Here is a 142,788-nt window from a genome sequence, read left to right as displayed (position 1 = left end):
TTCCATGGCAATAGAGGGCACTGAAGGAATTTGCAACTGCCTCCTTCCCTGCATGCCTTTGGACCATGCGATGAAATCCTCACAAACATTTACATTTATTCACTTAGCAAACACTTTTGTCCAAAGCAACTTACAGTGGATACTATGTAGTGTTACTAGCCCATACACCTTATTCACCAAGTTGACTACACTGCTAGATACACTACTTACAAGGGGTTACTCATCCATGCATCAGTGAAACACACTTACTCCATGACACTCACATACTATGGGGGAACCTGAACAGCATGTCTTTGGAGTGTGGGAGGAAACCAGAGCACCCAGAGTAAACCCACACAGACACAGGGAGAACATGCAAACTCCACACAGACTGAACCCATGTTTTCTCATACCACCAAAGCACTGTGAGACAGCAGCACTACTCACTGTGCCACTATGCCACCCAAACGAAGGGAGAACATGTAAACTGCATGTAGGCTGAGCTGGATTCAACCCCATGTGCTACTGTGCTGCATATATTACAGATCACCAGACTAAAGAGTAAGTCCACCTGGGCAGGGATGACCTGGACAGGAGGGTGAAAGCAAAGCAAGTTTCCTATATCTGTGGGACCTGGTGCCTCATTTCTTCATAAAACCAAATGCCTTATGGGAACAACTGGTTTCCATCAGGTGGACTCACACTTTTGACTGCTAGCGTAGATACAGTGCTACTTGAAGGTGTGTGAACCCTGTAGGGATGGTCACTGTTCTTGTATAAAATTTTAAAATAAACGTGTAAAAACAATAAATGACTATGACTCACACACCTGATTCTACTTACTGACTTGGTTTAACCAAGGCAAATTGGGGTTCAGTTATTTTTGCACCTACAATACTTGCGTGTTTCTACTACACACATGATTTCCTCTAAAGCAACACATGGAATTGGTCATTAAACTCCTATTGTGTCATACAACAAAGACTGCTTCTCATTTAAATAACCATTTTGTAGTAAAACTAAAGGACACAAGGGGTTACCATACTTTTAAGCAGCACTATATAAACAGGTAAGACTGTGAGTCACTCTCGGGAGGGAAACTGTCAGTAAACCAATAAAGTACATAATGGCACAGCATACAAGAAGGCTCTATGACTGTCACTTATCTGCAGGATCTCTCCTATAAGGTCAAGTGCCACATTTTCAGGGCTTTTGTTGAATAAGCGCAGCCGTGACTCACTGGAAGGAAACCCGAAAGCAGAAGTATGTCACTGCACAGAACTGCAACGATATCTGTCCTAAACAGACACGTCGAAAAGGGCCCGGGAGCCTGGCGGAGATGTCCCGACCACGAGAAAACATCACTGCGGATGAAACCATTCCCAACTGCGAAGAAGCAGTCGAGGCCCCTTTAAGAGCTACGATCACGTTCGTGCCCTTTTTCCCTGAAGAACGGCTCCCAAGATGAAGACGATGACAGGTGATAAAATGTGCCCTTTAATGGTGACTGTCGGCCTGAAACACCCAGCGCGATGAAGGATCTTGACTGAATGCGAGATGCCGCTGTCTGCAACGCGACACCACAAAGGCCCGCCCAAATTAAAAGAGGCGGCTGGGCTATTGAAAATGACCGAGTCCCCTTGTCTGAAGCCATCCTACTATTCGTTACTCCTCTCCTCTGTCTGGTGGCTGCAGTGTTTTCTTTAAAAAAAAGGAGGAGAGGACGAACACCTGGATTTTGAAGCACAACTGAAACGAGCAAATAGAGCTCCACACCAGCCCTGACGCCGCTTCTTCCTTGGCTCGGTATTCGGTCCCCTCGTCTCCTGCAGTTTGCCGTGCCCTGCTTTCCCTTCTCTCATCTCCTGCTGATTACTCCCTCTCCCTCCTTTCACTTAACCCCTGGGCTGCGTTCAATACGGCTTTCTATTTTTGCTGTCCCCGTCCAAAATTGGGTGGCCCATTATAATAGTTTACAAAGCGATTAGAGTGCTGCTTGAAAGTATGTGAACCCTATAGGGATGGTCAATATTCTTGTATTCTTGACTATGATTTACACACCTGATTCTTCTTACCAACTTGGTTTAACCAATTCAACTTGAGGTTCACTTTTTTTTTTTTTACACCTGCACTACTTGCGTGTTTTTATTACACACGATTTCCTCTAAAGCAACATATGGAATCGGTCATTACACACCTGTTACGTCACATGAGAAACACTGATTCTCATTCAATAACCATTCTGTGGTAAGACTAAGGGACACAAAGGGTTCTCATACTTTTGAGCTACCGTGTGAAACGGATGAACTCCTAACGTTAAACATCTTTTAACTCATTTCTACACTTCGTTGAGGAATGTATGGTCTGCAGATCTCATTAACCCGAGATGATACCACTGCGTGGGTGTGGGTGTTTGTGTGTAACCTCCCGAATCTGGCGTTTCATACCCTCTGCTCTTCGCTAGGGGGTGCGGTGGCGCAGTGGGTTGGACCACAGTCCTGCTCTCCGGTGGGTCTGGGGTTCGAGTCCCGCTTGGGGTGCCTTGTGATGGACTGGCGTCCCGTCCTGGGTGTGTCCCCTCCCCCTCCGGCCTTACGCCCTGTGTTACCGGGTTGGCTCCGTGACCCCGTATGGGACGAGCGGTTCTGAAAATGTGTGTGTGTGTGTGCTCTTCGCTATAATCTCACCCCCCCATTGTCAAGCAGATCTGACTGCACACACCACGGACGTAAACAACATGAGTAAACCGTGTAGAATCAAATAAAACCGGTTATCGTTAATTTTACGTGCTCACACGCAGAGCGTGGAGGATGTTATGAAGCCTTACGGCAATCAGATGAAAGAAACCATATTTATGTTAGATAAAAGAAGCAAATGGGTCAAAGCTGACCAGAACACAACCGGAGGGTTGAGCGCTCCAACATCCTTCCTTCCTTCTCACACCTTCTCTTCCTCTATGTGCTACTTCCCCACTCTGCTGTCCCCTTTGACTGCAGCCCCCCAGGTGCACATACACACACTGACTCCCTACACAGCTCGTACCCTTCACTGCTCCCCTCCCTCTCATCTCGCATGACTCTCCACTGTAATGGATTCTCCAGCAGCCGGCACAGGTTGTGGAGGGGCTGCACGAACCCGCATTTTTATCTGGCACTCTGAGAGGGGGGGCCACCACGTTTTCTCATCGCCGTAATCCCCGAAGGACTATTACAGATGCTCAAAAGGTGGAGCGCACTGCTAAACAGCTTTCCTCATAATGGCTGGTGAAAGAGCCGGCATTAAGCATCACACAGTGACGCAACGGCAGCGGAGTCGGCAGAATCGACGGTTTGGGGCAACGCTGGACTGTCTTTCAGACCTACCGCCGGCTGCTGCGGGACCCAACAGGTTAAAGGCGAGCAATCAAAACGTGCGAATCAATACAAACACACCACCCTCTGCCTTTATGACCCTATTAGCGCTGTGAAAATAAGCAGTCCTTCCACTCAATAGTGGATTTTCAACACATCATTATCATCTCTGGCTTCCTTTCCACTCATCGAGCTCCGTTTCCGACCGGCCCTCCGATACTCCCCCCCCCGTCGAATGTCATTTGAGGGAAGTATTTACGAGACCATTAGACGGAACGTGCGGCATGGAGGGTAATTTCATTTCTCTTTTGGCTGTGGTTTATTCAGATTAGTCATGGTGAGGTGTTCTGGAGAAGGGCACAGTAAAGCTGTGTTGCATTTCGGCTGGTGAAGCCACTGACAACGGCGTTTAGACCCGAGCTGTACTTGCATCGGGCTCCACTGGATCACCTGCTAAAAGTTCCCTAAACGCATCTTTTCTCTCTCAATACATTTCCGGGGGTATTTTTGCCGTCTTGTGATCACATAGTGGTGTTATCCGATATGATTTTTCCTCCTTTTGTGATTCAGAAATTATTATTTCTGAAGATCATTAATTCATTGCTGCTCTCCCAAAAGGGCTTGAGGCCCTCAGCAGTTCGTTTTTTTTTTTTTTTTATTATTGGCTTGCAGCTTCCATAAAAGCAACTGAGTCAGAACAAAATCCTCAGAATTTTCAGCTGTAGGAATCTCAATGAAACTACAAAGATCTGCACGGAATAAAACCGGAACTGTCACAACCCCCCAAGGGCAAGACTTGGTGAACTTTAAATAAAAATAATTTTTAAAAAATGCTTTCATTTTCAAATAGTATTGTTTCATTGTGCACTACCTGGCATTTTCAGCAACTGGCTCTTTCATCTACTAGCTATAAATATTCCAGTTTGCAAAACTCAGCAGGAAACGGAATATATTTCACATTTTCATCTTCAGTTTTCAGTTGGCACACTGAAAACTGATTATAATGACCCATGTGAAGTTTCTGGATTGATTTTCAACATCAAACTGACCTATAAACGATTTAATCAAAATTACTGTACCACAATGAGGGCTTAAGTTGCGAACATTGCTGAGACATTTTTTCAAACTGCACCATCTCATACTTGGGGAAAATTTTGTCTCATTTTCATAACTCAACAAACCCTTTGAATTTCATATGGCTACTTTGTAAGTGATAGACATCAAATGCTTGAGCGTAAAGCATCTTTATATTATTAAACTTTTGTTCAAGGTATATAGTGACCTACTTATGTTTATTCACCCATTTGTACAGCATGGTAAATTTTACTGTATCAGTTCAGGGCAGGGGGGTGTGGCGGCGCAGTGGTGCAGTGGGTTGGACCGGGTCCTGCTCTCCGGTGGGTCTGGGGTTCGAGTCCTGCTTGGGGTGCCTTGCGATGGCCTGGCGTCCCGTCCTGGGTGTGTCTCCTCCCCCTCCGGCCTTACGCCCTGTGTTGCTGGGTTAGGCTCCGGCTCCCTGCGACCCCATATGGGACAAGCGGTTCAGAAAGTGCGTGTGCGTGTGTGTGTGTGTGTGCAGTTCGGGGTAAGTACAGCATCAAGGGTAGTATAGTCCAAGCTGTGTAAGGAGAATGGAGAAGATGAAAGAATTGTTCCACTGAAGATATAATGATGATGAGCACTGATTTAAATTTGAATCCTTTGATTGCAAAGGTAATGTCTCTAACCGCTACGCCATCTGCTGCTTTGATTTCTATTTTTAGTTTTTATCTATATATGGAGCATAAAACCTTTTAAACGCTAGTAGTACCTCCTTTTTTTGTTCTCCTTTAGCCATTGGTTTATTCCTATTGCTCAAGACACCCCTGTTGTTCCAGTCGTATTAGGAGTATTAAAAGTTGGTATTACCTGGCAATGAGCTCTGCAAGACATTCCAGCAGAGACACAGGACGTCGGTTAACTTAATGAGTGTGTGTGTAATATGTCACATGCTTCAAGGTGGAGCGAATTCATTCAAGCCTATGTCTTAGGCCTGTGTGCTACGCAGTGCTCGGTGTCTTCTGTGTCGTCCCTAATAAATCAATACTGTGTTTTTTCCTAAATGTTGCCCCCTCCCAGTCTTTCTCATTTCAGTTTAATGGGCACTGAAGGGCTCTGACACAAAGGCTCCCTCTCACCTGACCGCAGATATGAACCCCCCCTCCAGGTGAACGCTCAACTTTTATTTTCCCCCTGAAAGCAGAGCAAGAGCAAATATCGACGGGCTTTTATCAGAGACTCTCTTTTTCATTTCCAACCACTGCAATCGCACAGGAGCCGCATCAATATCACCATCCTCTTTTATTTCATTTTTTTCTCACCCTTCCTTTTATCAGGAATGATTTCATTAGACTCTGGTTTGACAAGTCTCGTCTCGCCAGAGTGATTTCGAAACGCGTGTCCCTTGTAATGTTTCCATGAGCAAAAAAAAAACAAAAAAAAAAAACAGTTTTTATGGCTGAAATAAGTCGTTTGTAGTGCAAAAAAGCAGAGATCCTAAACTTGACAGACACATTACAGGTATGGCATCAATGGGTCCAGCGCTGTCTAAAAAGCCATCTTTCTGACACTCAGCCCTATCTCATCCATTAGCCATACATAATAACTCACACATAATAACTGTAATAGCTAATACCTTGTTTCTGTCACAAAAATCTGAACAGGAAGTCCCAAATCTTTGTCGCTCCGCTATCATATTTAATTATTCATTTGCCTAGCAGTTTATGCAGCTGACATTATCAGACACCTAACAATGATATCAAGCAGCAATAGCCCTCGCTTTATCACACACATTTTTGCTTATGATTATTATTAGAAAATAAGGAGTTATTATGTATAAGGGCAACAATAGGAGTTATTAAAAAGAGCAGGATTTGTGTTGTAGGTTTTTCAATGTTTTTTCTTTGAAAATTTGTGTAGGGGCACAACTTAAGCGAAAACGTGAGATGGGCTCAAAAAGTCATCTAGAACTACATGTGGAGTGCATGTAATTCCTTACTATTACACTGTAACCTTTAGAAAAGTCTATGTTTTCCCAGAATATTTAATATATATCACAAGTGCTGGGCAGCACGATGGCACAGCGGGTAGCACTGGTGCCTCATAGTTCCTGGGCTGTGTACCATCACAACCCCACATTAGAGAAGAGGTCTTTGTTTACATATAAACAGCCTTTTTCATTCTTATTACCCCATTTTAGGGGATATACAAGATATGAAAAGAGGGTAAAAAGTATTAAAGGAACTGTAGTCCCTTCACAGTTACACGGATAAAGATGTCAATACCCTCAAATTAAAGATGCCAGTCTGCACCCCATAGTCACTGCTTAATTTCAAATCCAATGTGTTTGAGTACAGAGCAAACAACAAAAACTGTATTATTTTCCAAATATTGACTGCACTGGTATATACAGTATACTGTACATACTGTACACAGAGAGCAAGCACAGGCCAAACCCACTGCACTACCGCACCCCCTCTGTCTGCCAAATAAATAAATGTAAATAAAACTTCATCCACACAGGATTGCAGTAAAATACCCAGGAGGGGTTGTAGCAACTGGGTGCCCCTGGGGTTTATTTTTCTTCACTTCTTCCCAGCTATGTGTCTTTTGTTTTCCTCCCCACTGTTGCCGGCTACCTTATCCTAATAGTTATCTATGCCTGTCGCCTTAGAAAATAAAAAATGGATATCTGTATTGTACCAGTCTCTACCCTTTGAATCTTTGCTCAGCACTTTGTGTCACCCTGGTGAGAAGAGTGCTCTGTAAAAATAAAGTGAACCGAATATACAGTGTACACAGCATCATTATAAAGCCAACCAAAAGTCTTCCAAGCCTGTAACTCTATACAGCACAAAATATTGATTCAATATCATATAGAGCCCTTTGAATTAGGGATCCCAAGAGTCGCTCTCATGAAGAACGGTGCAAAAATTACTTAGTGTGAAGTGTTCATTGATTTCTCACTTTATTGATGAATAGAAAAAGATGATAAAGTGGTGTCGATGCACAGGTGCTGCGTGGCAGTGTCCCTGGACAGCTGCAGCTCTGCAGCTTCTCCAGGCCTCTCTAAGAGCTGCTGTCTTAAGAGGAAGAAGGGGAGTGTTTGTTTGATCTCCCCACCATGTTTACACCAGTCAGCTTCTTTGTCGTCTTTATGAACTTTTTCCCCACTTTCGTAAAAATGCGAGCAATGAGTCTTCCAAAAATGTGTTTATATAAGGCGACTCTGTTTAAGTGTCTGAAAAACAAACCCTTGAAAGACTGTTTAATTTGAACAATATCACACACACACACACACACACACACACACACACACATTTTCAGAACCGCTTGTCCCATACAGGGTCGCGGGGAACCGGAGCCTACCCGGTAACACAGGGCGGAAGGGACACACCCAGGATGGGACACCAGTCCGTCCCAAGGCACCCCAAGCGGGACTCAAACCCCAGACCCAACAGAGAGCAGGACTGTGGTCCAACCCACTGCGCCACTGCACCCCCTTGAACAATATTACATTATCTTAAAATAATTCCAGTGGAAGAAAAGCAAGCCACCAAAGCAATTAACCACATTCCACGGAGTTTAACTAATTTCGTATCACATATGTATTCAATCAATAATTAACCAGAGGGAAAAGAAACCGAAGCAGGAAAGACGGAGAGAAACACATCGTACTTGGGTTCATACTGCTGTAAGAGGCTGATCTGTTTACTGTCAATGCGGGCCACAGGTCAAACAGAGTCGATAGCAGGCAGTTCCCGGTGCCAAGAGAGGAATGCTTCAGAGAGCGTACGAAGTTCAACTTATTGCCAAAATAATTCCTAAATCCATCTGCGTTATTCCTTTGATGATGAAAAATCGATGTCTTTCCTCACATACCCCTCAGCTGTACACGGTGGAGTTTAAAAACCCGTCACTGCTAACTTCCGGTGCCGAATTAATTTGTTATTTTCGTACATAACAAATGAGGAACCTAAACCGATGACACTGCCTAATGATTCCTGATCTTGATTTATTAACCTTGCTAGATCCAGCAAAGCAAAAACATCCGAAATAAACAGAAGTGCGAGTCACTGTTGAATTAAATACACCCAGGACTGCGACCTCATTGGAGGTTTCTGTCAGCAGACCAACATCCACAATAAATCCTGCAGGCATTCATAGTGCTACCTCTGTGTGAGGTATGTGAACCCTACAGGGATGGTCAATTATTTTCATATAAAATATTAAAATATATATATATAAAATGAATAAACGATTATGATTTAGACCCCGAAGGGGGCACGGTGGTGCAGTGGGTTGGACCGGGTCCTGCTCTCCAGTGGGTCTGGGGTTCGAGTCCTGCTTGGGGTGCCCTGCGACAGACTGGCGTCCTGTCCTGGGTGTGTCCCCCCCCCTCCTCCAGCCTTACGCCCTGTGCTGCCGGGTAGGCTCCAGCTCCCCGCGACCCTGCATGGGATAAGCGGTTTCAGATGGTGTGTGTGTGTGTGTGTGTGTGTGTGTGTGATTTACACCCCTGACTCTACTTACCAAGGTGGTTTAACCAGTTCAACTTGGGATTTACTTATTTCTACACCTGCACTACTGGTGTTTTTCTACTACACACACGATTTCCTCTGAAGTAACATATGGAATTGGTCATTACGCACTTATTATGTCACATGAGTAACACTGATTCTCATTAAATACCCATTTCATGGTAAAACTAAGGGACACAAGGGACTCGCATGCTTTCAAGCAGCAGCGTATTTCTACATGCGTCTCTATGCATATGTGTAAATGTGCGTGTATACACAAACTTTACATATAAATAAACACACATGCAGTTGTTGTTTCCGCTTCTCATGCACTGCGGCAGTGCTGCTGCGAAGAAAGCGTGTCAAGAGAGCTGACACGCACGCGCCGAAACGCTCGAAGCCACAGCAAAGGGCTGAAATGCAGCCGTGCGCTCAGAAAAACATGCAGTGCAGAGAGCAAACGGGAGAGAGGGAGAGAGACTGAGGCTGAGAGTGAATAAGCGAGTAGCCCCGAGGCCTGTCTGGAGCTGTCTGACCGTACGCCTGTTCCAGCTGGTACTCTCCAGCCATGGAGCATAAGCCTTAACCCCTGGGCTGTGTTCAAAATGGATTTCTATTTTCGGTGTTCCTGTCCAAAATCAGGTAAACTGCTGCAACTGTCTAAAAAGCTATTATAAAACATAGACTATCACCTAATGTTGTGTTACACCTTTTAACCGTCTTCATTCCCAGTCATTAATATAACTTCTACACTTCATTTTGGAAATTATGGTCTATAGACCTCATTTATCTGAGATGTTATCACTATCTGTGCATGTATCAGAATCTGGCATTTGATACCCGTCGCTCTTCATTATAGTCTCACCCATCCACTCACGGTGTCCAGATCTGACTACGCACACCTCGGATATATCCAACCAACCAGCGTTTACAATCGCTAATCCTGAGCGGAGTCGCAGTGAGCTGGAGCCCACTTGGCAACACAGGGTGCAAGGCCAAGGGGGGAGGGGATACACCCTGGACAGGACGCCAGTCCGCCACAAGACACCCCAAGCAGGGCTCAAACCCCAGACCCGCCACACAGCAGGCACTGGCCAAACCTGCTGCGCCAGTGCGCCCCCCACGGACATTCAAAATATAAATAAAACAGGTAAAACTGAACGAAACCGGTGAACACTAATTTTATGAGTTCAGCAATCTAGTGTGAAGGATGTCAGTCATGAAGCTTTATGTGAGTCAGATAATAGAAACTATATTCATGATAGTTTTAACGGTTCTGATTTGACCAAAGAATACACCCTCCCCCGGTGGTGACCCCTGTTGTCTGTGTTAAATTGCCTCCGCTTTCCAAGGAAACGGTCAGTGGTTGGCTCCATCGGATTCTGCTCGCCGCACCTGAATTTGCTAACAGTCATACTTATTACAGCATCTTTCGGGTTGAAGAAATCTATCAGGACTTAATAGGATATCCACTATTGCAGATCAATATCTCCCGTAAAGTCCAATAATAGCAATCATGCAGATTCCGCCTCCCAGAGACCTAAATCAGAGACCTAAGGCTCATCTCTGTGCCCCAACGTTATGTCATCAGTCAAAAGGAAAATCGATCAGTATCGTCTCTGGCCAGAATCAAAAAACTTCTCATAATGTCACTGCAAGCCGGCCGTCGGACACTATTTTTGTCAAGGGAGCGTGTAAAAGATGCCCCTTTGAAACGTCTCGTATGACTCAGCTGTAGTCAAAACCAGAGGCCGCTACCATTATTGCAGAAAATCTACTACGGCAATGGGACCTGTTCTCATAAATAAAGCTCTCCATCAAAAACTGCCTACAAAATATTATTGATATAATTCCATGTCCCTTAATAGTGTGGGTAAATCAGATGTGAACAGTCTGGCCTGCATGACCTTGGTGTCAAATTCAATGGTGCAGACCTGGAGGCACTAATGCAAATACTCTCTCTCTCTCATACACACACACACACACACACACAGAGTGTGCATGTGTCACCAGTCTCATGCACCTTTGTGTCTGATGCACATGTCCCAGGTGGTCGCTGCTTCTCATGCTGATGCGTCTCTCTTCTTATTTCAAGAGGCCGCAGGATCCCCACACACCGCTCGGACGGTTACTGTACACGACCCAGTCGGGAGGACCTTTCACTCACAGCCTCGGGGCACTTCTCCCAGTTTCACTCTTCAACTCGTGCCAAGCTGTGACAGAAATTACTCTTTATTACGTTAAGAGACATAAAACTATCCTACAGGTTAGCGTAGCTGAAATTTTGTTTTAGACATATACATGCCAGGCAAAGTAACACGGTGTTTATGGCACAAATTATAATTATTGTTCTCCGAGGGGAATTACAATGTGAGGTTTTTAAACTAAGCTACTTACAGTGATTTAGCTATTCATACAAGAAGGTAACTTTTAACACATCAATTCAGGGTAAGTGCATTGATCAAGAACAGAACAATGGCAGCAGGAGATTCAAACCCCAGTCCTTTCCAAAGTACCAGCTCTAACCGCTATGCCACCTGCTGCCAAGTAACAGAAGTGACGTTCCTCAGCAGCAGTTCAACACGTGTGCTTATACTTCACACAGCCGTTACCGGTACGATGGACTCAGAAGGTGTGAAAGAAAGGAAACAGGAGATGAAAGGATTGCTTCAGTGGAGATATTATGATGATTTATGAATGTTCTTATCACTCTATATGTGTTGTGCATTACAGGTAGATGTTTAGACGTTCTCAGCGCACCACGAGAGACAGACAGGTTTACGGAGCACCGGGAACGAGACACGTTCAAGCAACCGGGCTGCGCCGAGCTCCTTTCTGCTCACGCGTGTGTGTGTGTGTGTGTGTGTGCGTGTGTGCGTGTGTGTGCGTCGAGTGAATGTGTAGGTGTGCTCATGCGGAAGGCCAGCAGGAGGATGTACGTGCAATGTAATTCACGCCCACGTAATACACTCACATACACACGCGCGTGCGCGCGCGCGCACACACACACTGCTCTCTGGTGGTGAAAAATGGGTTTTGTGTCCACTGCTCTCGCCGAGCGGTCAGTGCTGTGACCAACAACCACGTCCAGAGCAGCGTTCTGAGGATCCATGGTGTAGCAATTCTCCGCACAATAAATCCACATAAGTACTCTCGAATCGTCTGGTGTGTCTTTCGTGGGAAATAATTTATTTTTTCTGAGCAGGTGAATATTTCTTTTGGAGAAAAACGCCCTGTGTGCCCAAGCTGGGATAATTAAAATGGTCCTGCCTTTGTGGGTTCCTTCCAGTTCCAGGAAACATCTGACGGTGACATGCGGACGGAAAACTCCTTCATAAATCCCCCTCGGTCTCCGCCACCCACCTCCGACAGGTATAGATCCTCATGATTCAGTGCTGACTCAATGCAAATTGTGGGGATTAATCTTCCAGAATGTGTCTGATATGAGGGGGAGAGTAAAAAACAGGGAGCCTGGGAGGGAGCGCGGCAAACACGTTTCTCGGTGCATCGCGCTGTCAGGCGCACGTGGAACCCGTGGCGCGGTAAGCAGCTCCTTTATCGCCTTCGCATCAGTCTCGCTGGGGTTCATGCAAGAGCCTTGCAGGGCCTTTCGACGCGCTACATATTGACGCAGCGCAGCTACAAAGTTGAGATAAAGCCTCGGGCTCAGCAGCTGCCTGATTCAGGACCGTAGCGCAGCAACAGACGCAGGAACAGCCGACTTCATACTGCCTGGGCATGTTGGGGGAAAACAGCCCTGCCAAATATTAAAAAGCCCCGAGAGCGAGGAGCTCGAGAGCACGCCTCTTAATCAATGGATTTCCAAATCAAAGTCGCATTTGTTGTTTGCGGGTTCCAAGGGTGCCTAGGAGTGATTTTAGGGTTAACTTTTTTTTTTTTGATGGCAAATTCCGGCTGCGCTCTGCAATGCCAGCAACGCGCAGAACGAAACGAGAATTTCACAGATACCGGAATTGGCAAGGTAAAACGAGGTAACACGACGCTCCTCCAGAAATGAGATGGCGCGTTTCAGAGCAGAAGGGACTTTTTTCAGTCCCGCCGCTATGCCAGGCAAAGAAGACAAAGGATTAAACTAGATAACACAACATCTCCCCTCAACTCCAGCCCCCCAGCAAAAAAAAAATATGAGCAGAAAACGACGGTTTATATCACTGGCACATTATAACTGTGCAAACAGAGGAAGACTAATGATGAATTTTTAAAGGAGAAAGCACACCTACAGACCAAGCATCTTTCCTTCGGCCCGCTAGCTGCAGAGCCACGACAGACGATAAAGAGTCATCATCCGCAGGAATACCGAGGGGTGTTCGATCTAAATCGCGGCGTAGATTTAATGGCTGCAAAAGATGCACTTCCAAGCATGTAAAACCTGTGTTTGTAGCGTCTTCCAGGACAACACTTCTCTGTTCACACCTCTATACTCGAAAATGCAGCACAAGCCCCAGGGAAGAGAGCTGAGCTGAGCTGAGCTTTTCTCTCTGCTCCCCCATCTCAAATTCCAGATCCTCATTGGCCTTTCCACACCTCATAGGAAGCAGGTGTAATATATCTGTAATTTTTTTGCTTTCTTAGCTTGAAATGTTTCATTCCCTTTCACATTCATTCTCATTCCCAGGACACCATCTGACACAGTGACGGCCGAATGAGCGTAAATTAAGATTAATCGGCAAAGGTGGGACCAGGAAACCCATTCTACTGTGTCAAACCCAGCATGCCATACAGGAGGCGGAGCTTAAATGAACCAGGACCGTAACCATTCAGTGCAGGGCATTAGAGCAAACCTGACAATCAGCACCCTGAACCACCGGACTGTGTCTCCTCCCCCAACAGGACTCCGGAACAGAGTCAAGCTTCCCTTTCCGAAAGCCATCCTTTCCCTGGAGGGCTCATAAATACTGCAAGAGAGCTCCAATGTAACCCCAAGTGTGATTATTTTGTCGCATGGAGGTACAGTTCTGACATACTAATGTGGATGCTGAATCGGGCCAGGGGAAGGCTAGCGGAGTACTCCAGCTCCCGGGACGGCCACTCTATATATGCAGCATGCCCTCACGTTGCACCCCAGCGGGACCCATTGGAGAACATTTGGAACGAGGTGAAAAAAGCTCACATTTCATGTACAGCCTGAAAGGACTCGAGAACATGAAGAGAAACACGGCTGCAAAGAAAATTACGTCTCAGGACAGTCGTCGTTTTCAAGACAGCGAGCAGCCAACCCCCCCCCCCCCCAAGACTTTGTCGGCAGCCACGGGCGCAGCTTTCGATTTCGAAGTCTGGCCGCATTCGGTTTCTTCACACAAAAGGGACTCTGCACTCCATTAGCACCAGGTGGCTAGAAGATTTAATCTGTTTGAGGGCTGCTCTGTAGAGCCACTAAAACCCTTATCCTTAAAAATAAAAGCTAACCCTACATACCTGTACACGCGTTGCCATGTGTCGTGTAATACAATTCACGCTCAATGGGAATGGAGAGCATAAACCACCCTCCACCCCCCCCAACTGGATTATGAAACTGTAAATCTGTCTGGTGCATGCAGACCTACTGGGGAAAAACAACCTCAGGGAATCCTTACTTGGTATGCAGGGGGGCAAGGCGGACCACCTTCCCATTTGTGGGGTAGTGCACTGACGGTGGGCTGCGATTAACATCTGGCCTGTCGGCGGCTGCCTTTGCAATATTCCACTCATCCTCAGGCTTTCTGGGACACGTTCCAACGGCGGGGGGCAGGACAGAAGCAATGGCCTGTTGACGACCAACCAGCCTCCATCTCAGGAGTGAACCAGCTCTACCTTGACCGAGGTGGCTGTTAATAATCGCGTCTCCAGCCAACCGAGGGGACCAGATGGCGACAGATGGCGTTCGGAATCAATCAAGGTGTAATTCATGCAGTGGGAAACAGTTTTGTAGAAGCCCAGATTACATTAAGCCTGGTTATAATGATACTTGTCACGTGTGGAAAAGAGTCCGGGTTGTTAACATGTTCAATACCATGTTTTAATACGATAACGATGTTGTACAGCCTTTGCCTCACCTGGCAAGTGCAAAAAACACGCTCGATTTGGGAAGGATGTTTTTGAAGCAATGTTTTCCTTCTGTAGCAGGGAAGACGTGTGCTGTGCAGGCGGAGTACAATGGGGAGGAAGTAAGAAGGAGAAGGTATCCTCTTGACACACAGAAACAAAGGACGCTTCTCTCCTCCCCAGTCAGGAGAGTAAGAGAGAAGCGGTGAGCCTCATCGGAGTGAGACCAGAGCAGGCTGCAGATGAGCTCAGCGGGCGGCCTTTGACCTCTGCTATAGACGCTCAGCTCAGAGCTGAATACGGAGATGCCTCCGAGGGGATACAAATGCCTTTCAGGCATTCCTGTCTCAGTGGTTGCTGCTGGGGAAGTAAATCGCTCCTGACACAGTACTGAAGGTCACCTGTACACAGAAAGACACGAAAATTCTTCCCTGTTCAGCTGCGACAACTAAACGTGTTTATCCATGACTTGAGAAATCTTACAGGGTTAAAGTTTCACATTTTGAACATTCACCTCTCCCATGAAATCGCCATTTAAACAGCTGAAAAAAGATTTTAAAAATGGTGTCGTTTCATTTTATTTGTACCTAAAATTAATGACTTGAATAAGGAACAAAATGCATCACATAAGCAAAAAATACCTTTAAATGTTGCCATCCAAAAAGCAAAAACTAAAAAATAATTTCAGCATTGATCATAAGCTGATCTTACTAAAAATATGTCAAAGTTTATCCTGAAGTACCAGCCACAAACTGTTTCTGACTAATGACTGAATCATGAGAGTAACTCAGAGGGAAAATTTTTTTAGTGCTCTTGTTTGCCAGTCACTGGCATAGTGAAGCTCAGTGGGGGCAGTGTGTTTGCAGGCCTGCCGGTCAATGAGCTCCTCTAGCTCAAGAGCCATCACTTAAAAAAATAGGGTTTAATATAAAGAAACACATGAGAATTTAAGTTTTACACCTGTCTTCCTTGTTCTCTTAAGAGCACATAGGACGAACATCACCAGGAAAGCTTTTTGCAACATTTTAGAAATAAAATCAATGATTATTGACTGAGCAAGAGCTCGACCGAAAGGTTTATTCAGGTATCACTCAACTGTCAGTTTTTTAATATCTTGTGACTTACAACAGTGCATGACATTAAGCTATGCGGACGACAACTGTCCAATACACAGCATCTCTGGTACAGAATAAAAACAGAGCTCATTGACAGCAGCTTTGAGAAATTAATTGGTTCTTTGATGACTTAATCCTGCAAAGCGCAAGTAGGCAGTATCTAAAGATCACATACACTTCTGCTCAAGTGTGTAAAAGAGAAGCTTTCCCTTGCTGACACTAGAAAAGACTAAACTGTTGGCTGATCAATAAGGCGCCGAAGAACGACGGTGATCTACTGACAGCAAAGCTGGGCTTTTCGTATGTTATATGGCCAAAGGGAAAGACAAAGACTGCAAATAAACAAAAATATATAGAGTGAAATACCAGCAAGTGATTTCTTCCCTCAATTTTTGCAATAATAAATGCATACTGGCCAGAGGAAAGAGCATCCCATTTGTACTAGTACTGAAGGGCGCCATGGTGGCACTTGTATCTGGACGATGAGATCATTAAACACTCAACGTAATCATTCATTTCCCTGAATTACTCATTGACTGACAGTGTGGAGTTTGGCTTTTTAGAGTTGGACTACGATATTTTAGAAAGTGAAAATGCAGCTATTAAAATACACAATATATTATAATGAATACGGCACAATTTTTTTTGAGATCAACAAAGTTTTTAACTGTCTGTAAAATTCTAATCCATCTATCCAGACCCCACAGACTCCACTCCACTGAAGTACAACTGTACCACAGAATCCTTTACAGACTCAGCTTAAATCACCTGAAACTTAAAACCAGTGTCTTTAGAATGTGGAAGGAAACCTGAGCTGCACAGTAAATACAAAACGTACAATTATTGGAGAACCTTGCAATATTTATCAAGGAGACTGAAGCCAGCTGGAAGTGACTGCTCAAGATGTGGTACACGGTTGTGTTATGGAGTTTTTAGTAACAACAAAAAACAACAATGGGCAAAAAACACATTGAACTAATACACCACAGAGTATATTTCTCCAAAGGCCAATGAACAATAAATACGAAACTTAAAATACCTGGGGATCCTTGCAAAATTTAAGACAAAGATGATCATCAGGTGGACAATACTTTTTAGAAAGTACAAAAAACTTACCTGTTTGGTTGCTGTACTCAGGTGCCTATGTCTGTGTTTGTCTTTGGAAATGTCTTTGAGGATCCATTCACCTCCAACTGACACCAAAGTCATGGCAACCATGTCCTCAAACAAGGCGTAGGTGAGGCCCTCGAAGGCAAGAAATCACAGCCAATCAATTTTACAGCTTCGCCTCTGTGCCTCGCTGACAGCCTTGCTTGTTCTTGGTTTCATCAAAGAGCCAAGACTTGAGCTTAATCCCCAGTTGTCTTTAGTCGCTTTGATGGTCATGTTATCTAATCTGGAACACTTTTAACAGAGAGTGACAAATAATAATTAAGAAGTATATAAACCTTGGTGTTTCCTATGATACCACTGAGAATATTAATTACGCAACTGGTTTTTTGCTTCTTGTCATGAATGAAAAGCAAATGACTACCGACAAACCATTTTTTGAAAGTAGTTCACTGGTACATCTTATTCCAGGAATCATCCAACTCCATTCCTGACTCTCCGTATGTCGGCAGGTTTCCATCCGACCCCTTTGGCTGACGTAGCTTTGTAAATTAACATGTACTGTAGTGTTCATCACTTCTTCGTCCACAGTTTAATCACTCATTATGATATGCCTTGAAATCAAGGTGAAATTGCTCCTATCTACAAATGTACCATAATTACGTGAATCCAAGCTGCACTTTTGTTCTACATTTATTGTTTCTCTGACATGTTAGAAAAAGGTGCCGCGCAGAGATGTCTACATGGCTGAGCTGTCCTCTCTCAAGCCTATGAGCCTCCAGCGGCTGGATCGGGCATTACATCGCTGAGGTACCCTTCAGCGAGCTATGATGGCAGTCTTTGAACTCGGCACAGCGGTGTAGATTATCTGTTATGCCATTTGGCCAGGAGGTTGAATTTAGATGGAAACCTGCCGCTATATCCTCAGGCAAGATGCAAGGCACTTAGCATAAACTGCTCCAGTAAGTGGGTAATGTGCTGGAACTTTAAAGCCATGTCTTGTAGCCCAGGTTAGGAGCATCTGCTGTGTAAATACACACCAATACATAGCTTAAAACTAGTTGCTGAAGGTAGGCTACGAACCTTTACTGCCTGTTTAACGCCTATTTCAGATGCTGACCTGAACTCCATCTGTCATGAATTTTTCTGATGTGTTTTCGCAATATGTTTTCCCACTCTCGTAAGCTCACCAACATGTCTTCAGGCTCCAGGGTATGTGGGCTGACACAGACTTTTTGGCTCCTTTTGAAGACCTGGGGGCCTGCGGAAGGCAGGTATCCGCAGTGGGGTAAGGCCCAACCTCCCTCGCTGGAACTCGGACTGAAAACTGTCCCCCCAGGTGCACTTCCTGGATGACAGCAGAGGGGCTGTCTATTCCCACTCCTGGATGGGAAAAGGCAAAATGCTCATTGCACAGAAGTCAAACTGTGAGAATGGGAGCGTATTAATATTAATGTAACTGCACCTATTTTTAACGTTGTTTTCTTCACTGCTTTTAGGTCTTGTGCTTTTTCCCTTTACAAGATACCCACAGAATTATGTCTTTTCTACTATATTACCCATAAAAATGCAGCTTTTTCATCCTTATAGACTCACTGACACAAATCCTGCCCAGTGGCAACAAAACCAGTGCTTTAGATGCAATTCAACATTACTGGAAATAAAAGTGTCAAAAATAGCATTATGGTGTTTATTAACACAGCAGACACCCTTATCTAAGTGTGAATTACTATTTCAGACATTTATACAGCTGGGTGTTTACTGGAGCCATTCAGTTTAAGTACAGCAGCTACCTTGCTGAAGGGCAGATGCCATCCTGACATTTGAACAAGTAACCTAATAGTTTTAAGGCCCAAACCTCAAATCATGTGCTGTTTTTCACTATTTATATTAATACCATGTCATATGTGGCTCTGCAGTAGCTACAGCATTCTAAAACTGAAAAATTCAAAGGAAGAAACAGTAAGTACTGTTTTCCTGGATGTGATATACACTATTACAGAGCTATAAAGCCATTTTTCAAAAGCTTTCAGTCCTGTCATCACTAAAGCAATGACTGCATGTAATATCATTACTATGAGTTCTCCGCTCAGTAATTTTGCAACAATAACTGTCAATTTGGACTCCAGTAAGCCTATTAAAGTATATAAAACATATATGTTTTTTAAATAAGAGTATGGGACTGATCAGCTCTTGGTACCACTGCCCAGCTTATGTTACACCCAGCACCAAGTCGCTTGGACTTCAAATCATCTGAAGGTACAACATGAAAATGTGTTAAATAACACCTTTCCACATATACACATAAATAAAACAATTTACACTACTGTGTCAAAATACGTGTTGCGCTAAATAACTGCTACTAAGGCTTTTACCATGACGACTTTAAAGCAAGTTTTTTACTTTATTTAGTTTTACTTCTTGTGAGGGCTGTTTTAAAAATGCTGAAGTGTAGCTCTCAGGAAATACTACAAAAACACTTTAACAGCATGATTGAGGAGAACAAATACAATTTCTAAAAGATTTTATGAAATAAATAGGCGTTTATCTCAAATCACACCCTCATCTGAAAGGTCCCTGTTTTCCCCAGTATTAAGCACAGCAGTGAACAAAAGCCTCATTTTCATTATCCGAAAGAAAATGATACAGGAAATGGCTTTTTGGTGAACGTAATTATTTCTCACCTTGAAGTCAGTCTGATTGCTAATAGTAGCATGAATTACTTTTGTTTTCTCAAATTGCTAAGTGGATTTGCCATGCGACATGATAACAAAATGTAAATGAACGGCTCCTGCCATTATGAAGATACTCCAAAGCTGAATAATTAATAATGCGAATGACTTATAAATCATAAATAGACGACACAAACAAACGCTGCCGGGCAGACTGGGTTTATCTGTCCCTTTTTAACAGTTCGGAGACAGAACGGCAGCTCTGGCAGGAGTGAATCAGCATTCAAGAGTCAGAGCCGTGGCAGTGCAGCGCAGCACGGAGGGACAGGGCCTTGTCAATGGGAGTTTCTTAAGCACTCACACGCCGCCCTGGAAAGGAGAACGAGTGAATTAGAAAGATAAAAACAGCTGCTGACACATATCCGAAATGGTCTGTCTGAACTGCTTGTCTCATACGGGGTCGCAGGGAGCCAGAGCCTAACCCGGCAACACAGGGCGTAAGGCTGGAGGGGGAGGGGAAACACCCACTATGGAATGCCAGTCCGTTGCAAGGCACCCCAAGCAGGATTCGAACCACAGACCCACCAGAGAGCAGGACCCAGTCCAACCCACTGCACCACCATGCCCCGCTCTACCCAAAACGGTCCCTTGTGCCAATTTCAGATGCACTTACCTCTTTGACGATGACAGCTGTAGGACAGTTGGGTGTCTTCCGATACAACAGTGTTTCTGCTGAAAGCACAAAACCAGCACATTGCATTCAGCTGATCCAAATGCCCACTGGACTCGCCAATTTAAAGAAATTCAAGCCTAAGGAGGGGCGGCTGGTAGTGTAGTGGTTAGAGCTGCTGCCTTTAAACCCAAAGGTGGCAGGCTTCAATCCCAAGCCCTCTACATCTGTAGTACCATTGATCAAGTACTCACAAGCAACTCACTTTCAATTCCTCCACTAAAAATTATCCAGTTGTATAAATGGGTAAATAACTGTAAGTAATGTAACATTATAAGTCAATTTGGAGAAATGCATCAACTAAATGAGTAAATTTAATTCAAAATGAATACATTTCCGTGCGAAAAATAATTTTGAGAGAAAATCCCAAAAAAAAGTTTAAAAATAAAACCTGCGCTAACCAGTTTTACACAATATATTAGCAAAGTTTAAATAGAAGACACAAGATCCCCTAAATGCAAGATATCCAGAACGCGGTATGTAGGCTTTGCCCAAGAGTTCTGGGAAAATTAAAAGCAAACGAGAGGCTGTTTCCCTTTTTAGAAAAAACTATGCATACCCAGCATGACTCCATACTCCATAAACAGCCTTCAGTTTACAGCCTTTTTTTGTCCTGTGTATTTATTGTCCTGTACTGCTGTTCTGTGTTGCACCATGATCTCCAGTGAAACAACATTTTGTTCCACTGTGTACAAGCTATATAGAGGAATGACAATAAAGACAACTTGAACTTGATTAGTGCAATCTTCTGTTACACAAGGACTTGACGGCAGGTGTAAACCACATTTACCAGTAGAACATATGAAGACGCACTTCAGCATCTTTTATAGGACACTTCTCTAAGGATGAGCCAAACAAAAAGCAGAAATTTGGGAAATACAGGGCCACTGCTGCCTCCACACCCAAAAATTTGTTTTTTAATTCCTTCAGAACATTACAGTGACTTTGTCAGTTAGCAGCTGACAGGCAGCCCATGTGGCATTCAACACATTTACTCCTCATTGACTGGGTTTGGCTCTGACTCTTCCACTTGACTTACAAACACATGCAATTTTGAAATTCTGAAAACACAGCTGGTGCAGTTATCATGAAACAGCACTGCATGCATGCATGAAAACCCCTAAATCTCAAATGGATCCATGACAAAACAGCCATTATCCGAATTCGTTATCTGACTTAGTGTCTTCAATTTAATTTCCGTTTCATTAAGCCTTGATGGGGAAACTGACCTATTTTCACCAGTTTCCTTATTTGTTAATTATATAGAAGCCTTATGAATTGACAAATGTTCAGAATACATTATCATAACAGTTTATTTATGTTAACCCTAAGAAAATGTAGACCTGTACATAGACACCACTTTTTAACTATGAATTATGCAGTTCAGTGACTGCTAAAAGATGTTTTATTCCACCTCGGTGACTGTTACAATCATGAACAGCACGCACGTATCTACATTTCTTTATTTGATATATTTCTCCAAAGCAGCTTACAACAATTTGCCCATTTATACAGGTGGGTAATTTTCACTGGAGCAAATCAAAAGTACTACAGCCAGAGGACGGATTCAAACCTGGGCCCTTTGAGTGCAAGGTGGCAGCCCAAAGCAATGCACTACCTACTGCCTCTAAATAAAGCTATTAATCTTTAAAAAGTGGAATTCCACAATACAATCAAGCAAATCTGTGTGAAGCCTATTGAATTTTTCAGTTAATAAGGAAAGCAGGTACCTGGTGTGAGACAACCAGCAAGAAGACTGGGCTTTGACAGACCAAGGTGGCGTTTTGTTTGACACCACTTAAAATGGCTACCTTCTGTGATATTAAAATTAAATCTTGTTTTTAAACACAGGAGGTGTAATTAATGAATGTTTCATGAAAGAGAAGCCGTTGTTTTCCTGGATGTTGTATTAAAAAGCCCTCTGTTACACTTGCCCTCTACAAGTGACATTTTCAACCTCTTCCAGTTTTTCACAACTGGAATCTGTCTGATACTGATGGACTGAAAGCTAATACAACAGCTTCGGGCGCTCCTGAGGAACGCATCGGTTTCCTCACAGTCTTCAATTGTCTGCTTGACCACAAACATTTTTGTAAAAGTAGTGCCTGAAACCAAGAGGATCAGGCAGAAGTTCTGATGGATACCACCGACAGACTATGACTTGTCCTGGTCTTAAACTATTCGGTGTGATGCTGCACTCAAGGTTCTTCAACCCTCTAAGGGCCTGACCTACTCAATGCCTTCGGAAACATGATCAAGGAAAAACTAAAGCAGATTTCCAATATGCTAAATTTAATAAAAGCTAATTCTGTTCTATGCTTATAAATTAAGCCTATAGGTCCATTTAATTTCAGAAAAAAAAAAATAATAATTTTCAGTCAGGAAAACAAGAAATCTTGATTAAAATTGCAATCTGCAACAACCTGCAATGTGATTAAAAATGTGTTTGTGGTCTTTCCTGTAAACACAGAGTGCCTTAATTCTCCCCTAATGCCTTTCCCATTCCCCTGTATCCTCCATATAAGCCAGAGGCAATCGATTGAGGCCTTAGCAATGGAGGTCGCGTCTTATCCTATTAACGCTGCACATTAACGCAAACTGGGTCTGCTGCTTTTGTTTCCATCACCAGCCCACCCAGGTAGGCTTCTCATGCATCTCCACTACTCTTCAGTGGTATCTACAGTATCCTGTAATACCAGAGCCACCTAGCAGTGGGAGGACTGTTCAACCTGAGTTGGCCCACCTCCAGCTTTAGTACCCTTGATCAAGATACTTACCCTGAGTTGCTCCAGTAAAATTACCAAACTGCACAAATGGGTTGAAAACTATAGGTAGCTCAACATTGTAGGTGTCTTTGGAGAAAACTGTCAGCTAAATTAATAAATTGCATAAATGCTGGGGTTTTCATTCTATTATGAAATTCTCGAAAGCACATTTCACTACCAGTTTTATTTCATTAAGCATTCGCCCTGGTTGTTTTGCTTTGCTGCTTATCTTCCTCTATAACTAAGAGAACAGGGTCACACATGGAAATACAACTTCATTCGAATTTAACCAAACAGTAATCTCCACCATTGCTTATTTCCTCCATGTACATTCCTATTCTCCTAAAACAAAATTAAACAGTCAAACGTACCCAAAGTAGGGTAGGCAGTTTAAAGGGAACACAAGGGTGACAAATAATTTATATCACCTTATCCCAACCACAGTAAAAACAATGGGTTTTCCAAAATAAGAGATTTGCAACTTTAATTTAGTAGTGTGCATAAACTATGTACAGTAATTTACAGACGCTAAAGAGCAACTGTTTCATTGACTTGAAGATGCAACAGAGCGGAGGAAGGGGCCTTGGCAGGATGGCGCTCTGTCGCCCCCTACCTCCTCGTTGGATTTAAACCAGAAGACATCAAAAAGAAGAAACTCTTGTATTCAGCTACCACGGTACTGGAAACCTGCTCAGCAAAAGAGCTCTCCTTTGCAAGGGATGCATAATCTGTTATTAAAAAATAATTTTAATACACCTATGCAATCATACATGTTATGATCACACCACAAACATATAAAACCATTACACAAAATGTCAGCGAACATAACAATGCATCCTACTCAAACAAGATTAAATCTAATATAGGCTGTCCGTTCCATACTTAAAGAACTATTCTTTTCAGATGAAATTAGCCTTTGCTTTAATCAGCTGATCAAGCAGCTTGCTTTATTTATTACAAATTACACACAACAAGGTGAGAGTTAAAACTGTGTTTGAGACATACATTTTGTTTATTAAAAAAATAGGATGCCAGTGTCTCATTATTTGGTTACTCAGGCATAGAACAATTCCTTTCAATTAGAGCGAATGCGATACCATTGAATGGAGGACTGTCCTCTTTTAATCTTTATTCTGTCCTTTCTGAAATCCCTTGGTAATTAAAATGGAAAACTATGCTCCTGTCGTGTCATCAAGCCTCATAAAAGGAAATTAGGCTCTATAACGAAGCGCTTTGTCAGACTGAAGAAGTACTGAATGGGTCTCCTGCCAAGCCAGGAACACACTGTCATCCAGACACACAGGTGCCGCGGTGCTTAATAAAGTGTGGCACACCGCAACAGCTTTACCTCCAATTATCTACTGAATAATGAACCTTTCATTGTAAACCTCCATCTGGGCAAAGAAAAACGGTAATGTCATAAACCCTATGAAGTTTTGAGGAAAAAAAAAAAAAAAACAAACACTGGACCAGTTGCATCCCGATTTCCCTCATTGTTAAGAATCCGCTGCAAACCACCTGGGACAATAATTAAATTCAAGGTCTGGGCCAAGCAAACTAGTCTTGGTGCAGCACAATTTGTTAGAAAAATATGAGAGGCTTGTCAAGCAGAATATAACTCTTTTCGGAAAGAAAAGCGAATACAAAACTTTTTAAAAGAGCTGTCAAAATAACACATGCAAAATGAATTAATTTGCCCACATTATGTTTTACATGTAGAGCTTACCCATCATTTCATGTAACGGTGCTATTAACAGATGTTCAGTAATTCATTTGCCTTTAATCCAACCTGATGTCAAAACAATAAAAACACATGTATGGGAAAAATCTAAATAAGAAATGTATATTTTGTTTCCCTATTCCCTACAGTGGTAGGACAATGAAAATGAGGGGGGCTGGAAGATGAGAAAACGGCTGCCGAGGCTTCGGACATGAAAGGAGTCTTTGCCGAAGTCAAAAGAAAAGCTTTAAATCCCTGGCTGGCGAAATCTTTTCAACACGATCATGGCACTCTCGCAGGATGATGGGCAACACTGTGTATCTGAATTCCAACATGTGCTTTGAATAGGTGGCCCAGCCGCACAGCCGCCACCGGCTACTCAGAAGCCACATGCATAATACACAAGAGAAGAAAGGTATCTGGATCATGAGGAATTATGGAACAGAAGGAGAGCAGTAAAGGAAATGAAGGAAGTTCTGAACCATGATGCAGCACATGATTATGGAGCCAAGTTCAGGGAGGTTCGCTGCCACTGAGATGTGTACAGATGCAGTGGAGAAACAGGACCCCTTATGGAATGTTGCCTTTAGATGATGAAGCACTGTGGGGGGAAATTTAGGCCTGCGATTAATGCCATCCCACCCTGGTTCAATCTGCCAGGCCCCTGTCTGATAAATCAACAGTGTTGTGAGGTGCGGTGAGTCGGCCAGTGCTGCCAAAAAAAACACAGGGCCATGCCACTGAAGCGCAACTTGGTTAATCAGCAAAATTCCCAACAAAAGAGAGGGTCGGCAGACATGGACAGGAGAGCGCTTTCTCATATCGTCTGTTCACAGACTGCAGGCCCATCTTTACTTTGTGGGCTGTGCACCAGAATGGGCACCGCAATGGGCAGCTGTAGATGGACTGTTTTGAGTTGAACACAAATACTGAGAATCATCTGAACAAACAGCATGTGTGGCCAAGCGTTTCCAGAAATTCCAAATTATTTGTTAAGATAAGAGATAATAAACAGCATGAATAGTGTGATTATCCTGAACCACAGAGTAATATTTGTTGCCATGCAAAGTGAGTGTACTCAGTTGTTCTCTGTCACTGGTAAGAATGACAGCTGATGTTACTATAACGTTTGCCAGTGAACTGACGACCACTTCATGGAATGCTTTGTAATGAAAGTACTTGCACTGACAATGATATGAAGAGTGAGTGGATGTTTATGTTGGTGTCAGGGAGACAGGAAAAAATTAGGATAGATGTATGTTGGGGGAATAACACTTGCCTGTACATTTTGTTCAGGTTGCAAACAAACTGTGCTCCAGACCCCAACCCTCCAAAGTCTCGACAGCACTGTAAAGAAAAGAAAAACATCCAAATCTAAACAGCATAGTTCATTTTCCAATAGATTTGGTCAATCCATAACCATGAGGTGAAGTAATATTTCTTCTTCTCCGATTGCACATATCTGGAATGAGGAAGTGATCTGTGTTGCTGTATCAAACCCATGCCAGTATAATGTCCAAAAACAGTCTTGTCCAGCAGCATCCCCCAACAACTTTTAAACATCCCTCAAAATGTATGAAAAAATAATTCTGCTCAAGTGCAACAAATTTTAAGATGGTCATTTTAGGGAAAACTAAAAGTTTTTGGAAATGGAAGCAATAACTTACATTTACATTTATCCATTTGGTAGACACTTTATCCAAAGCAATGGACAGCTCAAGTAAACAGAAGTGCATCCCACAACCGACAGATGGCTTAGATACCTGCAGTGGATTTATGGATTTTCAGCTTGTTTGTTCAATACCGCTGCTGTCATAGCGCACATGTTCCAACAGCTACCTCCTGAAGTGACATATGAATAGGAAAATACCAAGATAAAAAGTAGCAGTTTGCATAGGACTAATTCACAAAGGTTTCAGGAGGCCAGGAGGGAAGTGGGTCAAAAACAGACAAGTTTTGGGACTGTTCTTGACTTCTGAAAAGGAGGTTTGTATAATCAATATATACATTCAATACAAAGAGACAGTTCTGAGGTTTGTAATGATTTTCAATATTACGCCATGCATACAGAATGGCAACAAGCACTATGTTACGTCTGGAAAGGAGCCTCTGTTGAGCAGTAGCTAGGAAACACAGCACGCTGGCATACAAGACTGAATCATACAGGTAGCAAGTCAGGCCATGGGTCAAGCAAGCCAGGATACCTTGTGTTTTATATTTAGAGGAGCACCTGATATTTGTGCTCTCAGCCCTTTATTTGTTTAGCCTTTCCAGAGCGTAGGCATTTATGGACACTATAAGATTAATTAACCATCAGGGAAACAAATAGATTCTCATTAATGGTTTGGGCTCCTACACTGCTGCCCTGTGGGTTCCACTGTGTCATACATACATAAAGATAAGCTGCTTTCAAATTAATGCTTTATGCTTTCATTGGCCAAGAGACTGAGTTAATCCAGGAATTTTTTTGTTAATTGTAAATATGTGCTTGCCATTCCTCGGTAATTACTTTCTCTAAGCGGCTAAGTGTGAAGCACTGGAAAATATTCGCAATAAAAAAAAGCACTTTTTTTCCGAATGGCAAAGAAATGGAAGAGCAGCATTTCAAAGCAAAAGAATTCAGCCTTGTCAACAGAGCAGCTTGAAAAATCAGATCGCACTCCAGAGAGTGACTGGTCGCCATATCTCAGCTTGTCATTGTCACCATTTCCATTCGGGTTTTTGGTCTGTGTGCACACTCCTGGTTTATCAAGCAAACGCAGGAGGGGCCTGCATTCGTTCTAGCTGCAGGATTAGGCCCCGCACGGCTTTGAAGGCTGCACAAGCTCGGCAGACAGGCAACAGCATCAGCCAACTGTCTCATTGCAGGACGTCTGTCTTCTTCTTTCTGCTCACTTTAAAAGGATGGGCCACAGGAGGTCGAACAGTTGAGGAAACTGGCCTTGAGTACAAAACAGTGTCAGTTCAAATCTTAGAAATGGAGCTGCTGCTGTATTTTTGGGCCAGGCAGTTAACTCAACATTTCTTCAGTCAACTATCCAGGCAGTGAAGTCAGTTACACAAATTCATAAGAATAAAACTAGAAAGCATTGTAAAACGGGAAGTTTTTCTGTAAATCAGTTTTACAAATGCGTTCTTATACTACAGCAATTTAGTGCTATCCAATGCAGGGTTTACTCTATTTCATGCCCTTTCCTCCTGGGATAGACTCCGGAGCATCACAAACCAGACACGTGTTTACTGACAACTGATTTATGAACGGATTTTCTTATGACCGTTTGTTTTAGAGATCTCAGATGCAAATTATCTTTAATTAAAGCACTGCTTATAGTTCTACTTAAATGATGCCAACAAGCTGTTACCAGAGAAGGTAACTTCCAGTGAGGGTCAAGTTCATGAAAATTACATTTCAATTCAACTGTGATGATGTGTTTAATATTTCATTACACAGTGTTGAATCAAATATGCTTATCTCTGTATGTGCTAGTTCTGTTTTGATCTCTTTCACTTGCAGTAATTTTCTTTTTAACCATGCTGAATTAAGTGCAGGTAATTAAGTGGTTGATGCTAATAGTCAAGACATGAACAAACACAACCTGCCATGATCCATCACCCATCATTTTAATCCTTAATCATCCACACAGGGACTGTCGCTGTAAATTGTGTGGTACATTGTGTAATAAGTTTGGAAAGGTTATATTGTTGTGGTGACAGATTTGGTCTAGCTGGCCCCGAATATCTTGGCCGTAGTGGACGCGTTTTCAGATACTTTCATTTTCTGCTGTCATGTTCAATCAGTGCCCAGCGTCCCTGAGCTCTGAGTGACTAAGAGCTTGGCTGACTCCACCTCATGAAGAAGAAAACACGAAAAGGTCTAAGACCAAAAAGATATCTACTGGGTTTTGCTCAGGCGTTGCTCTTAATAATTGCTGCTGAAGTAGTTAACCGGGAAATGGGTCACCTCACCTGGTATTTCACTGTCAACCTGGCACTCATTAAAACACATTCTCCAAAACCTGCAGGGCTTTATTCTCGAAGGAAACACACTCTACATCCTTGATCTAGTATGTGTGACAAAATTAGTAGGTAAAACACATTAAAACGTATCAATAATTTGTGGCAAAAGCGTGACAGGTCTGAATAAAATTATCTTGCTTCCTGTGCCTATGTGAAGTGTTATTTCAATGTGTGGCACATATTTTATATACTCATACTGCTATGCATATAAAATACTATGCATTTCCTCCATGAGTCTTGTACGTCGTCAATTTCACCTGAACGACAAACATGAGGCATAACCGAAATAGCGCTTAAATAATTAAGCCTCAATTTAATTGCACGTGACGCATTGACAAAAGGCATTTCATGAACGTTTTTTTAACGGAATATACTCATCGTCTCTATTTAACTTATTTCCGTCTTTCTCTCGGTTACGTCGTGTCTCCTGTTTTCCCGCCTCAATTTTTCGCGGGCTTTCCGACTCGTCTCGTGGCGTGACACGCCCTCAGTCTCGCTCAGGAGAGGTGACGACCTTCCTGCGGTGCGCGCCAAAACCCAAAACGGTGGGAATCGAATGCAGCTGCGGAAAAACATTACAAATAATTCACTCGAAGCTGTTAATTGCGACAAACGTAATATGTTTGTTTTGTCTTTTCACTATAATTACATTTTATGGTTCTCTTTCTTGGGTCATTTACTTTGTCTACTGCGTTGGCGTCTAGAAACAGACCATTGCCGATTGCATTTTTCAGGCATAGAATGCAATCAGTGGAGGTGATCGACACCAAATGACTGTCTATAAAATCTTTGTGCGATGTTTTAGCAGAAATGTATATTTTTTAGAAAACGATCGCTGTAGTTATAACAACAAAACATTTTTCGTAATAAAGCCCAGCTTCCATGGCATGTATCGTACCTACGAGGCTAAAACTTTTTGCTAATTCAATTTTGGAACCTTCCAATGCGCTCCGCCTAGAGCTCTCATTATTACCCAATTGCAGTGACGCTTCGAATCACGTGGTTTTGTCTGCGCGCGCTACAAGCCCGCGCTGTTGTTTCCGTTGCTGTTTGTGTGTGTGTGTGTGAGAGATTCTGTTACATGTTCTGGTGTTTTAGCTACAATACTGTGGTAATTAGTATTTGTGAACCTATGAATAACGTTAAAATAGTAATACTGTTGATGTAGTTCTTAAATGTTTTTACTTTGAATTCTATTGTTTTCTTATCAAATTTTCACTTTAACCAAACTATGTAAATGTAAATACATTAGGCTGTAGGTGTATGATATTGTAATTTAAAGGTGTAATTTTAATTTTGCTAGTTTATATCACTACTATTGCTGTTACATTCAGTGATATATGGAATTATGATTTACAAGTAACATCAGCACAAAAGACATTACTAAGGATTCTGTATGGTATGGTATGGGAGGAGGTCCATAAGGCAGGGGGGTGACACCATGAGTCACCGCACTGGGTGACACCAACCCTAATGACGCAGCTGACCCATCACTTGATTGATGTATCTCCCAGTGTGTTCATACCTTCATGCTTTCATCGGCAGTCACTTCCAGTGAGACACTGGGCTGCGACCACTACAATACTGCACTCGCCATCTGTCTTTCAGTAATTTATTTATCTCAGCCTGCTGCGCATCGCTGATAAATGACAAAATCCGACAGCTGCCATGTGTTTTAGCATTGGCTACAGTGAGCTCCGTATGATGGTTAACAAATTAATTTCAGAAATATTGAGTGTAGGCCTTAAAAGCTTAATCAAGAAGTTGTTTGAATTTTTTTTTTTTTTTTTGTTCATCCCTTTTATCAGCAGCCAAACACACCAAGCTATGATAATAGGACTGCTACCTTATGTGTCTTAATAACCCAGATTTGTTTTGATCTTCATTTTGCCCAACAAATTCTGTCCTATAAATACAATACTTGTAATTACTGTGTTTTTTTTTTTCCCTGAATACTGCGATTGATAGACTTGAACCAGATGTAATCTAAATTTACATTCATTTTTACCGGGCTACTTGAAGTAATCATCTATGGTTGCTTTTTGCTCTTTCTCATCGATCACCAACATGTTATTCAGGCCATACATGTTATAAAAACTCCTCTAATTATCAGAAGAGTATATTTCAGAGATTGGCTTGGAGTCATTATTCATTATTAATATCTTGCCCAACAACCCATATTAACAATTTATAAGGATGCTGCCAATTAATCTTAAATATTTAATTATTCTGTGTATATCCTCCATACTTTAGTGTCAAATCTGCCCATAATTACACCAGAGAAATACACAGCTGAAAAATTAATTTATAGCAGGGACACCAATTGCTGTTGTACACTGTCAGTGTGAATTAAGTGTTCTATTTAATACACTCAATCAAGGGACAAGTTTCATTCTTTCATTCATTGATTCATTCATTGAATATGGATAACTGTCCTAATGTAGAGTCATAGCTGATGTGTCATTTGACTTGAGTACTAAAAATGAGACAAATTAGTTTTTAAGTAAGCAGAGTGACATCGTATGTATGAGAATCAGTGTGATGTTCCGTACAAGTGGACACGCCAAAATTTCCAGTCCATCTCGAAAGTTTTGTAGGCCAAAAGTTTAAATAAGGTCTTCTTATCCAATATCCCAGGGTTTTTCTGGTAATAACATCCCACCAGCTCCCTGTCTCCACCTCTCTTCAGATCATGATGTCCAAAGGCAAGGATCCGGCAGATGCCAGGCCAGAGATGAAGGCCTACGCAGGAGGTATCAGCAGCTCCCCACAGCTGAACCACCATGTCTAAAATTCATTCCCACTGAAAATCTGTTTCAACTGCATTCCTAAGGATGCGAGATGAATGAAACATGGCCAGTTTTTCAGCAGATTTTCATTTTCACAAATCTGTCCAGATTTACAATTTAATTCTTTAATAATCTCTTACAGGAAACGTTTCAGGGGAAAAGGGAATCATAGGGTGGACGCACAGGGTAAATTTGCCACCACTTGTCTTTTACTCACTGTCATGAATACTTCTAGTGGAATAGTACATTTCACATGGTCCTCCTCATCTAAATACACACACACACACACACATTTTCAGAACCGCTTGTCCCTCACGGGGTCACGGGAAACCGGAGCCTACCCGGCAACACAGGGCGTAAGGCCGGAGGGGGAAGGGGACACACCCAGGACGGGACGCCAGTCCATCGCAAGGCACCCCAAGCGGGACTCGAACCCCAGACCCACTGGACAGCAGGACTGCGGTCCAACCCACTGCGCCACCGCATCCCCCTCATCTAAATATTATATAACAATTTTGTTATTGTTATGGCAGCAAAACGTTCTCACTAAACAGAGTAAAAAATACACTAATGTATGTCACAGTGCTTCCGAAATAAAAAAAGAATTTTCTGCCCCATCGCAACTCTGATTTTGTTGGTCTTTGTTCGTGGTCCTTGCTTATGCTAGATTGATCAAATGGCTGTAGTCGTGCATTTATACCAAAGGCATCATAAATCAGGAAAAACTGGAAGTGGTTCACATTCTAAGGTAGGAAAACAGCACATTCATGTATTCTTTGTCAAGCAGATTATGACAAATAAAATGAACTACTGGAATTTGGGGAAAAAAGATTCATGCAATTAACACGCAGGAATCTCTTTTCAACGGTGCAAAACATGCCAGGCCTACATATAGAAATTTATTGAATACCATGTTTTTAAAATAAATTTCAAGATAGATGAAATCATAAAAAATAATTTATATTTTAATAAAAGAAATTAACGGAAAAGGTAGAATTTAATCAGAAATGTACTGGAGCAAACATTAATGCCAGCTGCAGAATTAAACTGAAAACACCCATATATTAATTTTTTTAATTTTAGAAGTCATAAAACAACATATTTACAATGGACATCAATGGCAACAATCTAAAACCTAGTGGTAAAAAATAATCATTTGACATTCTAATACACCTCCCCTTGATTATCTTTAAATTCTAAAGAATGTGCACGTTTGAAGACCTTAACTGAAAGCTGCAACTGAATAATCATTTTGATCTTCAAATGTCACCTGGTTTCCACAGGTCCAAAAAGTGGTTCCTATCATAAAATGAAAGAATATTTTGGAAATATTAAAAATGCACAATGCTGTCATTCACAGTATACGTGTTTCCTCTGCCACGTGACTGAGTGTAGAGAGCATTGATGTTGGATGACAAGTCAGCCTGAGTTGTTTTCTTATCTATCGTGGAAAAATGTAGCAGTGGATAGACATCAGTTGCATGAATGAAAAGATCACATTTTTTCTGTGTTTCCATTCTTGCTCATAACAGATTCATCGGTAACACAACAAAAAGCTTTACTTTTTCCATGAATCATACACATTACACCATAGTTTACCAAACTCTGACCACAACCTCAGGATGTAGTGAGGTTCTGCGTGACTGTGCATGTTTGCTCATTCATTCATTTATTCATTCATTCATTTTGATTCACTGCAATATCTCTAGCCATCACTCATCTTTGGAACATGACCACCTCTCCTGAAGGACTCCAGGTCCTCAAGCCACAACATGTCACTGTACTGTCCAGGGGTAGCGAACACCAGCTCCAACTACCCTCAGCTGTGGCTCAAGTCACTGGATTCAGTCTAACCAGTGACTGAAGCCCACATGAAAACAAAGCATGCTCTCCAACATAACTGTAAAGAGAAAATTCTATGAAGAACCAGTGTCTTTGCCTTTCAGGGCATAAAGAATCATGAGAATCCAGAGTTTTGCTCTCAAAATGGACCCATTTTCCTTCAACACCACCCTGGAACATCTGACTGAGCCAAATCCACACAACAAAGTCATCCAGTTGTGGTGTGTAAGTCAAGGCACGTTCCTCAGGCTGCTCATGGCAGGCCCGTTGGGGAAGGAGTTCCGGCGGACTCTGGGGACCTCGTACCGTGGACTTCCGAGTGCACTTTTCCTCTGCCGCTCAAGGTGCATCCTGATTTCCAGCATCTTTGAGCGGTTCATGGTCGTTTTATTGGACATGAGCTGTTTCTGGGAAGCATCCAACTTGGCAGAAAGCTCAGGGAACTGCTTGGTGTAGAGGGCTGCCGTATACTGCAGCTCGGGTGTTATCAACTCTTGGCACATCTTTCTGGTGGCCCCCTTCAACCCCGGGTTGAGATTGTAGCCCTGAATGACAGCAGAGCCATACTGGAAGGGTTTAAAGCCTTTATCCTTCACCTTTGAGGGGTCCACAGCTCCACCGTCCATCAGACAGGTCTTCATCAGTTCCGCCCTCCTTTCTCGCAGCCGGGCAACCTCAACCTTCATGGCCTCCCGGCCTATAGTCACGTCTATCTTCCTCCAGAAGGTTGCGTTGAAATGGAGATAGAGCTTCCAGTCCCTCGAGTTCCACACCTTAATCCTCTCCATGGTCTGCGGGGACAGTTTCTGCTTGGTCTTGTCACTCCTGCTGTTCAGCTTGAACGAGACCACATCGTCAAGAGACCAGCAAAGGGCGTTCTTCAGCAGAATCATGGACTCATCAAAGTACTCAGATATAAGAATGAGGTCAAAGAATTTCTCAGTCAGAGATATAATGAAGTTGGAATGTGTCTCCTCATTATATTCACTGTTCACGTTGCTGAAGCCAAAGTCAAAACTGAGGATGTTCTTGGCATAATGGTTGCCGTCGGTCGAGAAGCTGTAGTTCCTCCACGTGTTGTTGAGGAAGTCGTCCAGGCTTGTAGCTTTAGCAAAGGCTGGTATGCCTTTATAATAGGCAAAAATTGATTCCATCATTGATACCGGGTTCCGCAAAATGGAGAAATAAAATGTATCTGCTGGCATTACTTTTTTAACCTATCGAGACAGAGAAGAGGATAGATGAAAAGATTAGTAATATGGGGAAAAATCTGGTCATTATTTTTTCTTTACAGATACATGAATAAGCATAATAGTATTGACAGTAAGAGCATTGGTGCCAGCTGATCGCATAGTTGTTAGAGCTGTTGCCTTTTGACCCAAAAGGTCGTACATTCGAATCCCACCTCCAGCTGTAGTACCCTTGAGCAAGGTACTTACCGTAAATGGCTCCAGTAAAATGACCCAGCTGTACAAATTGCCCATACTGCAATTAACTACAAATAGCTTAACACTGTAAGGCGCTTCGGAGAAAAGCATCAGCTAAATGACACAATAGCAAATCTGCAATTTCGGTGGTGATATTAGATTTACCTTAAAAGATGGCTGTGAGTCGTGAGACTGATCATGTGACAGGATGTGTAAGATTTTGACATAAGCCATTGTACAAAATAAAATGGACATTATGAAAGTAAAGTGACTGATGGAATGTTCAGTCTGTAACGAGCACGGAAGAATAAGGCCGTCGCATGGAGAAAAGGGACGTATTTTCATAAACTTACATGCAAATACCATGTATAGTTACAACAGGAGAATGTGCAGATAACTTGAATGAGGTACGATGAAAGCAGAAAAGCAAACCCACCTCTCTGGGTACAAATCTCATGTGGTTGCACATGATGTCGTACTCCCTGACGGTCTTCGACTGGAAGCCCTCGACGAAGTGGGCCGCGAACATAACCGGGTAGAACAGCTGGCTGTGTCGGTTCACCGGCAGTGCAAACGTCAGGTTCCGGCTGTCGCCGTAGCGGTACAGGATGTTGAGTATGGTGCTGCTGGCTGTCTTGTGTGTTTTCAGGAACATGATGTGGTTCTTTGGCTTGCAGGAGGGCACCTCCCGGTTTGCCGGCCTCAAGGGGGTAGGCTTGTTCAGGCTGGAACCCGGGTTCAGTCTCTGGAGCGGGTGTTCAGTTGGCCTTTTCAGTGTCACTGCGTGCTCAGACTCGGGTTCCGACCACGCAACCATCCTCTGCTGGCTGCGCCCAGTTCTCCAAGGGTCCCGCAGCAGGGAGGAGGTGCTGCTCTGGTGGCCCCTCCCTGTGACCACAGGGGTCTCCACAGGTTTCTCAGCTCTGCTGAATGCTGACATGGGCCTGGTCAGAGCCCGAGCCGGACGGGTGGTTCCTGCCCCCACGGTGGATTGGGGTGAACTCCGTCTTTTCACCTCCTCTGCGAATTTATTCTCCGGAACCGGACCCCCCTGGGAGGTCGTGGGCTGCGCTGTTGACGGTGAACCCCCCTTCGGACCCCTGAAGTTCCACAGGCTGCTTTCCCCCCTGAAAAGTCTTGTGTTTCCAAGTCTTCGAGCCACAGGCAGATCAGGTCTGTGGTTTTCCGTGGTGCTCTCCTGACGCCAGGCCTGCAGGTACTGGCTGGGGTTCAACCCCTCCTGCTGGGGGGTGAACATCTTATGGAATTCAATGGTGAACCGCATGTTGAAGAAGTTCTCCCTGGCGGAGTGTCTCAGAAGAATGCTACTCCTGAACACAAAACAAAACGTGCATATCGGTTTGTACGGGCCTTTAAAACGACACAACACTGAAGAACTCAGGGTCAAAACCCTTCCTGCTGTAGCGTTCTTGATCGCGGTACTTACTCTGAATTAACACTGTAAAAATTACCCAGCTCTATAAACTGTGAAACCAGTGTAAGTATCTCATTGCAGAAGTCTGCACTCCATCACAGGGCAATCGCACACACTCATTCACTCGCACTAAGGACAATTTAGAGTCACCAATGCACCTGAAACATATATCTTGGGACTGTGGGAAGAAACCAGAGCACTCGGAGGAAACCCGCAGGGACGTGGGGAGAACATGCAAGTTCCGCACAGAGCGAGCCGGATCCGAACCTACTTCCGAATGCTCGGCAGGGGAGCTGCGAGGCACCGGCACTACCCGCTGTGCCACCATGCTGCCGTAATAATCACAAAACAAATGAGATACACACACACAAGAAACGACACCATGTTATACTGAAACAAACTCTAGAAATATGTTATAATTTGTTCCAAGATACTTGCAAACGGCTTTTCCTCACTTTCTTTATATGTTGAGGACACGCAGCACACAGCTGTCTTAGTAAGGGGCGTGCACCTATTACACGTCTGTTGCTTTAAGACATTTGGACGTGGTGTGTAGCAGGACAGGAGTGTGTGTGTGTGTGTGTGATACTGGCTCAAAGCTCACCGGCAGAGTCGCGACACCCACCTGGACTGCCTGACCACGCCCAGGATCTGAATGGCCACGCAGAGGACCGTGAGGGCCATGAGCGCCACCCAGACCAAGCGCAGGCGGCTCCAGAGCCTCCCCTTGAGCCTCCTGCAGGGGGCACACATGAGACAACAAGTCAGTGCCCTTTCCCCACCTCATTTACATATGCAATACTATATGCAAATTTTACATACAAACATAACAAAACACAAGATACATACAACATACAGATGAGTCCAAAATTTCATATTTGGTGCCATCAATACATAGGCTCTCACACCTCCAAAGTGGTTCGAGTAAACTGGTGACTATAAACTGCTCTTAGTGTGTGTGTGTGTGTGTGTGAGTGTGTGTGTGTGTGTGTGTGAGTGAGTGAGTGCCCAGCGATGGACCGGGGTCCTGTCCTGGGGACACCCCACACTGGGTACAGCTACTGCCTTTTGACCCAAAGGCTGCAGATTTGAATCTTACCTCTAGCTCCAGCAAAGTACCCTAAAATGTTCCAGTAAAATTACGCAGCTGTAAAAACTGTCCAATAATTGTAAATAACATTTTAAGTTGCTTTGGAGAAAAGCGTCAGGCATATGAACGTATGAGTAAGTGTATATGAATAAATGACTACTTATTAATATAGCTGACTTAATGAATGAGTATTGAATAAATGCAAATGTTTGTAACTGAATACATATAAATGCAGAGTGATACATATAAAAATAAGTATTGAATAAATGTAAATTCACAGTAACATGTCTGTCGACTGGCTCCAGATCGCTGCGGTCCACTCAGGGTAAGCAGGGTGTGAAAGTGAATGATATTTATCCTGCTTATTTTCCAGATCAATGTCACTCTCTGTGTGTGTGTGTGTGTGTGTGTGTGCGTGTGTGTGTGTGGTGTCACTAGACACACTCCCTGCAATGTTACGTCTTGTTTTTATACCCACTGACCACTAGGTGGCAGTACAGCTACACTCATAAGCAGAGAGCACATGTCTAAAAGAAAAAAGGTTGTTTGACTGTTAAAGAAACATTTAAGGCATGTTAGAGATCAAGCAGTGATCATGCCCAGATTTATACACGTAGGGGCATTTTTGCCCCAAGTACACAACAGCGCCCCCAACTGGGAGGATAATGACACGTATCATCAACAATACACTGAGTGCAACCGCTGGCGCAGGTCACCGAGGCCAACAATCCGCAGTCGAAATGAAAATAACTGTTTACATTCCATCCACGATGACTTTGTGTGTGTGAGTGTGCGTGTGCGCGCTCTCGAAACGAACCTCCTAAACAAGCCTTGACCACCCCTTTCCATTCTTGAGCTTTCTCGGTTAATTAAGGCACTTGGCCGCCCCACTCGGTCCCGTCCGGCATTCACATCCCGCCCATTCCTCTCCCACCCTAGCTAACACTGCGGAATGTTCCAGAACGGTCGTCGCTCAGGAAGTGGGCAAAACGGGGAGAAAGACACCGGAGCGCGGCGCCACGTGTCCACAAGTGCAACGTGTGTATAATTTCGCCGCTTTCGTCCGTGTCCCACAACTTCCACTCTGTCCAGTGTAATCAGGTGGCTGCGGGGCAGGAAGTGGTTGCACCTGGTTCTCATCTTCTCCTGGAGGCTCTGGGATCCAGACCCAAGGTCACATGTGGGTCTTGGTTCTCTTCAAGGGGGGTGAGAAGAAAATGGCTAAAGTATTGAGTGTATAGAATTACAATACAGTGCTCAGTTGCTTACTGTGTGCGTGTGTGTGTGTGTGTGTGTGTGTGTGTGTGTGTGCGCGTGCAACATGTCAAACAGACAGACATGCTGAGTCAGAAAGCAGACGTCACCATGGAGTTGGTCCCCCCAGCCAGGCCACTTTGTCTTTCCTCGCTGACCCCGCATGACCCCGTCACTGACACACACCCATCTGAGAGCTGTGCTGTGGATTCCGGGAGTTTCAGCAGACACCGCCAAACATTCGCACCCGCCGCCGGACGGATGGAAAAGGCACGCTGAACAAACATCACGTGAATCGTGAAATGCGGCGCAGCGCAGCATTTGTGCTCAGACCACGTCCCACGTCAACATGCTCCTTTTTTTTAATCCCTCTGGTTGTGTTCCGGTCCAATATGTCCCATTTCCTACTTTTATCTGTCACATGTACACTATATTTCCCTTCATCTGATTTCCATAAGGCTTCATAAGATCCTCCACGGTCAACAGACAAACACATAAAATTAATGATCACCAGTTAATGCACAGCTCTGGTGTGTGCGGTCAGACCTGGTTGACCATAGGGGACGAATGGGTGATACTATAGTAAAGAGAAAACAGTACTGAACGCCAGGTTTAAGGAGTTAAAGAAACACACACACACACACACACACACACACACACACACACAGATAGATGAAGTCAACAGACCATAAATTCCACAAAGTTAATGACCGGGAATAAAGATGGTTAAAAGGTGGAACACAACATTAGGTGATCATCTATGTTTCATAATTTAATAAAACTTTACAGTTGCTTTGTACATGATGATAACAAGCTGCCCAGTTTCGGATAGAAACACTAAACATGCAACAGTCAAACACATCCCACATTATTCAGTTTTAACAGATTACATATAAGATATGAAACACATACAGTAACACATAGAACCAGAATTAGTAAGTATTCGTGGACAGCAGGTGGCGTAGCGGTTAGAGCTGGTGAATTATATTTGAAGCCCGTTTGGTTCGAATCACTGCTGAGCAAGGTGCTTACCCTGGACTGACAGAGTAAAAATTACCATGCTGTATTAATTATATAATGAGAAACTCCATATGTTGCTTTAGAGGAAATCATGTGTGTAGTAGAAACATGGTAGTAATGTAGGTGTAAAATAAGTGAAGCCCAAGCTGAACTGGTTAAACCAAGTAGGTAAGTAGAATCAGGTGTGTAAACCATAATTATTTAATAAATTCGTAGGTTTATTTTCATTATTTTATCCAAGAATAATGACCCTCCCTACAGGGGCCACATACTTTCAGGCAGCTCTGTACCTGTGAGTGTGAGTGTTGAAGCTGTAAGACAACACCTGTCATTCGGTGTGTGAAGGCTCCTCGAGGTTCGTTCACCTTTTCGTCCTCCGAAGACCTTCCCGCACACTCGATACACCCGTCTGCGCTCCAAACACTTTTCAAAGACATGCAGCTGCAAAATTTTTGACACCGTTTTCAAGGCCATCGCTTTTTCACCTCTTCATCGGTAAATGTTTCATCCCCCGCAATTTTTATGTCTCTGTTTCATTCGCTGGATCCAACACGACGTTTCTTGAACGCTTTCCCAAAGTTTTACACAAAATATGATCGCACATCTTTGCCACACAGTCCAGGAAACGTCACTCGCCGCCGCCGTCTATGGGTTGGACTGCTGGGTGTGAAACTGAGGTACCAAAGAGAAAAGGGTCCTACTAGCGGTGGCCTTGACCATGACTGCTCCATGACCGCTGGGTGAAGTGGAGTCAGTCTTATAGCTTTTCAATTAACCCTTATAGTACCTTAACAGTGTAAGCTGCTGTGGAGAAAACCATCAGCAAAATGAATAAATGATAATATCCAAAAGGGTTAGGGGTTAGAGTTAGGGTTATGGTTAAGGATAGGGTTACTGTTAGGGTTAGGGTTAGGTTTAGGGTAATGATTAGGGTTAGGATTAGAGTGAGGGTTAGAGTTAAGGTTAGGGGTAAGGGTAGGATTAGGGGTAGGGTTGTGGTTAGAGTGAGGGTTAGAGTTAAGGTTAGGGGTAAGGGTAGGATTAGGGGTAGGGTTAGGGTTAGAGTGAGGGTTAGAGTTAAGGTTAGGGGTAAGGGTAGGATTAGGGGTAGGGTTGTGGTTAAGGTTATGATTAGGGTTAAAGTGAGGGTTAGAGTTAGGGTTAGGATAAGGGGTAGGGTTATGGTTAAGGTTATGATTAGGGTTAGGGTTAAGGTGAGGGCTAAGGTTAAAGTTAAGGTTAGGGTTATAGTTAGGATTAGAGTCAGGGTTAGGGATAGGGTTAGAGTTAAGGTTAGGGTTAGGGTTAGGGTTAGGGGTAGGGTTATGGTTAAGGTTATGATTAGGGTTAGGGTTAAAGTTAAAGTTAGGGTTAGGGTTAGGCAGTAACAGGCCTGTGAAGGGCACCACACTCGAGGTAGAACATCCTGCCCAGTGGTATAAATGCAGTATCCTGTCTGCACTTCCAGCCCCCCAGGTTCATACCTATCTTGGGCAAATAAAAGTGAATTTAAACCAAGCGGTTAATTCAACAATAGAAATGATTTATGAACCACGGCAAACATGGTCTATGTGAGAGCTCCGTTGCATCTTCACAGGGCGGGAGAGACCCAGAGTTTGTCCACGGAAAAGGGAAACACAACCGCAATCGTACCGCTGGCCAAAGAGCAACCCCCACGCACAGGCACGCTCGTGCTGAAATGTTAGGATGTGGGATCGCTGGTCATGAATAATGCGGAAATGTGCATTTTTAATGCTGTATAAATAAAGCAGTGAGAAAAGAGTGAGTGAAAGGGACCAAAGGACATTCACAGGAGTGCGGACTGTCCACTAGAGCCTGAGATACTGGACAGCGTCGTTCCGAGAGGGTCGAGCCTCGATCGCTTCCGTGAACCTGTGTCTCGTAGGAAGAACAACAAAGAATAAGAACAACACGAGTGACGGATGAGCTTCAAGAGTTATTATGAGTTATGTACTAATGACTTAGCCTGCTCAGTCTCATAATAGTGTGCGGCTCATTTATCACTCATGTTGTTCTCATCCTCTGCAGGCTTATGAAATAATAAAAAATGAACAGTAAAAAATAAAACGGCCATTTATCCTTCAGGTGCACACAAATGACTGTCTCGCCAGTTTACATTTGCATATTTATAGCTGTACGTCATTTATATACAATATAAATTCTAAGGGTCCCAATATAGAGCCTTGCGGCATCCCTAATGCACTTATACAGCTGAGACACTGAACCATTTATAGAGGCAAATGTTTATTGACACAGACTGGTTTAAATGTCTTAAAATAGACGTCATGGTTACCCACCACGAGTCTAGTTACTTTACCACGCTCACCCTGTGCCAGATGTTGCATCTACCTCTGTGTGGGCTGCCGCTGCCAACACTGAGCTAAACAAATGTTGACATTTGTATTTTGGACAGGACTTTTTTTGTTTGGACTTCCATTTCAAATATTTTGGACGATATTTTGGACATAATTGTAAAATAAAACAAGTACAAGTCAAAAAGTATCTGCAGTAGCGTGTTTTTTTTTACACTGCAGCTGCTTTTTTGACTAAAGATGTTATTGAGGCATGACAATACATTTAGTTAGACACACACACTTGAACGCAAACTGCACCAGAATAAAAGAAAACAGAATGAATAATTTTTTTTTTTAATTGATTATTTATATATATATTTTTTTTTTTATGGGGGGTGCAGTGGCGCAGTGGGTTGGACCACAGTCCTGCTCTCTGGTGGGTCTGGGGTTCGAGTTCTGCTTGGGGTGCCTTGTGATGGACTGGCGTCCCGTCCTGGGTGTGTCCCCTCCCCCTCCAGCCTTCCGCCCTGTGTTACCGGGTTGGCTCCGGTTCCCCGCGACCCCGTATGGGACAAGTGGTTCTGAAAATGTGTGTGTGTGTGTGTGTATTTATTTTTTAAATTTTTATGAAATTAAAAAAAATTTTTTCCACCTAGATGTCTGAGGCTCAATATGTCACTTACTATGATTTTGACACTCGTCACCCCCCCCCAAAAGATCATCTCACAGTACGGATTGTGGCCTCGGCCAAAGCGGGTTGGAGACCCAGGTTCTACAAACTCCATCACACCCACAAGTGTACAGCAGCTGTGTAATTTCTGGACTGTAAATATGGTAAATATCTTCAGTCCATACTTTCTTAAGTGTTTTCACATTTTTCCTCCAGGATTCACGGTGATCAGCTGCATTTTCTATAAATAAGGTGAAGCGGTACTGCTGACAAAGTTCTAGAAGGAATCTCGGGTTTTCCTTCACCCCCCGCCATCCCCCGTCTCATTCCCCGCTGCTTGGTTACCCATCACATACTGTGGCTCTGAACTCATTCGTCTGGTGAGCGACTCTGACACCGATTCCACCAGCTTGCGCTCTGCCAGAAGCTGGAGGAGAGCGAAGGTACGAGCCAACGCCACAGAATCCTGGAATGACCTTGGCGTGCTGTGGTTTCGGCGCTCAACCATCCCAGGTCGGAGGAACACGCGGCGCTCCGGCGCTGGATTAACCACCGTTCTGCTCTTTCCCTTTTTAAACATGACTAACACGCTGCTACGCAAAACACATCCACGGTACTTCATTTGTGCCGTTTGTCACTTTTTCCCAGCCCAAGGTTCAAGATGCACTGCACTGTCATTCCACACTTCTAGAAACATAGGAGAGAGGATGTAATGGAGCTCCAGCACAGCCAAGGTGCAACATCACACTTGACAGGCAGCACAGCGTTACAAGACACCACGCAACTATGTGGGGGGGCGACAGGGTGAACGTAAGCCCGAGGTACGTACATTTACACCGACTCACTCGGCTGATGCTTTTTTCCAAAGCAACTTACACTGTTAGTCTGCTTAGAATTAGGTACCCATTTCTACAGCTGGGTCAAGGGCTCAAGGGCTCAAGGGTACTACAGCTGGAGGTGGGACTCAAACCTGTGATGCGTAGGTGCAAGGGCAGCACCTCTAACCACCGCACTGCAGGCTTGACCCGGAACACTTGAGGTCTCTACGCAACATTCTACTTGCCCCCATAGATATTTCAAGGAATTAATACTTTTCATAAATTGTCACCGGCAAAATCTTGTAACAAACAGTAAGCTAAATACAACACAAATAAATAAATAATTTAATGAATGACCGCAGCATGAACAACAATCTGAAAATAAATAACCGTAACAAAAATACTTTGAACTTCTTAATAAATACAATATTTTCAACTTTTGAGTAGTAAAACTCATAGAGACTTTCGCCTGAATCGTTTTTGTGAAAAGGCAGTAACAGAAGTTATTGGTCGGAAAAAAACTGCTTATGCAGCTTATAGTAAGTAACAGCTCTGGGAACATAAATACAGTAGAACGTCGATCATCCAAACTAATTGGAACCAAGGTCGGTTCGGTTAATCAAATAGTTTGGATACATACAAATGTTTATAGAAAAACCAAGTTTAATTAGGCCTGCAATTAAATTATTGTACATAACGTTATTACTACTGTATTCTGAATATGAAGTATTAGAAAAATTAGTGATTCAGGAAATGGTTTGTGAATCATAACCAAAGTATTTTGAAGAAATAGCATACATTATATTCATTTTGAACTTACCCAATTATTTTACATGATTTCAGCTGTAAATTAGCCTTTTTACATAAAGAGAAACAAACAAAGTAATTGCACACAAATAAGAGAAAATTACTGTTATTCTTTGGGGGTGCGGCGGTTCGGATAATTGACGGTTCGGATGATTGACGCTGGGATAATTGATGTTCTGCTGTACACAGGTATATAACAATAAGCATATAAATAAGCTCAAGGAAATAAGTGGATAATAAATACATATATAGGTAAATCATTATGAAAACACAGACCCTGGGGGGGGGTAGACAAGCGCAGCACAGTTTAGGACAGAGACACAGCGCAAACATTGCAAGGGCAGTGTGACGGTGGTGGTAATACAGTGGTAAGAGCGCGGTACTTCATAACAGGAATATGGGTGCTTCTGACCCCATCGTCCATGTGCTTCCATGTCTCCCTTTCCCCTGTTTCACCCCCTATGGCCTTTATAACCTTTTACACCGTTCTGCCACTGCTCTTATGGTCCTTGCGGCTTCTTCTGCGCACCTGGAACACGGTGCAGAGGTGTGCTGGGAAACACCTGGAAAAGCACCCAAAGCTCCACACGGGGTGGACGCTTCGCTCAAAAGGCGAGGAGGCAGCTGCGGAGATTTCGGCTGCTTTCGGTCCACGTTGGGCGCTGAGCTCAACTAGTGGGGCCCCCCGGGCGCTCGCCGATTCTCGCAAACAAAGCATTTTCGAAATGCCAGCCGCGCTGGTGACGGCTATGCAAATCGAGCCTCCCGCCGTAATGTCTTCCACAAGGACGCGGGATGGCGCGCGTTGATTTTATCAAGGAGACATGGGCGGCGGAGACAGAAAATGTGTGCGCCGAGACTCCGAGCCGGAGTCCCGCTCACCGATTTCCCACGTTTCCTTTCTTCACCGAACTGGGGGCTAAACATTAACCCAGGTGCTCCAATAAGCACTCCGTAGCGTCACAACTGTAACACTGCAATATTGACTCTGACTAAATAGACAGCAGCACAAGGGCAACTTGAAGGACGCCACAGTGTTTATGTATGTATATGTGTATGTGTATATAGGTATATATAATATACATTTTTTATGGAATTGACAGCAACACTGGGTCACAGGAACATAGCAACAAAAGCACCAACACAGAGAAATAGTGAGAAAATCCACAAATATCGAAGAAGGATGACAAATTGCAGTATTTCTCCGAAGTCACAAAGAACCGCGGTCCAAGTCCAAAAGGTATGTGGGTGTGTGATTTTTATTCCCCCTACCCCCAACGAAGCGATGTCTCGGCGCATGTTATTGTTCCCAGCGAAGTGGAGTTTCTGAAAAGATATCCTTACTGATGATGCCAAAAAATCATTAACAGTGCATTTAATGGTTGCTCTGTTAAGAACTGGCATCCTGACATTTATTTATTTAACAGACCCTTTTCTCCAAAGTGACACCCAATAAATTCTATGTAGTGTTATCAGCCCACACACCTTATTCACCGCAGTGACTTACACTGTTAGATACACTACTTACACTGGGTCACTCATCCGTACATCAGTGGAACACACACACACACACTCTCTGTCACTCACACACTATGGGTGAACCTGAACAGTATGTCTTTGGAGGGTGGGAGGAAACCAGAGCACCCAGAGGAAACCCACAGAGCCACAGGGAGAACATGCAAACTCCACACATACTGAGCGGGGATTGAACTCACGTCCTCTCGCACAACGCAAGTGACGCGGGACAAAACTGCGACTCCCTGCAGCACCATGCCACCCAACCATCCTAACACCACCCCCTGCGCTTCTAGGATAGGCTCTGGATCACCGCGACCCTGCACCGCACAAGCAGCTGTTGACAATGATTCAATGGCTGGATATTTCACGGTCAATAGGACCACCACCCCAAAAGGGCGGATGCAACAGCAGCGGTTCAGTTCAGGCCCATAAGGACACCGTGCTGCTGAAGGAAGAACGCAACCCCAAGAGTGTCGGTAAAAAAAGAGCCGCGTGCAAGCAGAGAGCAAATATAAATAATTCACAGATATTTCAAAGCCATTTACGTTGCTTTGACCAAAGACGTCTGAGCAAATGAATCATACAAACGCGGCCTGCGCTCGGAAACTGGCGCGCACCGCTGGGATTCAAATTAAGACACAAATATGCCTAAATGCATTAGATGGTGATGTTTATCGGCCGAGAAAAACGAGAATGTTGGAACAAAGGGTAAATTAACTTCATATAAACTTCCAAAGTTTAATCAGGCCAGCAAATTGACCTTCAGGATCCCTGTAAACTGGGAAAGAGGGGTAAACCAGAGGGAATGAATAATTCAATATACTTTGAGATGGATGTAATATTTGATAAATATAGGAAAAAATTATGAATACAGTGCGAATATACAGAAGTTAGTCTACAGACATAAAGAGGAGATGGAAAAGAATATGACAACCTTGATGAAAACTGACACATCTTTTCATATTATATGTCTCTTTGTGATATAATGTGTCTGGGGCAGTTGGTAGCGTGCAAAGGTCACAGGTTCGAATCTCACTGCCAGCTGCAATACCCTTGAGCAAGGTACTTACCCCAAAATTGCTCCAGTAAAAATGACCCAGCTATATAAACTAGTAATAAATAATTATATGTAGCATAACGCTAAGTCATTTTCGAGAAAAGCATCAGCTAAATGAGTAAATTTCTATGTAATACCTGTGTGGCTCATGTTCTGCACACCGGGGGTCGACTTCCCTCCTTTATTATCAATATTTTGCCTGTAGAGGAAAACAACCTGTTCCAAAAATACCGGCAAACCTTTGCATCCTGGGACAAATGAGTTTCTAACGTTTCACACAGACTGGCTTTTTTCCACCATGCAAATTTGTCAATTAATTTTCGCATTTCAAAATCTGCGCGACGGGGGAAATGTGGCAAGGATGCTGCACGTCGACGGCGGAGCCTGGAGATTCTTTTGGAAAATTGTAGACAACTATGAATTTGCCAAATCCATCACACAAAATTACACGCTCCAGTTCTTAGAAACTAAAACCAAAGACCAAGATTTATTTCATCCCTTTTTTTTCTGGGAATCCATCATTTTATTTGCAGGTTAATCAATTATGAATTTATTTTAAGTCATATTTAACATTACTAATACAGGTCACATCCACAGAAACCAGTATGATGGGGTTAGAGAAAAACATACTACAAACAGGTGCTGTAGTGGTTAAAGCTGCTACCTCGGGATTCTAAGGTCACAGGTTCGAACTCCTCCTTACGCTTTAGTACCGTTACTATATTTAGGGTATTTACCCTAAATTTCTCCAGTTGAAAACATATGCACCTATATAAATGGGTGAGTAGCTGTCAATAGTTTAATATTGTAAGTTGTTATGGAGAAAAGCATCAGATAAATGAATGAATATAAAATGAGCGACAAAACCACACTGAATAATAATAGTAATAATAATGAAGCATAACTTATAGTGCTTTCAGTTCTGCATTACACTTTAGAGCAGGACTGGCACCTCCCAGAATGCTTTGCAACCCGCATGCCCAGGCACGGCTACAGGCTATGGAGGAAGTAGTGAAGAGCAGCTGTTGAGGACACTTCACACCCCCCCCCCTTGGAGCATCAGCAGATCCTGCCGTCATGCCATCGTCCCCCCAGGAGGTCAGGAGGACTGCTGGCTCCTCCTCGGCTGAGCATCTCCTGCTTCTGCCTCCAGCTCGGAGTCAAGGGATGATGACAGCGCCGGTGACCCGTATTCCTGCACTGTGCCAGCGAGGTCGAGACCTCCTCGAGGTCTCTGGGGGACAAGCATAAAGTGACCTCAACCCTAGCATTGGTTAGGGACCCTTAGATGTTGGGGTCAGACCTTTGTGCCACTACTGGGAGGTGAGACATACTGGCTAGGCAGAGGAGGTGCCTATGGACACATCAGCGACCGGTCAGCGGGACAGGATTAATTAAGGGGCTCGTGACTTGGACCCGACATGCAGCGCTGGCTGGGGGAGCAGACACCCCCCCACTGCTGCCTTTCCGCCATCGCTAGTTAAAATCACTGTCATTGGCATGGGAGACTCGGGTTCCATTCTCACCATCTGTCTGTCTGTGTTCATACATCCATTATCAATGACCACTTCTCCAGTCAGGGTCGCAGTGGTCCAGAGTTTATCCTGGAATTAGAGGGCGTGAGGCAGGGTGTGCCAGCCCACCGGGGGGATCACACACACTCATTCGCTTACACGCACATACTCGAGGCAGTTCAGAGTCACCAATCCACCTGAAACAACCGTTGGATTGTGGGAGGAAACCAGAGTACCTGGAGGAAACCCACAAGAAGAAACGCAAACCGCACACAGACCGAGTCGGATTCAAACCCATGTCCAAACACCAGTGCTACCTGCTGTGCCACCCCATTATAAAAGGCGTGAAATATAAGAAAACGCACAACGGAGAGATCAAGGTGCCTGCTGCTATATTTGTTGTGGCTGAATTACATCATTTATCTTCACAGATGTCACCGGATCAGGATGCCGGGAATTCGAACAAGAAGAAATGCCAAGCAATAGAGCATCAAATCTCCCAAATTGTGAGACCAAATGTCTCACAGTTACTGGTGAGAACACAAACTGCTTACATCTGCATTTGTTTACTTAGCAGACGATTTTCTCCAAAGTGACTTCCAACAAACTCTACGTAGTGTTATTAGCCCACACACCTTATTCACCGCAGTTACTTGCACTGCTAGATGCAGCACTTACACTGGGTCACTCCTCTATACATCAGTGGAACACACACTCTCTCTCTCTCTGTCACTCACACACTATGTTGGAACCTGAACAGCATGTCTTTGAACTGTGGGAGGAAACCAGAGCACCCGGAGGAAACCCATGCAGATACGGGGAGAACATGCAAACTCCACACAGACTGAGCAGGGATCGAACCCACGTCCTCTCACACCACCAGGTGCTGCAAGACAGCAGAGAGCGTTTGTTACCCTCCGGCTGTACTTATACCAATGTATAGTTTCCCCGTGGCTGCGACATGTGCCAGTGTCTCTTTGTGCTCCCGCTGTACCCCTTTCGAGCGAAACGGCACACCAGCGTCTTACTAGTCTCCCTTCCAAAGAATCTCCACCGAGAAATTAATATTTTCTATGACATGTTAAGAACCAACCAGATGTTGCGTATGTTAGCCATGCAGATGCAGGCAAAGAGACAGGCATTAAAAATAGAAATAACCGAAGATACCGAGTGTATTTATACCTGTGACATTTTCCCCTCGGGCTTTTTTTGCTGTTTTTCCAGCCGCTCTTAAGACACACATTTTACCTTAACTATGTCCTCCACTCTCGAACCATTTCACCTTCCACGATTAGATAGCCTGGGTTATCACTGCTAAGGGGAAGGGATTTGCGGAGCCTCGGCCGCCCTCTCTCCCACAGGGCGTGAGAGGTGTTTGGCGGCCAGCGTGCGGCGCATAAACAGCTGATAAGGTCCATAAAGTGCTGAAAATCTCATCACCTAAAAAAGGAGCTCCACCCCGGGTGACCACGTGCAAATAAGGAGAATGAAAGGGAAACACAGAGTAAACAGGAGCGAGAACCATTTGCAGTCCACTTCACACTCCTCAAGTGTTCCTTCAAGAGTGAGACGTCCTCCTTAGTTTATAACTGAAAAGAAGCGCTCTTTAGAAGAGCCCTTTGTAATTTATACGCCTTAATTCTGCAAACAGTCAACTCCCTTTTTATTGGCCAATGCAGAATCCTAGGTGGCATTTGAAAACTTTATTTTTTTAAAGTGGGCTTAGAAAAGTTTACTTCTGGTTTTAAGTAAATAATACCTCCAGATATTTTTAATGGATGTGGCATTTAAAAATTCTGTTAAACAATTCAGTCTTATGGAATAATTTTGACATTTGTGAGTTTCCAGACCAGGGCCCGAAGGCAAATAGAAAGGGCAATAAATTAAAGGTGAATTCAGCCCTAGAATAGAAAACAGCTGCTAGAGACGGGCCTTCCGAACAAAGACGCGGTAAAATTGCAGTAAATGCAGTTCTCCGTGAGCCTCGGTGGCTTTGAAAACTCATCGTCTCATGCGTTTTATAAACTAGTTACTACTTTTCACTATAAACCTAGTAACTGTCTGATACTTAAAAGTTCACTGTGGAGTCACCACATCCATCATGTGGCTTCTGTTTCATTTTTGCAGTTTTTTTTCCTACTTTTATTCATATGCAAGTGCCAAGTTGTATTACATTATATTTATTATTTTATATAATATATTATTATTATTATTATTATTATTATTATATTGTGTAGTTTTATTTTAAACCATTACTGAAAATTTGTATTTCTATTAAACTTCATCTGCTACTAACGCGAGGGCCGTCTCGATATAATAATAATAATAAGAAGAAGAAGAAGAAGAAGAAGAAGAGCATTTTTTACTTAAATAAAAGCACAAATTATCCAGCAGACACTTACTCACTGGACACACAGTGAAATTGATCACAAAATATTTTCAAAGGCTTCATTAAGCCCGGCGTCTTTTCATTTTTTATTCATTAAATCAAGTGAATATTTTAATATCTGCCTCCACACTTGAGCCTGGCTGGAAAAGTGTGATCATTTATTGAAGTGAAATGTTCATTAATGAAGCGAAGAGCCGCAGTTTCAACGATTCCAGCGCGACTTCGGCCCCTTCGACGACGCCGCTTTGATCGATCGCTAAATATGAATCGATCGGCTGCAAAAAATATCACTCGGGTAAACAGCCATACGGCGCAAACACTGATCCGCTCCGCTGAGCGCCGACTTGTGTGTAAAAAGTTGCGCGCGCGGGCACACGCGCGACTCCCACTTACGCGGTCCGCGGCGAGCTCGAGCAGCAGGGAGACGCCGCGCTCTCCCGCGCGCCCTTCTTCTGCGCGGACGGCATCGCGCGTGTTCCAGTCGCGAGGAGAGGTGTGGGGGGAACAAGTGGAAGGCGCGCGCTGGGCGGGTGAGCGATCCACACGCGCTCCGAACGCCCGATCCGAGCGTCCCGTTCCGTTCGCGCGCGCTCCTTTGTCCCGAGCGTTGCAGTCCGCGCGCTTCGCGGCACTGCTGGTAGCATCGGCGCTCGGAACTGCAGACCGATTGGCTCGAAGGGCGGAGACGCTCGCGCGCACACACGCTGACACACCGAGACACACACAAGCTACCCCCCCAACGCGCGCGCGCACACACACACACACACACACACAGACGACTCCAAGACAGTTAAAGAGATGGAAAACAACGGCAGCGGTGCTTCGTCTCGCGCGTGCCGTGTGAGTGTGTGTGAGAGAGATTCCATGCCACCGCGCACGGACTGTACATCACACACACTCCAACGCGTGAAGTGAGATTCGAAAGCGTGTGCGCGCCCGCGTGCACATGTCTCGTTTGACACTTCCCTACCTACGCGACCTGCACCGCGTCGGCTCTGATGTGTGTGATGTGTGTGATGTGTGTGTGTTCTGTGTCGTAGGGAACTGCAGAAAGAAAGCCAGAGAACAATGGAGTTACCCAAAGAACGGTTGCATGTATTCATTTATGCATTTATTAACACATTAATAACACACGTCGCCCTCCATGACTTGGTGGTGCTGTAATAATCTTCAGCGAGACACACACATCACCTTTATTATAACAGATGTTTATCATGGATCAGAAATATCAGACATACTATAATAATAAGAGGAGAAAATGGCTGGGGTTTCATCCTGTTTATATTTTCATAAAGTTTGAACCAAAATAATATGAATCACGCGCTTGGGCTCCTAGTTAGTAAAAGAAGCAAAAGTACCGTGATTCTGTCCGTTGTTTCTGGACACACATGAGTATGAGGAGTGTTCTCTGCAAACACTGAGTCATGGGCTCTTCAGAGGAGATGTGAATGTTCCGCGCAGTTTTTTTTTTTATGATTGTTCTACAGCTTCTGAAACTGGTCATTTAGCGAAAAAGGAGGTCTGCTCACACTCCGCAGGTTTAATCCACCATCTGTGTCGCTTTTGTGTGCATGAAAATGGGTCTCCGTGGGGCCGCCTGCGTTCCTGGCCCACAAAGGTGCTCCTTGTCTCCTGAAAGAAGGGGGTAAAATGAGAGGCTCCGATCCCATGGGGGTCGAGCCTGGAATTACCGTGGTGGAAAAGAAAAAAAAACACAGCGGCCTGGAGGAATGTGCGAGCTCGACGTGTGTGTGGGAACGCGGCGGTCGGAAAGGTCGCTCCGACACGATGAATAGTTTTTTTTAATCTATCTCTCCACCCTGCATAGGACACCAGTCCATTGCAGTGCCATCACACACACTTTAGAGTCACCAGTCCACATCACTGTGGGAGGAAACCAGAGCATCTGAAGGAAATCCACATTTATTCATTTAGCTGATGTTTTTCTCTAAAGTGACATACAATGTTAATCTACTTAGAATTATTCAGACAAGTAGATAATTTTACTGGAACAATTGTAGGGTAAAAATCTTACTCACGAGTACTACAGCTGGAGGTGAGGATTGAACCTACAACCTCGAGCCTAAGGCAGCAGCTCTAAATGCAAGGAGGTCTGAATTTGAGCACATTGACCTGTGAGGCACCAGTGTTACCTGCTGTGCCGCCGTGCTGCAGAGAGCGACTCCTGCCAAAGATACTGTACATTTTCGATATTCTCGGAAACTGTCTGTTGCCGCTTCCAGTCTCCATCTGCTCATGTCGAGTCTTTGGGGATTCAGAACCCTTCCTCTATATTTAATGTGGTTTTTTTTAGTGACAGAAAACACCCCCTTTGAATGTGCATCACCTCCCTCGTTTGCCGAAAATTAAAGGACGGGTAAGGATGCGGCGGACGCGTCACTGGAGGGCCGCAATTGGCCATATGGCTCTGATGGCAAGGCGCTGTTGCTGGGCGGTGCAGTTTTTGTGGCGAGGGGGCAAGCGGGGGTGGGGGGCTTCCAGTACGGACCGTGGACTCCCAGCGGAGTTCTGCGGCGATTTCGGAAACGTCTCCTTCATCAACTCTGATGGACGTCCGCCACTAAGAGCGTCGAGGTGCGGAAAGTGAGCTGTGGTCAAAAGGCCTCTGAGGGCCCAGAAGGACAAGGTGGTGCTGCAGAGAAATCCACCCTTATGCGTGCAGTGAACAGAGATGGTCCCCAAATAGCCGCATGGGACCTCTGAAGACCCTGAGTGCCGGTCCAATATGGAAATGCACATGGCACATATTTCATTTTCACATCATACAGACACCATTGTACCCTTAAAAAAATTATATCCATTCATCAGTTATCAATAACTGCACGTGCAAGGGTCGTGGTGGTCTGGATCCTATCCCGAAAGCATAAGGGGTCGATGCGGGGGTTCTAAGATGGGACGCCGGTCCATCACAGAGCAACAAAAATGATTTTTTAACCATTCTCTTTTATTATCGATTCTATGATTATTAGAGCGGAACAACCGAACACTGTGGCCACGCCCACATCCCGGACTGTTGGCCGCACCTGGTGAAAGAGATGAGAATCAGGTGCGGCCACAGCATCACGGTGGCAAGAGAGAGCACAGGAGTTGGTTGCGCTGCCGAGCTGGACCTGGAACGAGTGTGTGATGCAGCTGCCGCCAAAAAGCTCCCTGCTCACCTTTGAGTGTGTTTTACACCGCGCTTTGTTTTATGTTCTTAATAAAACTCTGCCAGCCCACCCTGTACCGCCTCGCGCCTCGTCACTCCTCGAACCCGGCCCGCCCAGCAAGCCGCACTTTCTCAACAATTGCTGTGGGGGGCAGTTCCCCAGACCCACCCCCATCCCCCATGTTCCATTTGATCCTATTAATTATTCATTGGAGGGACTGGAAATCAATGTGACAGCAAATCATACGGCAGATGCGTGCAGATTCCCACCCACACACACACACATACACACACACACACACACACGTACGCATGCAAGTGCACCCACGCCCACACAAAGCACGACACATAGTGGCATTACGTCAGATGAAACATTTATCTCCAGGTGGACCCCTCGCACCTGGCGCCTTGACAGTTTTCAGGCTAGTGAAAAACTAAATGCGGTGTGACACTGTGTGGGCGGAGCTCCCGCACGTGGCCCCCCTCGCGGTTCCCGGCATTGTTTGAGCTCGCTGTCCTGGAGCGACATTTTTGTTTGGTAGCTTCAGCTCATTAATCTATTTATTGATCATTTAACCATTTCAACTAGTCATGCGGGATGCCCCGTTCTGCAATATTGGTGCCATTAACCCACTTCTGTGCGGCGTATTGGAGGATTACACTGATGTATTGCCCTGTCAGTCTCTCCGTCTCTTCCCCCCCACCCCGTGAGCTCATCACACACACACACACACGCATTTTCTGAACCCGCTCATCCCAAGCGGGGTCACGGGGAACTGGAGCCTAACCCGGCAAAACAGCACAAGGTCAGAGGAGGATGGGACACACCCAGGACGGTATGCCAGTCCGTCTCAAGGCACCCAAAGCAGGACTCGAACCCCAGACCCACCAGAGAGCAGGCCCTGAGCTCATCACCTTTTGCGGAAATCATCGACATGTCACATCTGCAGATGGACACTTCAGTCAATGACCCTGCGATCTCATCTTTCACACGGTCTGACAAGACCGTCCAGGTTCGGCTTCCTCTCCCAAGAATTGTGGGTAATTAGAATAAACTCGTCAACCGTCATCTGACAGCCCGTTGGTGTGCAGCCGGCGCAACGCGGCCTTAATTAACGTCCCTGACCTGATAAAATACAGTAACGCAATTGAAAGTACGCCACCATCCCCGCGGCTTCGAAGGCAAAATCAAAAGAATCTTCCGGAAACGACCCTCCTGCTTTTCTCAGACTCTCTGGGGAACTTCAAGGCTGCAATCCCATGCTCTTCACATTTTAAGGGAGTCAGGCATTCGGCTGTGAAAAGGTCAAATTCTACACTTTGCCTAAGAGCCTAATTTGATTTCCAGACTCATTCATATCCATATATATATATTTATATATATATTCATAACAGTGTGCCACTTACACTGTGGTTTTGGAGCACGACACATTCTGGCAAGTTTCCCCCCTTATTAACATGTCTCGCCGGAGAAGGAATAACCTGATATGTGCTGGAAATATTTTGAGGCCAAATGAGTTGCGAGGCGTTGTTTTTGTTCCAGCGAACTCCACGGGGGCGAATCAATCACCCCAAATTACCACGGCGCGTGCTGCACTTGCGGAGAATAATGCACGCAACGTAATTAAAGACTTGGCGTCACAGGAAAGGGAGCGATGGTCAATTGTAATTTTAGCACGGAGAGATGCCTTGGGGATGTGCGCGTCCTTTAGAGAGCGGGCGCTGGTATTTTTCCAAACATCCACGCAGATGACAGCGGCTCGCAGACCAGCTCACTCTGGCCTGCAGTCGACTGAGTCCACCCCCTGCACCCCCCACCAACTCGTCTCCTGCCACACGGACCCCCATTGCAGGCGCTGCGGTGACGGGCTTGACCCCCGACCCCCTCTAGTGACAATTCTTCCGGCCGTGGCATGTGGACCAGAGTTGCGTTTTACAGGGCGTTCCCACAATCTCTTGCTCCTCTGATGTGACCGTGATGTACCGGGTTCCACCCTAGCCTCCGATGCTGTTCCAGCACTTTCCATCTTCCTCATTCTAGATATCAGTGATGAAAACATTTTCATTTCCAGGTTCGCTCCTCTGTTTTCCCTGTCCCTGCTCTTCCTCGTACTGTAATATTAATAGCAATAACTAATCTCCAGCAGAGTCGTCTGCATATTTCCAGTGGCGGATTCAAGACTGGAAATTCCTCTATTTCCTCTCTTATATACAGCTGTTCTTAAGATTTTCAGTCATCAGAAAACCCAACTGAAATACATCCATTGAGTCCGTGCAGTTACTGCATAACAGATTCCAGTGCTATATTATACAGTATATTATTCTATATTACTATATGATACTATAGATTACTATGTTTTGGCAAAGGAGCAGTCCTGTCTCCTGAATTATGCCAGTATCCGAATTTATGTCTGTCCTGGGAAACATTTTCCAAGAAAGCGAGGGAAAAGAATAGGTCTCATTGTTGTAAAATGCACAAAAATGTGATTCGTTTTCTATCGGGGGGAACAAAATGCACCAGAAGACAAACGCTGGTTTAGCAGGAAAACAAAGGCAAAATTTTGCATGTGATCCTCAATTATTAGTGTCTGTGAGATTTATTTCTCCATTATATTGTGCGTGAGGCCCAGGAGCTGGGGCAGGGGGCGGGGGGAGAATTACTTTAATGTGTTCCATATATGCAAAGTCTACCAATATTTTGCAGTAATCATTTGTTCCGTGGAGAAGACTTGGAGTTGGTTGTGGAAGCTGGCCGAGGCTCCGCTTATGGACACTCCTCTGCGTTTGTCTGCAACTGTTTGTGTTCATCTGCGTTTTTCTGCGTTCGTCTGCATTAGTCTGCCCTCTTTCGCACTTGTTTGCATTCATCTGCATTCGTCTTCATTCGTCTGCAGCCATTTGCATTTGTCTGCACTTGCTTGCATTCATCTGCGTTTGTCTGCATTCATCTGCATTCGTCTGCATTCATTTGAACTCATCTGAGTTTGTCTGCATTCATCTGCATTCGTCTGCATTCGTTTGAACTCATCTGAGTTTGTCTGCATTCATCTGCATTCGTCTGCATTCGTTTGAACTCATCTGAGTTTGTCTGCATTCATCTGTGTTTATCTACATTCGTCTGCATTCATTTGCATTTGTCTGCACTCATCTGCACTCATCTGCATTTGTCTGTATTCGTCTGCGTTCATCTGCACTCTCCCGCAGTGACGTTGTAAATTCATGCAACCTCCGTGTTTCAGCCTCAGCCGCTGACTACATAACTCAAGATTAGGAGTGAGACACGGAATATTAGAGTATATTTTCAATAGGCACAAATGAGACACGTGAAGCTGTGGCATCATACGTGAAATAGACGTGGAGCACCTTCACCGCTGAGCCTCTTCTGTCCGTGTTCACACACATCGCTACTTGCACACTTCCTGCACACACAGCCACTTGGGGCCCGTAAGATAGAACCAGTCAAAGACGAGGAATTAGGCGGTATTTCCTAGATATTGAACTCACGGCTCTTCTTTGAATTTCTGTCCGTTCCTTCAGAGCAAAGATGGGCTTTTATCAGCCAGATGCCTGAAGCTACTTTTATTGACTTACCAGGGTATCTCTGCGGGTCCAGCAACATGACCTGACGCAAGATGTAATTAGGGCCTCTGCGAAATGGACTTCTGGGATTAGAACCAATTTTTCACCTCGCTGTTTGGCATCATGTAGCTTTGATATCCCCCCCCCCCCCCCCCCCCGCAGCAGTGATAACCCCAAAGCTTCCTTTATATATATACATTGATTTGTGCAGTCCTCAATCTTTTGTTGACCTTCAGACATAATCTTGGCACCAAGCATGTATTTCTCACGCTGCAATAAAATGTGACATATAGCTCATGGAACGAGCGTTACGGATTATAAGCAAAACCTCTCACGGCGCAGGAAAGATGGAAATGGAAAAACAGGTAAACCCGAAAACAAACCCGCCGGGGCGACGGAGAACTTGAGGAGGTTAGTCGTCCCTTAAAGCCGCTGCTAATCGCAGCTCGTCCATGTTTTCTTGGGAGGGAATATTAATTATTGTTTGTTATTCAGATCTATTGCTGGATAGGCACAAAGTTGTTACGGATTGGTCACAGATGCGGAGATCTGCATTTAATTTCGCCAGGTTCCCCCCCACCCCCACCCCACCCCATTTCATTTGCCTCATATACACTCTCATTACAGGCAGAAAGGCATGCGCTTTCACAATCCCAGAGCATCCCTGCATCACCAGGCACATTACAGCTCTCCTGCGTGTGTTTTCCCCTTTCTGTCTAGGGAACCTCTGCGGACTGATGAGTTGTATCGCACAGCCGCAGGGTATGTGAATTAAGCATTCCGGTGAAATAAAACAATTCGGCGTTAAAAGCTGCAGAAAAACCCTGCTTATGGAATTTTAAGCTGTAAATTATTGAGAACCACCAGCTGCTTTGAACATATATTCTTACATTAAAATCTCTCATTGTTGTCCTTTGGAAGCATGATGCACCTTGCGCAACAGCACCCATACAGAGTGCATAGACTAGAAACATGTTTCCATTGGTACACATTACATTTACATAGCAGACACTTTTCTTCAAAGTGACTCACAATGAACTCTCTGTAGTGTTATCAGCCCACACACCTTATTCACCACAGTGACTTACACTGCTAGATACACTACTTACACTGGGTCACTCATCCATACATCAGTGGAACACACACACTCTCTCTTTCACTCACACACTACAGTGAACCTGAACAGCATGTCTTTGGACTGTGGGAGGAAACCAGAGCACCCCAAGGAAACCCAGGCAGACATGGGGAGAAGATGCAAACTCCACACATACTGAGTGGGGATTGAACCTATGTCCTCTAACAGCACCTATGCACTGTGAGACAGCAACACTATTCATTCTGCCATCATGCTGCCCACTTGACATGTAACACAACCCTGATCTGCTATATACATGGAAAATGTGTATTTTATGCTCTACGTAAGTAGCTCCCCCACCTTAGTAACCGTCAATGTGTTACAGCAGCACTCCAACTAACAAGTACAAAAAAGCAGGATGGGGGTTAGTAGCACATATGAACAAGGAAGAATGGGCATCACTAACAACCCCAAACTCGCTTTATTGTTCGGCTCCTTCCGTCTAATAACCAAAGCTTATGATGATGTCCAAGAGCCTGGTAGAGACAATTGTCAGAAGAGCTGTGATCCACACAAGCAAAACAGACAAACCCCAAATTCATGGAACAAAACAACAATGGATTGGATTTAAACAATTTTATCCTGTAATGCTGGAGCAGGAAAACAGCAAGAGGTCAGAATTTAGAATTACCGCATGAACTATTATACACAATTATGCAAGAGCTCACTATAGAGTTTGCATTATATACACTATTCATTGCGAGATGAAATATTTATTAACAGTCTTACTTCAAATATGTGGTACCGCGACCTGAATTGCAGTGTCTTTACAACTCTGAGCAGTGTATATTTTGATGTAGACTGATTTTTAATGAGAGCTGAGCCGCAGTCATGGCTGCTGCATTGTAAATTCATATGAAGTCTTTTACTTATTTCTTCATTCCTTTGTTTTTGTGATGGAGTTGGGATTTGCTGTGTTAAGCCCCGAATAATTTGCAATTTGGGTGCTCCTCGCAGAGTCTAAAATTCCCTCATACTAGTGTAATGTGTCTTATGAGCTGAGACTTCATAGCTGGTTCAGCGGTTGCTGCTTCGTAAAAATCCACTTTGTTACTGCACTGAAATATCATTTAATGTTTTAAACAGCAATTAGTATTGGTGGCTTCCACATTTAGAACTGGAGCTTTGCACGCCTGGGCTGCGGAACCGGACGTGGGTTCGAATCCATCTCAGTCATTGTGGAGTTTGCATTTTCTCAACACGTTTCCTCCAAGCGCTCTGGTTTCCTCCCCCAGTCTAAAGACAAGTGTTTCATGTGGATTGGTGATTCTAAATTGCCTGTAGAGTGTGAATGTGGTAGAGTGGTAACCTGTCTAGAGCGTACGCTGCCTCTCCTCCTGTGTTTCCGGAGAAGGTTCTGGACCACCGCAGAACCCTGCACTGGACAAGTGGATTTTAATAATGGGTGGATGGAGGGGTTTCTGATGCTAAATGACCTGTTATGATTTTTGCATTTATTTTATTTTATTTGTTTGCACAGAAGAAGAACACGCAGGAGTACAATTACAAGTCCAAATTTAAGGGAGGTCAAAAACCAGCAGGCTTGACTGCAGGACTTGCGTAGGACAATTGGTACAGTAGTGGTTAGAGCTGCTACCTTTGGACTTAAAGAATTCATAGACTTGAATCTCACCACCAGCTGTAGCACCCATGAGAAAGGTACACACACACACACACACACACTTTCTGAACCGCTTGTCCCATATGGGGTCGCGGGGAACCGGAGCCTAACCCAGCAACACAGGGAGTAAGGCCGGAGGAGGAGGGGACACACCCAGGACGGGACGCCAGTCCGTCACAAGGCACCCCAAACAGAACTCGAACCCCAGACCCACCGGAGAGCAGGACCCGGTCCAACCCGCTGCGCCACCACACCCCCTATGAGCAAGGTACTTACCCTAAATTACTCCAGTAAAATTACCCAGCTGTACAAATGATCAGGGGAAGTTGTAGGTAACTTTGCAATTGTAAGTCCCTTTGGAGCTGAATGAATTAATGCAATAATCTATGAATGAACAGATACCAGTTCGCTGAATAGGCAATAGCAGCTGTAAAGACATTATCTACTTTTTTGTTATTCAAAGATATTTTTAAGTATATATATACATATATTCAGAACCGCTTGTCCCTTACGGGGTCACGGGGAACCGGAGCCTACCCGGCAACACAGGGCGTAAGGCCAGAGGGGGAAGGGGACACACCCAGGACGGGACGCCAGTCCACCGCAAGGCACCCCAAGTGGGACTCGAACCCCAGACCCACCAGACAGCAGGACTGTGGTCCAACCCACTGCGCCACCGCACCCCCTATTTTTAAGTAATTTCATGGAAAATATAACGGATATAACTTGATTTCAAATAGCTCCCGACGATCGCTCCGTTTATGGGGACCTTGAAACTGTAATGAAAGTTGACCTTGTGTGGTTGTAAAGGAGGGAATGTGAAGGTAAGATGAGGTTCAGGTGGAAAACATATGAATATATTTGTTGGCACCAAACCAGTTGTTGAAACATTAAAGAGACTCGTCCATTAAGTTGCTCGTTTGCGTAAATAAACATGACCATTAAGAGAAATTTCTCTGGTGCGTGAGGAATAATGAGGCTGCTGTTCATTAAAAATCCCGTTGAGATAAGACTTAGCACCAGCTAATCGGGCTGTTAAGATGTAGGAGGTCTGGAACGTGAAACCACTCCTTGGGCTGCAGATAAGCTGTAGATATTTTGCCCCCAATCAGCAGAAACCTGTTTGGTTTGAATGGGCTCGATAAAGTAAGTTCTCAAGTTGTGAGTGAAAGTCCCTTCAACTTCACATTGTTTGTGTCCACATGATTTAAAATGACCTTCAGCAAACGTAGACCACTGCTGTGGCCTTTCCTCTGCTCCACTGATTGAACGGCAGTTATCTTTTAGCCCTAAATGCATGGTGCTTCACCAAATGTTAGTCATCTGGAGGAGAGCGTTCCATGTCGATAATGAATTTAAAGCACTTTTCGCATCGGTCTCTCACTCTGTCTCTCCAGCGATGTAACAAACAACGTAAGAAGAACCACTTTTTCAGATGTCGCTGCGGAACAAGTTCGCTTCCTGACCTTCGGCAGAATGTCCATCAAGTGGTAGGTAATGCTGAACTGGGCTTTCTTGGCTCTTGATTTGAAGTTCTGATTCAAAGTGTGGGACTTCTTAAGGTTTAGCATGCAGATGTGGCTGAGATTTATATAGCACTTGGCTTTAATGTCTAGTCTTGGTGTTTCATGGGCTCTCTGACTGGTCTGCGGCTCTGCAGCTTCATACACAGCAAGCTGTGATGCACTAGGTGTCCTGACACTTTTCCATCATGGGCAGCATTATGGTTTTCAGCAACTTGTGCTACAGTAGCTCTTCTGTGGGATCAGACCAGACGGTTTAGCCTTCGCTCCCCACACGCATCAACGATCCTTGGTCATCCATGACCCTGTCGTCGGTTCACCGGTTGTCCTTCCTTGGATCACTTCTGGTAGGTACTAGCCACTGCATACCAGGAACACCCAACAAGACCTGTCGTTTTGGAGATGCTCTGACCCAGTCATCTAGCCACCACAATTTGGTCCTTGTCAAAGTCGCTCAGATCCTTGCACTTACCCATTTTTCCTATCTTCAACACATCAGATTCAAGAACTGACTGTTCACTTGCTGCCTAATATATCCCAGCCCTTGACGGGTGCCATTGTAACGACATAATCAATGTTATTCACTTCACCTCTCAGTGGTTTTAATGTTGTGGCTGATCAGTGTATTAGCATCACAGCCTTTTAAGTTCTTTTAGAGAAAAGCATCAGCTAAGGAATAAAAATTAGATTTGCATCCCCTTCTTTTCATTAATATCGATAGATGGTAATGAAAGAGTTATCATAATCATAAAAGGCATCTTTGGCACAATTTATCTTTCTAAATGTAGGGTGGTTATTTTTTCTAAGGTGTTAATCACTGTATTTGTATGAAGATTATGTTCCAGATTAGAAAAGGGTTCATGCTGCACCATAGAAGCACCTGGAACTACAAACTGTCATTGCTTTACCAGCATTCAATACACTATTGGTGTTTTGTTCAAAGTCGCATCATTTCTTATGATACATTACTACATGTGCTCTGTAAGCAGTTAACTGGAGAAAACATAACCCAAAGGGTCTGCTGTCGGGACAACTGATGAATCACATTGGAAATTAATGGTTTTCTTAACCTCTGGTTGCCGCTCATCAGTGCGAAAGCCCAGCTGGTCACAAAGCGACTCAGGGGCCTGAGCGAGACGAGGGGTATCGTGCCAAACTCGTACGTCACGCGGCATCAGCAGAACTCCGAGGGAACCGCTGTCAGAGCGACTTCTCATAAAACGGCACAAGCGGAGGCGAGGACTCGCTCCGTGGGGGGCCGCAAGTTCTCAGCGGCAATCTGAAGATCGGAGCCATCCTTGATGCTGCATGAGATGCTACGAAAACGCCTGTAAACAGCATCTTGTCCTACTTTGTTACACAGAAGGCGCTTTGTCCGGGCAAGCCAAGCCGCGTTTATCTCTCAGTACCCTCAAGCCAGAGTGGTTTTAAAAACACCACTAAACACTTCATTTGTGCTCTGTGGTGGAATTAAATGGCATATATATCAGGGAAAGCTGAAGCAAAAGTGCTTACAGCATGAATTTCTCAGTAAATAAACTCCCCACATTAGGATTTTTTTTTTTTTTCTTTTGCATAGTCAGAAGAATAGACAGTCATTAAATTGTGCATATTCTACTCACTGGTTTTCTGAAGAGGTCTGTGGAGAATTATGCTAATGCAACATTTTCTCCCTTTTTTTATTTACTCAGCTGGAGAGAATCTTAACGTTATTTTCCTAGCGTTCACCAATCGGACTAGACTCCTTGCAGCACAAATGTAAATGTCTTTATGATACAAGACTAAAACCCTTTTGTTTAAATAAGGAAAAATCTTCGTGATTATTCATTCTCAAGGACAGGTTGTCCAGTGCAGAGTGTGGGTGGTTCAGCGCCTATCCCGGAAGCACAGGGTATGAGGCTGGTACACCCTTGATGGAATGCCAGTCCATCACAGGACACACACACACATACACACTTAGTCTGAGGGCACAGTGGCACAGTGAGTAGCGCTGCTGTCTCCCAGCGCCTGCGTGGTGCAAGAGAATGTGGGTTTGATTCCCACTCAGTCTGTGTGGAGTTTCCATGTTCCTCCTGTGTTTGCATGGGTTTCTTCCAGGTGCTCTGGTTTCCTCCCACAGTCCAAAAACATGCTGTTTGGGTTCACCCATAGTGTGTGACTGACAGAGACAGTGTGTTCCACTGATGTATGGATTAGTGACCCAGTGTAAGTAGTGTATCTAGCAGTGTAAGTCACCACAGTGAATAAGGTGTGTGGGCTGATAACACTACATAGAGTTCATTGGAAGTTGCTTTGGACAAAAGCATCAGCTTCATAATTATAATTTACAGTGTACACCTAATCTTAAACATGTCTTTGTACTTTGTGAGGAAATAGTAACATATGCAAACTCCACTTGGACTGAATGAGTTCAATGTCAGTAGCATGACCACATTAGTAAAGAGCCTCGATGGAAACAGAAATTCTGCCACTGTCTATAACATAAGAGAGGTTTCCAGCCTCCACCACGGCGTATGACAAAGGCATATATTGTTATGCACATATGCTTTGCCATGTATTTTTCTACCCACAGATGACCACTAAAGCGATGAGGAGATGCGAAGCACTTCTGTGGGCCCCCAGGTGCAACCCTGCAGAGCTCTTTCTTCCACTAAGAACAGGGACACAGTATCCAGCTGGGAAATGAAAAGTTGTAGGGAATCAAAGAGAAGAGGGGCACCTTCCTCTGCCGGCTGAGGCTCCGACTACAACAGAAAGACCACCTGTTTTCTCCTGCAGGAGCCCGGGAGGCACCTACGGTCACAAAAAAAAGCATTATCAGAACGTTGCCACTCCTAGAGGCAGGAGTCTTCCAAAACTGGAAGTAAGGCAAGGTACATTTCTGAAACAACAGACGCCCTCAGCCCGAAGAGCCAAATTTATTACCGGAGAACATTTTTGTTCAACAAGCTCCTTGCTGTCATATACTTACCATTTGTACGGCAGGGTATTCTTACTGTCTAAGTACCTCAAGCCACAGTATTACTGCAGGAGTGAGGTTTCAAGCTGTTCCCTCAGGTTGCAAGGCAACAACCCTAAATATTATGGCCTGTTTCACCTTTAAATGCGGATACACTGCATTAATTTGTTTACGGTGTGGCTTTCTTTTTTTTTTTTTTTTAAGAAGGGCTCTTAAGTTACGAGATCCATTAGAACAGAGCAGAGAACCAGATGCAGGCAGGCAAAGGAGGCACAGCAGACCAAACAATACCGTGAAGGGTATATATCTCCCCGGAATGTGGATTCCGGCTCATTAGCATGCCAGCAGCTAGAGAACATCTGGCGGTCGGCTTGCTGCAGCTCTGGGTGGTGAGGATTGCCGGGCCGCTTCCTTCCTTTCCTCCTCGTTCACATGTGTGGTGGTTCTGCTTTTACCAGCACGAGCCCGGAAACGATGGAGCTCGAGAGCCGAACGCTCAAAACTTACAATATGAACGATACCCTGAAACTACATGGCATCGCTGGTGGATTTTCCCAGTGTGGCAGTTCTGCTGGTTTCAAGGCTACTGCCAGATTTCTCATATCTACCGGTGACACCTTAGGAGCATGTGCGGAAGCACAGAGTGACAAAGGAGATGTTTATGAGAGTTCCACCCACTCCTCTGGCTGCTATCCCATAGTGCTCTGTTGGCATTACTCTAACATATCCGTTGCTGATGCTCCTTGTGGCCTCCTGGTAGGGTGGGAATGACAGGTGGGGCTCCATGGCCTCCTGTAGGGTTTCAACAGAAAATGTCCCGTAGCTCAAAAAATTCAAAACTCAAAATAAGCCATGATACTCATGCATTAAGAGATAGAGCTAATTTCTGACCCTGCAATGACATGAGCCACAGACATGTACGATGGTACCGATGGCCAGGAGAGACATTTTTAAACTTATAACATAAATTTTCAGTGCAGGTTTCTGCTGGGCATCAATATATATACCAGTGTATTTCCCGAGTGGATCCGTCATCATGGATTAATCTGGTATGGTAGGCATAAATATGCTCTGGAGACATTTTTTCATGAGTTACAGCCTTGCTAGGACCCAGAGGGCTACACCGGGTGTTCTTGTCTTCAAAAAATTATGCATATTTAATAGCCTTGAGCAAATATGTTCAGGACTCATTAGTTAGTTCGGCTGACTTTCAGGTCATCCACCCACATTATGAAAAGTGTTTCCAAATATATCATCTTGCACTATTTTTGCTTTGCTGCAGAACTAATATGGGAATACCAAATAAAAGTAAGTGGAAAGTTGCTGAACTTTTAGGAAAATGATGTGTCTTGGTGGTGGGGAGACTCTGCTGAGTCAACACAAGGAGGTATTTGGATTGGGAGCCCAGATGCCCAGGTGATCCCACGTGCTCGGGAGCATGTAATTCAAAGAGACAGTTCAGAAGTTGGTCGTGTTTGAACGTGCCTGGTCCAGAATCTTCAGGAAACATAGCAGTTGATAACAAACATGTTCTACGCCTCCTAGAGCTGGTTCTGCTCCTTTAAAGCAGACTGGGGCCCAGATTGTTCTCTAATGCTGAATTTGTACCTCGCAGAAAAATACCTGTTGAGGTTAAAGTAAAGGGAAACTAAGGTTTTGTTAAGGATCAATATTGTGATAAGGCAGCCCATGGAGTGTTGATTCATGCTGTTTTATTACATGCTCCAACAGATCTAGAAGCTCTAACCACCTTCATGGCAAACCTCATCTACAAAAACAGCTCAATAAACATCAGTAAAAGCAACAACAAAAATGTTCTCCTGTTAGGCGTGTATTATACCCTCTTTCCGCAACAGACCCAAACCTGAAAAACAAATCAGAAAAGTCAAAATACATGCATTGACTAACATTAATAGAGTCAGTAATCACCCCTTTAACACATCATAAAGATTTACATTGGTTAATTTATCTGACACTCTTCTCCAAAGCAACAGTATTACACTACCTATTGTCACTCACACACTACGAGTGAACCTCAACAGCATGTCTTTGGACTGTGGGAGGAAACCAGAGCACCCGGAGGAAACCCACGTAGACACAGGGAGAACATGCAAAGTCCACACAGACTGAGCGGCGATCGAACCCATATCCTCTTGCACCACCCAGACACTGTGAGACAGCAGCACTACCTGCTGTGCAAAATTCACGCAGTACTGTAATTTTTACTGGTGGGCAAATACCTTGATCACAAATACTACAGCAAGACATGGGATTCAAACCTGAAACCTGTGAGGTAAAAAAGTAGCAGCTCTGAACACTATGGCTCCTGCTGCTCTGAATATTACACGTAATACTTTCTGCTGTCACTACAAATACAAATAAAGGAAAAGCACATTCCAAACAAACAAAACAAAGCCATGACAAGAACATCTCAGTCACACACACATATTGTCCCATACGGGGTCGCGGGGAGCCGGAGCCCAACCCAGCAGCACAGGGCGCAAGGCTGGAGAGGGAGAGGACACACCCAGAACTGGACGCCAATCCATCGCAAGGCACTCCAAGCGGGACTCAAACCCCAGACCCACCAGAGAGAAGGACCTGGTCCAACCCACTGCACTGCACTGCACTGCACTGCACTGCACCACACCCACACACACACTCTTTCTGAAACGCTTGTCCCATATGGGGTTGCGGGGAGCCGGAGCCTACCCGGCAGCACGGGCGTGGGGGGGGGACACACCCAGGACGGGACGCCAGTCCGTCGCAAGGCACCCCAAGCAGGACTCAAACCCCAGACCCACTGGAGAGCAGGACCCGGTCCAACCCACTGCGCCACCGCACCCCCCTACATCTCATTCATTAACATTAAAATCACAAAATGTAAAAATAGTAGATGGTTCATCTAAGTTATTTATTTTCTTCTGCTGGAAAAAATGAACATGTGCTCATTTTGAATGAATCACGAGCTCTGGATTCATTTTTGGACAGTGGACTTTGGACTTTTTGTGCAATGATACTTGATCAAACTTTTGAAATATCAGAATTTTCTGTCTTTGCTTTAAATATGTTGATTTATTAATAATCTCTGTATTAATGTTTCTGTTTCTATATTGCTGTGACCAGGTGTTGCTGTTGTTGCTAATCAATAAAAATGAATAAAAAACATTCAATAATGCCATAATCATCATAAATCACTGATTTCCGTAAATACGAAATATAATAACAAGTCCAGTCTGTTAATAATTTTCATCTGGCCCTTTCGCTGACTTTGAACATTAAAATTAAAAATTAAAATACCTTTATTACTGTGGAAAATTCTTGCCGGCTAAAAACGCACCCAGTCCAAACACCTCAGATAGGAGGCAACTTTTCCTTTTTGTTGCCGGATTTTGCTTGGATGCTTCCGACTTCTGCAATTTGAGGCAAGACAAAATCAGGATTTTGTACTATTCCACCCTTTGGCAGTTTGTAAATTTATCCAAAAACAGTGAAAAATGTTTCTGAAGCTGATAGCTAAAATAGAGAACAGGTTTCATGAGTGGACTTAGAAATATCTTTCTGTAAATGTTGAAACACAACTCTTCTAATCATGTTTCCCACAACACGTGTGTAAGCCACAGTTCTCGCTTATGAACGCAATTAACTCAAACACTTGTTCCCCCTCTGTCACCAGTGTGTGCAGGTAGATCTTACTTCATATGAACCCAGCTTTTCACTTATTGCTAAGTCAAGTGCTGTTTCAGCTATTAGAAGAGAAATAGAAGACATCTAACACTCGTTGGATGTGTACGTTACCTAAAGAAGGTAAATCGGAAGCAAAGAAAAAGAGACTGAAGATCAGCCGACACAGGGTTATAATCTATGTCCCGGGTATGTTCTGTTCTCTTAAAATGAAAAGTGATTACATAAGTGCCTTCCCACTCACCTATCGTAACTATAGAGTGCGTAAATTTTGTAATACTCTGCCAGTTATTGTCAGGAGTGCTCTGTCTGTCTCAACCTTTAAATCCAGGTTTCAGACTTATCTGTTCACTCAGGCATATCAATGCGATTCCATCTTGCTGTGCTGTTTTTTCAGAACAGAACTCTGTCATCTCAGTTTCATCAGTTAATAACCCTTTCTTTTTTTCTGAGCGTTGTTCCCCATAACAAGACCTGAGGAGGATGGGCAGGATACCAGCACTCCATGTTGACAGCAGCTGATGATTCCATGCCATGGTGGTGAAGACTTCCGAACCAGGACATCAGCTTATTAGCATCTAGCGACAGTGTTATAAATAGCTGTTTAAGTTTCTTAAAAGTCTTTTTTTTATCTAGAATGCCCAGGAGGGGTGGACAGCCACCGGCACTTGAATCTCCAGAGATTTTTCCCTCTTGCCTTTCAGTTTGGAATTTTTTTTTGTTTTGTTCATTTCCTCCGTGACTAATTGGCTTATTTGCAGCTTTAATAATTATATAGTCACTGTATTAATTTAATGTATAGCCAAAGTTTAATTTGTTTTATATCTCTGATGCTTTGTTCAGTGCTCTGTGCCAGTGTGTGAAAAGATCGCTATCTAAAAGTGAACTGAACTGAATTGTATTGAACAATATGTGTTATTTGCATGTAAAGGTTATCAACCCAGAAAGAGTTACATTTTCTCTGGAAGGTCTTTGAATATCTTTGTGAAGGTCAAGCCACTTCAATATGGAAACGAAGATATGAAACACATTATATTCCACAGAGGGCTCTAATGAAAAACATCGACATGTGTATTGACTGATTGATAACATCTTTATATAAAGCTCAGCACCAGGCACTTATCAATCAATCAATATGCTTTTGCTTGCCAGCTTGAGGATGGGTGGCTGGGTGGAGGGGGGGTTGATGGGTGCTGTCGTGGCAACAGTTTGACAAACGACAGGCATCTATTTTCAGCTCCAAGCTCTCAGAAGTGCTTTTACATTCTCATTTCCCATATTTGTGCACACAGGCACCAAAGAGCAAAATGCATATCAGAAATCACTTAAGGGGAGGGAGAATAAAAAGGGAGAAGAGGCTTTTATTCAGGGCTGGGATGCGCCGCTTTTTAGGTGCTGAGGTTGCGCTTCACCTCTGACGAGGGTGTCTGCTCATTATAAACACGAAAATACATTGGAGACAAGTCCATGAATAATTCTGCCACCCTTAACAGTTGGGTTGCCAAGGTCGCAGGGTGACTTTCCCCTCTCCATACGCTGTAATCTGCATTTTGACTCGTATTGCGTGCTGAATTTTTCGTGCAGTTTTGCTCAGACGTTCCTTGCGAGCTGCTGTTAATGGCACTATTAGAATAACAGCTCCGGCCTTGTGATTGGTGGATGGCCATCTGCGCGGTTGTTGCGGTCGCATTCATGTGTCGCCTGCTGCCAGAGGTCAATCCCCCTTCCCAGTGACACTGTGTCAAACATGATGCTTTTTATCAAATGTGCCTCTTCCAAGGCGCTTCTGTCCTCGGCATACTTCATCTGACCCACCCTGGGAGCAGGAGCATGAAACATGGGGATGTGAAGAAGCAGCATCCTGTCTGTAATGGCATCCACCTTGGAGGGACAGGACAATGCAAGCCTGTTTGTTCCGAGAGGAAGAGGAATTCATCGCAGGTGAGCAGCATCTTTCCATTTCAGTGGCTTCACATATTTCCAATTCACATAAGTCTAATAAGTCTACCTGCTTCTTGCAGTAACTATGAAACTTTGAACAGGCTTTCAGCACAGCACTACAGATAAACAAAGTGCCTATGTTCAAAAAGAAAATTAAATTTTTAAATCCCTTTAGGCAGAATGTGTTACATACACTCAGTTGCCACTTTATTAGGAGCAAGTACCTGAACAGTGTGAATTGCACAGCATGGTGCTGAACTCACGCCACACGATTCTTGGTCAGTGCTGGCTGTGAAGGGACCTGGAAGGGATGCACCCGGTTGGCAACAATGTTTAGGTGCTTTGTGGAATTTGAATGATGCTCTGTTGGTCCTAAACATGTCCGCCAAGAAAACATTCCCCACAGCATTACACCCCCACCACCAGTCTGTACCAGCCGAGTATACCTAATAAAGTGGCCAGTGAGTGTATATGGCAACTGTGCATCTGCAAATCAAGCTTGACATGGCAACTGGGTTGCTGGGGTAGGACTGATATTCCCACTCTGAATACCTGACAAGGAAAACATCCTTCTTTTTAGACTTTATCTATTTATTGCATTTTATTCCATGAGTTGCGGCATGATAGAGCAGCAGAAAGTACTGGTACCTCATATCTCTTGGGTTGTAGAGTTTGGATGAGGGTTTGAATGTGACTTAGTCTGTGTGGAGTCTGAAACCGGAGCTGCATTTTCTTGTCAATTTGGTTAATAAAATAATTAAGAAAAAAAAAGATTTTATTTTGTTCTACACGCATTATGAGGATGTGTGTGGAAAATCAGGGTGTGTGGAGTCTGCAGAACATCAATGGATCCCATCAGAGCGCTCTGTTTTCCGTCTTCAGCTGCAGAGATGAGAGCTCAGAGCAAATGATGAGGTTCCATCATCAGCCATCTGGACCAGTGAGCCCATCCATCCTCTGAAAAACAAAATAAATAAAATCAGGGAAAGAGCATCTTGCTCTGCTCACACATTAGAACAAAGGGGATCTGTGGTATCTGTGAACGATGCTTCTGCGTCAACCGCTTTCTGAATGTGCGTCTGAGCAGTCACCAACCTCCCGTTTTTGCCTTCTCGAATCGGCCAGCGACCGGAAAAAAAAAACCAAACAAAATCTGCTTCGGCATCATTTGCGTGGGCTTGACACCAATTTGAGATAGCATCAAAGTGGGGCACCCACGTTTGTGGAATTCATTTCTCCAGGGCTGTCACCACGGTCTCTGCGTTGAAACGGCCTTGCCGTGACCCGGCGTTCAGCTTACGGTCACCTGATCTTCTGAACCGGATCCAGGTAGCTCCGCTTCCGTGGGGCGGCCGCTAATGAGAAACAGGAACTGCGAGAGACATGTGAGACGGCATCTGTTTCCGATTCACTGTGCTTCTCATTGTCCAAATGGGCTTCTTTTCAGAGAATTTGCATTTTAAAAAGTATGCCTTTGTAGTCAGTTCAGACTGTTTCAAATATGAATGTGACATCAAATATATACAACATTGCATGTGCGGAAAATGAAGAGCTCTGGAAAAGAACGGTGTCAGAACGTTGCATGTAACTCCTCAGCCTTTGAATGTTGCCTTGTAAATTTTTTAACTTCTCCGGTGACCTTCCCGTGACCGAAACACACCAGGACAGGGGTAAAAAGTACCTGGAAATAATTAATAATAAATAAAAACAGAACTAACCCTCCATAATGCACATTACATGTTTCTCAGTGAGTCACAGGGTCCCCACTGTGAAGAGTTACATGTACTTGTATTGGGATTTAATCCAGCGTCAGTGGAAAAAAAAATCACTGAAAATTTTACAAATCCATGGAGTCGTCATGAAAATTCCCCTTTTCGGTGTAAGATCACATTGGAATCTTTGCATCATAAATCAACCCCATCATAAACTGCACTCGAAAATTTCCACAGAAACCGGAACTGCATTTTCTCGTCAATTTGGTTAATAAAATAATTAAGAAAAAAAAATGTTATTTTGTTCTACACGCGTTATGAGGATGTGTGTGGAAAATCGGGGTTCTCTTGGATGCGGGAATTCTGCAGGCACTCTGTTTGTTCGGAGTCCCAACATTTGGTCCCAGACGCGGCGCCGCAGCCCTCAGGGAGACCCACAAAGCCTCAACCCAACCTCCTGCTGGACCCTCGCTTGGAATGGCACAGCGCTGTGAGTTTTCACACCCGCTGGTGGGGCGGACGAGCCAGGAGTATCTCTCTGTAGAGACGGACACAGAAGCTCCATCATCGCTTTCTTCCGTCACCCGCAGCATCACTCCTCTTTTTTCTGATCATTTACAATGCAATAGTTCTTTTTAAAAATAGTAATTTTCTTTCTTCTATTTAATTCTGTATACTATAAAGCAGTGATTCCATTTTAATTTTGCCTGTAAATCTGTGATGAATATGTTCAAGGCAATTTACAGTATCTGGGATGCCAATTTACGCTCATTTACCTGTTCTTAGTGTTGCTATGGCAGCAGGTGGTGTAGTGGTTACTGCAGTTTCCTTCTGCTCAGAGGACCCAATTTTGAATCCCACCTCCTGCTGTAGTACCCTTGAGCAAGGTACTTACCCTTACCTTACCAGAGTAAGCAGATTTACTCATTTAGTTGACACTTTTCTCCAAAATGACTTACAGTGTTAAGCTACTTATAACTATTTACTCTTATAGCTGAGTAATTTAACTGGAGCAAGTAAGGGTAAGTACACTACACCATCTGCTGCCATAGCAACGGTAGGAAGAAGATTCTAACCAACACTTTTCAGTTTACGAGTCAGGAGAGGGATCCGAACTCGCAACCTTCAGCTGTCTGCAACATGCTCCCTTGATTCCATTCCTTTCCTCGGTTTATTCTTTTTATGTCTTCCCTCTCTAATTTCTCACTTATTTATTGCTCTGGTTACTTCCCATTTGGTCCAGGCCGTGGTGATTTGTCACCTCGAATACTGCAGAAACCTTCTGTCTGGTTTCCGGCCTCTGTCAACAAGCCTCTCCTGTTGACCCAGAATACTGTGGTATAACTTATGTTTGACCTGCTAAATCATTCCCATGTCCCCCCCCCCCCCCCCCCCCTCCTATTTCTCCCTTGGCTTCCTGTAGCTGTTCATATCATGTTCCACACTCTGGTTATAGCCCACAAGATTGTCAAAGGATCTGTACCCCAATACCTCCAGAACCTGATTACTACCTAAACCCCATCAAGAGTGCTATGCTCCTCCTCCTCTGCCACTTTGTGATCCTGAGAAGGGGTTAAAAATTGAAAATTTTGGCTCCATTGTGATGGAATGAGCTCCATCAGTCCCTCAGAGCTGCTGAATCCTTTTCAACATTCAAGAAGGGTCTCAAACCCAGCTGTTTCGGATCTATTTCTCTCCCGATTTCCTAAGAGCTATACAAATTTGCATAAAATTGCCACACACCAACTCTCACAATCTTCTTTCTTTTTTCTAGCTCGATTGTACAGGCAGCAACTTTTATAATATCCATCTGCAAAAAATGATGGTGTCAGACAAACTATGCCTCAACCATCATGTGTCTGCACGTAACGCTCTTTGCTCTGAAATGCACTTTTGTTTACTCCAAGGCGTGCGCCACTTTGGAGAAAAGCATCTGCTAAATAAATAAATGGAAACGCAGGACTACGCCCTAAGGTTCCCCACAGGTATTTGTTGCTCGCGATCAAATGCAAAAGGCATGCAAATGTACTGACTTTCTACTACTGGTTTCATCTAACTGTCAGTATTAAAGATGCACAAATCAGCAGCTACGTGTTATTTTAACAGTGTAAAGCAAATATTCACAGTGAAATTCAATATTACATTGAAATGTATTCATTTACCAGACGCTTTTCTCCGAAGCAACGTACATCTCATAGAAAATAGGTGTGCATTATATTAGAAGAAAGAGACATAGTTGCAGATGTGTGATTCTTAAGTAAAGTCAGTTTCTTTCTTTCCACAATGTGAACCAGTGTACATCACACAAGCAGCTGCATAAAACTTTATCAGACTGATGATTCCTGATCACCTTCCTAGTAATTTTTTTAAAAAATACACATAAACATCTTTGTTTAGCAGGTGTTTTCTCCAAAGCAACTTCTAATGAACTCTCTGTAGTGTTACCAGCCCATACACCTTATTCACCCTGGTGACTTACACTGACTCACCCATCAGTGGAACCTAACCAGCATGTCTTTGGGAGGAAACCCACAGAGACTCTCCATAGACTGAACAGGGATTGAACCCATGTCCTCCTGCAGCATAGAGATGCTGTAAGACAGCAGCCCATTTTGCTGTGCAACTTTGCCACCCAACATGCAAGAGCTAGTTTAAAGAGAGCATATAAGTTTGATTATTAGGTCACTACATGCACCCTAACTGGGTGGGTCATTTCCCAGCTATGCAAGAAGATAGTTTTTACCGCCCTGAAGGAGAAGTATGCCCCCTGGGTGAAAGTCAATGATTTAACCGCCGAAATAATAACAGCACTGCGGTGTTTGCAGAATGAGTTTTGCCACGGAAGCAGGTTGCGCGGCTGTCTTATTTGCTGCACCCCGTGCAAACGACGCCGTGAAACAAAGACTGCAAAACGGGATGTTAATTGAGTTCGTCCGCAGTTTCCGAAGACGTCACGTTAATGTCGACAAAAACAAAATTCACGCAACTCGCCGAACGTTAGTGCTGCCGAGCGTAAAATTTCCCAGACAGGGAATCCGTATTTATGACTTGGGCGGGAGCAGATCTTATTTTAGGCCGGTAATTTGTCGAGCATCTTCGCTCAAAGTGTGTGAGTTCGGTGGCTCTCAGGTGCTGCTAGAGGTTTGACGGCATCGTGGGCTTTTTGGGACGTTCGACATTTGAGATGTGAATTGAGGGCTTTGCTAAAGCTGGTGGCAGCAGAGTGGTTAGCGCTGTTGCCTTTAGACCCAAAAGGTCATAGGTTTAATCCCCAGCTGCAGATTAAACCTATGACCTTCTGGGTCCAAAGGCAGTAGCCCTAACCACTCTGCTACCCCAACAGGGAAATAGTTCTAAGCTTGTGACTAATTGTAAGTCACTTCAGAGAAAAGCATCAGCTAAATGAATAAATGTAGGATGCCCTGAGTTGGAAATCAGGTACTTTCATTGTTGATATTCAGATAAAGTTTCAAGCAGCTACTTGTGTGATGAACATTGGTTTATATGGTGGAAAGAAATTAACTGCACTTAAGAATCACGCATCTGAATCTAAGTGTCTCTTCCTGCTAATGTAATGAACACATTGTATTTTCTATGAGATGTATGTCGCTTTGGAGAAAAGCGTTACTAAATGAATAAAAGTAAATGTAAATGTACTGGCGGGGGCACAACATTTAACGGCTCCCGTCCTGGCTTTTCGCACAGCTGGAGGATCTCGAGCCAAAGAGTAGCGAGCGACTGCGAGGAGGGATTAAGAGGAGGCGCTCGGGTGTAACACACCGGTGTATTTGTAGAGCGAGGCCTGCGGAGAATTAGCTCCACGGAGCAGTTCATTTGTTACGTATCTAAATGTTTAAAATAACACCAGATGAGAAGTAAATAATGCAGCTCCGCCATGAAAGTTTCATACGGGTTGTGCGACGAAGGGAGAACCGTCTCGCTCAATGAAATCGGACGCAGAGAAGGGCATCTCTTCGTCAAGAGCCTTGCAAACAAAAAAAGGGACTCATCACAGTTAAGGAAACGATGAGAAGGAAAAGCGTGTTCGCTCCAGGCTGAGCGCGTCGCCTCCTTGGCGATCACCTGCCAAGGTGTTTCCGGCGTCCCGGCGACGGATCGTTCCTCACGTCTGGAGAAGGGAGACCGGCGTCTCGGCCAAGGGGAGACTTGCTATTTGCCGAGCAGGTTTCCCAAAACAACACGGGCTTCCCGTCTTGGCTCATCCCGGCCTCCCCGACCGGCTTTCCACTCGGCCCTCATTAGCGAGATCAGAAACAGATGGCGCGTTCGTTTCCCGGGGAAGGTCTCTTCTCCAAGTCCAAACGGAGCGAGATGCAGCGCTTGAGGTTGTTTCCCTCTGTCTGACAGTTCCCCCAACGCCGCGCCTGCTCCAGCCGTGTGTCACGGAAAGTATTTGTCACGCTGTTGTTTCCCTGGCCCCGCGTAAACAGCTCGACTGACGCTACGAGTCTCGTGCGCAACAAAACGCGTTGAGGCCGCGACGTGTATCGCGGGCTGAGCTGCGGGAGCACACCCGGGCTCCGACTGGGGGGACCGCGAAGCGAGAGGGCAGAAAAAAGGAAAAAGTCAAAAAATCGTGATCGTCTTACAAATTAAACTCATTTGTCGCTTTTGCAGTTTCCTTCGCGACCCCCCCCAGTGCAGTCAGTTCACTTAACACCAGATACACGCATCACTTCAGGGTGTTATTTTAAAAACTCTCGGAGTGGGAACGAGTTCTTCGTGAACCGGCGGGGCTTTCTGACTTTCTGTGTTGAAGGATGTGTTTTGCTGAGGCCCCCGGGGTAAAAAAAAAAAAAATACAACTATTCCAAGGGACAGAAACACCCTGTCCCAGACTCGACCCCCGAGGGCATTCCCACCCCCATTATGGCCATTAGAAAGGTTGTGTTCCAACCAGACATCAGACAATCAGAATGGAAGGCAGGCAGGCAGACTGTCTCTCTGGGAAGGTGCTGGAATGTCCCTCAAGAGACCCCCCGTCAGGCACTGGTTCTCCTTATCTCTGGGCTTTTGGCGCTAGGCTCCTGATGTGAGTCAGGTTCGATAAGATGCCCCCAATACCGCTACCACACTTAACTTCCCGCTCGGCGGGAGAGAAGCGAGGACCACGATACAATAACACACTGCCATCAAGGTACCCAAACTGCAATGAAAACGCCTTGAGGGCCACCTGACTCAGCAAACATATGTTTGGAATTTCAGCTCTTTTTGCACTCTATACCAACATACCAAGATCACGCAGCACGTCCAGGAATAGCTGCTGTTTGCATTTATATGTCGACCACGTGTACGGAAAACACGGTAAAAAGGAGGAGCTCCCAGGCTTTATGAGGCTGCCGCTCTGCAGAATGACACGGTCCAGGCATCGGTCGATTAAAGTCATTTACTCGCAACGATTCTGTTCGTTGCAAGGCACAATGGAGCACCCAAGGTGACAAAAACAGCCGCGGTTATGCGGAAGGTGATTCTCTGCATCTGGCGTCTTCGGGCCATTCACTCCATTCTCCATTTGGGTTTTTAAATGTTCAACACACTGAGTGGTCACCCGTTCCCTTTAAATAGGCGTCGATACCATGATGTTCTCTTTAGTTGTTTTTGGTCCTTCTGTCCTCTTCTAATTGGAGTCTCTGAGGACAAAGGAAGCTTGGATATAAATGGAAGAGTCATCATCAGACCTCCTGCACCTCAACGAGCCAGTGTGCGGAAAGCACACCGATCAACCAAAACATTGAAACCACCTGCCTAATGTTGCATAAGTCCTCCTCGTGCTGCCAAAACAGCTCTGACCCGTCGAGGCATGAACTCCACAAGACATCTGAAGGTGTCCTGTGGTATCTGGCACCAAGATGTTAGCAGCAGATCCTTTAAGTCCTGTAAGTTGCGAGGTGGGGCCTCCATGGATCGGATTTGTTTTTCCAGCACGTCCTGTAGATGCTCGATCGAATTCAGACCTGGGCAATTTGGAGGCCAAATCAACACCTTGAACTTTTTAACAATTTTTGCAGTGTGGCGTGGCGCATTATCCTGCTCAAAGAGGCCACTGCCATCAGGGAATACTGTTGCCATGAAGGGGTGTACGTGGTCAGTCTTTAGGTAGGTGGTTCGTGTGAAAATAACATCCACATGAATGCCAGGACCCACGGTTTCCCAGCATAACATTCGCCAGGGCATCACACTGCCTCCGCCGGCTTACCTTCTTTCCATAGTGCATCCTGCTGCCATTCCCAGGTAAATTAACACACACACACCCGGCCGTCCATATGATCTAAAAGAAAACGTGATTCATCAGACCAGGCCACCTTCTTCCATTGTTCCATGGTCCAGGTCTCACCCTCATGCGTCCATTGTAGGCGCTTTCGGCGGTGGACAGGGGTCAGCATGGACATTATGATCGGTCTGTGGCTACGCAGCCCCAAACACAGCAAGCAGCGATGCACTATGTGTCCTGACACTTTTCCATCATGGCCAGCATTAAAGGTTTCAGCAATTTGTGCTACAGTAGCTCTTCTGTGGGATCAGACCAGACGGTTTAGCCTTCGCTCCTCACACGCATCAACGATCCTTGGGCGTCCATGACCCTGTCGCCAGTTTACCGGTTGTCCTTCCTTGGACCACTTTTGGTAGGTACTAACCACTGCATACTGGGAACACCCCACAAGACCTGTTGTTTTGGAGAAGCTCCGACCCAGTCGTCCAGCCATCACAATTTGGTCCTTGTCAAAGTCGCTCAGATCCTTGCACTTACCCATTTTTCCTATTTTCAACACACCAAATTCAAGAACTGACTGTTTACTTGCTGCCTAATATATCCCAGCCCTTGACGGGTGCCATTGTAATCACATAATCAAGGTTATTCACTTCACCTCTCAGTGGTTTTAATGTTGTGGCTGATCGGTGTATAATGATGTGCAAAGATATACATGTTTTTCAGAGTGGATGCCTTTTTGCTCATAAATTACAATTAAGGTCTTATTAGCAACCACCAATTATCATTTTAGCACCTAGGTGGACAGTTGTGATGTTGGACAGAATAAAGTGAATTTATTTACAAATAACAGTTCAAACTTCTCCCAGACACCTGCTCACAAGGAGCCTTTCTCTCTCAAGAACAATGGATCATTCTGGAACAGAGGAATTAATTCATGTAATGAATAATGAATAAAGCTTTTCCGACATTAATCAGATAAAGGGTGATGGACGCTTTTACAGTAAGTCAATTTTATAGTACTTACGAGAATGAATAACGTAGCATATGCATATCTCTTGTACCGACTTGTACATATCAGTGTGTGTGTGTGTGTGTGTGTGTGTGTGTGTACTTGTGCATCTTTTAGACTGACACTGAAAGCATGAGCAGAATCCAGATATATTAGGTTCACTGTATGCACTGTATTCTCCAGCCATAAAAGCTGGATTTTTATTTTAAAAAAAAAAAGGTGCTAATGTAAATAAATTCAGAGCCAGTTCAAAGGACCTCTTAGCAAGTGTGTGTATGTGTGTGTGTTGCAGTTGTCTATTCAAAGCTCCTAAAAGCGTAGCGTGTGAGGGAGAAAGTGAAGGAAACGGTTCATGGGCGTCTCGCAAGGGCTTCCGCCGAGCAGGAGATGAGAACAGGCTGTGCGAGATCTTCTGCAGGTCACAGGTTGGCGTCTAAGGGACACAAGTACCATGTTTTATGGATCACACTTTATTCTATACGAGCTCATTTTCCATGAAATAAATTTTAAAAAAGAGAAAGCCAACCTGCCGATAGAAAATGCTGCTGCTCGTTTCCTCCTGAGACATCATGGACCCCGAGCAGCATCTCCTGGGTTCGGCTCCCGCAGGTGGCGACGTTCCCGAAGCAGCCGTGTGTGAATGCATTTCACTGTCCTTACGTGCAACGTCAGGAAAGAAATTGAGTTTTGTCGTCCGTGAGCACATTCTGAGAAGTCGCTGCAAAGAGCTGCGCGATCACCTGCATCTGCTGAGGTAACAGCTCTAGCAACACAGCGCTATAGTTTTCTACCTGTTTCCACAATAATGTCCATCAGTGCTTGTACTCAAGGCACCGGCCTTGTGTTCAGTACATCGGTCTCCATGAATCTCTACCAAACCCTCCAGTCGTTTCCAAACTCAGCTTTCCTTAAAACCCATCAACTGTGCCCCCCAAGGTCCAGCCGTTCCGTTTTGTCCACTGTAGGACACACATTTTTACATTTACAGCCAGTCCCCGTGTTACGAACACCCGACTTAAGTACAACCTGTAGTTATGAACCACCCCCCTGTAAATGCTATTGTATTAAAAATTCGAGTTACATACAATGATTTGTAATAAGAAACGGCGCTACTTTGCAACGCACATCAGAACGTTGCGCGTCTACAGCGGTTCGTCGGCTCGTGAGCCCGAGGTAGAACTAAGACTTCCTTCTTTTTAGTCGGACCGACCGCGTTGCTGTTAAGTGTCTCGTGTGTTACTGTATTGGGCTTTCATTTTTTCGTTTTTACCCTCCTAACCATGGCACCAAAGTGTAAATGTGATGCAAGTGATGGTGATGCATCAAAGAAAAGGAAAACAATCACGAGTGAAACTGAAGTGGAAATAATGAAGCAAAAGGTGAAACGCCAACGAACACTGGAAGAGCGAACACTAAAGTTTCTCTAATATTTTTTATACTTACACACACACACACATACACTCTCGCTCCTCCTCCTCTCTCTTTATTATTAATACTGTAGTAACAGTTATCTCTCTCTATGTCTCCATTATAAATACTGCACGTAGTTACATTTATTATTGTTATTATTATTGTTATCATTATTTTCATTACATCATCACATTGTATTATTACTATTATTACCGTATCGTTATATTAAAAATGTTTTAGTTTATCCGGAAGTGTTTCTTTAATGTTTTTTATGCATACAAAGGTACACAATATACTATATACTAAGACAAACATTTGACTAACTGACGTTAGATACGAACTGTACTGAGCTGCTCGGACTTACGTACAAATCTGACTTAAAGACAGATTTAGGAACGAAACTCGGTCTTAACCCGGAGACTGCCTGTATCTCGGAAACTGCATTATGTATTCGCTTCTTTATTGAGCAGATGCTTTTCTCCTGCATTACAGCAGTAGATGGAGAGATACAGATGCGATTCTCGAAGTACAGTCAGTCAGACCAAAACCACCGTTTCTCCAGCACATCTTACACATGTAGCCGCATGAAGAACTGATAGTGAGTCCTCAGAAAATGTGCTGAAAGTTTACAGCCAGCAGAAGAGTGGGAAAGAAATGGGTCCAAAAAGAGATATGTTTTAATTTAAGAATCTTCTTCAATGTTGAGAGGGACTCAGCAGCTCTGAGTGGGAGAGGGACATGCTGTTTTCCGCAAATGCTAGAAAGCAGGTCCCAGTACCCTGTAGGGGGCAATTTTCCACAGCGGAACTTTACAGGTTTCCATCTTTCCCGTGCAGTTTATGGCTCGTCATTATTTGTGGTTTTCTACAGCCTTTGCAGATGTGTGATTCTTAAGTTAAGTGTAGTTAATTTGTTGTTTTCCACCATATGAACCACTGTTCATCACACAAGCATCTGCTTAAAACTTTAGCAATATCAACGATTGCTGATCACCTTCCTAGTAAATATTTTTTTGATATTTGAAAAAAAATGTCATGCCATAAATATTATTTAATATTAATATGCGAGGAATAAGTACTATATAGTAGTTTTACTTACATACTCTGTGTCAGTTTAATAATTATTTTATTACCGCGCCGGTGCTCTTCTCCAGCTCGACATACAAGATGACACTATATTAACCAACTTGGAATGATTTACCCATTTAATAGCTGGGTAATTTCTATTTTTATATAGGGCAATGAACTTTAACCCCGAATGGGTCGCGTGTTCTGCGACACGTCACACGTGTAATGTATTTTGTTAGAATACGTAAAATACGTAAGTGACGTAAGATTACGTAAGTACGAGGTAGGCGTTATTTGTTGGTGGCCATTCAAAATGGCGTAATAAAAGAAGCTAAGTTCCCTTTACCCTTGTGTCGTGTGGCTCAATAATACACAAATATTACAAAACGTGTCCCGCCACTGCGATACGCTGTACATTACATTACGTACAGTTCTTAGCTATGTCCATTTCTGCTTTTATTGTGCTTAGTTAAAGTTGACTGGTAACAAAGTACTAGTTCATCTTTCTTTGTCAGTTAAGTTTTACCCTCACTGCAGAATCGTGCTTTTTATTTACTGCTACTATTTTAATGAAATTTTTTCAAGAATTTACGACAATTTTTGCTCTCACATATAAGGAGCACTATACTGAGAGATTTTAAATGCCATTTATTTACAAAATTACATAGATACGCTGCATGTGTCAGAACATTCTATAACATTCTAGAAAAGCGCTGGAACGTAGCAGCAGTTGGAATATTCTAGGAAGCACCAGAACATTCTAGAAAGCATCAGATCTTAAAATGTACTGGAATATTTGGTGCTTGGAACTCGGTGCCAAAATTTGGAAGAATTTGCTGTTTTCAAATGTGGAATGTTTCTGTGACGCAAACTGACACATAGTACGAAGTAATGCCGAAAGATTGCTGAATCTAAAAAAACTGAATGGAAAATGCAAAAAAAGAAAAAGAAAAAAACAGAAAATTTCTGTTCTATTGTTTTACATATGGAGCGCGGTACTGTGCCAGAGAGTAATTACGAACGGGGTAAACTCCCAGAGTGAGGAGTCACCGTACGAAAGACTGCCGCTCGTCCATAAGGAGGCCAAAGAAAAGCAAAAAAAGAAAGTGGCCCTATTTTTAGGCCTGCTGGGACGCGGCCCCCGGATCCTGCGGCTTTTTCAGACACCCGATATGCCCAGACGTTTGGACGTGGCTCCGGCGCGAATGTTTTCTCACAGGAATGAGCCCAAATTGAGTCTGCAGCCTCATTAGCTCATCAGACATGAGCCCAGGGAGGGTGACGGGGCAGAAGGGCCCCCGAGGGCGTCTCCGAGGAGCCCCCCGTCACGCTTCCGCAATTACGGCCTCCCTTTGAAACACAGCACCGACCCAATAAAGGCAACTGCAGCATAAAAACGGCACTAACGGCAGGGTAGTTTCTCTCTCTCTGGCAACAATGAAGGTGTCACAGGAACATTTTAATGTCTTCGTTTGTTTTTTTGCTTCATCGAGGACCACGCCATTCTATCCTTTCACCGATCAGTTATCGATGTGCAGCACAGGTCACCGTGGTCCAGAGTCTATCCCGGAAGCATAGGCCATGAGGTAGAGTGTACCCTGGATGGGAGGCTTTCTCACACTATTTACTCACTCATACACACATTTCAATGAACAAATGAACAAACGGATGGATGGAAACTTTATTAATCCCAGGCAGAAATTCCACTTGGGTGCAGCAACATACCATGCAGCATATGATATACAATATATACGTACATATATAATGATGAAACATATAAATAAGTGGATAAATAATAAGTAAATAAACAAGCAACATTTACATATATTCACTTAGAAGAGGCTTTTCTCCAAAACAACTTAAAAAGGTAAGATATTTACAATTATTTGTCCATTTACATAGCAGGGTGGTTTTTACTACATCAGTTCAGGGTAAGTATCTTGATCCAGGGTGGTGCAGCAGGATGTGGGATTCAACCCTGGGTCCTTTGAGTCTAAAGCCAGCTGCAATGAACCGCCTACCATCCCAGTTAAGGTGATTAAGAGTTACCGATGCACCTGAAACATGTCTGTAGACTGTGGGAGGAAACCAGAGCACTCAGTGGAACCCACACAAACATGAGAACTGAGCCGGATTCCAATCCACATCCAAAACCCAAAGCTCAGGAGTCCAGTGCTACCCACTGTGCCGCCATGTCGCCCAACATGCCAGTCCTTGATTGCAGCAAGATCGCAGCGAGATTGGCTGTGCGAGACCGCCGGCCAACGCAGCAACGGGCAGCCGGCCCGGCCGACGCGGTGGGATCATGTTTGTTTTGTGTTCATTATCGCTGCACAAGTGATACGTACATACGTAAGAACGTGCAAACATGGCCTCGAAGACAGCGGTGCGATGGATGGCGGTTAAATGGCCTGCGGACGCACAGTCGGTCGCCCCCCTCTAACCAAGCCCCTAACAAAGAAGCGCAGGCTCGCAGGCTGGAGCTGTGTTTGCAGTGCAGCACACCTGTCATGCACACTGAATCGGGACGGCACAGCAAGTAGCGCTGCTGTCTCACAGCGTCTGGGTGGTGCAAGTGAATGTGGGTTCGATCTCTACTCAGTCTGTGTGGAGTCTGCATATTCTCCCCGTGTCTCTGTGGGTTTCCTCCGGGTGCTCTGGTTTCCTCCCACAGTCTAAAGACATGCTGTTGAGGTTCACCCACAGTGTGTGAGTGACAGAGAGAGTTTGTGTGTTCCACTGATGTATGGATGAGTGACCCAATGTAAGTAGTGTATCTAGTAGTGTAAGTTACCATGGTGAATAAGGTGTGTGGGCTCATAACGCTACATAGAGTTCATTAGAAATCACTTTGGAGCAAAGTGTCTGCTAAATAAATAAATGTAATGAATTACCGTTTGGGTGTCCCTCCCCGGGCATTGCTTTGAGCTCAATCAAATCCCGAGCCGGGCGATCGCTCCCTGCTGTGATGGAAGGCCTTTTGATGTCCCGGGACAAAGGCCTTGTGTGTTGTGTCACTTTTTAAAAATCAGTATTGCAGATTAAGAACCGTTGCGAGCGGAGCCTGTCCAATAGGAACATTTCTCAAAAATCAGAGGTGGCTCCACCCTCATGTGGCACAGGACGGGACAGCTGGCAGTACAAGGTGCCGCGCAGGGTTCCGCATGGTATCCCGTGTAGATCACATTGCAGATGCGTCGCGTGAACACGGCTGTGTTTTATTCACATTCCATGCTTTACAACCCTGGCTCGGGACAGCCGGTAGTATAGTAGTTAGAGCTACTGCCTTTAGATCCAAAGGTCCCAGATTTGATCCCCACCTCTGGCTGTAGTGCCCTTGAGCAAGGTACTTACCCTAAATTCCTCCAGTAAAATTACCCAGCTGTGTAAATGGGTAAATAATTGTAACCTTAACACTATACGTTGTTTCGGAGAAAAGTGTCCGCTAAATGCAGAAAAAGGAAAGGGTCACCGAGGGATATAGGTGTGTCAGACACTGCACTAAAGTTCACCAATGTTCATCACACAAGTAGGTGCATAAAACTTCTGAGAGGGGGAGGTCGTTCCACCACAACGGAGCCAGAACCAAGAACCTCCGTGCTTTACCTTTCGTGTGCGGAACCACCAAGCGGACAGATATGGAAGAGCGTAGCGATTGATCAAGTCCTGTAGATATCCGGGAACAGTTCTATTGATGCATTTCTAGGCCATAACCAGGGTCAATGAACCCAAATACCGCAGTCTGACCAGACGAACCTAAATACAGGGATCTCATCCAGCAAATCCAAACACGGAGACCTGATCAAACGAACCCAAACACAGAGATATAACCAAACAAACTCAAGCACAGAAATATAACCAGGCAAAACCAGGCAGAGATCCTATTTACCTGAAAAACATATGTCTGAACTGGGGGAGGAAACCAGAGCACCTGGAGCAAACACACGGAGAACATGCAAACCCCACACTGGCCAAGTGGGAATCAAACCCATGCCTGATCACTCTACCTTGTGAAGAAAGTGGGTTCTGTGATGGCTTACACCCTCTCCATGAAGGGATTGCCAGGAGCTCCTTTAGTCGCCTGATTGTTCCAGGGGTGTGAGAGTCTCGGGAGCAGGTGATGGCTTATCCTTCTTGCATTAACATAATAACCATAAAGAAACCCGTGATAATTTATATCCTCCTTCCAATATAAAGACTCGACCAAAAAGTTACCGTAAATGTCACACATTCAGCTGCTGTGTGTCACTTTCCATGCAGAGATTAATAAAAGACCATCCTGTCCTACCTGCTGCACCACCATGCTGCCCACCTTGACCCAACTCCAAACTCATCCTGAGATTACAACTGCTGCAGTGCGCTCAAAGGACTCAGGTTCGAATCCCAGATCCTGCTATCGAACCCCTGATCAAAGTACTTAGCCTAAATTAATGGAGTAAAAACTGCCTTTCTGTGTACATGGGTAAATCGGTGTAAGTAGCTTAATGTAGAAACCCAACATTGTACGTTGCTTTACAGGAATGCATCAACTTAATAAACATTAACAATAATAATGTGTAGTGGGAGAGGGGAGTGAATGGAACAACAGGCAGAGCCCCCCCCCACCCTCCCCCGATGTCACCCCGGCTAAGAGTGTGTCGGTACACGGAGCACATAAACGCAAAGCGACACCATGAGCAGGAGGAGAGCCTGCAGCCGGATGTGCGCAGAGGAAGTGGACGTCACCTGCAGTCCAGAGGGGTCTCGTCTGTCCCCACTGCTTAGAAGGGGAAGAGTGGCATTGTGGGTGGCAGGGAGCCTGGCCAGCGCTGCCCCCCAGGGGCGCAGATGAAGCTTGGCCTGGACTGGACTTCCCCCGAGTTTCCGTGGTTGTCCCGGGAGATTAGGCTGAGCGGCGGCCTTGTGGCTCGAACCCGTCCACCATGACTGCTGACTGCCTGTCTTCGTCCATGAGGATCCACGAGTCACTGTGTTTGGGCCGACATCACCGTCACACACGGTACAGCCAGGTACCTGAACTTCCAGGGCAGAGAGGGCAGGTGCAAGATACGTAGATGTTTGCTCCAGACCTGCAACCATTATTATTATTATTATTATTATTATTATTATTATAATTATTGTTGTTGTTTTCAGCAATAAATAAAATAAATACAATGGCCATCCATCATTATCAATAACTGTTCTTCAAGGTCACAGTTTTCCAGAGTCTATCCTGGAAGAGTAGGGTGCGAGGCAGGGTACATTCTGGAAGGGACCTCAGTCCATCACTGGTTAATCACACACACACACAAAGGGCAATTTTGACTAACGTAAAACCAGTCTCTATCAACTGTGGGAGGAAACCAGAGCACCAAGAGAAGACCCAACACACTGAGAATGTGCGTTATTCCACACAGACTGAGTGGGACTCGAACCCAGAGCTGAGAACCTGTAAGCTGAGCGGGCCATGCTAAAATCAATTAGGGATCAAGTAAAACAAGGTAATATGGGGGTGCGGTGGCGCAGTGGGTTGGACCGCAGTCCTGCTCTTCGGTGGGTCTGGGGTTCGAGTCCCGCTTGGGGTGCCTTGCGGCGGACTGGCGTCCCGTCCTGGGTGTGTCCCCTTCCCCCTCCGGCCTTACGCCCTGTGTTGCCGGGTAGGCTCCGGTTCCCCGTGACCCCGTAAGGGACAAGCGGTTCTGAAAATGTGTGTGTGTGTGTGTGTGTGTGTGTAAAACAAGGTATTCGTAGTGGCTGCAAGAAAGTAAGGTAACCGTAACTGAGTTCAGGTCCATCAAATGTTTATTTCACTTAAATGGAAGATGTTTATTAAATGTGTGAATACAAAATAAATATCCATAAACACAAACAACAATCTGAAAGGGTTTGTTTTGAATATATCCATGCGTCTTGAGAGCATGTGTATCGCGGTATTTCCCTGACAGCGGCCACACAAACAGTAGCAAATGACTCTTTAAAGAAGGTTGCAGGTTCAATCCCGTCTTCCGCTGCATTCCCCTCAATCGGAGTACTTACCCTGAATTGATACGGTAAAAACAACCCAGCAGTGTAAATCAGTGTAAGTAGCTTAACCCTGTGAGTCGCTCTGGAGGAATGTGTGAGATAAAGGAATAACTGTAATAACAGTAGATGTGGTAAATGTACAGTATGCATCCAAAAAAAAACCACACAGACTCTTTGCCACCTTCTCATCTCTTCCGTGTCCCCCCAACCTCCTCCTCCCTCTTCTCTCACTGCTGAAGACTTTGCTTTGTTTTTCAGAGACAAAGTCAAAGCGATCACTGATAAATTCTCACCGTCAACCTGCCCGGTTCGCGCTGGACCTCCCTGCGAAGCTATCCTCTCCAACTTCAAGCCGTTCTCCGGATCTGAAGTCGCTGACCTCCTGATATTGCGCAGAGCCACCACCTGCTCGCTTGATCCGATCCCATCATCACTCCTTCAGAACATTTTCCTGCAACTCTCCTCCTTCATCTCTATGATCATCAACTCCTCACTCTCCTCTGGCTCTTTCCCAGCTGCCTTCAAAACCACTCTAATTTCACCTCTGTTAAAAAAATCCTCCCTGGACCCCAATCTTGTTGAAAATTACAAACCAGTCTCTCTCCTCTCCTTCCTCTCCAAAACCCTTGAGAGGGCAGCCTGTGATCAACTGTCTGATTTCCTCACCCTGAACCATCTCCTTAATGGTTATCAGTCTGGTTTCAAAGTTGGTCACTCCACTGAGACTGCCCTTCTGGCAGTATCTGATGCTCTCCAAGCTGCTAGAGCTGCATCCCTCTCCTCGGGCCTCATCCTCCTCGATCTGTCTGCAGCGTTCGACAGTGTCAATCACCGGATTCTACTCTCCTCTCTTAACCAGCTTGGGATCAAAGGTGCAGCACTAAGATGGTTTGAGTCCTACCTCTCTGACAGATCCTATCAAGTGGTCTGGCGGAACTTTCGTTCTTCTCCTCTGCCTCTCTCAACCGGTGTTCCTCAGGGCTCGGTATTGAGTCCTCTTCTTTTCTCCATCTACACCACCTCCCATCGATTCAAATATCACTTCTATGCTGATGATACTCAGCTCTTCCTCTCGTTTCCACCTGGTGCGTCAGACACCTCCACACGCATTGCTGCCTGCCTGTCGGATATCTCTTCATGGATCTATGATCACCACCTCCAGCTCAACCTCTTTACCTCCCAGCTGGCCTATCCTCCTGTCACAACCTCTCAATCAAACTGGACAACTCACTCATTTCGCCTAGCTCCTTCGCTAAGAGTCTGGGAGTAACGATTGATGTGAGTCTGTCATTCTCTCAACATATCGAAGCCACAACCCGGTCCTGCATAATATTCGTAGGATCTGTCCCTACCTCACTACTGACTCCGCCCAACTACTTGTCCAGGCCATGGTGACTTCCCATCTGGACTACTACAACTCTCTCCTGTATGGCCTTCCTGCTAATGCCATCAAACCTCTGTAGCTTCTGCAGAATGCTACTGCACTAGTTGTGTTTGATTTGCCAAAGCGTTCCCACGTATCTCCTCTTCTCCTTTCTCTGCACTGGCTTCCTATAGCTGCCTGAATCAAATTCAAAACCATGGTTACTGTGTACAAATGCATCAATAGAACTGCTCCCAGCTATTTACAGGACTTAATCAACCGCTACACCCCAGCCAGGCCCCTTCGCTCGTCTACTTCTGCTCGCTTGGTGGTCTCGCGCACGAAAGGCAAAGCTCGGAGGTTCTCGGTTCTGGGTCCGTTGTGGTGGAACGACCTTCCCCTCTCACTCAGAACTGCGGAAACTCTGTCTACTTTCAAGAAGGGTCTGAAAACTCACCTTTCCCAGATCCACTTCGCCCAAGATCATAATTCGATAAGCAACCCAAAGACACAACCTTTATTCAGCCACTACTCTGGTATTGTACTTGCTTATTTGTGTATGTTATGATATTGAAAAAAAATAAAAAATTACTGGGAGGGTATTGGGGTTTGTCTATCCTGTGTCTTATGCACGTACTCGAACGATGAACCTCGGTGCAGCAAGTGGTAGGTAACGAACTAGGTTTGCTTGAGACTTTCATGTCTGCAGCTATGTCTCCTTCGCTCAATGTAATGCATAAATTGTACTTTTGCTGAGACGTACGTCGCTTTGAACAAAAGCGTCTGCTAAATGAATAAATGTAAACGTAAATGTAAATGACACCGATGTGGCACATCCTGCCCTGCCGAGGCCTTCACAGTCACTGTGAGTTCCCCCACACAGCGGGCCGCCGCAACGCTCCCTCTGCCCGTTCACTGGAATGTTACTCCCCCTTGTGATTCAAACCTCGAAATACATGTAACCTCAGCTTCTCTCCCTTATGTTGCCAACCACGGTAAATATTTACACCGGTCTGGGAAGGTCCGGAGGAACCGCTCTCATAACTGTGCTCTGCGCTCATTGGGGCAAAGTGGGTCGGGACCAAATCCGTGCGTTCCGCTTGGGTTTCTGGGTGCGGTTCCTCCGCTGGGACACGAAGCTCCTCATTTGGCCTCAACCGCTTTTGTTCGAAGGAGCCAGGGGTGGAAACATGTTTATTACTGTTACCGCGCTGCTCAGCACACACTCGAATGCAAAGAAATCCACTGAGCGCCTTCAAACTGCCCATCTTTCGAGAAGTGAGGATAGTCTTGCTGTTCTTTATTCACCTTTGAACAGTGTTATTTAATCAGTTTTACAGTGATTTACCCCTTTGGACAGCTGGGTCATTTTTACTGTATCAATTCAAAGTGAGTTCCGGGTGAAAGGGTACAGCTGGAGGTGGGATCTGAGCCCAGGCCCTTCTTCTCATTATAAGATGACAGACTCTAACCACTACGCCACCTGCTGCCCCCAGTTGTCGCTCTAATTAGTCAATTGCAGGGTCCTAAACAATATTCTACCCCTGTATCGATGATACAATTGTGTCTATTTCTTCAAAACCCTTGGGCAGCAAGGGGTTCGAATCCCACCTCTGCTCTACTACCCCTGATGAGCACACTTATCCTGAAGTGACACAGTAAAAATTACCCACCTTTATGAATGGATGAATCAGTGCAAGTGACTTAACATTGTAAGTCCTATTGGAGAAAAGCATTAGAGAAATAATTGTTCTTATTATTATTGTTGTTGTTGTTGTTAATAATAATAATAATAATAATAATAATAGTACATTTACATTTATTTAGTAGAATAATAAAACTATAACATATTAATTCTAATAATATTATAATTATTGTTAACAACAACAACAACAACAACAATAATAATAATAATAATAATAATAATAATAATAATAAAGCATATTGGCAGTGTAACAGTGGTAAGAGAAAAGCTTTAGTGTCAAAATAATGGCTTATTTTTAGAGGAATGAACACCCATGGATGAGTCAGCAGCCTTGTATAAAGTTACGTTCTTGACTTGGGATTTACCAGGTTTACCACGCTGTGCCACTCCAGCTGGGCCCCATATTTGCAGTGTGTGGTCTACAAGTGGTCCGGAAGGCGGAGGTGAACATTAAAAAAGCAATAGTGGTCGTCTTTTTGGAGTGATCTCTAAAAAGTGTGCAGGTTTCTTCTCCGTTTTTCAGCTGGGGGGTCGCTGGTCATGTGCCCCCCCCCCTCCCCCCAGGAGCCTCCTATTTTAGTGTGTGTTTAAAATAGGCTGTGGTTTATTGCGCCGCGGAGCCGCCGCCACCGGGTCCAAGGGCCCTCGCCGGACCTCCAGGGCGATTCTTCGGGAACGAGTCCCATAGAAATGGCATCAGGTGGAACGTCGCCGAAGGGCCTCTCCGCGGCGCTGAACAGGTGAAGCCGGGACTCGGGACGGAGCACCTGCGTGTCTCCAGGTGGAGAACATAACCCCCCCCCCGGAGAAAGGAGTTTGACCATAACATGTGACCACATGACTAATAGATGTACAGTGCAGCTTGAAAAGTGTGTGAACCCTATAGGGACAGTTGTTATTCTTGCATGATATATTAAAATAAACTGAGGGTCTGAATAATTTACTATGATTTACACTCTTGATTATATTTATCTACTTGGTTTAACCGGTTAAATTTGGGCTTCACTTATTTTAACACTTACTTGTGTGTTTCTACTACACACACGATTTCCTCTAAAGTAACATGGAATTGATCATTACACACCTATTATGGCTCATGAGAAACACTGATCCCTTAAATACCCATTTCGTGGCAAAAGTGAGGGACATAATGGGTTCCCATACTTTCAAGCAGCACTGTACTAAACAGACTTATACAACTGTAAAATATGAGTATTTCCTGGGACATGGTTAATGAGCTCAGATGGGAATTAGGAGTATGGAAGTGAATCATCACAAACGGTGATGTGAGTTGCTGCAGGTCGTCTGGTTCTACATCTCGCTGCACCGCGGTAAAGGTCTTGATTGATCATAATTTTTGTTTGAAATCTCAGCATTAAGAAATTAGTATCTTCTCACGCGTGGCATTTTTTGGGACGTCCAGTGTGTTTAGTGTCCATCTCCACGTACTCCAATCAGTATGATTTAAACTTCCGACACCATCTCTTCTCTTCTTCCACTGTCCTCCAGACTGGAGGGAAAGTTTGAGTCAATAAGTTCTCAGATTGAGCAGCTGGATGAAGGAGCGCAGAAGCTGAGCCAGCGGCTGGAGCGGCACAGGCAGACTCTGGAGCATCAGGCCCGCCTGGACCAGGTGTGGATGTGTCTCATGGAGGACAGGTAGGTATGTTCACCACATGTTTACCTGGTCATGTGTGTCACCGAATGGCTGCTTCTCACATGGGATAAAAAGTGTGGGTCACACTGAATTGACTTTGGATGTAAAGGCACGAGGGATGAATAATGGAGTGCAAGTTCATGGGACAAATCAGAGATCAGGATTAATGTGGGTCTGAAAGACTTGGGTTTGAGAGCCTTGTTAAATGTTGACAGGGATTCAGCAGTTCTGAGGGACAGAGGGAGCTCATTCCACCACATCAGAACCAAAACTTGACCATTCCCAGATCAAACGTGTCCACCAAATACCTCGTGGAGAACTTCACAGCGAACTCACACTTTACACTGGTCCGACAGGGAAGCAACCCCGTGAGAGCGTTTAAACAAGAACCTACAACCACAGAGAAATCGACCGCACACTAAGAAGCACATCAGCTTAAACAAGCCGGTGCGTCAGCCTTGTGCTTCTTCTCCACGGTGGTAGGCTCACTGCGGTGGAGAAGAACCTCCTCTTCACCTACACCATCGACACCCTGCGGCGATGCCACTCCCTCACGTTGGAGAAGCTTCCGGACTTGGCCCACGCTCTGCCCACGGTCGCCTCCGTGCTGCGCGCGACATCCAAGAACCGCCGCATCCGCGCTGCGTGGGAGTCCGTCCTCGGGGACCTGGGGTTGGACGCTTGGGACATCGACGTCCTGTGCGTCTTCTCCGTGACGCAGGGCTACCGGGCCGAGTACTACGCGCCCAGCGAGCGGCAGAGGCACGCGGGGGTGGAGGCGCTCCTCCGGAAGGCGGTGGACAGCGACGTCCTCAGGGAGAGTCTCCTGAGGGCCGTGCGGGCGGCCGAGAAAGAAAAGGCCAGAAACTTCGCCTCCGACAAACCGGCGCTTTCCGTAAGAGAGCAGCTCGGGAACAAGATCCCGAAGAAGTGATGTACAAACATACAAAGTGTACAGACATAATTCGCTTATAAAATCACACACATATTTACAGAAACTGATACATTTATTTTTGAAACCACAGATACTCTTCGGTCCTTAATTAAACAATGTCTCTTTATTGTGTCACATGGTACGAATATATAATTATTTTTAAAAATGCAGCAAACTGACTGAAAACCACAGCGAAAATTGTCATTTTTAATAAAAACAATCACTTCTAATAAATAATGAAAATGTGTTTAAAAAAAAAGAGGGGCCCCTGCAAGTGATGTTCTAGAACTTACTGTACATTTAGCACTTTTCTCTAAAGGGAGGTACAACTGAGAATAAACAACAGTTCATCAGCTCTTTAGACACGAACACTGTATTGTGTGTGTGCCACCACCATGTTGTTGGTTCACATCCCTGCTCTAGCTCCTATAGAAATGACATTCAAATACATAATCAGTGGAGAGGGCGTTGAACTCATTTACTTACGATCTGCTGTGGCAGATCGGGAGAGAAGGGACTCTCAAAGGGATGGGTTCGAGACCCCTCTGGAATTCTGTAAAGGATTCAGCATCTCTGAGGAACAGAGGGAGGTCAATTCCAGCTCATGGGAGTCATAAAACCAGAATCGAAGAACTTGCCAGTTGTCTGTACGCCTTGAGTGCGACGAGCACGTGGGCGGAGATAGACTCATAGAGGCCCAATTTCACCCCAAACCCACCCCCTCCCACGTAATATTCTAAAGCGAATAGGCGATCCCAGAATGACGGCTTGATTTCATGCAATTTACCCCCGATTCAAGTATCTCGAGGAACTTGGTCGCTTCCCCAAGTAGTTCCCGCGCTTGTTTGTAAAATGACGTCACGGTGAAAGAAGCAAATTCTGATATTTACATGTGCACGGTTGACACGTGAGTTTCATGCCTATCTTTTTATGTACCGCTTGCGAAAGTGATGTGACGTGGCCGGTTAGCTCAGTTGGTTAGAGCGTGGTGCTAATAACGCCAAGGTCGCGGGTTCGATCCCCGTACGGGCCAGAAATCTCTTTTCTGGAAGAAAATTAAATGCTAAAAATCGTTCCGAAAAAGTGAGTTACTAACAGAAAAAGTCCGTTACTCGAAAGCTCATAAGTAGGAGACTTCCTACTAAGTGACCACTGAGTCTGACGCGGACGCCCGAGGATTCGAGTCAGTGCGGAGCTTTTGATCTGCCTCGAAAAAAACGTGATGTGTGTAATTCGAGTTAATTATTTGTCATTTTAATTAGTGCAACATCTTGTCATATGAAAAATAAAAAAAATCTGCTCACTTGCCACACTGAAAAATATGGGCTCGTCCGGGATTTGAACCCGGGACCTCTCGCACCCAAAGCGAGAATCATACCCCTAGACCAACGAGCCGTTTTGATGATATGTTATTCTGGTGTTTAAATCTTAAATATGGGACTGTCAGTGCTTCTCTGTTTATAAATCGATTTTGTAACTTTGCTGTTTCGCTACAATAACTTCAAAAGTGCCTGTGTTCACCGTCCATTATGGAAATTTACAAATATGTGGATCGTTTCTAAATGCTTTTCAACGCACGAACTTCATATTGAGATGTTCTATTGTGACATAGAGGTAAATAAAAGTGTGTAATAACCACAAGTGCAAGACCTCGTGGCGCAACGGTAGCGCGTCTGACTCCAGATCAGAAGGTTGCGTGTTCAAATCACGTCGGGGTCATAATTTGTTTTCACCTCCTCAAGAAAGGCACGCAAACTCAGCGATGGTGTTATGCGATATGAATATGCCTGTAAATTAATGACATCCAACCGTCTTCTCCTTGGGCTCCGTCCCGCCCACACTCGGGAGCTGCTTTGACAGCAGTACAAGGAGAAGCCCATTAATAAGAGGAATATTTCAGTTTTTTCATTAATTTACGCACACGTACTGCATGGTATGTATTCATTAAACTAAGGGGTCACAAGAAAAATCTAGACGTGCAGTATAGATATTTGTACATGTTTTCGTTGCCGTTCGATATTTTCTATAACGGCCACGAGGTGGCGCGTCTCCATCGCTGAAATTGCTGTTTCTCTTTTTGTGACCAGCTCTTCGAGGTCGGACTCAGCATTTCAAGGGAAACTCGCTTGGTCATTTTCTTAATAAAAAAGCATCTATTCTTAGATGATGTTACAATTTTGGGGAAAGAAAAAAAAGATATTCTTTAGGTTAAATGAAAATATGGGGCTCGTCCGGGATTTGAACCCGGGACCTCTCGCACCCTAAGCGAGAATCATACCCCTAGACCAACGAGCCGACGTACACGATGTTTAACAATGGAAGTATAAATACCATGTCAGTTATAATATATATGAAATATATATTTAATATTTCTATGATATGAATGTATTCTTATTTGTTACTCACAACGTTACATTATGTTTCTAAGCGTTGAGACGCGATACTTCTAGAACTACGCATGATTATTGAATCAAGTTTTATTCATATAAAGAAAAGCTTCGAATGTAAAATAATAAAAGAACTCTCATTTCATCAGGAAATATGATGAAGAAATATAGAAGAGCAGAAGAGAGCGATAGCATTATATTTCATCATATTAATAGGCTGTAAAGAAGAACGTTCTATATGAAGCGTTGGTGGTATAGTGGTTAGCATAGCTGCCTTCCAAGCAGTTGACCCGGGTTCGATTCCCGGCCAACGCACAAATCGTTTTTGAACTACCTTGTAACTCTTACTACTTTATCACAATATTTAAATTTATGTTTATTACCATTTCCCTGCATACGAGTGTACAACAAAAACGAAAAATGCTTCTCGCTGGTTCAGGAATATCAAAAAATGGCCCAGTCCAGCATACAGACATTCTGATAATTCAAATGCACGTGTGATAAGAAAAAAATTATGAATATGAAAATAACAAACTGAAACTGGCCCTCCGAATAAGTTTCATATAGAATTTATCCGTTTTTTCGCTTTGATAAGAACAAATAATATGCCACCACGAGAGGTGCTGGAGGAAACGGGGTCCTCGGACCGAGAGCATTATTTCCCTCTGCATCCTTCTTCGCCCCATCCAAACCCACGGTGCTGAGCGCCACAGTATTTTGGGCATGGGTAATGTAGCCACGATTTCTCCTTCGTCCCATATGTCTCCCAGTCCACTGAGCAGCATCTTTTCCCAGCGCAGCGTTTGGAATCCAAGAGGACCTTCACTGGTTGGTTCTGGGTCCTGCTTGGAGAGACCTCAAACAACCTGGAAAGGGCATCAGCTTTGGTCTTCTTCATCCTGGGCGAGTGCCTTGCGACGGGACTGGCGTCCCGTCCTGGGTGTGTCCCCTCCCCCTCCGGCCTTACGCCCTGTGTTGCCGGGTAGGCTCCGGTTCCCCGTGACCCCGTATGGGACAAGCGGTTCATCCTGGGTGATACACGACCCTGAATAAGTGGCACCCTAAGACCAATGCCTTCACTTTTCTAAGGTTAATTTAATAGCCAGCAACACTATTTCTGCATCAGAACAGCTCAGCAGCAGAATACTTTGGAGGTATAGCATTGGTAGGTCATCCTGCTTTGGAGATGGTACTGCACCCTACTTCAGTGTGTGAGGGGACAGGATGTTTCAAAGTAGCAATTGCTGTGAAATTCTTCTGCAGGTCCTCAAAGACTCAGGGGGCTTCAGGGATTGTACCATGGCCCCCAGGTACAATCCTAATATGAATTCCCGAAAGAAGTTTAGAAAACCTAGAAGCCTCTGCGTCCCCTCAAAGAAGCAAGTTGGCATCAGGACACGACTGCTGTTATTTTCTTTGGTTACAGTCCTACCACCTGGGGTCGAATCACAAAACCTACAAACTCTTACCATTTCCTAGTGAAACTGACATTCCTCCCCCCTTGATGTAAAGTTTGTTTCCCTAGAGCCGCTATATGGTCAATATGTTCTGCATAGGAACGAGAAAAAATCGAAGAGTGTCTAAATATGCTGGCATGAACCAATTAATCACATCTGAGTACTTAATTAATGAAGGCCTGGAACACTGAGGGTGCATTATCCAAACCAAATGGCATAACTTAATATTCATAATGCCCTAGGGCTGCACTAAATGCCATCTTCTACTCATCCGGCTCCTGGAAGTTGCCTGTTCCAGCTAGTCTGAGCAATGTCAATGAAAGACCGAGGGCAACAGCAATATGCAGAGAATATTAAGCAAGTTCGGAAGTAGGTAATGGTAAACCACTTCCGTACCCTCCATTGCTGTGAAAACCACACGGATGGCTGCTATGAGTCACATCCAGTATATGTTTACTTATTTACATTTATTTATTTAGCAGACGCTTTTCTCCAAAGCGACTTCCAGTAAACTCTATGTAGTGTTATCAGCCCACACACCTTATTCACCGCGGTGACTTACACTGCTAGATACATGACTTACACTGGGTCACTCATCTATACATCAGTGGAACACACACACTCTCTCTGTCACTCACACAGTTTAACAGCAGTTACCCTTAAAGTCCAGTGCTCCATTTAGTCATTTACATGACACTTTTTTAGGGGTGTGAATGGTCTTGCATGATGTTCTGAGCCCTTCCTTCACACCATCTACTGTACATTTTCTTGATGGGGAAGATGAGCACAGCTATTGGTTTGCGCTGTCCTGGCAACCCACTGCAAGGCCCTTTACTATGAATCAGAATTCCATATTCACAAATTATAGCACATAATTTTCTGCCAGAAATGCAGCAAGCATTTAGTATGTCCACCGACATTCATTACCAGTTTAAGTAAAAAAAACAAACATTTATAATACACACACACATTTTCAGAACCGCTTATCCCATACGGGGTCGCAGGGAACCGGAGCCTACCCAGTAACAGAGGGCGTAAGGCCAGAGGGGGAGGGGACACACCCAGGACGGGACGCCAGCCCGTCACAAGGCACCCCAAGCGGGACTCGAACCCCGGACCCCCCGGAGAGCAGGACTATGGTCCAACCCACTGCGCCACCGCACCCCCTCACATTTATAATATTATAACATAATAATATTTATAACAGGAAGCACATTGAGTAGCAGTGCTGTCTCACAGTGCCTGCGTGGTGCGAGAGGACGTGGGCTCGATCCCCACTGAGTCTGTGTGGACTTTGCATGTTCTCCCTGTGTCTGCGTGGGTTTCCTCCGGGTGCTCTGGTTTCCTCCCACAGTCCAAAGACACGCTGTTCAGGTTCACCCGTAGTGTGTGAGTGACAAAGAGTGCATGTATGGATTAGTGACCCAGTGTAAGTCACCATGGTGAATAAGGTGCGTGGGGGCTGATAACACTACATAGAGTTCATTGGAAGTCACTTTGGAGAAAAAGTGTCTAATGTAAACATTACTATTATTCACCTAATAATAATAATAAGAAGAAGAGTATTTACATCTAGCTCATCATTTTTCTGTCTGAGAATCCCTAGTTTGCGTTGTATTTTCTTTTTTTTTCTTTTGCTTGTGTGATCCTGCGTGTTTGTTTGTTTGTTCTTCGTGTCCTCCTCCTGCTCTCATTAGCAGAGGGCGTGTCCGCTCGGGATGCTGCGGATGCTGCGCTAGGCCCCGCCCCCTCATGCCCCGCCCCCTCCACGCTCCACGCTGCCCTGGCTGGGGAACTTTCCACGGCGTGTGAGAGGCTGCTGACCGTGGCGGTGTGCGGACGCGTGGTATCGGCGCTCTTCGTGGTGCATCGAGGAAGAAAAACCAAAAGCACGAAACACAGTGCGCGAAGTATCATGGCATCCGAGGAGCTCGCGAGGAAGCTGCAGCGCAGGCTGGACGCGGAGCAGCGCGCTCCCGTGCACGCGCAGGACGCGCAGGAGGCACAGGACGCGGCGGACGCGCGGCAGAAGCCCGAGGGGGTCGAGTCCCACGTCCACGGCGGCGGCGGCGGCACCTCTGAGCTGACGGAGAAGCTGAGTCGGCGGCTGGAGATCAACGAGGGCGCGGCGGAGCGCGCGCACGCGAAGGTGTTCAACCCGTACACAGAGTTCAAGGAGTTCTCCAGGAGGCAGATCAAGGACATGGAGAGGATGTTCAAACGGTGAGGAGGAGGTTCGAAACTTTCGCTTGTTCTTCCACAACGTCCTCCCTCTTATTAAGTTTTATTTAAGAAAAAAGTGTTTTTACTTCTATAGCGTTTTACTGAAAGTGGAAGGTAAATGAAGGGGCACTGATTTATTCCGAGCTGCTGAATCCCTCTCACCATTGAAGAAAGGTATCAAACCCATCTTTTTAGGAGCCACTTCTCTCCTGATCTCCCAACAGCTCCATGAATGAGTCCAACACAATCTGCTCTGATTTATGTATTTGATATTTGAATGTCACTCCTATAGGAGCTACTGGAGGGATGTGAACCAACAACATGGTGGTATCAGACACAAACTATGCGTCACTGATCCTGTGTCTGTGTGTAGCGCTCTTCATCTCCTGTTGATGCTCTGTGGTTTACTCTGAGTTCTACATCACTTTGGAGAGCAGCATCTGCAAAATGAATAAATGTAAAAGTATTAAAAAGGGGGGGGGGGGGAATAGCAATTTTTGTGTTTGGTACAGGCATTTTGGGTGGTTTTCCGGACAGATGAATCCTATTCTCTTAATCCCATTGAAGTTTGATAGTTAAGAATTCAAAAAAAAAAAAGAAACATTCGGTCGTTATATTTGTTCATCGGTCCGGCAACTTGAGAAGTTCTCTAAAGTCCGAGATGAGCTGTATGAACAGTTTATGAATTTTGTTCAAAGTGACTTACAGTGTGAAGTTTGTCCACTATGCTGCTTACACTGATTTACCCATTTTACACAGCTGGGTAATTTTTTCTGTATCTGTTTGGAGCAAGTACCTGATCCGGAGTAGGGGATTAAATCCTCGGTTCTTTGTAGGAAGGTGACAGATCTAACCGCTGCGCCGCCTGCTGGGGTTACCTGGTAACGCAGTGGATGTTCCCCTTGTCCTGGTATTTCTGTTCAAGCCTCGCTTGTGTCTGTGAGGTGTGTAGCTTTTATTCGGGGGTCTATGTGTACATCCTCTGTTCCCACCGTGATGTTTCCTCTGGGAAAGTCTTGGTGAACCTCAATTGTGCTACTTTTCCTTGTTATTTCTAGGACAAGGCCCACTTTCTTGAGCCCCGGTCCCTTAGCGACAGGCTCTCAGATGGGGTTTGCGCTCCTCTCTCCGTCACAATGGTGCCTTTGTGGCGTTGAGCAGAGTGGCACCGAGGGGTGGCCCTCGTATCTGTCATCCATCCCTCCCCGAGTCGTCCGCTTTTCTTCTGCCTGCTTTTCTCTCACAGCCCTTGCTCTCTGTCGGAGTGGCCTGGATGGGTAAGGTACACACAGACACCGTTAGGAAATTGGGTCACTTCCCAGGCAGTCGAGAAGAGAGCGAGGAGTCGGCGGAATTAGTTTCACCCCCGCGGAGGTGGGGGGGGCACATGTTTCCGCATCGTCGACAACCCCCTGCTTCCTTGTCCTACCCAGAATGCACCGGAAGGTTAGCGTCGGCTGTCCTGCAAGGTGCTGTCCGTTCCCACAATGCATCTGGGCTGCACTCTGGCCCTCATTAACTCAGCCCCGGAGCCAGAGAGTTTATGGAAATGGATTTTCCTGCCTTTCCTTGAATTATTCAACATTGATGAAATATAGATATACGTAGAATTGCCCGGCGCTAAGAATGGTGGCTCATCGAATCGCTTTCGCTCTTTGCGTGTTTTTATTTATAGATTTAGTATTATTTTTTTAACATTGAAATGTGGATCAGACCTCCAGACACACCTTTTTACTTAGATCTTCTCCAGACTTCCGTTCAAAAGGATTCACTTTATCCAGCCTAAAATAAAATGAACTGCATCCTCAAACCCGTATAAAAAACGGGGTTCGACCTAGCATCAACCAGGCAGTTAGAAGGCACCACCGCATCACATTGTGTGTTTTATATATAATTTGTCTGGCTATATATTTCTCTATAAATCCATGTGTTTTTCTCTTAGCTGAAGTAAAAGTACCCGCCGGCTGCAGGCCTGTGGACGCAGAGTTTATGCGCCCTGTATCGATGTGAGAGATGTGGGCGGCTGCGTCGGGAACACAATGAGAGCCAGTGAGGGAGCCGCTCTGTGCCGCGACGGTCCTGCCGTGGGCCGAGCTCGCAAACAATGCGCATTCTCCACCGCCCCCCCGCGGCACGACCTCGGCGCCAGGGCCGGGCTGCGGGCGGGAGGGCGGGTCGGCGTGCTAGAATGTGCCAGCTGGGGCCAGGGCACGGTCCTGGCAGCCGACACAGCCCACCCCATTCACCCCGGCCGCGCTTGTTCATTTTGTGTTGCTCTCAGGCTCTCGGCTTGTTCCAGCCCGCGGAAGGGGTTAAGCCCACACGGGATTGGCAGCAATCCTCGAGTTTTCCTCTGTAGTTTACTAGGTTTCTTTCTTTTTTTTTTTTTTTGCTGCTGCTGTTGTGCATAAATTGAATTCCTGATTTTTCATTTAAACCAGAAAAACCACTGCAATGCTTCCGAGTTAAAAATAACCCCGTGCAAGTCGTCTCTGGTAAGTCGTCTCATTCCTCGCTTTGCGATGACCTGCAGTTGTGCCCAAATGGACAGGCAGGTAAAAGTCGTTTTTTTTTTTTTTTCTCCAAGCATAACCAACAATGCGGGGTGTTTGTGTTGCGATACACTGTGTGTTTGAAATGTGGAACCATAAAAGTAAAAAAGCGGTGTTTTCAGGAGAAAACCGTGAGAAAGGAGTCCATGGACCGGTCCTCTTCCGGTTGGACGTTGGGTCGTGGAGTGGCTGCGACCTTCAGATGATGAGGTCAGAGGGGTCGCCAGCTGCCCTCACGCTTGCTGGAAGAGGAGTCGTGACCCATTGATTCTCCGGGGCTGAACTGGTGGTTGAGAAGTTCTTTGAGAGGATGAGATGGGGGAGTGTGACCCCCATCTGCATGGGTAGCTTTGGGGGGGGGGGTCTTTGACAGGAACCCTTCGCAAGTCTGTTCTGTTGCGGTCGGGACGCGGACCAGCCACGCCGTACAGCCGAGACCCACAGCTGCCCAGGGCCCCGCTCTTCCACAAGTCCACCCAGTCAAAAGCAGTGCCCTACTAACAACTGTGTGAAGAGCTCTATTAATAACCACACACACACACAGGCCCTGCCTGCAAGACACAGCCTGCTGAGTCTCCTCGCTGGCTTCCTTTCTCCGACAGAATATCATGTGGGCCCTGATTTCTGTACCCCGCAGGGTCTGTGCCATGTGCCTCGCCGTGTCCCCCAGCTGAAATCGGGGGGGGCGGGACTTTTATCCACGGTGACATTTTACATGGTCCCAATGTGATATCGTTAGGGTGTTGGCCAGGGCTGGACGTGAAGGGTTGTTCAACTGTCCGTGACCGGTGACGACCTTAAATTTTCGTACTGGTACGGGTGGAAACGTTTACTGCCGTTCACCTGTGCGATGGACACGTGGGCTGTAAATTATGGTAAAATTTTCTGAAATGTGATGCAGAACAATAGCTGCAGTTATAACAGACGAGCGATGTGACGTCACTAATTGCCGCATCTGCATCTTCCTTGGAAAGTCAATTTCTTGCTAAAAAGCAAACAGATTAGACAAAAATAAAGCGAAACGGCCCCAATATCCTGCTGTTATGGGCAATTTCTTTATCGGAGCCCTTTTGTAAGAGCGCTTCGCCTTGGTGACGCTTAACGTGTGAACGAAAAATGTTTGTGTTGAATTCCTGCCAGTTGCAGGAAGTTTTAAATGTAGAAAGGTACAGGTTGTCGTCGCCTTACAATAGGACTCGTCGTAAGTCAAAAATCCGCTGAATTTCATGAGCGATAATGATATAAAAACAATTAACAGGCACGATTGCTGTGTTGTTGGCTTTGTTTTTTCACTGGAATAATTGTGACGCAGTATAGTAATTTCACGCTGCGCTGTTTTTGCTTTTTGTTTGGCGTTATTGTGCAGGAGATGGCACGATCGGCATTAATAATAATGATAATTATAATAATGATCGTAAGTGCAACTTTTGCGACGAGTCCAGATCCACCTGTGCTTTTTTTTTTTTTTTTTTTTTTGTCTTTCTAGTATGTTCTGAAACTGGGCAGGCCCAAAATCCGACGGGGTCGGTACGATGTCGGCGTACCTGTGCCATGGAGAACAGAACGCGAAAAGGAACGCGACGCCCTGCTTGTTTTCCTTTCACGAGATCTATTTGTGTGAGCGGGACACCTGGAGAGGAGATACGCTTTCTGCGATAAGGCGCCGAAGCCTCGCAGGGGGCGCCTGCGGTGTGTCGCGCTGACAGCGCCGTCGTCGGCGCGGCCGCGGCCTTATCGAGGCAACCATTCCGGTAGCCCGCCTGTCTGTCTCTGCCTGCCTGCCTGGCCTTCATCACGCTTCACCTCGATGAAGGGAGAGGGGCAAAGCTAATCAACCACGAGGCTCACGTTCAGAAACGGCCCTTTTTCTGAAGTTTTCCCACCTGCGGCCCGGAGACTACGGCCGCGAAGGCGTCTGCAGCAGACATTTCTGTATAGAATGCCTTCCATTGAAGGTCATTCCTCTTGCGATCCTAACTAATGGGGTAGCTGACTTTGTTTTATACCGCGCTACCCTGGTCGGACACTGTGACCAACGTGCGGTGATGCGGTACGCTGTGTGCCGTGCGCTGCCGGCGCAGTGAGCCGCTGGCCGCGTTGTATGTTCCGGCTCCAGGGTGGACAATGGATTGCAGATGCTGATAAAATCAGGGTTTCCCCCTTGCTAAATATATATTTAAAAAAATTGCATGCCGAGGATTATTGGAAAGACGTTTAGAAGAATGCGTGCTTGGCGCTTGAGGAAATGGCTGGCAAGGGAAGCGCCGCTGATCGAGATGTGCGATTGCGGGGCTCCGCCGGCACCGGAAGTCTGCTGCGCGTGATAAGTTGGGCTCACATCTGGCCTGGGTTCGATTTTCCCCCCGCGCAGGTACGACTCGGGCAAGGATGGATTCATCGACCTGATGGAGCTGAAGCTCATGATGGAGAAGCTGGGAGCGCCGCAGACCCACCTGGGCCTCAAGAACATGATCAAGGAGGTGGACGAGGACTTTGATGGCAAGCTCAGCTTCAGAGAGGTGACTGAGGATTGGGGGCGGCGGGGGGGGCGGTTACGGGACACGGCTCTGACGCACCTCCGGTGACCTAATGCTTTGCAAGACATTGGTTGCATTCTGCCCTTGCCTTGTGAACATAATGTGCTCCCGAAAAACCCTCCATAAGGTGAGTTCTTGTAAATCAAATACATAATTATTTTTTTTTCAATGATGGAACCTTTACAGGCTTCTGAGCCTCGAAATAGATGCCCATTTAGGCCAAAATATCCCCAGATCCCATTAAAATGGACACTGTCTTCAATAGCTCACATTAGTTATTGCAGCACAACATAAAAAGGCAGTTTCCCCTCATGAATTACTGCGTATTGCGGTTTGTCTGGTCTCCCTGCACTCGTTCAGCTTTTTCATAGCTTATGTCTAGTACAGGTGCGCCTCTACTTACGACTGTTTGACTTACGATTTTTCGAAGTTACGATGGTACGATAGCGATACGCGTTTGGTGGAATCCGTACTTCGAATTTTGATCCGTTCCCGCGCTTGCGATACGCGGTGCGATACTCTCCTGATGCTGGGCGATGGCAGCAAGCCGCAGTATCCACTCAACCGCGTTCGCGGTCTCTAGCGATCACACGGAGTGTAAATGACCACAAGTGTAGACAAGTAATGCTGTGTCCAGCGTTTTTTATTTCGTGTTTTCGCATCCCATCAGGTCTACTGAACGCCCATGTGTGTCTCCTGCTTGAATTTGCCCAGCTGTAGACAGAAACGCCAACAAGGAAACTTCGTGACGTCTCAGCTGCCTGGAGAGCCCTTGTTGGTGGCCTATGCCCCAGGAGGGGTGGAAGGCATAAGAAAAATCTCCTTGACTAACGATAGGGTTACGTTCCAATAAACCCATCATAAGTGGGAAAAGAATACAGTTCCTCACCTACCGAACATCATAGCCTGGCCTAGCCTACCTTAACCGTGCTCGGAACGTTGACCATAACCTACTGGCAATGTTTTTACGGTGTGGGTAGCTAGCCCCACGCCCAACCCTCTTCCTTTCGCAGCCGGGTTTGGGACCATCCATGGCGGCGTTTAGTCGAGGAGCATCCGTACGTAAATACAAATAAAACGTACGTACATGTATGTAAATACATACCCAGTATTTAGCTATTAATTCAACCTTTAATGTGAAAAAACCGAACGGGAACGACGAAAAGTCAATGAAAATAACGCAAATGAATCGACCCTTAGCAGACAGCTGGACGTGGTTTGGACAGTCCGCGATTGCGGAGATTGTAACGGGTGAAAGCGGCACACGAGGGCCGGTGCAGGTTGAGAACGTAACGCAGCACGAGGAAAACTGTGACCGAGAAGGCGACCGCATGGTAGCGCTAGTCTCGCGCCGCTTAGCTCCGCTCAAACCGGTTCGGTCTTTGCAAGCACGTAGAAACGCCTCTTAAGGCCGAGTCGGGGGTGTTAAACGAAAGCATTTATAATCCCGAGTTGTTGTAAACCGAGCGCTTGTTTTTTGGGGGATGACTAACGCCGTTTCCTCTCGCTTCCTAATTGCGTGTCCGCATGTAAACACGCGTGTCGCTTTCGCGGTGGTGGGGACAAAAGCCCTGCTGTTGCTCACACTGGGTGTGGACACGCTTAGTTTGGGGCGCTGCATTCCATACCCATGTGCAGAACGGCCCGTGTGTGTGTGTGTGTGTGTGAGAGAGAGAGAGAGATTCTTCTCCTTCCTCCGGTGGGTGTGCCACATTTGGGCCCATTGCGTTGTCATTCTGCGGCTCTGGCAATGGGGAGAACGGATGCCAACAGGTGGCGTCCATCTGGGTCCCTGTTGTCTTGCTCACCCCTCCCCCCCCCACCCCCCAGGAGGCTGATAGGTGACAACTGCGGTAACACAATGACTCGACTGTGTTTGGCGCCCCTGTGTGGACTCAAGGCAGTGTCTGGTTTGTTGCGCTCCCTACTCGGGGATGGTGATGGTTCAGGGGGAGGTTTGAGGACATGAAGAGACAGTTTGTACAGGGCACATTGAAAATTGTCTGCAAGTACAGGACAGAAAAAAAAATCCCGGAACAACTGAATGAAAACTCTGTTAATCCTGACGGGAATTACTTGGCTGCCATATGCATATTTGGGACCATATGTTACATTTGTCTGTTTATTTAAATACGAATACAGGAATGCTGCTAAAACATTGGGATTTTAATTACTGCCTAGTGAATGAGGTGGCAGTGTTATGCATCTGTGCCCTTCGAACAAGACTAAATCTGTGTGGTGTTTGGATTGGACTGTCGAAATTGCCTGTGTGTGTGTGTGTGGTGTCCCATCCATGGTGTACCGTCTCACACCCTATGCTTCCAGGATAGACTCTGGACCACCCTGCACTGGACAAGCAGTGATCAATAATGAATGAATTTTGTCATCAATTAGCCAGTTACCATGGTTACCAATGATCAAAGTCTTAGACCTTTGCATTAGGAGTCAGAATGGTAAGCGTCTCCAGCAAACTCAACCCCCCGCGGTGACCTTGCCCCCTCTTCCCACAGTTCCTCCTTATCTTCCGACGGGCAGCAGCAGGCGAGCTGCAAGAGGAAAGCGGACTGCTTGCTCTAGCACGTCTCTCCGAGATCGACGTGTCCACTGAAGGGGTGCTGGGTGCACGGGACTTTTTTGAAGCCAAAGTAAGTAGAAGTAGTGTGTCCTCGCGTCAGATCTGGGAAATGAATGAGTAAAGCTGTGCCATGTGTTTGCACGGTAAAGGTGAAGTCACCAGTGGCGAGACGGAGCCGATTGTGTCATGAATGTGCTCTGCAGTCATGATGAGTACAGGAATGAGGAACATGACTGTCACCTTATGCGTTCGTCATTTATGTTATCGTTATTGTTGATTTATTTTGGTGGCTCTTTTCTCCAAAGCAACTAAGTGTTAAGGTACAAGGAATGATTTACACATTTATTTATACACACATTTCCATTTATTCACTTGGAAGACGCTTTTCTCCAAAGCGACTTACAATAGATACTATGTAGCGTTATCAGCCCACACACCTTATTCACCGCGGTGACTTGCACTGCTAGATACACATGGGTCCCTCATCCATACATCGGTGAAACCCTCTGTGTCACTCACACACTGAGTGAACCTGAACAGCATGTCTTTGGAGTGTGGGAGGAAACCAGAGCACCTGGAAGAAACCCACACAGACACAGGGAGAACATGGAAATTTCACACAGACTGAGCAGGGACTGAACCCACATTCTCTCGCACCACCCAGGCGCTGTGAGACAGCAGGGCTACTCGCTGTGCCACTGTACACACACTTACTTTTATACTGTGTGAGTTCAGGGCAAGTACCTTGATCAGGGTTACAGCAGCATGAGGTGGGATTCCAGATTTTTCAAATCCAAGGCAAAAACCCACTATGCTTCCTGCTTTTATTCTTATCACAGTTATATAATGTATAATACACTGAGTGTATATAAATATACATACAAAAATAGTCTAATGTACACAATTATATTCAATATCATTTTATTTACATTTTGGTTTTTACATTTTTTTAAATATATTTGTCTAATTTTCACTTTGCTCATTTGGGTTCAAGATCATTCATATTTAAAGCTGTGTCACTTCACAGCCAAAAGAAAACTGCCTGCAGAGCATCGTCACACTTTACTTTGTCCTTCAAAGGTAACGGCGGCCTTTACCGTGGTGAATCCCAGTCTTGTCGTTCCTTGTAGGTGCAGGCTCTGGCGGTGGGCAGCAGGTTCGAGGCAGAGATACGGGAGGAGAAGGAGGAGAAGAAACGCCAGGAGCTGGAGAGGAAGCAGCGGCGTGCAGCCTTCAAAGAGCTGCAGTCCACGTTCTGCCAGTGAGGCCGTGTAAAGCGCGTCTGACTCGGCAGCCTCCACATGGACATCAGACGTGTGCATCATAATCGTCACGCTATTGCACAATTTTTGGGCTTACAAGTGAAAAGGAAACGGACGTTGGGGCAAAACTCACACCGACGTTCCTTGAATTGGATTTTAAATATTCGGTTGCCGATTTTGCGTTTTCATACGTTACGAGTATTCTTCATATTTGAATGGTCTTTTAGGTTAAAGAGGCGAGTGAAAGGGACGATGTTCATTATTTTTCCAAAAATTATCCAAAAAAAAAAAAAAAAACACAGAGCAAGGGAGGTGAACGTTCGGAAATTCACATTCACTTTTTCAATAGTTTCCATTAATAAGGATGCCACTCTGGACATGTCAGCATAGAGTTGCAGTTATATTTTTATTCTGGGATCCTAGAGGGATATGACTATGAGGTAGTTGTAAGGATTTTTAGATATTTAATGGGTTATGCTGTCTCGGTTCTCTATATTTATAAGATATTTAATATTTAACTAAAAGCTTGCTTATGTTTAACTTTAGCGTTTAACTGTTGAGGGCTGCATATCCTTTTTAACATTTGTGTTGCAAAGTTTGAGATGTAATGTATTTTTTCATGAATAAAATCATTGCAAACTTTATCTTGTGTATTTTTAATGACCTTTAGGGACAGTAAGTACAACAAAGGGGAGAAATATTCACAAACATGTTAAAGGTCAGATGCATTTGATAGTTTCCCCTTTAAAGTTCAATAGCAAGCAGTATATTTGATATTTATAGCAAATGCATATTTGTCAGCGGGTCATGAACTGACATTTGGCAAAAGTCTAAAGATTATTGTGAAATATTATACGTGTCTTCAAGGAAGTGATGGGTTCTGCTGTCCTGCTCCAGCACACACAGTTTGCATTCTAACAGTTTAATTAAAGCCCATTTTTGAGCTGTGAGAAGGAAGGGAAAGCAGATGGACCAACATTTTAAATAGAAAAGGCCGCTCATAAAAATGGACCTGCGTATTGTGGTATTTTTAGGGCACGCGTCATCTAAAGAATGTCGACATCATTAATAATTTTAATTTTACTGAGCCAAATAACTGAATGAGGTCAGATGTAAGTATAAAGGCCTGACATATTTCCCCTGTGGGACTGATTACTGGCTGGGAGTTTAAAAATATTCTATATATACGTGTATATAAGTGCTGCCTTCGTAAAAATGTGTCCCACACCTAAATACTTTGAGAATGGATGGAGAGACCAAACTTATGTTTAAATGAGTTAATGTATTTCAAATCCTTCCTATAAAAACATGTACAGACTTCTGTAAACCAAATGGCTTAATTTCAATGTATTTTAACATTAAATGAAGAAAATCTTTTGCAATTCACTTTGGACAAGAACGACAGCTCAACAAAGGGTAGTATGTATTGACTCTGAGTTGTACGTTGCTTTGGAGAAAAGTATCTTCCCGAAGCATTCATGAAATATGAAATGATTTCGTCATTTCCAAAAATTTAAATTAAAAAAAAAAAAAAAAAAAAAAATCACTAAAGGGTTATAGCGCCCCCTGTGGCGTCTACGGGATTGATCGCGGGACATCCGGGCCCCTGGAAAGTTACAGCCTGATCACGTGACCAGCGGGAGGCCATCTTGTTGTGGAAAAGAAGAGAGACAGAGAGCTCGCATAGAAATCCCTCACTGTCAGTAAGGCAGAGGTAAGCAAAAAGACTCAAATTAAAGTCCAGTATGGATTAGATGGGGGGGCTGTGGGCGTTTGCTTTTGTTTTAGGCCCCCGTCTCCACCGGTGTGAATCGTTCGGCGCGGTTGCAGGCTCCCGCATGGTGGATTGGCCGCGGAGCTTCGGGTTCAAGTGTGAGGCAGCTGCGCGTTGGGAATCGATGCGGCGGCGACAGGCGGGCAGGAAAGGCCGAGGCAGCAGCGGGATGCGCAGGCCCGGAAAAATCTAAGGGGGGGAGAGAGAGGGATTAACTCCTGTCAGCATTCTTCAGTATGAATCTGCCCGCATTTCCGCTTTTCCCGGAGTCCCTGAGTTGCCCGCACGGAGACGAGAGTGAGGAGGCGCATGCCGAGGGACGCCGTGGCTCTAATTTCTTGGAATAAAGTGAAATTAAAGTCCTCTTGCCTGTGTGTGTGTGTGTGTGTGTGTGTGTGTGTGTGGAAGTTGTGAGACTTCTCGCGCTACTAGTCATCATCGCCCCGGGCGGCAGGCGACCAGACTCTGACTCCCGACAAGACAAGCTGGCGAGCTGCTGAGTAGCCTAACTTTCATGGCTAGCTACTAGCTAGTTCAGCTAATTCCCCCCCCCTATTCTGACTCCCACTGACTGGGTGCCTCTCCCGTCAAGCTGGGAAACTCTTTTAACGACGAGCTAAGTGACTTGACCGAGCAGCTTGCGGACAGCTCGGTCACTGACCAGCTGCCTGACTCTCTCTCTCTCTCCCGCCGCTCGCTAGTCCCTCGCCTGCCTTTCGCTTCTCGGACTCGGGCGCGCGCGACCATCGTGGTCCCTCACGCCGGTCTGTGTTGGTTTGCCCTGCTCGTGAGTCGGGAAGTGGCAGAAGCGCAGAGTCGGTGGTGTTGTCCAGGGACACGGGGCCCAGCTCACCTGTTCCTCTTGCTTCGCTCACTGTTTCTTGTCTCATCTGTTCCACCTCCCCCTTCTCTCCTGTTTGACCTGTCTCACTTGACCGTCCTGTCCCATGCGCCTTACTAACTTGTCCCCCTCTATCTGATGTCTAACTAAACTTGTCCCACTTCCCTCTCTCACTTGACACTCCTGATCATCTTGTCCATCATGTCTTACCATTCTGTTTCACATGTCCTTTCTCTTTCACTTATCCCAGTTGTTTCTCATTCATTCCTCGGGTTTTACCTGTCTCATTTGACCCTCCGAGCCTACTTATCCTTCCTGTCCCAGGTGTCCCACTGTTTCCTCCTGTGCCACCTGTCTCTCAGGGGTCACCTCACTCTCCAGTTTTGCCTCTTGCATGATCCTCGTGTTCAACATGTCCGTCCTCTGTCACCTGTCCCTCTGGTCCCATCTCACCGAAGCCCCTTTTGTGTACTGTGTATTGCTTTGGAAGGCTTCCGCCTTATATTTATAATAACTGAATTGGTAATGACTGTCCTGTATTTCTTTAAACAGCATGTGAAACACCGTCAGTTTACTTAATTTACACAGATTTACTGTGCGGATATGCAGTAAGTGATGCTACAGCATGGGAGCAGGTAAATTAGTGCACTGGACAGTTAGCGCATCTAACCAGTCTCCATCTCTGCAAACCTGCAGCCATGGCTGTGATGTCCTCTGTACAGTAAAAAAAAAATAAAGGGGGAAAAAAGGAGGCATAGCAGTTTGAGCAACTGTTGTGGGCTTGAAGGACCTGCTTTGGAATCCCTGTTTTTTGCTGTAGTACCTTTATTCACGGTACTTACCCTGTATTGAGATATTAAAGAAATACTCAGCTATATAAAAAGATATAGCAAAACACAGTAAGGTGGATGGGAGAAAAACAGCAACAAAATGAAAAGATTATTTCAGGCCACACATATGCATTGCTGTGTTATCAGTTGAAATGAACTTGTATTGAAATAACACAAAGCGATAAGTAGCTGACATCAGCTGTCGGTGAGATCAGTCTTTCACTGCTGAGTTGCAGTTAAACTACGGGTAAAATATGGCAGTTATTTAAACTGGGTTTGAGTTCGTTGTTTTTCGGTTTCTGTTGTGGGGACATGCTGGTTAGTTCATCACAGGTTGTGCCACAGTTTGAAACAACTGCAAGTTTCCTCAGCGGAGCAGATTATTAATTTTCTTTTTGCGGGTAGGTGTAGGGGGTGGACCATGTACCAAAATACGCTTCCAAATTGGGAAAGTAGATTGTGATTACCTAAAATAGACCATGTGGTTGAAATCATATCCGTTTTGGAAGGGTAAGGGTTACGTTCTCTTTTGGCACCTTCTAGAAGATGTTTATCTTCTGATATGGACCAGTAGAGATTAAAAAAAGATAATGAACCAACCAGGAAGTACTTGCCTTGTTCTCCCAGGAAAATTATTGCACTTTTCTAAAACCTTATTAATAGACTTGAGGGATTCTCATCCAGAATCCAGTTCTGAAGATTGAGACAAAAAACAAACCTATCTTTGGTTTGTCTTTCCTTTATGGTTTAGGGTTGTGAAGTACCTTTAGGGTTTGAAACAGAGATGTTCATCTTTGTGAACTACCTTTACTGCAGTTGCCGATTTTTCATTTGTTTTTCCTACATTTCAGAACATCAGGAAATAATGGCAGAAACCCAGACTCTTAACTTTGGACCAGAATGGTAAGCTGAAAGTCGTTACACATCTGCAGACCTGTTTCTTTTTGTTGTGAATTTTATGATGCGATTATTCATTAATTGGTGAACAAGAGTTTCCTGTTTTCACACCTCACCGGCTGAAGAATTTATACGGTTCTTCCCATGGGACCTAAACCCATCAGCAGCTGTACAGTACAGTAGCTGATTTCCGTATGTTTGCAGGCTATGTAGGTGTGTTTACAGCCAGAAGAAGTGCACTCCCCCACCCCAGTGCCATCTTCTGTGGATGACTGTGCTTCTCTTACCTTGCTTTTATTTTCTTTTTCAGGCTTCGGGCCCTCTCCGGTGGAGGAAGCGTGACCTCCCCTCCTCTCTCACCAGCATTGCCAAAGTATAAACTTGCAGATTATCGTTATGGGAGAGAAGAAATGTTAGCACTTTATGTAAAGGATAATAAGGTGAGTGTATTTACTGGAGTTGCTTATATGCAGTTCTGCTTATGAATTGATAGTTCCTTCAGTAATGCACTGGTAATGCTGGGTGTGTGACATGTTATGGTTTCATTCAGTGCTTTTTGATGTATAATAAGTGTTTCTCTACCATCAGATTCCTGTAGACCTACAAGATAAGGAATTTCTGTCCATTTTACAAGAGGAGCCCCTGCCACCTCTGGCACTTGTACCTTTTACAGAAGAAGAACAGGTGACTGCTTATGCATAACCTCCTCAGATCCATCCATTTGTTTTTGCCCACTCTAGGACTGTACTGTTTGGTGCGTTTTCCAAACTGTATGTGCTACACTGGTGAGGACTAATACATTTTAAGGAGGACATTCACTGATTTTAAGTGATACCACATGTTGGGGGGTGGTGCTTGGACACTTTCCTAGGAGTCATGGAAACATGTCCAAAAATCTTTTTTTTGCTGGCTCTCAGGAGGACAATAGCCACTGGATGCTCACTGGAGACCATTTATGTCTGTATTTTTCATACTTTTTCATAAGCAGAATTAGAGTTCCCAAATGTCAAAATGCCTGTGGCTCAAGCTTTAAAGGAAATGTTTTCTGTTTGCAGAGAAACTTCATGTCTGTAAATAGTGCTGCTGTGTTACGACTAACGGGAAGAGGTGGAGGAACTGTGGCAGGGGCGCCAAGAGGTCGAAGTTCCTCAAGAGGTCGAGGTGAGTCTGGTCATAATTGGAGGAATTTATACGTTATCCTCGGTGTGTGATTTTAGGCCTTTACACAGCTTTTATGCACTGGGTCATTGATGGTATAAACGGTGCCAGAAAAGTCAGGGATGGTAATTTGGTTCTACTGATGGTTTGGTAATAGGATAATGGTTTCCGCATTGTTTGGTGGCCCCTCTTCCATCTGTCAGTTGTGTATCTGACGATTCACTTATCCGGCAGCCCTCACCTCAGATGTTTTATCAGTTCTTTTTGACCTGGTCTAAGGAATGAGTGGTCGTTGAATAAAAACACCAGTTCTATAAGATTTAATGTTTTCATTCATTGAGGGAACTAGATGACTACTTGAATGAATGAAAACTTTACCTAGTTTCAGAACTTTTCGTAGGGGATTGCGTATAGGAAGTACCATGACTATGCGCTTTAAATTCTTCCAGGTCGTGGTCGAGGTGAAGGAGGCTTTTACCAAAGAAGCTTTGACGATGTGGAAGGAGGGTTTGGTCGTGCACGGGAGATGCATCGGTCCCAGAGTTGGGAGGAGAGGTGCCAATAAGATTTGTACACCTTTACATGTATTGCTACGTGTTTGCCGAAAACATTTTACCTACATAGATTGTTATAAAATCAATGATCGCCATAAGGTATTTTATATAATAATTGAATTTTCATTACCCTTTTGGCACTTTTCTCTTGTGGGAACAGTAAAGATATTTCCTTTCCCTCCTCAAGGGGGGACAGAAGATTTGAAAAGCCAGGTCGAAAAGAACCAGGTTGGTAGAATCTTATTTCCTTTACCCACATTTGCCGTTATCCAATGTGCAGTAGAGTGGTTTGATTTTTACTGAGACATGAAGCCGCACAAATTTGTCTCGTGCATCATTGCAGCTCATTCAGTGGATGCGGCACCAGTGAGTAGGGATAGGTGGCGCTCTTTCACTTTCAGCCAGTGATATTGAGTTCTAGGGAGAATTCTGAGCAAGAAAAAGTAGCAATACAAGGCTCTTGGGTATAGGAAGAGAGTGCACATTTTCTTTCTTTAGGTTAAAAAAAGGATTTTATTTCTTTAAATGTACACTATATATATGTTATGGGGATGTTTTTAGTTGGCTATAGAATATTTTACAGGCAGTTTAGGTGGTCCAGTAATTGTTTTGTCACTTGTTCTTTTTCATGTAAAATTCTCATAATTGTGCATTTTAACCACCAAAATCTCCTATACATAAAAGCAAGTATTCAAAATTTAAATTCATACTTAAAAAGACATCTTCCATAGAACTGCCTTGAACTTCTCACATTTTTTACAAGCAAGATATAATACAGAGGTTTTCAAATACCATAGTATGTGATTTACATTGTGGAGATGTAATAGCATAGTGTAGAAAATAGTTCATATCTACTGTCCTGTAAAAAAGTTTCTCAGTAGCAATTCTGGTGAGTTTCTTTGACATTTATGCACTTCTGAGACTGTACCACAACTGTAGGTAACACTGGCAACACATTGTTTTAGTAGCACATTGATTATAGATGCCCATTATAATTCATTCTGTGCTCTGACAAATTATCGTCTGTATTTTTTTGTCTTTCATGTCGCTGTGGACCAATCAGAGGCTGCCCCGGCCCATTTTCAGCTGAATCATAGTAAGTGTGATTTGTTTAGCAAAACTTGAAATTGAAACCCTACTCCCAAGCGGTTGTCTTAGTGTCCTTGGAGACATTCTGTTAGGATGAAATGTCAGAGGCTTTAGAAGAGAAAATCAGCTTCTCTTCAGTTTGGACAGCCCTGTGTTAAGGTGAACTCTGGGGGAAACTGATTTTGGTTTTTCTTCAAATTGCTATTCTATTCTGTCGCTTCCATCTCCGTTAATCTGCACCACAAACCCCTTGTCTCCATCCACTTTGGTTTGTGTAGAGTCGGGCAGGACTTTAGCAAAGTTGCCCATGTTGATGGTATACTGACCCAGGGCACCCAGCCACAGTACTGGGGCAAAGCAGTGGTCAAACTCAATCTCTCCTCTCAGGTATGAAGTCCTCTTCTGGCAGCTCTCGCCTGTGTCTTCCTGAGCAGCTGAGAGAAATACCACAAGTTCGAAGTGCGTGGCGCTGCCATCCCGCATTGCTTGGTAAAGCGGGCTGCTTTGGTCGAGTGTATGGTAGAATGTCAAGGGGAAAACAAAGAATGGGCAGAGGTTTCCACCGAGGTTATCCAGGTGGAACTCCACAGTGGACTGGTGCAAAGCCTGCTCTCCGCGGTCCTGGTACAGCACAGCAGTGACGTGCACATCCACTAGGGGGCGCTGCAGCACATTGGTGGCTCGGAACATGAGACAAGCCTGTCCCCTGTGCTGGCCCACTACCGCACAGGGGCTGAACTGGATCGCCCCTGCCCGCTTCTTAGGCCTGGCAATTTTTGCTACAAAGGCCCCTGTGAAAGATGCAGAGATGAGTCAGATTGTCTAAATGAGCAGACACTGAAAGAGCACAACATTGTACACACACATCCTTAGCATGAGGTGCTGACTCAGCTCTCAAAGTGAAATTCTGCTCATGTTTGAGTAGAGTGAACAGGTAGTAGGATGTAACCCTGTGCCTGGTTGTGTTGTTGTTGCTGTGTTGGGTCTGCATCACATGCTTCGCTTCAGTTGTGGAAAGCTGCTGTCCAGCAGGTTGTGGTATTACCTTGGTGAGGGATCACCTCACCTGAGCGTGAACTAAACCTGTTTTAGCTACCCTGAGGTTTCTTTAGAGGTAGAACTGAATAGACTTGCATGGACTACGCACACTGCTGGTGTAAGTCGAGGGACAGGCTGGTCTGAGATCATACCTGTGATGAAGGCCTCCAACATGAGCCCAAGCAGCATCTGTACAGCCAGCAGAGCTATGGCGCTGGGGCAGTCCCCGCTAGGGAACATGGTTCCGTAGCCGATGGTCAGCTGGGTCTCCAGAGAAAAGGAGAAGGCAGCGGTGAAGCTGGTGATGTACTTGACGCACACCACATGGTCTTCAGGTGGGGCATCATGGTCCAACCCCAGGTCCCCATTCAGGTGGGCAAGGAGGTACCATAGGCAAGCGAAAAGCAGCCAGTGGCCCAGGAAGGAGGCACAGAAGCCCAGCATGACCCAGCGCCAGCGTAGGGCCACCACAGTGCCCCACAGATCCTGCAGGTAGAGCTGCCAAGTAGCAGGTGAGCCCGGGGCCCGCGGGGTCCGTAGCGTGCAGCGCCCATCCTTGGTGACGAGGCGCTGGCGTCTGTGTGTGACCTTGGAGGCAAAGAATTTGGTGTCCACATCGTTTCCCTTGGCTGCCATGGCCGGTACTGATGTGGGTTCAGAGGCTGTGGAATAGGCACCAAGTGGCGAGAGCCGTTACCGAGGTGTGTGATTGAGCGATTAGAGCATAATTCTGCTGTGCAGCTTTTCAGTGGCACAGCAGTGAGCGGCGCTGGAATTTCACCCTACTCTGCTGGAATGGAAAACTAGAACTTAAAACTGGAAATAAAGCTGCTTAGAGACTTTGGTGAAAATCCAGCCCCATTGTTTTGCTAGTTTTTGAAACTGCACTCCAGACATCTAAATTATCAGCGAAACAGAAGCGATCCTCAGCAATATCTGATGGTCACTCTTTAAAAATTCATAAACTTCTCAATTGTATTTTGGGTGCAAAAAAATGAATTCTAGCTGTTTGTTACAAGTTTTTTGGCCATGTCTTAACAGGAAGGTGTTAGGTCTCTTTCCTGGCATAGGTCAACAGTGAACCCAAGTAAAACACACATGTAAGGATGTTTGTGTGTATATATACCTGCTGTCTCACTCCATTATGTTTACAGTCCTTGAAAGAATAATGAACTTTGGTTTGTTCTCAGCATGGTGTCATTCCACAGAATGAAAGCTGGTGACCACATAATACAATCAAGGCACTAACCGAAGGTTTGAGAAACGGGAGGTCCATTGTCAGCCAGAGAGACGAGTCAAGCCAAAAAATGGGGAGATAAACAGAATGAGATGATCAAAAAGCAAAGCTATTGCTTCAGCGAAGAAATGACTGATTTAATTTGTTCTTTAATGCTTCTTATACCACTAGGAGAGGTAGTAGTACATTTTGTATGCGTTGCCCTTGACGCTTTCTAAGTAATTGCTTAAGGTAACTGCAGATACTTTTAAGTACAGATAATGCGAGTGCAGAATTTGTAAGAAAGAAGCGTGGAGCGCGTCTCCAGTCTTACCCGTAGCGGCGTTCGTCAGGGAGCAGGTCTTCAGTCACTCCTGCGTCCGGGTCGTGTGGCGAATTGAGCGGCACAAGTCACCTTGAAGATCTGTGCGCCAAGAACCTGCAAAGACCAAAGAGTCTTATGTGCTGTGAGATTTAAACAGCCCGCAGAAAAGCGTTCGTTTCGCTCGCCGGTGCTGCAATACAAAAGGGTGCCGTTTCTATTTCCGCGCTATGGCTCGGGGTGAAAATCAGTCGTGTAGAAGAATTCTGGTTGGTTCTGAGCAAATGAAGAGAAAATGCACACATCAGCTACCAGTGTGAGATGGTGAACCCGAACTTGCACTTTTATCAGTCTAAGTTTGTTGTGTTTGACCAGGAAATTGTAAGAATAACTTGTCTCCCGCCCCCTCCTTTTCCCTCTTGATTGAATCAGTGGCACACTTATACCTTGAAATTGATTAAAATCCCCTTTTCTTATGTTTGACAGCTTTTCTTAGGGCTGTCACCTGCTTATTTTCTGCATTTGTTCAATTGGAAATTTTGAAGCAACCTTTGGTAATGACATTTTTAAGCACAATACAACCCCTCAGTTGCGCAATACTAAAAAGCAGTGCTTTGTTTGTCCCCAAAGAAAGGGGTGACAGTCTCCTTGAATTGTCTGTTAAGTATCATAGGTTCCATCACATGAGAGGCATGTGCTCTGTTTTGCTGGAGGCTTCTAAGGGGTCAGGCTGTCAGGATGCTCTTCCTGTAAGACAGGACAGCTCTTTGGCCTGGTCAGAAGCAGTGCTTAGATGCATCAGCTGCAGAGCTGTTGCTTTGGGTGAAATTCATCAAGGCGGTTGGTCACGCTGCTTTATTTCAGTGTGGACTTGTGCTCATGGGTCCCACTAGAATCAAATGTGCTCCACAACCCCATGGGCTGCAACAGATTGACGTCCTGTCGGAGCACTCAAAACATCAACCCCACACTGCAGTTTGGATGTCCTGTGGAGCTGTTGAGTTCCTTGAAACTTTCCAGAATTGTGTGTCTGAATATTGTTGGCTTTTTTCTTTTTTTTTTAAAGATTTGTAATGGAAGTAAGATATGACCTTGCAATTTATGGTTAGTAGATCACTTTTTTTCTTTATGGAATTTAACATGTAGGTTTCTTGAAGGTAATTACAGGTTTGACGCTCCAAACCCTTGTTGTACAGCACGCTAGATCTGAATTTAATTGCTGGCGAAGTTTCAAGTAAGATTTATTTTTTAATGTTTTGAATTTAATGAAGTTCATGAAAAGATATTTTGAAATTTGCTCTATTCTGTGAAGTTGCATAAGAACTGTAAAAGGTAAACTCAAAGTAACCAAGCTTTTTCCTTTTAAGTCTTTAATACATCAAAACATTAATGTTGCCTTATTGCTGTTGTCTTTCTGCTCTGTAGGGTTTCTGTTTAATGCTTGTTTTGACACTGAAGTGCAGTTGTCTTCATTCTGCCTGGTAGAACAATGAGGTTACTCACCAGAAGCTGTGGTTTTGTGATAGTGGGTCACCCTCGATGGTAGTGCCCTGTCACCAGCGGTAGGCGAGTGGGTGGGGTGGGGTCCGGGAAAGGAGAGGGGGGTTAAAAAAAAGAAAATTGAAGGATCGAAAAAACGAGTGGTAAATCCCAAGAGTTCCTCGCGGAAGCAGGACAACGTGACGCCAAAAGGATCTTGGCGGTGATGGCGCAGCAGCGAAGTTGGTTCGAGCCCACCGCTCTCTCCTTACGATCTGAAGCCCCCAGCTGAAGCTGATTCGATTGGTCACATTACTCTGCATGTGGCCAATTAATACTCCCGGAAGGAGTGGGGGTGGGGTGAGGGGTTGTCGGGGGGGGTGGGGGCACCTTGTCAGAGTCCACTGGAAGAACCCGTTGTTGCTTGGAAACCTGAGTTTCTCAACTCTTGGGCAATGAGGACAAACTGAGTTACTGATGGGAACGGAGTTTAAGATATGAAAGGAATGATTATAAGGCTGTCTTTCTCCTCAGCTGGGTCATACCTCTGCAGGCTTCACAGTGCTGCAGCAGTCATTTTTAAGAAGGCGTGTGAGCTGTAGACCTAAAAACACTGCTTGCTTTAAAACTGCTTAACTTGACCCTTTATTTGTTTCACCTGCAGTCTGTGCTGTTATTCCTGTGCTGTCTGTAAGTAAGATTCAACTAATAGCTGCTCTTTCTCTCACTCTCTGTGCCATCTCCCACAGTAAGGTCGAACTACGAGGACAGCGGGACAGGAGCAGCTAGGAAGCACGAATTCACGCGGTCGGAGAGCGAGAACTGGCGCACGTCTCGCGAGGAGCACAACGGTGAGGACGATGAGGGGGGCTGGCGGCTGGCAGGCTCGCGACGGGACAGTGACCGGTGGCGCCCCCACAGCCCAGGTGCGGCAGACTTGGCCTGGTGCCCCGCCCACCTCTACCCATAGCTCGCTTCTCTCAAACTGATTTGCAGTGCCAGGCTGTGCTGCCGTTTTGCTTTGTCCTGTCTACCACATCTTAGTTTTGTGCATTATCTGTACCATTGTTACCTTGGTTCAGATACGAATTGTGCCTTGAAAACGTGTACTGTTTTTAAACGTCCTTGTTGCATGTACTACTTAGTGAGAATAGGAGTTACCTAAAATTGCCTTTGCATTTAAGGTGTTACATCTTAAATATTAACTCCATTTTGAGTGATTTTATCTCTTCCATTCTAACCACCCCTCCCCAACTTTAACTTTGTTTATCTGTGTAAGTATTTGCCTGCCTACTGCAAAGCTTTTAAGTCCCAAGAACATTTGCCGCTTTTGTGTTCACTTGGCAAGATTAGTCTCCTGCAGATGTGTGAATGTCGGTGTAACCTTCCATAATCTTATTGGCGCAAACCCGAAGCCCCAATCAGCAGGAAATGATTTAAAGACCATGAATGTCATGTTTTTAAGAAAGAGTGCCCTCTGCTGCCTAAGAAGGCTAAGGCGAGTTTGAAAATGTTTCTGGTAAGCATGAAGTGATGAGGGAAAGCCTTTAATTTCTTCGTCTTAACCAGACACCCCAGAAGTCCTGCTTCCACCCACCTTTATACTCTTTTAAATGTGGTGAGTTTATTTAGCTGGTTTGATAACTAAGCCAAAAGTGCTGCAATGGTAGGTAGCTTTGTTTCATCCCAGTGTTCTAGAAGGAGCTGAAATGATGCACATTTGCGTTTTCTTGGTTTGAAGCCTTTTGGCTTGTTTCACCATCTGTCTCTGCAGACGGGCTGCGGTCGTCAGGCTGGCGGGAACACCCCGACTCCCGGAGGCGCTTCCCTTTCGACTCCCGTGAGGAGGAGCGAGGCTACCGACGGGCACGCACAGGCAGCAGCAGCCAGGATGAGGAGAGGGACGGCCTGCCTGAGTGGTGCCTGGACGATGCTGATGAGGAGATGGGCACCTTCGACTCCTCCGGCGCCTTCCTCTCTCTCAAGGTGAGGGGCACAGAGCTCTCGAACCACCTGTCACGGAAGGTAAGGGAGCAGCCATGCTTTCTTCATCGGGGATCTCTGGGGCACCCCCGTCAGATAGTCGGTCACTTTTGATTTTTTTTTTTTTTTTTTTAAAAAAGATATGAAATTTACAGTTGTGTGCACTGCAAACATGAATACATACTCAGTCCTTGGAGTCTTAGTTTGGTTATAATGTTACAATATTAATTTATGTGTTGTAGTGTATTTCATGTACTTTGTGTGATTTTAAATTATTTATAGGATTCATGGTATAAAGTGTGTTTTTGCTTCTTTCTGTTGAATTCTGCAAGTCTAGTCTTTCCGAAAGAAATAAATTAGCCACAGGCTAATTGACAATAAAGGCTCTAATTTATCACTATGCCACATTGCTTTTTAAAACATAGTTGACTGATGGGACAGTCGGCTGACAAAGAGAGCCAGCACTGTGGTGGTGTGGTGAAGGTTTCTGCCATCTGGCTTCATTCCTAGTTGCTTTGCCCCCTAACAGAAGGCTCCCAAAGAGCCAATTCCAGAGGAGGCGGAGCTCGACTTCCGGCCATCGGAAGAGTGTGAGGAGCGTTTAGAAAGGGAGGATAATGACTCAGACGAGACCAAAGAGACAGAAGAAGCCCCCCCTAGGCAGGAAGGTGAGTATTTCTGCTGACCTGAAGAATCCCTTCTAGGCCCATAAGACATCTCGCTGTGCAGGTTCACAAACAGATTCCTATTCTCTCTTTTCAGATTCGGGAAGGTCAGAGGAGGAGGTTGCACCCATCCCAACTCCATCCGCTCCGTGTCAGGCAGAGCCCCCGGCTGACACACCCTTACCTCCCAGTCAACCAGAAAGGGTGGAGACACCTCCCGAGAGACTGGAGAGACAACCTCCAGTTGCTGAAGTGCACCCAGAGCCCAGAAAAGCAGTCCATGTTGCATCCACCTCCAGCACTCTCGTGGAAGGAGCTGCTGTTCATCATGCTCCATCTCTGCTTCCAGGCAAGTTCTGGATGCAAACGCTGCTCCCTAAACCTTTTTCATGTATATTTTGCTTTGTTACATAATGTGTTTTGCTTCACATTGTATTTTTCTCTGCAGAAATCCCTGCTTCAGCTCCTGTAATGCAGCAGAAGCCTCCAGAGGTGCCTTCAGTAGTGCCTACCCCACACTGTTTCCCAGAAGATGTCTCCCAGATTGGGAGGCCAGGAGCCCTGTTACATGTGGACACGGATGACGATGAGGGACTGAAGCATTTTGAGCAGGTGAGCTCACCGCCAGGCCACCTTTTGGATTTGAACTTTGAAGTTTTAGCTTTCCCAGAAGATTTACATCAGACTTCACTACACCCTGCTGACTTGTCCTCCTTGGCTCAACACCTTGCAGGAGGCAGAGAAGATGGTGGCATACCTCCAGGACAATGCTGTGGATGACGACAGGCTCACAACCAAGATGGCTGAGCGGGTGAAACCCACAGCCTTTCCTTTAACACACGATGCAGCACTGAAGTGGTTCTACAAAGATCCGCAGGGAGAGATACAGGGTAGGTAGGGTAGGAGTCTTTCTGTGGAGCAAACATTCTCTCCCTGGAGTGTTGAAGGGTTTACAGACAGGCAGAGGGAACTTCAGCTTTGCAGAAAAGATAGTCTGGATGTTTTATTTTGTCTCATAACTTTTTTGGGCTTCAGTGGAAGAAGTCTTGCAGCATACATTGTCCTTGGAGGTGGGAAGGTCAACTAATAATAGCTTTCACTTAACAGAGGTTGGATTATCGGCCTCCCAAGTTTGTGCTTGTTTTTAGTATATTTGCTGTTCCTCACAAAAGGGCAAACAGTATTTAACTGAAGTTCTTGCATGCTCTGAAGTTCTGAGAGCTGTCATTGTGATGTGTGCTTTTCTCCCTCAAACCAACTGCAATTTTAAGTCGACAGCAGTGTATGAAGAGCAGCGAATTCTAGGTTGTCTTGCTCTGTAATGTCCTGCGTAAACTCAGTCCTCTGTCTGCACGTGTAATTAAACTTGGATTTAAGCAATGTCCCCAGGTCAAGTTGTTTTGAGTTTCCATGATGTAATTGCAGTAAGCTTTAGGACACTCTTGTGATAATTTTAAATAAAAGAATTGTGTATTTGAAGCCAAGTAATGTCCTGTAGTTGGACTCACTCCACTATACACAAATCAGCTCAGTTCTCTTGTATATACGATGAAATGACAACTTTCCCTTTTGTCCTAATCAGTGCATTCACATTTCTGCCTTCTGCTCCCCTCAGGCCCCTTCACGAACCAGGAGATGATGGAGTGGTTTCAGGCGGGCTACTTCACCATGACACTGTTGGTCAAAAGGGGGTGCGACGACGTCTTCCAGCCCCTGGGCGAAATAATCAAGATGTGGGGGCGGGTCCCCTTCACACCTGGCCCAACGCCACCACCGTTGTTGGTGAGGAGGACATGCTTGAGTACTTGATGTTAAAGCATTTATATAAATCCATGTAAGGTGCCTAGTACATATTTTGTTACTCTTACATTCATTCGTTTAGCTGACACTTTTTTCTTCAAAGCGACTTAACTGTAACCTTAACATTGTATCATCTCTGCAGCTCAATAAAGTTAGTTGCAATGGCTTTATAGGTTTGTGTTTGTGTGTGTGTGTGTGTGTGTGTGTGTAGGGGGATGTAGACCAGGAGAGACTTAAAAGGCAGCGGGAGCTGGCTGCAATGAACCTGTACCAGTTGCAGCAGCTTCAATATCAGTACCTCCTCAGGTAAGTGGTGGTCATCCAATGGGGGGTAGAAATTGCAAACAGGAGGCACCCTTTGCTGCAATCACTGTTTTCTGCTCCTTACCGGTGGCAAAGCAGTACCGTGTGTTCCTTTCCTACCTCGCCCCCTGCAGGCAGCAGTATGCCCAAGCCCTGGCACAGCACAAAGCCACAGCCCTCGGTGCCTCCCAGCAGCAGCAGCAGATCAACCTTCTCCTCCAGCAGTACCAGGCACTCAAAATGAGGTGGGCAGCAGACTCGGGCAGCTTACTGAACTTTTGCAACATATGGGAATGGAAATATTTGCAGTGACATCATTGATGGGAGAAATCAATCATTCCATCTCTTTCAGATTTAAATACAGACCAGTTTGTGATCTTTTTTCTCCTCTCTTGCATTCTTTTCTCTCTTTGCTTATGTTTCTGTTTTTTTGTAGAACATCGGAACCCCCCGTGACTCGGTCCATGTCTGTCCCAGACTCAGGTTCAGTCTGGGAACTCCAGAACTCAACTTCGCAGCCCTCTGCAACAGCTGCTGTGCAGCATGTGGCACACAGCGGTAGGTGAAAGGGCACTGGGATTTACTAGATGTTGCTGTATTCCCTGCCATCTTGTTCAGTATGAATGAAAAGAACAGACACAATTTCTGATGCCATACACGGCCCATCCATGGAACAAAGGACACCAGAACAATGTGTTGGGAATAATGGACGGCAGTCCAAATTTATGATACAGTAGTTCTCTTTTGCACTTTGCTTGTACTGGTGGTCAGTTTCTTAAATGGTTGTCAAAACGCAGTAATTTAAGGCACCATTTTAATCTGGCTCTTTTATTCAGCGTGGGACAGTGGCAGCGTGTGGGATTTGCCCATTGACTCTATGGCACCTGCGCCAACAATTGAGCAAATGCAGCAGGTGGAGAAGGCAAAGGCTGCCAAGGTAGGCCTTTTCTCACGTGTCAGTTGAGCTCTGGTTAGAGCCATTTTCAGTAGTCCAGCTACCCTTTGCACCTAAAAGAAGGGAGCTGGAAGGCCGAGGTGTGATGTTAGCAGACGTCAAAACAGATATCGCCCAACTCTGTCAAAAGATGTAGTTAAGGCTTCCACTTGTGAACGTGTCTGCCAGGATATGTGTCACAGTGGTCACCTTGGGCCAGAAGCTTTACATCAAGTGCGGTGAAACTCGTAAACCCCCCCTCCCAGATGGAGCAAGAACGGCATGAAGCAGAGCTCCAGGCTAAGAGGGAGGAAGAGGAGCGCAAAAGACAGGAAGAAGCCCTGCTCCGGCAGCAGGAGGAAGAGCGTAAACGCAGGGAGGAAGAGGAACAGGCTCGACGCAATAAGGTACGAAAGTTAGGTGACAGAATGGTTAAGAGTAAAGCAAGGTTAACTCTACTACCTTCAGCATATGCTGAGATTTTAAAGTGTTGAAGTATTCCACTGACATCTGTGAAATTCAGGTGGGAGTCTTACCTTTATTTCTGTGTGCAGGAGGAGGCTCTAAGACGCCTCTTGGAACAAGAGGCAGCGCTGCGCAGGCAGAAGGAGGAGGAGGAAAGGCAGGCACAGGAAAGGAGGAGGGAGGAAGAGGAGAGGAGGCAAAGGGAGGAGATGCTCCGGCAACAGGTAGGTTTGTTAGTGGTGACTAAAGGCAAAGCAGATTCAGGCTAAACCGAGATGTCAAGTCTGAGGAAGAAGAGGACTATTACCAACACCTGTAGGTTGTTTGCTGTTAGTGATGGTGTGTTTCTCCTCAGGAGGAGGAGCGAAGGAAGCAGGAGGAGCAGCGAAGGCTTGAAGAGGAGAAACGTCTGGCAGAGGAGGCAGCAGCGCGGCAGCGGCTACAAGAGGAGCAGAAGAGGAAGGATCAAGAGCAAAGGAGGAAGGAGCAGGAGCTGCAGAGGCAACAGGAATTGCAGCGGCAGCAGCAGGAGCAGCTGAAGAAGGAGCAGGAGTTACAGCGGCAGAGGCAGCAGCAACAGGAAGCGCTGCGCCGACTGCAACAGCAGCAGCAGCAACAGCAGCTCGCTCAGATGAAGGTAGACCGGGCCTTGGGCACAAAAGGAACAGTTCCTGCTGAGGATCACTGTGACTCAGTGTTGTGCCAAAACATATCAAATTCTGATTTGTCAGAATTTTGTTGCCCCCTCCCGCATGGAGCCAACTGGTACATAAGAAAAAGAAAGCTGTGCTTTGACATGTCCACAAACTGGAGTGTTTTCAGTCACATGCTTTGTGTGGGTTCTGGTCCTCTTTAGTGATGCTTCAGTATTTCAGTACTACAGCTTTAAATAGGGGTGATGTGGTGCCTGAGCGCACAAAACTGGTGACTCACATCTCTTGAGTTGTGGGTTCCAATTAGGGTCAGTCTGTGTGGACTCTGCATGTTCTCCCTATGTTTCATTTGGGCTACCTCTGGATGCTCTGGTTTCCTCTTACACCACAAAGACATGTTTCAGGTAGACTGGGAACTCTAAATTGCCCTTAATGTACATTTGAGTGTGTGTGACTAAACTGCTGTCCCATCTAGGGTGTACCCTGCCTTGCACACTACATTTGAACCTGCAGCACCCAATCGGTGTCATCTTGTTCCCTTTTAACACTGCAGCTTCCATCATCCTCAAAGTGGGGCCATCAGTCATCCTCAGTACAGCCACAGACACAGAATACCCTCTCTCTGGCTGAGATCCAAAAGCTGGAGGAGGAGAGGGAGAGGCAGGCCCGTGAGGAGGTGAGCACCAAGGAGTCCTTGTCGGATGTTTGCTAAGCTAACAGGTGTTTGTTTTTTGTTCAGAAGAGGGACAGTCACTCCGTGCAGGTGTTGATTTTGTATATGTACCCCCTTTCCCACCACCCTACAGAGGCGTCAGCAGCAAGAGTTGATGAAGGCCCTTCAGCAACAGCAACAGCAGCAGCAGCAGCAACAGGCCAAGCTCTCGGGTTGGGGCAACATCGCCAAACAACCGGCCGCCACCAAGTCCCTGCTTGAGATTCAGCAGGAGGAAGCCCAGCAGATGAAACAGCAGAAGCAGCAGAAGAAGGAGCAGCAGTCGGGTGGAGGCCAGCAGAGCCGGGCACAGAGCCGAGCTGTGAGTTCCTTGCTCCTTTTTCGCACTCAGAACCCCCACTGTGCCTCACCTCTGCTTTCAGTCTGACCTTTGTTTCTGCTATTTCACTAATAGTAGCATACAAAGGCATCCAAATGCTTAAGGCATTTAGCAGTTGTGAAAAAGGTTTTCAGATTGGGTTTTTTTTTCCCTTCTCATTCTGCTTAACAAAACTTCGTTATTAGTTGGGGCCCTATTTCTCTAAGATGTGATTGCTGAAAGGCAAAACATACATACATGGAGATGTGTATAAAGCTTCTCTTATTCAAAGTTCATAATGCCTGCCCTCATTCCCCAGGCCTCATTTTGCCCAATTAATACTGAAGAGAGGAGGTGACATTTCCTCTGCCTGCTGACTGAAGCAGCAGGACCCTGCCTCGCACTCTGACGGGTTGCTTCATTAACCCTTTGGAAAAGAGGGCACTTTTCTCTTACCTTAGTTTTTGTTGACACTGTTTCCAAAGTCAGAGGGGTTATCTTGGTGATTTGTTTAATTTTCTCTATTCTGTGTCAGTTTCAAGTTTTTGGCTGAATTCTTACTAGTTTAGCAGGTAGAACTTTTCTTGAGGGGAGGAATTATACAATTTGTTGCCCCCTCCTTAGCTTTGCTTGCATGGCACCTACACCACACCTGAGCGACCCGGTGCTCTGATGGTGATGTCCAATTTGCAAGCTGATCACTGTGAAGAGGTTTTAGCTCTGTTAGAAGCTGTTTTTCATACAGACCCCTCCCCCCTGGTCATTACCTCCCACAGACTACGATGGGTAATTCGGTGTGGGGGTGTGTCAACAACAGCACCCCCCAGTGGATCAGCTCAGATGTGGGATGCAGTATTTGGGGCAGTCCTGACTACAAAAGCACTGTGGGCTTCTGGGATGAGCCAGTGAAGGAGACAGTCCCACCCTCCAAGAAGAACACCAAGAACAAGAGCAATGCCCATGTCAGGTGAGGCTCACTGTGTAGATGATGGAGCCATTCATTCATTTTTGTCCTTTTCAGCGGGCACATTTCCCAAACTGCACGTTACAATGCTGAATGCTCTTCATAAAGGATGTGCTATTTTTTTTAAATGAAGCATGTTTGGGAGTGAGTCTTGAGAAACTTCCTGGAAGACCCAAAAAAGTCCCCCACCCCCCGAATTTCACGAGGGTGTGTTTAACATGCAGGGTGATCTTTAAGCCTTGGATCTGTTGAGGATTGCTCCATCATTTTGTATCTTTATAAGGAGCACCTTGTAGCCTGTTAATGACTAAGCATATCACATGCCCATGAAGGCCATGTAATTCTCCATGTAAGACATTCGGTCAAATTTAATCTGTACAAGATTGACTGACTTTGAACAGTCCGCAGGTGTTTTTTTTGTAAAAGCATTTCGTTTTACGAGGCAACATGCAGGTGGTCCCGACTTACGATGGTTTAACTTACGATTTTTTCGGCTCTATGATGGTGAGCTGGCGATGGACATCCCACCCACCCCGGGGCAAACAGTATGTGGAGCGATATTCTCTCGTGATGCTGGGCAGCAGCGATCCAAATCTCCCAGTCTGTCATGCGGTTGTGCTTTGTGCATCCATAATGTCACAAACGCCCATCTGTCTCTCTTGCCACTGGTTAGAAGAAGGCAGTTACTCTTGAGGAGGAACTCAGGATACTTGCCTAGCATGAAGATGGCAAGCCCGTAATTGCCATCGCCCGTAATGGCCATCGCACATGTGCTAGGCTATGATGTTTGGTAGGTTAGGTGCATTAAATGCATTTTTGACCTACAATAGGCTGTGGAATGTAACCTCCTCATAAATCGGGGACCACCTGTATAGAGTTTTTGTGACATAAATATGTAAATGATATGTTTATCTTATTAACAGTTCTTTATTTTATTGTTTAAACAATAAAATTGTATTCCTACATTCAGTTGCTCAAATAGTAGCCTATCAGTCTCTGGGCAGATGGAATGTGTAGGGATCCATGTGTCTTCTGACTCTCCTGTGTGTTTGTGTGCAGTAACTCCTTGAGCGGACGAGCCAACAAGAAGGTAGAAGAGGAGGAGAAGAAGCTCATGAAGCTATTCCAGGGGGTGAACAACAGCCAGGACAGCTTCACACAGTGGTGTGAGCAGACACTCCACACACTCAACACCGCCAACAACCTGGACGGTGAGAGACATGCAAACATGGGACCAGCGTGTGCTGTGTCCACATTGCTCTCTCTAACTTTTACATTCCTGCTGTTGTGCTGTCAGAGGCTCTTCCGTTATATTTCACTTATAAATTCCTGCCAGCAAGAAGGGTCTCAGAACACATTTCATTCTGAACTCTTGTATTGATTCCTACAGAAATATTCTTCGTGCCACCTGTCATGATCATCTTCGTATTTCCACGCTCTGTTCTATAGGCAGCTTCTTGAGTAATGTGTGCCTGCAAAAAATGAGTAGCATTAAGTAAAAGCTCTACTTTCTAAGTCTTATCTGTAACTCCAACCTTTGTGTTTTGTGAAATGCTTTTTCTTTGCTCGAGTTGTATGTAACTTTGGAGAAAAGTGTCTGCTAAATAGCATAACAAATTATGCGCATGATTTACTGAGGTGAACCAACGCATCCAGACTGTCTCACAGGCACAATAAATTGGCCTTTTCTCCCTTTTCCTCCTCTTCCCATAGTTCCTACATTTGCCTCTTTTCTGAAAGAGGTGGACTCTCCCTACGAGGTCCATGACTACATCAGAGCCTACCTCGGGGATACGCCAGAGGCCAAGGACTTTGCCAAGCAGTTCCTTGAGCGTCGTGCCAAACAGAAAGCCAGCCAGCAACAGCAACGCCAACTGCAGCAACAGAAACAGCCACAGCAACAGCAAGTGAGTGTGCAATGGGCAGTCATGTGACATACATCCCATCACAATGGGAAAGCTTAGTGGAGCTCTGAGCTAAGTGCTGTATGCCTGGGGCAACACTCTTCCACATAGAGATCTCAAAATACCAAAAACTTAAAAATTTCTCGCATTTGGCTTTATTGCTGACACATTTTAACCACATACAGGCATTTAATAGTGTTTTTATTTAAAATATGCCCTCATCATTTAAAGGAGTCCGTCTGGGGAGTGAACCAAACAGGATTGCAGTCCATCTTCCAGTCAAATCACGCAGGCCTGCAGCAGTCCAGCTTTGAGACAGTGCAATCGGGGAAAAAGAAGAAAAAGCAAAAGATGGTGCGAGCAGACCCCAGTCTCCTAGGTGAGAGGTGTCCACAGAGAGGCAGTGTCTAATCGTGATCTGATGACCATTATGACCATGATGATCTTGATTTTTTTTTTTTTTTTCCCCCCTCCCCCTCCTGCACACTCCCTAGGTTTTTCTGTGAATGCAGCGTCAGAACGATTAAATATGGGAGAGATCGAGACTGTGGAGGACTTTTGAGGATCCGTTGAACTGCTGCCTACCTTATGTCAACTGTATTCATTCTCTTCAAATTTCATTTTGTCAACATTTAAAAAAGAAAAAATCTTCAGCCCTTTTTTTATGTTGAATTTAAAATGGGAAGTCCCTGTTCACCTCTGGGGTATTCTTGAATTCCATTTCCTGCCTTTGGCCAAGTGACAAGCAATCACACAGTTGATGGTATTCCATTTTGTGGATTTTTTTGCAGAGGGATGGTGGGAGAGGGGGGTGATCTCAAGATCTCTTTATGGGATCATGAGAGGTGATGGTCAGGTCAGCCAGAGGTTCCAAATGTGACCCTCTGTCCTACCTTCCACTCATTGAGCCCAAAGGGCCTGCGAAAGAGTATACAGCTCTACTGCTCTCCTCTCCCAGCTGCTCACTACTGGTGCTTCTATCGTAAAACTGACCCAACCAGAGGGAGGTGAGATTCCTTACTGTGTGTAGAGGGCTGCATTCTTGAAGGAAAACAAGGAATTAAGGAATTGTATAACCTTTATATTTATTTAAAGCTTTTGATCTTCCATTCACCCCCCCTCCCCTTCTGCCAGTCTTTCCTGGGACATGACTTTGATGGAGAATGCCCTGTTTTAAGGGCATGTTCAACAGATCCAAGTAGATATCAATTTCCTGTAAAATAATAGCTTGTTTAAGGAATAAACTTTAAATTCTGCAACTGTATTATAAAATATTGGAATGATGGGATGACTGAGTCTTACTTTATCACTTCTTGAGGCAACTTCTCTGGTACACAGTTCTACAGGAGTTCTTTGCCATTGTTTAAAAGAAAAACACTCTGAACAAATGAGTGTGTGCAGTTGTATCGATTGTTCATTTTCTATCTGCAAATATTTATTTTCCGAAATGGAATAAAATTTTCATTTTGGCAAAGATTTTTTTTTTTTTTTATTTAAATATCTCATATGTCTGTGGGATTCAGACCAGGTATTGAATGCACACAGAAGATGTGCTTTGTGAAATAAAATTAAATTCCTCATTGAAGAAAGGAAACTATGATGAAGGGGAAAAGTAAGGAACTTACAACTGTACATTTGGATGTAATCACAAAAGCTGTATTGCTTGGGTAAGTAAAGTTCCTTTTTGTTTTCTAATATCACCTGGATTGCACTCTTTGTGCTGAAATGGTTTGGATTAAAGCCCATCTTAAAAGCAAGGTTGTTGAAACATGAAGAAACAGTTTGCCTCTTTTATTGTAGGGGTTAGAACTGGTATTGTTTCTTGCCCTTAGTGAACTCATTTATTTCACCATTGTGTTCAGAGATTTGCTAGACCTTAGAGCAGACCCAGGTTTTACTGCTGGTAAGTAGCAGTGGAAAGACTGAAAAAGCTCATGAAAGTGTCATCCATTGAATACCGAACACAGGTTCCTTGTATATAAGGAGCACTTGTATTACAAGACATTTGTGTTCAAGAGCTTATGTTTTTTTTTTTTTTTTTTTTTTTCTTTTTTCCTCCCCTTTTCTCTCCTCGAAATTTGCTTAGAGTTATCAACTTCTGTGCATAGAAAATGCATTACGGGAACAAATTTCAATTCAGACCATTCTTGGTGACGTTCAGCAGCACACAAGAAACGCAGCCCCCACACGCGTTGTGTGGCTTTTCTCAATTGTCACATAACTGTATACATTCTCATCCGGTTCTCTGAAATTTTGACTTCATAGTGTAAAATCATTTACAAAGAGACCTAAAGGAACAAAGAAAATACTAAAACGTTAGAAAGGCAAAGCCTACCAGTTTTGAAAAGGGTTTTTAGCGAGAGCTCTAAAGGAAAAGATTTTAAAGAAAATGCTGAGAAGTTGCAAAGGAAAGCCTTACCAATCAGTTTTGAAATGTATATTTCTTGGACTTCTCTTGAAAAGCAGTATCTACGACTGACTGGTTTCACTTAATTTTTGCCTTGTAATTTAATGTACAAATCAAAGTTAAGTGAGCACAGTAGTTGTGCTTCAGGTCATGTTACCTTTTTATTAGCAAATCTAAGGTTTGTTGTGACACTTTACAACATAGATAAGTTGGTTGTCATGAGTGAAAGAAATTATCAACTGGTTGTCCCATTCAGGGTTATGATGGTACAGATGTTATTAAACACAGCATTTGAGGCGGGTTACACTGAATGGACACAAGTTTATCCTAGGATGATTTCTCTCCCACACATGCACTATGGGCGATTTAAGAACAAGGGTCATTTTGTAACCCGGGAAAGCATTTCTCCCATAAAATGTAACTGAGTTAATTTTATGAGTGTTTACCTCATGAGCAGAGTTTCAAGGGGGGAAAGCTTGTTATGTGTTGGGAGTGTGTACTGGGTTTGGATTGCTCAGCGGTACTATTTTTTTTTCACGCGTTGACTCAAACTTTGTTGCCGTCACTGGGGTAAAAGTGGAACATCTTCACAGACTTGACAAACATTCATTTTCACATTGTAGGTGTGGATTTACAGAAAATGACAAACTTCTCAATGCACAGCCCTCTATGCCCCCCCCCTTATGTGGGCAGAGGGTTCGACGTGGATATTTGAGCTCAGCAGTGAGGCTCAATTCATGATTTTTCTTCTGTGGAGTCAGATCTCTGGTTCTCAGCTCCCTACACTTTTTAGTCCTAATAATGGGGCCAACAGCTTGCAGAGTGAGTGCAGCTGTTGCTTCTGAAGTCAAAGGTTGCAGGTTTGAACCCCACCTGCTGCATTACCCTTGACTAAGGTGCTTCTGCTGACTTGCTCCAGTAAGACTCAGCTATATAATTTGGTGTGAAATATGTATTATCTCTTTAGGGATGGTCATTATTCTTGCATAAAAATCATATTAATATATTAAACCTGTTAAATCTTAAAATTATAAAATGAATGATTTACACCCGTATGTCTGCTTTCCTAGGTGGTTTAACCAGTTCAACTTGGGCTTTGCTTATTTTTATACCTGCACTATTTGTGTGTTTCTACTACACCCACGATTTCCTCTAAAGCAACACATGGAATTGATCATTACACACCTATTGTGTCATTAAATAACCATTTTGGGGTAAAATGAAGGGACACAAGGGGTTACCATACTTTCTAAGTTGCTTAGAGAAATGGATCAAATAAATGAGAATGTAATTTTACTAAACTGCAACATAAATTCGCAGCGTCTGCAGCTGTTCGAGGTTCTGGGTTCGAGTTTGTGTCTATTTAATACTCTTCCTTCACCCAGACTCCCAGGCTCATAGTTGATGGTGTTTTCGCAGTTTGTATCATGTTTGTCCACAGAGCGAACTGCCAGGTAGCCTTGTGTGCGCAGTCTTGTACCATACCGGTGTATTCCAAAGGGAGCAGAAGCGGAGTGATGTCAACAGGTCGCTCTGATGCTCTTGAGCCGCGACAAGCCGCCAACGGAGACCCTTAACGGTTAACGCAGCCAATGTCCACCCCCGCCGTTCCTGGATGACGACGCAGGGGCCAAAGAGCGCAGTGCGCCTGGCCCACAACCGTGCTCTTGTGTGCGTGTGTGTGTGTGTGTTTTAGGTGGGTGGGCAGTTAGACGTGCTAACAACGTTCATACTGTACACAGGCGCCCCTCCACCCTCCTTCCCCAACCCCCAGCCTCCCTCACACCCTCCTCCCCTCATGGCACACCTCGCTGCAGGCAGGAGCCACGGAGAATCCCCCAAGACTCGACCGGAGAAGAATGGCTGCCGGCAGCGCTTCCACGTTGCTCCCGCTGGTGATCCTGAGCCTCTGCCTGACCGCCGCCTGCTCAGGTAAGGGTCCACCAGCGATCTCCTTCAGGCCTCTTCCAGCCCACGGGCCCACGGGTGTGTGTGAGCGAGCGAGCGAGTGTGTGTGTCAATGGCTGCCAGCCCGTTACCTGGTAGGGGATCTTGAGCACTTGGAGGCAACGGTTCGGTCATTTCGTTGGATGGAACGTGTTCAAAAATGTCTTACGAAATCCATACTGTCTGGTGGCTCCGACAGAATAGAGGCGTGTGTGAATGTCAAAATTCACATCCTACATCCGATGACCATTTGCAGACTTTGCACGGATGTTGAGACCACATTAGCGTCCGGTGGCCAAACTTTGAAAGGATCCTCACTCGGCGTCAGGTCGATGCCCGACTCGCCTCTTTTTCCAGCTATGGCTCATCCCTGTAAAAAGTCGGCGTGGTTATAACTTCTCAAGGAGTCAAAGAATCCGACTTCCTTGCAAAACTCTTGAGAGAAACTCGTCATCTGGTTCCCAGTTGCTCAGTATGTGTCTCATCTATTTGGAAAGCCAAGTAAGGCAGGGGTTCGATCCATGTCTGTGTGGGTTTCCTCCGGGTGCTCTGGTTTCCTCCCACAGTCCAAAGACATGCTGTTCAGGTAGCCCCCATAGTGTGTGAGTGAGAGAGAGAGAGAGAGAGAGAGAGTGAGTGTGTGTTGCACTGATGTATGGATGAGTGACCCAGTGTAAGCAGTGTATCTAGCAGTGTAAGTCATCGCGGTGAATAAGGTGTGTGGGCTGGTAACACTACATAGAGTTCATTGGAAGTCACTTTGGAGAAAAGCATCTGCTAAATAAATAAATGTAAGTAACTGGTATCGGTCGAGCCAAGGGTGTGTCGAGCACTATCCCGAGGGGGGGTCGGGGGGGGGGGGATCCAGGGGTTACGAAGAGGCCAAAAGCTGTGTATTTTCACACCGTTGTCTGCCTGACAATCCCTTCGCCAGGACTGTTGGGGAAAGAGAGTCACGCCAGCATTCGATTTTGCGTCTAGGTCCGATGACCGCGCTTGCGAACGTACAGCCGAGCGCTCCTGCAGCCTGACGCGCAATCCTGGGCCGCTTGAGACTAATCATTATTCAACGGCCAAGAAAGGTGCGTAACTGCCAGATGGCTGGAAACAGATCATGTACTTTTCCCTTTGCTTTTCCTGTATATATCAAGGTACAGTTGCATAAAGATCTTTAAAAAAAAAATAAGTAAAAAAATCTGGACCTCAAGATGTTGATCAAAAATGACAAAAAAGAACTCGGGCTGGAAATTTGTGGGATTTTGCATTCTGTGGTGCCTTCGACAGCGGAACAAGTCCTTGAATTAGAACGTAGAGCAGAGAAATACATATATGTGTGTTTATTATTTCAGCCGAAAAGGGTTTGCGTTCCCGGATCGTAAACAGTAAAACAAGCGAAGTGTGTGTGCGTTGAGTCCAGGGAGTGACCTCAGAAGGTTCTCCTCATGCACACAGTGACTCATGGATGGTGGGTCTCAGGATGGGGGGGGGGGATGGGGGCTTGGTCCACATCCCGCTGGCTGGGAAAACATTACGCCAAACAAATCGAGGACTCGAAACAAACATCGTTTATTAACAGCTGCCAATTGTCTCACTGCGAAATGCGTTACGGGCTCCCACGAACAAGGTGTTCTCATTCCATAAGTGATGTAAGTGTCAGGGTGGTGTGACCCCCTCCCTGCCCCATATCCCAGGGTGTGACACCGGCCACATATTGACACTGGACCGCGTTGGATTTAATTTCAGAATGAATCTAACTGTGTTTAACAGTGTAAATCCAAAGTGGAAAAAACTGGCTGCAAAGCAGACCGCAGCAGTAAAAGTTTCGGTACAAAAGTGGATGGATGGCCTTGGCTTCGATTTTTCCTCATGTCTCCTATCGAGGGCAAATGCTGCCGCCTTTCGTATTTTAACTTGGTTTTTGTTTCGCTTGGGGTATTTTTATAAGGGCCCCGTTCCGGTTGTCTGGCCCGGCACACACCGTTGCTTTAGAACACGGCAGAAGAGGTTGCGGGTCACCTGTGTTCTTGAGATCGGTGGAGAGGGGTGTTGGGTTGCGGTTCTCGAGGCCCGCGGCTCCCTGGAACATCCGTGCCCGCAGGTAGGCAGAGATTTACAGCCACGCGCGCAGAGTCTTCATAGGCGACCGGCAACTCTGCAGGCTAGAGCTCCTCCAGCAAAGAGCCTTCTAGAACGTTCCCTCGTAAAGACAGGAGTAGACCGCGCCATTGCGGAGTTGAGACGAGGACGCGGGTGTTGGAGAGGGAGTTGCAGCAACAATGGGCGCGACCATGACGGGATATTCGGGCCACGCCTGTTTGCTTCTCGAACCCTTCCCACCCCTCCTGCGTGTTTGTGTGTGAGTGAGAAGTCCTGTCGGCCGCGCTGTCGACAACCGAAGACTGAGAACAAACTTTAAGATGGGAGCGTTATGAAGCGGGGCAGCTGGTAGTGTAGTGGTTAGCACTACTTCCTGTGGCCCTCAAGGTTGTAGGTTCAATCCCCACCTCTGGCTGTGGTACCCTTGAGCAAGGTATTTACCCTAAATTTCTCCAGTAAAATTACCCAGCTGTACAAATGGGTAAATAATTGGAAGTTCCTTTGGAGGAAAGTATGATGTAAATGTACAATGAAATTCTTAATGATGTAGGACAGGAAAAAATTGTATACAAAAAATTTTAATACGTAAAAACCTCAATAGCCTTTAAGGCTTTAAAGTTACTGAAGGTCAAGATTGCAGTGATTTCACCATAGCAACAAAGGTTTTTTGTAACACTAAACTTACTTTTAATAAATGTGAGAATTAATCAGATAATGTTCCTTATATCTGTCCCTGTTAATGTTATCGAAACAAAGCAGTACGTCAGCGGGGGGCACATTTGCTGCCCGTGCTGTAGAAGAACACCTCGACGGTTTTCTAAAGGTGCCACCAAACATTTCCCAGCGCCAAATAGTTTTTGCTGGGCATTAAGATGTTGACCAGACTGGTCTCATACACCCCCACCCAATTTTACCCGTTCATTTACATTTATTAATTTAACTGAAACTTTCCTCCAAAATAATTTACCATCATTTACACGGCTGGGTAATTTGGAGTGAGTACCTTGCTCAAGGGTACTACAGCTGGAGGTGGGATTCAAACCTGCAACCTCTGGGTCCAAAATTAGTAGCTCTAACCACTGTATTACCAGCTGTCCCTGAGTCAGTTTCAGCCCAATTATACTGAGTAAACCAGTCAGCACGGTGGTGCAGCAGGCGGTGCTGCACCTCATAGCTCCTGATTGGTGCTAGAGAACGTGGGTACAATCCCTGCTCAGTCTGTGCGGAGTTTGACTGTTCTGCCCGTGTCTGCGTGGGTTTTCTTCAGGCGCTCTGGTTTCCTCCCACAGCCCAAAGACATGCCCCTCATGTGAATCGGTGATGCCAAACATCGCCTGTGGGTGCCCCCTAATAGTTCGATAGATCTCACCAGATCGCTGGTGGTTTTCCTGCCCAAGTGAATCACGAAAGCACATAACCATGACCTTGATGTCGGCTCAAGTACCCGAATGGTCTCTGACCCTCCGGCGTGAAGATGAAACCTAGCGTAGCATATTGCGCCGGCTGGCAGTTGAGGAGAGGAAAACAAAAAAAACCCAACTGCAAAGAAAGAGAGAAATTAACTTCTGGGATGCTAAGTAGCAGTGGATACCCACCTCTTGTGGGGGTGCTGTAATTCTTGGGAGCCAAGCTTCCTTCGCCAGTGTCTTAAGTTTTCCATCAAAGCTAAAGAACTTTGCTAACGCATCTGAAATATAGGTCATGGCTGTTATCAAGGCAGCGAAGCGCAGACCCGCTAAGGGTAAAGATGCAATCTCGCCGAACAAACGCTAAAGCGGAGCAGTTTCTAGGATTCTGGGATGTGCTGTGTCACAGTTACGCGGCACAACTTGTTCCGTGGTGTTACAATGAGTGGGTGGAAGCGAGTGCTCCCAGGGCTCTGGATATAGATGCGATCCTCCTTCTCACAGCCAGCAAGAAAGAGGAGAGGAGAGAGAAAAAGTGCTTCTGCACTCTTCTCATCTTCTCTGCATTTTCCCTGTTTTCTTCCCTCCTTTTTTCCATCGTTTTTCACCCCTCCTGCCAGGATCGGGACTTTCTTCAGCAGCTTTTTTCGGGTAAACAAGTTTGTTTGACGTCGCATAATTTCTGCCCGCTCCGTTTTTCGGCCCTTTGAGCCCCCACAAGTGCCTTTTTGTTGGCGCCCAGCAAAGACTGCATTGATGAGAGGCCTGGCCAGTCCCCAAGACGCCATACCTGTGGCGTGTGTTCCGGTGCGGGAAAGTCGTGCTTTGGGGAGTAAACATCTCCTGGAAGCCTGCTTGTTGAAAACAGCCAGGCGAACAGTGAGTCGGGGCTGTGCCTGCGTTGCACGGTACTACTAACGCGTCGCTCAGCTGGCGCACAAGCAATCATGTGCACTAACCTGAGCTGCATCTGTTGATGCTGTTGCCATGGTTACAAAGTTACAAAGGGATGATAAGCCAAAGTAGTACAAGAAGGCCCCGTCTGGACAAGGACTCCAAAATGAAAGGCTCGAAGGTTCTCTGTTCTGGTTCCAGTGTGGTGTAATGAGGTCCCTCTGTCACTCAGAGCTGCTGAATCCCTCTCTATATTTAAGAAAGGTCTCAAAACACATCTCTTTGGCACCGACTTCACTCCTGATGTTCTATCTGCTCAAACTTGCAACATCCGTTAAAATAAATGTTAAAAATTCTATGTTTAGCTGCTTTTGTAATGTGCACTGGCAGAAACGGTGGTATTGGACTAAGCGTCTGTATTCGCGAATCTCATGTCTGTATCTGTATCCCCCCCCATTGATACAAAGCACTTTTGTTTCATCTGAGTTGGGCTGAAGTGTCTGCTTAATTAAGAACTGTAAATGCAGGACTTATGGGATGGAAAGATAACGGACTTTCGCTCTCAAATCAGTCATTTTAACATTGGGGGGAAAAAAAGGCATTTTTTCCTGTAAGACATATCATCCGCATTGCATGTGAGAGGAAATCACGTGTTTCGGTGAGCAGCAGCTCCTGGGGCCAGTGCTGGGTGGTGTGGGGTAGGGGGGCAGGGCGAGGGGTGTGTAGCTGGCGCATGGGTGCGAAACCTCCCGCTGCATCCGTCCGCTAGGACCCGTGGAATGTGAGCAGGAGACGTGAGAGCGGGGAGGAGGCGACCAGCGTGCGGCGTCACAAAAGGGCCCTTTCACCGGGAGGCCCCGGGGCACCTGGAGGAGCAGGGATTGAGCCTGGCGTGACATCATCAAGCGCCTCCATTTTCCGTTTCTTTATACATACGCACCGTACGTGAACAATCTGAACCGTTGGAGTGTGGCGCTGCTCGATGCCTACAGTGCTGTGAAAAAGTATCCCCCACCAACTTCACTGTTTCAAGTACTTTATATCACCGACACATTCATTTGTTCAGCAGACGGTTTTCTCCAAAGTGACCTGTAGTGATTATGATGGAGTGGTCAGATGACATTTTCGTCCAGGGTGACTTACCGCGCCAAGTACGCTGCACAAGATGACCTGCTAATGATTCATTTGTTCAGCTGACGATTTTGTCCAAGGAAACTTGCAGCATTAACTTACCTACCCCTTTGTACAGCAGGCTAATTTTAGTGGAGCAATTCAGGGTAAGTACCTTGCTCAAGTGTACTACAGCTGGAGGTAAGATCTGAACCTACAACCTTTGGGTCCAAAGGCAGTGCCGCTAACCACTACACTACCAGCTTCCCCTCTGTACAGTATAGCAATGTAAGACACACACTCGGGGCACTGCAGAGTTAACAGTTCAGCTGAAATATACATCTTTGGGTTGTGGGAGGAAACCAGAGCACCTAGAGGAAACCCACACGCAACACGGTGGGGTGTGTGCAAACTGCATTGACTGAGCAGGGATCGAACCCATGTCCAGTCGCACCGTCAAGGTGCTGTTGAATGTTATACAGGACAGGGCTGACCCAAATCAGTCCTGATTGTACTCCGTTTTACTCTAATTGCCCCCTGTATAGGCTCATTAAAATACTTTTAAATACTTACTTCACGCTTATCGTTACACATTTCATTACCTTCTACAGCAAGGAAATGGCATAAAAACAGTCCCGGTGTCACTTTTTCTCTGCCGGACTCCATTCACCCGCACCTGGAACTGACAAAGCGATCCAATCGAAATGAAACCCGAAAAACTGTGCAAATGAAGAAAATTGGAAATAATAATTGTCCACCATATGCGCTGCGCTTTACCGCGGTCCTCTCCCGTGGCGGTGTTCCCACAGAGACCGTAGCTGAGGGCGCGCCCACTGTGGCGCACGATAGCGTGGACACGTCTTCGGGTGGCGGGGCGTACGATTTCACCACAAGGGACCCCTTCCGCGACCCCCCGGAGAACTCCTTCACCTACGAGTATGAGGACACCACGTACTCCCAGCCGGCGGAAGGAGAAGGTGCGTGACGCTTTCCGAAATGACATTTCATCCAAGAACGTCCTACCGCTGCGTTCATTTACACAGCCCAGTATTCCAAGGGACCGGGTCTGCGTGAGTTCGATGCTCAACGGCCTTAAATCAGTCCCACCCCTGATGGGATCTGAGCCGGAAAGCAGCAGGTAACAACTCTGTGACCGTTACTATAGTTATTTTTACATTTATTCACTTAGATGATACTTTTGTGTAAGCTAACTTACCGTGTTAAGCTACTTAGTTTTTTTGCCCCTTTATAAAGCTGGGTAATATTTACCAGAGCAAGTTAGGATCAGTACCGTGTCCGTGGGTACGACGGCGATAGGTGGGATTCAAACTGCCACCCTGCGGATCCAAGGGGGCCACTGTAACCTTTAACCACTACAGCACCAGCTACCCCCACCCTTATTTAGCTCACTCCTTTGTTCAGAGTTCAATTTGTGCTCTAAGCTGCTTACAGTGATTTACCCATATACACAGCTGGGTCATTTTTACCGTGTCACTTCAGCGTAAGTACCTCGATCCAGGGCGCTGCGGCAGGAATGGGTTTTAAACCCCAGTTCGACAGTTTCAAGGTGACTGCTCTAACTCTAAGCCGACTGACTTATCGGAGCGTGATCCTACGACTCCCGTCTCTGCGCAGGAGTCCTCGGACCCGGAGCCATCGCCGCCATCGTCATCGCCGTCATCCTGGGGGCTTCGGTGCTCATTGCGCTCATCGTCATCACGCTTAAGAAGTTCACCACGGCCTAGAGGGTCCGCCCCCAGGGGACTTCTTCCTGCCAGGCTTTCCCTCCCTCTCCCTTTCGCAGCAAAGGACGGCACGGTCCCATTTCAGGTCTTACGTGCAGCAGCTCCTGACCTGTAGGGGGCGATCTGCTGCATGTGGAACCTGGGACAGGGGGCCAGGAAGCGGGCGGCGTGGGAGACGGGCCAGACCCTGCAGAACTGAGGTCGTACGTCTTGAGGTGCTTCCTATTGTAAAGGGAACTAGGGTCAACGGGTCAGAAACACGGTCCCAATCCTTTGTTTCACCGCCCATAGGCAGACCAGTTCTACCATTATTTCCCACAGGATCAATAAAGATGTTATTTATCATGATTTCAGTCACAGAGCGCTGAGAATATGAAGGGGGAGGTTGATGTTTTTATCACGGTTTTTCAAGTGCCTTCTGAAAATATATTTACTAATTGACGTGCGTATTGCGTATTCAGATGAGTTTAAGAATTGTTCTTTTCTGTTAGCTTTTCATCGTAATGCTTCGAGCCTTTCGATTTAGTGCGACGTTGGCCGGGAGGATGAGACGCTCGAGGGTGACGAACTGTTTCGGTCCATC

At 45.3% G+C, this 142,788-nt stretch overlaps 6 protein-coding genes and 5 non-coding genes across 17 annotated transcripts; 7 read left to right on the top strand and 4 right to left on the bottom strand.

Annotated features, from left to right (window-relative positions):
* Positions 1 to 33,918: 33,918 nt before the first annotated feature.
* gal3st2 (galactose-3-O-sulfotransferase 2) lies at positions 33,919 to 51,732 on the bottom strand. The gene is made up of 4 exons (XM_018748572.2): positions 51,397 to 51,732; positions 37,177 to 37,287; positions 35,553 to 36,447; positions 33,919 to 34,906 (listed from the first exon to the last, which is right to left on the bottom strand). Exons 1-4 carry the CDS (start codon positions 51,645 to 51,647, stop codon positions 33,920 to 33,922), a joined length of 2,244 nt encoding a protein of 747 aa, XP_018604088.2. The 5' UTR covers positions 51,648 to 51,732; the 3' UTR covers position 33,919.
* Positions 51,733 to 91,694: 39,962 nt separating this feature from the next.
* LOC108932320 (single-pass membrane and coiled-coil domain-containing protein 1-like) lies at positions 91,695 to 93,894 on the top strand. Its single transcript, XM_018748589.2, has 3 exons — positions 91,695 to 91,855; positions 92,625 to 92,774; positions 93,256 to 93,894. Exons 1-3 carry the CDS (start codon positions 91,806 to 91,808, stop codon positions 93,704 to 93,706), a joined length of 651 nt encoding a protein of 216 aa, XP_018604105.1. The 5' UTR covers positions 91,695 to 91,805; the 3' UTR covers positions 93,707 to 93,894.
* A 771-nt stretch (positions 93,895 to 94,665) lies between these two features.
* Positions 94,666 to 94,739, top strand: trnai-aau (transfer RNA isoleucine (anticodon AAU)). The gene has a single exon. It is a non-coding gene; the product is annotated as a tRNA-Ile (tRNA).
* Positions 94,740 to 95,029: 290 nt separating this feature from the next.
* Positions 95,030 to 95,101, bottom strand: trnap-ugg (transfer RNA proline (anticodon UGG)). The gene has a single exon. It is a non-coding gene; the product is annotated as a tRNA-Pro (tRNA).
* Positions 95,102 to 95,353: 252 nt separating this feature from the next.
* trnaw-cca (transfer RNA tryptophan (anticodon CCA)) lies at positions 95,354 to 95,425 on the top strand. The gene has a single exon. It is a non-coding gene; the product is annotated as a tRNA-Trp (tRNA).
* A 504-nt stretch (positions 95,426 to 95,929) lies between these two features.
* On the bottom strand, positions 95,930 to 96,001 carry trnap-agg (transfer RNA proline (anticodon AGG)). Its single transcript has one exon. It is a non-coding gene; the product is annotated as a tRNA-Pro (tRNA).
* Positions 96,002 to 96,336: 335 nt separating this feature from the next.
* Positions 96,337 to 96,408, top strand: trnag-ucc (transfer RNA glycine (anticodon UCC)). The gene has a single exon. It is a non-coding gene; the product is annotated as a tRNA-Gly (tRNA).
* A 2,962-nt stretch (positions 96,409 to 99,370) lies between these two features.
* Positions 99,371 to 109,260, top strand: efhd1 (EF-hand domain family, member D1). The gene is made up of 4 exons (XM_029255771.1): positions 99,371 to 99,773; positions 104,697 to 104,844; positions 107,373 to 107,507; positions 108,568 to 109,260. Exons 1-4 carry the CDS (start codon positions 99,466 to 99,468, stop codon positions 108,700 to 108,702), a joined length of 726 nt encoding a protein of 241 aa, XP_029111604.1. The 5' UTR covers positions 99,371 to 99,465; the 3' UTR covers positions 108,703 to 109,260.
* Positions 109,261 to 110,315: 1,055 nt separating this feature from the next.
* gigyf2 (GRB10 interacting GYF protein 2) lies at positions 110,316 to 132,023 on the top strand. 6 transcript variants are annotated; one of them, XM_018748833.2, is made up of 29 exons: positions 110,316 to 110,413; positions 112,996 to 113,047; positions 113,352 to 113,481; positions 113,630 to 113,725; positions 114,097 to 114,202; positions 114,649 to 114,754; positions 114,941 to 114,981; positions 115,817 to 115,849; positions 120,647 to 120,823; positions 121,672 to 121,883; positions 122,410 to 122,548; positions 122,643 to 122,894; positions 122,994 to 123,157; positions 123,279 to 123,435; positions 124,161 to 124,327; positions 124,557 to 124,651; positions 124,783 to 124,893; positions 125,085 to 125,206; positions 125,485 to 125,585; positions 125,849 to 125,989; positions 126,137 to 126,271; positions 126,403 to 126,684; positions 127,254 to 127,376; positions 127,507 to 127,734; positions 128,508 to 128,698; positions 129,755 to 129,906; positions 130,409 to 130,602; positions 130,831 to 130,978; positions 131,094 to 132,023. In XM_018748833.2, exons 2-29 carry the CDS (start codon positions 113,010 to 113,012, stop codon positions 131,159 to 131,161), a joined length of 3,909 nt encoding a protein of 1,302 aa, XP_018604349.2. In that variant the 5' UTR covers positions 110,316 to 110,413; positions 112,996 to 113,009; the 3' UTR covers positions 131,162 to 132,023. The 6 variants fall into 6 exon arrangements, with proteins under 6 accessions (XP_018604349.2, XP_018604347.2, XP_018604351.2 ...); XM_018748831.2 differs by having other exon boundaries at positions 121,672 to 121,922; XM_018748835.2 differs by having other exon boundaries at positions 114,914 to 114,981; positions 120,647 to 120,748.
* Positions 116,044 to 120,180, bottom strand: kcnj13 (potassium inwardly rectifying channel subfamily J member 13). 2 transcript variants are annotated; one of them, XM_029255596.1, is made up of 4 exons: positions 119,922 to 120,180; positions 118,431 to 118,535; positions 117,033 to 117,524; positions 116,044 to 116,633 (listed from the first exon to the last, which is right to left on the bottom strand). In XM_029255596.1, exons 3-4 carry the CDS (start codon positions 117,514 to 117,516, stop codon positions 116,044 to 116,046), a joined length of 1,074 nt encoding a protein of 357 aa, XP_029111429.1. In that variant the 5' UTR covers positions 117,517 to 117,524; positions 118,431 to 118,535; positions 119,922 to 120,180. The 2 variants fall into 2 exon arrangements, with proteins under 2 accessions (XP_029111429.1, XP_018604352.1); XM_018748836.1 differs by lacking the exons at positions 118,431 to 118,535; positions 119,922 to 120,180 and having other exon boundaries at positions 117,033 to 117,602.
* Positions 132,024 to 134,858: 2,835 nt separating the features above from the next.
* Positions 134,859 to 142,516, top strand: snorc (secondary ossification center associated regulator of chondrocyte maturation). Its single transcript, XM_018748592.2, has 3 exons — positions 134,859 to 134,938; positions 141,270 to 141,437; positions 142,096 to 142,516. Exons 1-3 carry the CDS (start codon positions 134,866 to 134,868, stop codon positions 142,203 to 142,205), a joined length of 351 nt encoding a protein of 116 aa, XP_018604108.1. The 5' UTR covers positions 134,859 to 134,865; the 3' UTR covers positions 142,206 to 142,516.
* The last annotated feature ends 272 nt before the right edge of the window (positions 142,517 to 142,788 follow it).

This window comes from Scleropages formosus, chromosome 10 (assembly GCF_900964775.1).
Source record: "Scleropages formosus chromosome 10, fSclFor1.1, whole genome shotgun sequence".
Lineage (NCBI taxonomy): Eukaryota > Metazoa > Chordata > Actinopteri > Osteoglossiformes > Osteoglossidae > Scleropages > Scleropages formosus.
Note: the sequence above shows the minus strand (reverse complement) of the source record. Positions and strands in the feature narration are given on the sequence as shown.

Coding starts and splice junctions, on each gene's coding strand:
- snorc (XM_018748592.2), top strand. CDS start 134,866: ATGGCTGCCGGCAGCGCTTCCACGTTGCTCCCGCTGGTGATCCTGAGC. Junction 134,939..141,269: donor CCTGACCGCCGCCTGCTCAG/GTAAGGGTCCAC, acceptor GTGTTCCCACAG/AGACCGTAGCTGAGGGCGCG. Junction 141,438..142,095: donor CCAGCCGGCGGAAGGAGAAG/GTGCGTGACGCT, acceptor GTCTCTGCGCAG/GAGTCCTCGGACCCGGAGCC.
- gigyf2 (XM_018748830.2), top strand. CDS start 113,010: ATGGCAGAAACCCAGACTCTTAACTTTGGACCAGAATG. Junction 120,824..121,671: donor GTGGCGCCCCCACAGCCCAG/GTGCGGCAGACT, acceptor CTGTCTCTGCAG/ACGGGCTGCGGTCGTCAGGC. Junction 126,272..126,402: donor AGGAGATGCTCCGGCAACAG/GTAGGTTTGTTA, acceptor GTTTCTCCTCAG/GAGGAGGAGCGAAGGAAGCA.
- LOC108932320 (XM_018748589.2), top strand. CDS start 91,806: ATGGCATCAGGTGGAACGTCGCCGAAGGGCCTCTCCGCGGCGCTGAAC. Junction 91,856..92,624: donor CTCTCCGCGGCGCTGAACAG/GTGAAGCCGGGA, acceptor ACTGTCCTCCAG/ACTGGAGGGAAAGTTTGAGT. Junction 92,775..93,255: donor ATGTGTCTCATGGAGGACAG/GTAGGTATGTTC, acceptor CCACGGTGGTAG/GCTCACTGCGGTGGAGAAGA.
- efhd1 (XM_029255771.1), top strand. CDS start 99,466: ATGGCATCCGAGGAGCTCGCGAGGAAGCTGCAGCGCAGGCTGGACGCG. Junction 99,774..104,696: donor ATGGAGAGGATGTTCAAACG/GTGAGGAGGAGG, acceptor CCCCCCGCGCAG/GTACGACTCGGGCAAGGATG. Junction 104,845..107,372: donor GCAAGCTCAGCTTCAGAGAG/GTGACTGAGGAT, acceptor CTCTTCCCACAG/TTCCTCCTTATCTTCCGACG.
- gal3st2 (XM_018748572.2), bottom strand. CDS start 51,647: ATGCTACCAGCAGTGCCGCGAAGCGCGCGGACTGCAACGCTCGGGACA. Junction 37,288..51,396: donor TCGAGCTCGCCGCGGACCGC/GTAAGTGGGAGT, acceptor TGCCCCCTGCAG/GAGGCTCAAGGGGAGGCTCT. Junction 36,448..37,176: donor GGCGTGGTCAGGCAGTCCAG/GTGGGTGTCGCG, acceptor TTTTGTGTTCAG/GAGTAGCATTCTTCTGAGAC.
- kcnj13 (XM_029255596.1), bottom strand. CDS start 117,516: ATGGCAGCCAAGGGAAACGATGTGGACACCAAATTCTTTGCCTCCAAG. Junction 116,634..117,032: donor GTTGGAGGCCTTCATCACAG/GTATGATCTCAG, acceptor CATCTTTCACAG/GGGCCTTTGTAGCAAAAATT.